The following is a 122634-nucleotide window of genomic DNA, read 5'->3' as shown; positions in this document are numbered from 1 at the left end:
AATAGCGCTCGAGGTACGTGGTGAGCTACTGGAGCTCCCCTTGTTTTCATCTTTTATCTGTTTTTATATTTTACAGTGTCCTTGGTTTTTTTTTTAATCCACTTTTTCTCCTCCTGTTTCTGTGTTTTTCTCTCATCCCAATTGAGTCGTTATGTCAATTCCCCCCTCCCCTTCCTGGCCGTTGCTCGCATGTGCCCCCCACTGGTCGGTCTAGGGAGCCCTGAAGTCTATCGGATGCTTCCTCCGAGACATAGGAGACAGCCAGCAGCATCTTTTCACCTGCCAGCGCGGACTCTCATTGGCGAGGTGTAACGTGTGGTAGATCACACTACCCTCGCCATCTCCCTCCCTCGCTGTGCAGGCGCCCTGACCGACCTGTAGGAGTCGCTGTTTACAACAACCAGAATACCACCCCACCGGCTTCCCTCCCGCTGACTCTGCCAATTGAGCCAGTATGACGGCCGGCCAAGCCGGAGGCAACGCTGATTCGATACCAGTGTCTCTCGCGTACAGTGTCCTTGTTTTAATCTTTTATTGATTTTAATCTTTTACAGTGTCCTTTAGTGTCCAATACTAAAGTGTTGGTGTTCAGTTTGATTTGATTCCATTTTATGGGGTATTTTATGTGATCTTCTCGCATAAAAGAAACTCTTTACCAACTATTTAGTTTTTAACCACTTTGAAACAGAAAAATCAACTGAGAAAAAAAGTGTTAACATACAATTTTGCAATTAACATTTTAATGATGTTAACTAAATAAATGTCATACTAAAGATTATTTATTTTGAGAGAGACATGATGACATAGACGACCAGGAAACTTTTATCTAATATTTAGCTGGAGCATTTTTTATATTTCAAGAAAATGACTGACATGCAATATGAGCCCAATGCACACCACTGACAAATTGGTGTGGACAATTTAACCGCCAATTATTTTCAAAGACATTAAAGAATAGTATCACTGATTTCAGAGTCCAGCAGAGCTACAGTAGGGTTGGGGGAGTAACCGATTACATCTCATGGGATTACAGCAATACAGAAAAGACTCACTCCTAACCGAGCTCCGGGAGGGTCATCAAAGAGAAGCCGCCTATTCTCGGTCCGAGCTCCACAATGGTGGAACCACCAGTGGCGGCTGCTGACCACATTTTTTGGTGAAGCACAAATTATTATATTATATTATATTTAAAAACATCCCCCAATGTGTGTGTCAGTAGTGGCTGGTGAGTTAAAAAATTGGGGAGGACGGGAGAGATTAAAAAAATTTAATAAAGAAGTACAGACACAGTGTGGTTATGAAGACAGCAGACAGACACTACAGTTAAAGACAACAGGCACTAGTAATAAATACCTTGGAGTAACTCTTGACACACACCTCACTTACACACATCACAACAATAGCTTAGTCAAGAAGGCAAATCAAAAACTATTTGTTTACAGCAAGATCAGACCATTTCTCATCCTCACTGTTTCAAATACATCTACATGCAATTTCATGCAAAAAGAGCTTATAAAATGCATGGAAATGTCCATCCTGGACTCGCCACTGCACTGCACTCTCACACTTCCCTGCTACAACCTTTCAGAACTACACAAAAAATCGAGCCACTAAGTTCTATTTTATGCTCAGAAATAACACTTCCCCAACACTCACAGCTTTACTGCCAAGACACAATAGGCTACAAATCAAGAAGTATCACCACATCAATCCCACATGCACTCATTCCAGTACCGGCGTACACAAATAATTATGGACTAAGATCATTCTTCCACACAAACAGCAAAATCTGGAACGAGATCCCATTCCACATCAGCAATAACCTTCATCTCACACTTCAAACAGGCCTACAAACAACAAAATACCCTATTTTGATTGGATTATTAGATTATTAAGCCCTGCCCAGTGCAAACATTTGCAGTGACTGATTGACAGCTGATAGCCTGACCAGCATCAATGTCTTATGGGATCAGGGTCAGAGAGCTGTCACTTGGATATTTTTGAAGAAAATAAAATTCACTGGCATTGTTTTTAATAAATATAAAACCAATAATAAAAAAAATATGTAATAATACTTTTTTCTTTTCTTTTTTTGTCTGTATACTAGTGAAGCACTGCCTCACTAGTAGTCATGCAATAACCTCCACTGCTTCCCACCACAGTTAGGACAGCCGGAACCCGACCAATCTTTCGCCGTCGACTAAAGACACACTTCTTCAATCAATATTTGAAATGAAAAATATATATACTAACCTTCTTACTGTCCTCTACAGTCATGCACTCTTCCTAATTAATATACTAACATGCACTCGACACTGCAGCACTCAAGTTTGAACACTGATGAACATCGTTACTCAGCTGATAGAGTTGTACCCTTCCTGCTGACTTGTCATACAAAACTTGTAAGTCGCTTTGGATAAAAGCGTCAGCTAAAAATGACTAAACGTAATGTATATATACAAAGCTAAATAACAAACTGCCATGGATTATGCGGGTTAAGTCAATAACTCATAACTAATAACTAATCGTAGGACTAAGGATCATGCAAACTGGGAAACATACAGACCACTTAGAAATAAAAGTTAAATATTGAATGCTAAATCAAATCAAATCAAATGTATTTATAGGGCCCGACAACACACGTTAATGTCCCCATGGGCCGTACAGATCTTCTTTAAACAAGTCGAGAAGAAAACATAACAATAAGTCAAGAACAGAACAAGAACACCATAAGGTCCAAACATTTTTAGATGAATGCAAATAAATGAAAGAATGCAAGCACTCCCAGACATACCCCACGCGAAGGTAAGGAAAAACTCACTAAAACCTAACTATAGGGAAAAAAGCTCCACAGGCAGTGTGGAGGAGAGAAACCTTAGAAGGGCCATTCAAGGGGGGATCTCCCTTCTTAGATGTTGGTGATAGTAGTGTTGCAGATGGACAGTTGGTAAGCATGCACTCATGTGTGTAGTGGAACACAGATGAGTGCATGCAATAGCAACTGTACATTTTGAAAAATTAAAGATAGAGCTAATAGCGATAGCAACTGAACATTTTGAAAGATTAAAGAGAGCTGATAGCGAATCTATTTGAGGCACAGGGGCGGCGCAAAGAGGGTCACGTCCTCCCCGTCTTAGTCAAGGGACATTGAACACTCCGGTCGTTGCTCAGGGACAGCCGGGGACAGGGAGATAGGGGCGGCGCAGAGAGGGTCGCGAACTCCCCGACATCATCGCGGGACATCCGGCACTCCGGTCACCACTACGAGACCTCCGGAGACAGGGGGGCACGCAGAGGGGGTCGCAACCTCCCGGCCTTCGTCACGGGACGTCCAACACTCCGGTCAACACTCCAGGACAGCAAGTCATAGGGAGACAGGGAGACGGGACAGGCGTTAGACAGCTCATGAGATTGTAGTAGGCGGACATAGCAATAGATACAAGTGGTAGGCATATATGTGAATGGAGTAGATATATGAAGTAGGCGTATTATGTGAATAGAATAGAAGTACTTAACCCAGCAATGAAACCGCGTTGACTGTTAATCTGTTAACAGTCTGTTAATACTGTTAATCAGTTGACGGGACCACGGACAGACGGCGGTGAATAACTGATCCAAGGCCTCGGAGGTGCATGTAGAGCAGTCACTACAATCTTGGCCAAGACCCAGAGGCATCCATCACCTTAGTCAGCGCCAGGAGACGGGCACTCGGAGAGAAGAGGGAGGGGGGGGGGGGGGGGGGAAGAGTTAGAGAGTTCCCATGTTTGTGGTGCTGCAAAGGAGCAGACATGTAGTACCATGTAGTACCCCGTAGTGCCATGTAGTACCCTGTAGTACCCTGTAGTGTCATGTAGTACCCTGTAGTGCCCTGTGGTACCCTGTAGAGCCATGTAGTGCCATGTAGTACCATGTAGTACCCTGTACCCTAACTAAACTACCCTGTAGTAAACTACCCAGTGGTACCATGTAGTACCCTGTACCATAACTAAACTACACAGATTAATCTAAAGGTCAGTCCCCGACCAGGTGAGATCAGGGTAGGTTGAAGGAGAGAGAGAAAAGATGAGTCTTAAGCAGGGATTTAAAAGCTTCGACAGAGCAGGCGCCCCTGATGACGGCAGGTAATTTGTTCCACAGGTAGGGAGCGCGGTAGACAAGGCTCTGTGGCCGGCGGATTTCTTTTTAACCCTAGGGGTCGATGGAAGCCCCGCATTTTGTGAGCGCAGAGCACGAGCGGGCGAGTATCGGGAGATGAGATCGGATAGATAGAGCGGTGCAAGCCCATTTAAAATTTTGTAGGTGAGGAGTAGCACTTTAAAGTCAGAACGGGCTTGGATAGGAAGCCAGTGTAGGGCGGACAAAACTGGTGTGATGTGATCAAATTTTCTAGTTCTAGTTAGTATCCGTGCAGCCGCATTTTGCACGAGTTGAGATTTTTGATGCTTGAATTAGGTAGGCCTGAAAAAAGTGCATTACAGTAGTCCAGACGTGATGAGACAAAAGCATGAATCAGGGTTTCAGCATCAGCCAGAGTTAAAATGGGGCGTATTTTTGCGATATTACGAAGATGGAAGAATGCAATTTTGGTGACATTTTTTATATGTGCATTAAATGAGAGTGAGGAATCAAAAATGACTGAGGTTTTTTATGGTGGAGCTCTGGGATACATGACATAAATCAAATTATTATAAAGAATCTCTCAACTCTGATTTTAAAAACACAACAATTTTTGAAAAAATTTAAACTATAACTAGTAATTAATCTGATAAAAATACTCAATGTAATCATTTAAAAGTTAATAACACCATATTGCATAATCCTCTTCTTGTAGCTCAAGCCTTTAACCAACACTTCTCTTCAGTTTGTACTCTCACAATACCGGATCCTTATGTCATCTGTAACAATGCACCACCTTGCAACAGCTCGTTCTCGTTCACGTAAATCTCACCTATTGATGTTCTGAATGCCATAAAAGACCTCAAAGTGTGTAGTGGCCCAGGCCTAGATGGTTTAGAAAGCAAATTTCTCAAACTTGCTCCACACATTTTGATGTACCCCCTCTGTGATCTCTATAATCTGTCTTTATTATCACATGAAATACCATCCATCTGGAAGCACTCAAAAATCACTCCTCTCCACAAAGCAGGCAATGTACTAGATCCCAATAATTACAGACCAATAGCAATGATCTGTTCCATAGCAAAAGTCTTTGAAAAGTTAATTTATAAACAACTGTCTAATTATCTCAGCAACAACAATATTTGATCACCTTCGCAATCTGGTTTTCGCTCCATCATTCCACAACTACTACTTTATTAAAACTCACTAATGATATATTTTCTTCATCTGGTAATGGTAATCTCACTGGTGCAATATTTATTGATTTAACAAAAGCCTTTGATTTGGTCAACCATTATCTCCTATTAGACAAACTGTACGCTATTGGCCTCTCACGCAATGCCCTACTCTGGTTTAATTCATATCTGCACAACAGAAAACAGTATGTTGCTATACAGATTGGTAGATCTGAATTGGCAGTACAGGAACGTGGGGTGCCACAAGGCTCAACATTAGGCCCGCTCTTCTCAATATTTATTAATGATCTCCCCTCAATTTTCACAGGTTGTAATACTCCACTCTATGCCGACGACACAGTGATATATACATCTCAAATTACCTTACCTCAAATTCAGTCAACACTGCAATCAAATTTCAATAAACTCGAATCATGGCTCTCGGCTAATAAACTTCTAATCAACAAAACTAAAACTAATATTATGCTCTTTGGGACCACCCGTAATCTTGCATCCTAAACCATTAATCAACCATTTAATATCACTTGTCTGGACGGTACACAACTGCATAGAGTTGATCACATTAAATACCTTGGTCTATGGCTTGATTCAGAACTCTCATATAAATGTCACATTGATAATATTGTTAGAAAAGTCTACTTTAGTGCTGGTGTTCTCTACCACAACAGAAAATGTTTCACACTCCCTGTCAGAAAGAAACTGGTTCATCAACTAATTTTACCCATCATGGATTACGCTGACGTAGTTTACCAAACTGCATCTAAAACCAACCTTCTTCCACTAAACACATTATTCAACCGTCTATGCAGATTTGCGCTTGGCTGCCCATATTTGACACACCACTGCACCATGTATGAAAACCTTAATTACAGTTCATTTTAAAATGTATTCACTTCAATTATCCGCAATATCTCAAACAGTATATGGACCCTTTCACCTCTAGTCATCAACTGAGACACTGTGCACAGCTATTTTTGAAAGTTCCAACAAATGTAACTACCTCAGTTGGCAAAAAAGCATTCACGTTCAAAGGTCCATCTGACTGGAATAATCTTCCAGTTCATATTCGATCTATAACATCCTCACAACTGTTTAAAACTGCGCTGTCCTCTCACCTTGAGATTACTTGTAATACCAATAATAGCATAACAGATCTTTGAAGCGGTGGCTACGTGGCGTAGTGGGCAAGGCGCTTGCCACGAATGACGGAGACGCTGGGCTTGCCTGTTTGAGCCCAGCGCTCCACATTGCTTTCAGTTTAGCTGGTCGTTCATACTAATACACATTGGCCGTATTAGGGGGTGGGAAACTGATGGGTGGGGATCGGGCGTTGTGGACAGCGACTCCTACAGGTCGGTTGGTGCGCCTGCGCAGTAGAATCAGGAAGTGTCGGGGGCAGCGTGAGCCTCCCACGCGCTACTCCTCGCCACTGAGAGATCGAGCTGCGCAGGTGAAAAGATGCCACTGCTGTTACCTCAAGTACCGGAGGGGACTTGTGCTATGTATGACTTAGTCCACATTGCAGCCGGCTTGTGGGAGGCAAGAAACAGCGTTCGTGACAGGGGAGGGTTGAATTGGATGATACGAAATTGGGATGGGAGAAAAATATAGAAAATGGGAGAAAAAGTGGATAAAAAAAAAAACAGATCTTTGAAGCAATCACTTGAATATGTGCTCTGTGTTTTGTTGTTTGTTTGTCTTATGTTCCTCGTGTTTGATGTTGTTTGAACCTGTTTATTATAAATGTTATCTTGTTTTGTGTTTGGTTTTTGTTAGTTTCTTTTTGTTTTGTTGTGTTTAATACAGATATGTAATTTATGTATTTTGTAAGCTGTGGACCCCCTTGAAAACGAGATGGTTCATCTCAAGGGGTAATTCCAAATAAAGAATTTCAATATATATATATATATAATTATTGCAAGTTCACATTGTGTTTTGGAAGGGATCAACAGAAAGCTTAAAGAGTCCGGTGGGGTCAAAACACAAGCTGCTGTTGAATTTGTTTGAATTCTTTAATAGTATATTATTAGAGGCCATGTTTGGACATACAAGCCTTTGATACATGTGCTACCTATGAACTAGATCACAGGAAGTGAAACGCTGCCCTCTACAGGCTAAATGATAATGGACAGCATTGTAGTTATATCCTTTACATACAATTTACATAATTTCACTCAAGAAAATACATCAATCAAAACAAAAGGAAAGGAAGCCGGTTTCAAACCACAAGTTAAAATACCATTTTTGTAGAGACCAGTCTTAGAAGAATAGTCAGGCCTGCAAGGCCTCAGATGCCATGCACTTAAGTAAAAATATAGTATGCATAATATTATCTTATTTCACAGCCTGCATAGGGAAAACTAAATGAAACCGAACAAAACAACGCAGTGGGAACCAGATTTCATAACCAGTAGTAAAACGACATTGATAAGTTATTTGAAAGCAACGTTACGTGCCACAGGTGACTTGGGGTCTGCGGATGGAGCTTTTGTGCTCTCAGAATTAGAATGTCTAAATATTGTCACATCCCTATTCTGTTACAGCCAGTGTTGTAGTTGTAGGAGCTATTTGATGGTTTTTGTGCTTAGTTTGTAGTTTGTTAAGTTCATCACTGGGTGGCAGCACGGAGCACTGGGTGGCAGCACGGAGCGCATCTAGGTATGGGTGACGGAGAGATCTCACGTTTTTTACCGCATGAACACACGCACGTACCCTCGCTCGGTTTAAGTATTATTAACAGCATTATGAAGTAATTATTGTTTGGCTCATTACGTGTATTATGCTAAATACTTCAATTAAATGGGAACTTCACCCAACGGCAGGTGACACAGACTCGACATTGTGTATTTTCTTCTTTTTTTTTTGATCTTTTTCCCCCTCCATTTTTCCTCCGATTTTCTCCCATCCCAATGTTAGTCGTATGCCAATTCCCAATCCCCTTCCTGGTCGCTGCGCACTTACCCCCCACAGTCAGATCATCTGGGAGAGTGGAGGCTATCACGTGCTTCCTCCGACACACGTCCAGCCAATCAACCGCTTCTTTTCACCTGGCAGCGCGGATCCTCCCTGAGAGGGCGTAGCGTGTGGAAGGATCACATTATCCCACTCGGGTCCTATCCGCGCTTAGCAGGCGCCCCGACCGAACTGTAGGAGTCGCTGTTTACAACGACCTGGACCCACCCCGCCAGCTTCTCCCACCCTCTAATACAGCCAATTGTATTAGTGTGAACGGCCAGCCAAGCTGGGTGACGAACGCAATCTCCGCTACGCCACCTAACCGCCGACATTGTGTATTTTCTAAATTGCGCGTCAAAGACGAGGAATCCCCGCACCCAACCGGGCGTCTACCAGGACATCAGGATAGTCGCTACACAAGTAAAAACTCGATCTTACTTGGACAATGGAGGACTTTGGAACCTGGCTTGGAATGCTGCTTCTGGATAAGGATCATCATCCCGAGATAGCACACCAAAGGAGGACGGGTTAGTGTATCCCGTATGGGTTGCTTCCTAATGGAGCAGCAGCGTTTTACCAGTAGTGCTTGGTCCAACATAGTCCAACATCATAGTCTGGTGGAAACACAACTTATCATCCATAATCATCATCCATAATCCGTTTTGTCTTCTTCATATATCCAATAGTTCACTCGCCATTGCATTGCAGCCAGGTTACTATTGTGTGCTCAGGTCAGACTATACCATGGAGCCGAATAGGTTTCCTCATCGGTCGATAAAAAAATTTAAATAAAAAAAATCTAACCCTAACTAACCTTACTGTCACTAACCTACACTGTAGCACGCAACACTTTGATGAACATTGTTACTCAGCTGATAGAGTTGTACCCTTCCTGATGACTTGTCGTACAGTAAGTCGCTTTGGATAAAAGCGTCAGCTAAATGACTAAATGTAAATGATTTGGTTATACTGTACATAGTTGTTTTACATTTTACCAGTAGTGCTTAGTCCAACAAACGCACCTTATCGTCCATAATCATAATCCATTGTCTTTTTCATAATATCCAATAGTTCGCTCTAGGCTATTATTATTATTATTATTATTATTATTATTATGCACTAGCCATCAATATCTTATGCCAAATGATTAGGGCCTAAACAATATATTAAATAAACAACTGTATTAATCAATTAACAAGTCAGAGTCCTCATCTGCACTTTCCGAGTCCGAATGCAGTCAATGCTCAAGTCCAAGTCATCAGTGCTCAAGTCCAAGTCGACTGAAAATCAGTCCAGGACGCGTCTATACTTTCCACAACAAATTTGTGTTTCCGGGTTCCCGTTTTGCACTCTGATTGGCCACTGACCTACGCTAGTACGCCCCCCTCGCTGTGAGTGTAGCAGGACGCTGAAATGCAAATGACAGTACTGCCTCCAGGAACAGCTGTTAACGCATGACTTTATGTGCGCTAAAGTTCTGGTAAGTTTAAAGTGCTTAGAAATGCCGGTTCATTCATGCTTTGAGGCACGCTTCCTGACAGGATTTTATAATATTGTATTTTATAATCACAATTTAAGACTGATTAGTCCCCTGCCTGTGGACCATATGGTCCCCGGTTTGAATCTCTTGGATACTTCTTTTTTTTCTGTAACGTTAATTAATTTATCCACTCTGGTTGATAAGATATTCCTTTATTGATCCCCTTGGGGTAATTCAGGCATCATAGCACAGGTACAGGGTACACAGGTAGTGAAAACGACACAAGCAGTGTAAACAAATAAGTCAATAGAATTGACTATCTACCCAACTGAAATATACAGTATTCACAGTATCACAGTATTCACATAAGGTGCAGTATGCATAAGGTGGTGTTATTGTCCTTTTTGGGACACCAGAGTGGATAGATTATTTAACGCTACGAAAGAAAAAAAAAGTAAGCAATTGATTCTAACCGGGGACCATATGGTCCACAGGCAGGGGACTAACCAGTTGAGCTATACAAGCTGTCATGAATTGTTACTGACTAATCCATCGTTTACACTTTTCAAGTGCAAATTGCAGTCGTTGTCCATTATTTGGCATTAATAAATCAGATATCATGCGTGTGTGCTTTTGTGTGTGCGCTCAATTATTTGGCATTAATAAATCGGATATCATGCGTGTGTGCTTTTGTGTGTGCGCTCTCGCGCTGACTCGTTAAGCCTTTCCCTACGCATATTCATTTCTGGAGCATTTCTTTATCCACTCTGGCGTGATGGTGTATTGTACTCGCAAATCGCTTCCTGTTGAATGAATCGGTTGAGTGCAGCGCCGACTCTCTACTTATGAGGGGGGCGTACTAGCGTAGGTCAGTGGCCAATCAGAGCGCAAAACGGGAACCCGGAAACACGAATTTGTTGTGGAAAGTACACTGGCTGGAGGCGTGGAGCCCCGGCAGGCTCGGGCCTCCTAGTTAAAGCCCCTTTTATACCCGGGGAAGGGGAGCCTCATCTCTGGCCTGCACAGCAGGAGGAGGGGAGCCCTCCTGGACAAGGCCCCTTCGATTTGAGTCTTCCCAGGTAAGTGTGGCAGGAGGGAAGCAGGCCTGCAGGGGGCCTGGCAGCTGGGGTGGATGTGGCACGTGGAAGGCTGAAGCTTGGAACTGCTGGAGGAGTAAACGGTGAGTGGGGTTATATACCATCTTGGCTGATGGGAACACCTGGTGTAAATCAGAGGTGAACACCTGGTGTTAATCAGAGGTGAACACCTAAGAGGGATTGGAGGTGAACACCTGGTGTTAATCGGAGGTAAACACGAGAGAGTGATCGGAGGTAATGTGAGACGTGAGGATTTGGTCATGAGAGAGGATTGGCTCACTTGGGGAAGGTGGTGCTGCTGTGACCCGCTCTCACCTCCAACTCCCGCTGCCTTAAAAAAGCAGTAAAAATACTGAAAGACCCACACCACCCGGGCAACAAACACCTCGTACGGCTGCACTCGGGCAGGCGTTTCAGCGTCATGCCCACCCGGACTAACAGACTGAAGTTTAGTTTTTATCCCAGGGCCATATGTGCACTAAACTCAGCTAAAATGTAAAACAACAGTCTCCCTTGCACCCCCCCCCCCCCCCCCCCCACACACAATATTAAGGGATAGTGCAATTATCTTTTACACCCCCCTGTTTATATTAATGTTATTTATGCCTTACCCCTGTTTTTATATTTAATACTGTGTTTAGGACTGTTTTTATATTTTTACTAGCACCTAGGGCTGCATTTTAAATTTCGTTGTAACAACTGTAACAATGACAATAAAGATCTATTCTTCTTATTCTTATATATTTATATTGTAAAACACTACTGGATCCTACAATGTGAATCGGAACGTGCAATAACGTCAATGTTACTCACTTGTACCTTGTATATATCTTATCTTATATTTTTACCTTATTTTTTGCATTCGCTTGTATTTAATTTGTTAAGTATTGTGTGATTTTGTGTGAAGGGCAGACTAGCAAAGTAAGATTTAAGATTTTCATTGTACGGCAATGAAGAAAGAATTGTGAACTGTTGATCATTGATCATAAATCTCCTGAAACTGCGTTAAATAACTTTGTTCACGGGTAACTCTGGGAATTTAGCATGAATGTGTATGAGGAATCCTTTAGATAAACGACTTCAGAAACAAAATGTTGAACAATTAACATTTTCCAACGTTAGACTTCCAATTTTAGACTTTTTCTGTTCTAGGGCGGCTAGGTGGCGCAGTGGGCAAGGCGCTCGCCACCAACGCAGGAGATGCTGGGTTCGAGCCCAGCTCTCGGCGTTGCTACCAGCTTGGCTGGTCGTTCATACTAATAATAATAATAATAATAATAATAATAGATTCAATTTGTACCGCACTTTATATTGTGAGAATCTCAAAGTGCTACAGGAGATGAAGATAAAAAGTTAAATGAATAAAACAATTAAAATGAATAAAACAACCAATGAAATGGAAGAACATAAAAGTAAAATAAAATAATAATAAAATGAATAGAAGTAAAAAAAAAATGCAGGCAAAAGCCTTGTTAAAAAGAAATGTTTTTAGGCCCCTTTTAAAAGCCTCGACGGATTGTGGTGCTCTCAGGTGGATGGGGAGAGCATTCCATAGTCTGGGAGCGGCAGAGCAGAAGGCTTGATCGCCCATGGTGTGCAGCTTGTGAGGAGGACTGGGGGGTGAGGAGTTCCTTGAGGTAGGCAGGGGCACCACCGTATACAATTGGCAGTATTAGGGGGTGGAAAGCTGGTGGGTGGGGATCGGACGTTGTGGACAGCGACTCCTACAGGTCTGTTGGTGCGCCTGCGCAGTAGAATCAGGAAGCGAGGAGGGCGGCGTGTCCCTCCCACGCAGACCCTCGCCGCTGAGAGATTGCGCTGTGCAGGTGAAAAGATGCGACGGCTGCCTCCTCGTGTACCGGAGGGGACACGTGATGCAAGGCTTCGTCCACATTGCAGCCGGCTTGTGGGAGGCATGGTCTAACAACGTTCGAGACGGGGGAGGGTAGAATTGGAATTGGAAATTGGGGACGGGAGAAAAAATAGAAAAATGGGAGAAAAAGTAGATCAAAAAAATTTAAATACTTTTTCTGTTCTATAAAAGTATTCTATAAAAAAATTTTTTCAGAACATCACACACATATTTGATTAGATTAAATGTTATTGTCAGAGAACAACAAAATATTATGGGAAGCCTACATATTAGTTTTTTTTTTATAAAAAATAAAACAAGCAAAAACGACTATACTATTACTGTTATGTAATACCATTTCTCATTGTTCAATGCCCCCCAGTTAAAGGCCCACTTGCAGGTTAAACCCTACTCTTCAATTATGCGTAGTTTACATCATTGGTATCTAATTTAATTTTTTTTTTCATTTGACGCCGGAAATTCCACTCAGAAAGGGTTAAAAAGGGGGGAGGGATTGATCAATTTGATGCTTTGAAGACTATTGCAATTTACAATTGAAAATACATTTGCCGGATTTAACGTGAATTCCTTTAATCTAATGTTCAATCTACTGCTTGACCTTACTCCTAGAACCCACCTCCCCCCTGCCCACTTTGACAACCTAGGATGGCTTAGAGTAGACGACAGAGTACAGCAACTTGCAATGGGCCTGGTCTACAAGATACACTACACCACTAAGATACCCATGTACATGTCAAAATACTTCCCAAAGGTCAGTGAATTCCACGATCACAACACCAGAGGGAGCTCCACAAATCATGTTCAACCAGATTCGGCTCAAACGAGGGACTAACACGTTTTGCAATTATGCCACATCAATGTGGAACGGCCTACCCACAGCTGTAAAGGAATGTGAATCCCTACCCACCTTCAAAACCGCTCTCAGAGAGCACCTACGGGAGGCTGCAATTCGAAACTGGCCCCGGTAAATGTCCAACCCCCCCCCCCCCCCCCCCATCAATCAAAGTATCTGCGTTTCCCACAAAAGTAGGCGTGGTCACAAAAAAGGTACTCGGATGTGCCGGTCTGATGTATATGCTACTCATCCAGCTGTCCTTGACGGGTGGACTGCATCTCAACTACACCCAGGAAGAGTGGTTTGATTGATTGATTGATTGAAAACTTTATTAACAGATTGCAGAATGGGTACAATACAGTACAGCTCAATACACACAATTGTTAAGGGGATGCAGACCAGAGAAAGACTTTCGTCTTGTTTACATCAGGGTCCCCCATTTTCAATTAATCAGGACATATATGAGATACATGACATACAGATAGACAGTACTGCTACATCTATACATTTAGGACATACCAGATTTACAAATACAGTACTGTTTGTGATACAAAAATAGTCTAAAAAAGAGAGTATATACATTTGACGTAAAAACTGTACATTGGAGGTGGTTGGGTAGGTGGGGGGGGGGGGGGGGGGGTGGGTAGGAGAGGTGGGTGGGGAACACTACAACTGTACAAGCAAAACTGTACATTGGAATATTGACAACCATACTTGGTAATTTACTGTACATTGGAGGGGGTTGGGTTAGGACATTTACAGGGGCAGGTTTCGAATTGCAGTCTCCCGTAGGTGTTCTTTGAGAGTGCTTTTGAAAGTGATTCACATTCCTTTACAGCAGGGCTATTCAACTAAATTGTTCAGGGGGCCACATTGTCAGAAACCCAAGGGGCCAGGGGCCGGACTGCCACGGCGCCTCCCCGTGCTATGAATATATGGACACTTGACACAACACGCAACCACATTTTCACAACTTTTATTTAACTACATTGCAAAAGTAGTATACTTTTCAAAAAAAGTGCTTCATTTATGTGCCACATCTGCAACATCTCCTGCAAAAAGTGCTTCATTTATGACTGTGCAACAACTGCAACATCTCCTCTTCAACATTTCAATATAAAAATAAAATAAAAAACAAACAAGTGCATGATGTGCATCTGAACATTCTAACATCAACACTTGAACAAAAAAACACATGTATAGTGCAGCTGAGCTTATGAAAAAGTGCTTCATGTCTGTGCAACAACAGCAAATCACAGCATCTTATTAGCACTTATTGTCCACTCTTAACTCTCAAACATCAGGGGGGCCCTGGGGGGCAGACAGGCCTAGCCTACATACACACATCTAATGAGAGAGATTGCACTTCTTTGACTGGGCAATGGCAGAGAAAGAGGGTTCATGGGAAGTGAGGGCTACCCGCAAACACTGATGCAAATGCTCATTTGTCAAGGAGGCACGGTTGCTTGTTTTAATGGCATTCATGTGAGAGAAACTGGATTCACAGGTGTATGTTGAGCCAAACATTGTTAGCACAGATATTGCCAGCGTTTTTATTTTGGGGAATGTGTTGACATGAATACACTTTATCCAAAATGTTGTGGTGGATTCATTCTCAAGTGCCTGCTTCAGAGCAGATGATGCTTGCATGTCAATTATTTCAAGTTGCAGGAGACCTTCATCAATGTGAAGTGATGCAAGGAACTCTTGTCCTTTTGTGGAAATAGCAGCTACATTGGCAAATGGGTTGCTCACAAAATGCATCAATTCTCTGGACATGTCAAATTCAAAAAAAAAAACTCAGAGCGTGTTTTTATAGTCACATATTTGTCATATGTAGGTGGGTTTTCCAGCAAACTCACCACTCTCGCTGCCGTTGAATTCGTAAGGGCTGCTACCACATAGTAGTACTTGGTGGCATCCGCGGTAATATTCCTGAGAGCGAATTGGGCTTCGGCTTGCGCGAACCAAGCGTTGGCACTCTGCGCAGCTTGAGTGAAACTGCGTTCAAAGTTCTGCGATCTGCGTTCTGTTGTTCAGTTGACATGTTCGATATAATCTCCGAAATACGTCCAAGGGTCACAAATGTAGGAATGCAGTAATGATAGCGTAGACGGAGTCGTGTTCCGATGCAAAAACGCTAGTTTATTACGCACTCTACTGTCGCACAAACAACACCTGTCTCTCTTTAACTACGTCATCCCCCGCTAAGGGTCATGGGAGATGTAGTAAACACCACAAAAGGCTAGAATGCCGTGAATTATGTCCCAGTAAGTAGCCACTACACGCAAATCATTAATCATACATCCAAAATAGCATACGTTTATTATTATACACGATGATGATACAGCTCCCAGGGGAGCTGATGTCTGATCTAGGGGAGCTATAGCGGACCGGGCTCCCCTCCTGGATCGCACCCTGATCCTAGGTTGTCAAAGTGGGCAGGGGGGAGGTGGGTTCTAGGAGTAAGGTCAAGCAGTAGTCTGACCAGTTTGTTTTGAGATGTTTGTAATTTTGTTTTTAGCGCCTTTGAGGTGCTTTGGTACCATGAGGTGCAAGCATAGTCGTAGTACCCTTGAATGAGTGCTCCTGCCAGAGTCTTCAGGGTATTCTTGTTTACCAGAGAGGAGATCCGGTACAAGAATCGAGTTCGTTGGTTGACTTTTTTTATTACATTGGATGCCATTTTGTCACAGGAAAGATTAGCCTCTAGGATGGAACCCAGGTAGGTAATTTCATCTTTCCTTGTGACAATATTGTTACCCACTGTAACTGAGAAGCCGTCGGTCTTGCTGAGTTTGTTATTTGAACCGAAGAGAATGGACTCTGTTTTGCCCATGTGTAATGATAGTTTGTTATCAGCGAGCCATATGCAGATTTTGCCTAGTTCCGAGCTGAGGGTTTTTTCAACCTGTAACTTGTTCTTGTCAGAGACCAGCAGGGCTGAGTCGTCCGCAAACAGGAACAAGTTGCAGTCACAAGCTGACAACATGTCATTTGCATAAATTAGGAACAGTAGCGGTCCTAGTATGCTTCCTTGTGGAACACCACAGCTCACTGGGCGGGGGGGGGGGGGGGGGGAGATAGGGTACCGACTTACCTCCACCATCTGTTCCCTCCCCTCAAGGTAGGATTGCATCCAGCTCACTGATAGACTATCAAAACCAATTGCTTTTAGCTTGTCAATCAGAATGGAATCTCAACTACACCCAGGAAGAGTGGACTGAATCTCAACTACACCCAGGAAGACTACACCCAGGAAGAGCGGACTGAATCTCAACTACAACCAGGAAGAGTGGACTGAATCTCAACTACAACCAGGAAGAGTGGACCGGAACCAAAGTATTGTGTATTTTCCTTGTTGTGTCGCATAACCTCACTTCCCTGTGATAGACGGCATTGGTGGGCTTGTTGTGACTATGACGAGGCACAGATGCGTGATTTTTTTCCATAGCCTCTGTTTGCAAAGACGCTCTCTGATTGGCTAGCCCGCGTACAGCGAAGACCCTCTCTGATTGGTTTAACTCCGAAGGGCTCTGGGATAGAAATGTCCTCCTTGTACATATATATTCTCTGCTTCGAAGTGGTTATGCTTTGGCCCTCTTTCGAAGTGGGTTATGCTTAGAGTTAGGGCCTAACCCTAACTCTAAGCATAACCCACTTCGAAAGAGGGCCAAAGCATAACCACTTCGAAGCAGAGAATATATATGTACAAGGCGGAAGAGACCCTTCGGAGCTAAACCAGCTTCGCTCAACCAATCAGAGAGGGTCTGTTCTTCTTCGCTGTATGCGGGCTAGCCAATCAGAGAGCGTCTTCGCAAACCGAGGCTACGGAAAAAGATCACGCGGCACAGATAGGGTCAGAATCGAACTCGATTCTTGTACCGGATCTCCTCTCTGGTAAACAAGAATACCCTGAAGACTCTGGCAGGAGCACTCATTCAAGGGTACTACGACTATGCTTGCACCTCATGGTACCAAAGCACCTCAAAGGCACTAAAAAACAAATTACAAACATCTCAAAACAAGCTAGTCAGACTACTGCTTGACCTGACTCCTAGAACCCACCTCACCCCGGCCCACTTTGACAACCTAGGATGGCTTAGAGTAGACGACAGAGTACAGCAACTTGCAATGGGCCTGGTCTACAAGATACACTACGCGACCAAGGTACCCATGTACATGTCAAAATACTTCCCAAAGGTCAGTGAATACCACGATCACAACACCAGAGGGAGCTCCACAAATCATGTTAAACCCAGATTCGGCTCAAACAAGGGACTAAACACGTTTCGCAATTATGCCACATCAATGTGGAACGCCCTACCCAAAGCTGTAAAGGAATGTGTATCACTACCCACTTTCAAAAGCACTCTCAAAGAACACCTACGGGAGACTGCAATTCGAAACTGGCCCCTACAAATGTCTTAACCCAGTTGTACAGTAAATTACCAAGTATGGCTTTGTCAGTATTCCAATGTACAGAGTACAGTGTCCCCCCCCCCCCCCCTCCAATGTACAGCCCCCACCCACCAACCCCACCCCACCCACCCAACCTCCTCCAATGTACAGTTTCAACGTCAAATGTATATACACTCCTTTTTCTGGACACTTTTTGTATCACAAACGTACTGTATTTGCAAATCTGGTATGTCATGTATGTCATATATGTTATGATGAATTGAAAATGGGGGACCCTGATGTAAACAAGACGAAAGTCTTGGGGGGGGGGGGTTCAGCCTCCTCATGTTACTTCTCCGGCGAGGCATCTGAAGAGACCCAAGTGATTCGCCGAGCCGGAAAACGCGTGGAATGCATAATTTACAGTACCCAACGCTGAATCAATAAGCACGATCGATATTTGGAATGGCGATCATGAATTGGAATAATCTCTTTGGATAACATCTGATCTGAGGTAAGCAATTTATTTGACCAGTCTTGGGTTAATCGGATCTATTTTGACCTATATCAGCGTGTGCCCCATGTGTGTGTGTGTGTGTGTGTGCTCGCTGATCAGGAAATGAGAGAATATATTTTTCAGATCGCTTCTATAGCGTGCATAAGTACACATATACTATCGATAATCTAGCGTTTATTTGAAAACTATTCATAAATAGGCCGAAAAATGGCAAAGTTTCTTGTGTATGCCAGAATATTCCAGTAAAGGGCGTTTATCACGGAATCTATATATTTTCCTGAAAAACGAGGGCTTTTCAAAATGCTATAAAACGGAAATGAACCGATTTAAAAACGATCTGTCTCGACAATGTTGACTGCAAACAAGTCATTGATAAACGACGGGCAGATTAGACACATAGCCATAATTTAAGATAGAGATTATGCGTTCACAACGCTATCATTGAAGTGGGTGGTGGCATTCAACCATGCTTTACCATGTTAACAAGTGGCACTGATAGTGTTAATATATATTAACACTAACACTAACACTAATATAATGATGCATATATATATCGCTATTTAATGTACATAAACACTCAACAGACTCACAGGAATGAGTGAATGAACGTCTCCACCCGACGCAGAATGAGCGAATGTCCGTGTAACAAAATGGCCGACCAGCTAACCCGTTCAGCAGTACTAACGAGACGCTGCCCCCTAGTGGCCGTGGTAAACTCTTCATCCCCCCCAGACCGGAGAGCTATGAACCGGAATAGATTAACGGTCTCAGTCCCGTATCCAACTGCCAGACTCGGGTTCGTAGCATGTAGGCGGCCTCCTCACACGGCCCGGCCGAGTAGGCTGGGGCAGTGACTGCGGCACTGGGAGCGGTGCGCCCAGGGAGATGCCCGCAGGAACGGGGTCGCCCTGGGCCCCGAGGCCAGAGGTCGCCTCTGTCATAGTATTGTTAACTGACTACAAGAGGAGTATACGTTACGACATGTTTACAACAGTTACAGTAAGTGGGAGTGGCGCGAGAGGTAGTCAATGTTGGGATTGATGAACCACGGGAGGTAGTAATAAAGCGTCTTGTTTACCAACCAACTGTTCCGTTGTCCGTTAATATCCAAGATATTACATGGTGTCAGAAGTGGTCGAGGATGGCAAAGTTTCAACCACCAGAGAGTTTTTGTTTCGAGAAACCCGCCGAATGGTCAGACTGGAAAAAACGGTTTACACGGTACAGGACAGCTACTAAGTTGGACAAAGAAGAAGGTCCAGTACAAGTAAGCACGCTGGTGTATGCGCTCGGGAAGGAAGCAGAGAACATTCTCAGCTCTTTTACCTACGGGGAAGGGGAAAATGACTCGCAGTATGATGTTGTACTGGCGAAATTTTACGCATATTTCATCCCGAGACGCAACGTTATACATGAACGGGCATGTTTCAACCAGAGAGTGCAGCGAGCGGGAGAGCGCGCAGAGACATTCATCCGCGCACTATATGAGCTGTCGCAACTTCGGAACGGCTCGTGAGGAAAACATAAGAGACAGAATCGTGGTGGGGATTCTAGATAAGGATCTGTCTCAGAGGCTACAGCTGATCCCTAACCTCACTCTGGAGATGACTGTACAAGAGGCGTGTCAATCAGAGGAGGTAAAAGCTCAAGTTAACCAGCAGGGGGAGCGGGCTTACGCCGAGCAAGAAGTAGCACAACGGCATAACAGAGGTGCAACACAGAAGTGGCGGCACCCACAGAGAGAGAGGCGCCAGGAGAGAGAGAGTGAGAATGATCACAGGAAGTGCTGGCGGTGCAGCAAAATGCCACACAGTCAGCAGGATGACTGCCCAGCAAGGAGGTCTAATTGCAATAATTGTGGGAAAAGTGGACACTGGGAAAGGGTGTGCAAAAGCAAGCAGGTGAGAGAAGTGACTGAGGGTGAGGGATCAGAAGATGGACAGTATTATTATCTGGGCTCAGTTGATAGCATGCCTCAAAATGATAATGAATGGACAGTCACATTAGAGATTGGCAGCTCACCTGTTGAATTTAAAATAGATACTGGAGCCGATTGTTGTATCATAAGTGAAACTGTGTACAAAACACTGGAGCCAAAACGGGTCCTACAGAGGCCAAAGCAGGTGCTGAGTGGTCCAGGGGGTGGATTGAACTGTTTAGGGCAGTTTATAACTCAGACCAGCTACAAGGGGAAAACATACACATGCAGGCTCTATGTCATTAGAGGGCAGAGTGTGAATAACCTACTCAGCAGGCCAGTAGCTGTAGCTATGGGGTTAGTAAAGCGAGTGGGCGAGGTCAACACCAGTGAACAGGAGTTTGGCCTACTGAAAACACAGCCTGTGAAGATAGCTCTAAAGGACAATACCCAGCCCTATGCAGTATGCACAGCACGCCGGGTCCCCATACCGCTCCTGAGTGCAGTGAAAGAGGAGTTGGAGAGGATGAAAGCCAACGACATCATTGAAGCCGTGACTGACCCAACAGAGTGGTGCGCACCCATGGTGTCAGTCCAGAAAAAGTCTGGAAAAGCACGCATCTGTGTGGACTTAAAGAAGCTTAATAAGGCTGTCAAACGGGAGAGATTCATCTTGCCGACATCAGAGGGGATGGTAGCTCAGCTCAGCGGCTCCACAGTCTTCTCATCACTTGACGCAGTGTCAGGGTTCTGGCAGATCCCACTGGACAAAGACAGCCAGAGGTTGACCACCTTCATCACGCCATACAGAAGGTACTGTTTTAAACGTCTTCCCTTTGGGATAAGCAGTGCACCTGAGATATTTCAGAGGAAGATGGTGGAGACGCTGGAAGGGCTGGACGGCGTTGCCGTCTACATGAACGACATCATCATCCATGGAAGCAACACCAGCAAACATGATGAGCGGCTGCAGAAGGTTCTGGATCGGCTGGAGTCTGCAGGCCTGAAGCTGAACAATGAGAAGTGTGTGCTGAGAAAGGAGGAGCTGCACTTCCTGGGTCAGGTGATCAACAAAGATGGTGTACGACCCGACCCAGCCAAAGTGTCTGCAGTCAGCAAACTGGAACCACCAGAAAACGTGCAGGAACTAAAGAGAGCACTCAGCATGATCAATTACCTGGGGAAATATATTCCAGACCTCGCCACAGTGGGCCAGCCACTATATGCACTGTTAAAAGCAGTCTCAGTGTGGATGTGGGGTCCGGCGCAAAACAAGCAGCCTTTGAGCAAGTTAAAGAGCTCCTCACAACGTCACCTACCCTGGTGTACTATGATGTTAACAGGAGCAGGAGTGGTCTCAGCAGACGCAAGCAGTTATGGGATAGGCGGTGTCCTGCTGCAGCTCCATGGCGAGGACTGGAGACCGGTAGCATACTGCTCAAGGCGACTGAGCGATGCTGAAACCAGGTACGCTCAGATAGTGTCTGGCGAGCGTGTGGGCGTGTGAGAGGTTTCAGATGTATCTCTACGGCCTGCCAGCATTCAAACTGATTACGGATCATAAACCCCTCATCCCACTGATGAACTCCAGGGATCTCGACAATGTGCCACTCCGCTGCCAGCGACTCCTCATGCGGTTGATGAGGTTCAACCCGGAGGCTGAGTATGCGCCGGGGAAAACTCTGGTGGTGGCAGACACACTGTCCAGGAGCCCACAGGCAGAGAAGGGGCTCAGTAGAGACACAGACGTGGAGTGTTACGTAGCAGCTGTGATGAGCAGCATTCCAGCATCGCCGCAAAAGATAGACAGCATCCGCGCGGAGACGGCGGCAGACGAGCAGCTCCAAGAAGTGATCAGGTACATACAAGAGGGGTGGCCTGAACACCTAGCACATATAAACACCTGTGTTACGGAGTACTTTCCCGTTAGGAACGAACTGTCTATGCACGATGGGGTAGTGACCAGAGGGAGTAGAATAGTGATACCAGGGAGATTGAGGTCGGATATACTAGAACGCATACACGAGGGCCATCAAGGTCTTAACAAGTGCAGAGACAGGGCCAACACTTCGGTGTGGTGGCCTGGCATAGCCACACAGATCACACACAAAGTTGAGAACTGCATGTACTGTCGTGAGCAGAGGAGAGCACAGAACAGGGAGCCTCTCCTGTCAACACCTCTCCCAGACAGGCCGTGGAAGAGAATTGGCATAGATTTATGTGAACATGAGAGAGAGAGTTACCTAGTCATAGCTGACTACTACTCTAGATACCTGGAGATACTCCACATGCCTACCACGACTAGTGCACATGTGATCTTGAAGCTGAGAGCCACGTTTGCCCGGCACGGAATACCGGAGGAGGTTGTCAGTGACAACGGACCGCAGTTCAGCAGTGATGTCTTCAGAGGCTTTGCCTGTGACATGGACTTTAAGCACACAACCTCTAGTCCCCACAACCCACAAGGAAACTGTTATGCTGAACGTGCAGTCCAAACGACCAAGGGGATTCTGAGACAAAAGGACCCCCTACTTGCTTTAATGGTTTACCGTTCTTCTCCACACAGCAGTATGGGTGTCAGTCCGACAGAGCTCCTAATGGGCAGGAAAATCAGGACGACGCTGCCCACTTTGTTCAAGAACCTGCAACCAAGGTGGCCGAACAAACATCACGTCAGAGCTCGAGATGCTGCGGAGAAGAGCAAAACAGGCCTTCTACTATAACAAGCGCCATGGTGTGAGAGAGCTCACACCACTGCAGCGAGGAGACCATGTTCTCACCAGACTGGACAATCAAAAGACCAGGGCCCTCATTTATCAACGTGACTTACGCACAGATATGTGCGTAACCCGTGCGTACGATCATTTCTAAGCAAAGTGTGGGATTTATCAATTTGAACTTGTGCTTGACTTTGTGCGTATATTTAAGCACAGGTCGGACCATGCGTAGTTGGCGCCTGGTGGTAGAATATTTTTACAACGCGGAAATAAGCACTGACTGCGCTCCGCGTAACTCAACTCGTTATTATTTTGCGCATATATTGCAGAAATACGGGAACGTTTTGATTATATTTAAAAGGCTTTGCCATTGTTAAACGTAATAAGTGGAACCCCGAAGCTGTAAGCAGAATACAAGTCATATGAACACCCACGATATAAACGCATTGCAACGAGAACAGACAGAGGTTATTTGTTGAGTGTATGTGTATACAAAACCCTTGCAATAAATGTGTCTTAAATGAATGAAAAGCATACATGCTCTGGACACAGAGCATATATCGTGTGGGTGATATCATGACTTGTATTCTGTGTCAAAGCCTAAATCAAAACGTCCCCGTATTTCTGCAATCTATGCGCAAAATAATAACGAGTTGAGTTCTAACAAAGAACGTATTACATGCTGGTAGGCTGATAGAGTAAACTATGATATGAATATGAATATGATATGATATAAAGGTATACTGGTCCGTCCGCGAGGATATCGAGGACTCGAGTTGGGGGACCCTGATGTAAACAAGACAAAAGTCTTTCTCTGGTCTGCATCCCCTTAACAATTGTGTGTATTGAGCCATACTGTATTGTACCCATTCTGCAATCTGTTAAATAAAGTTTTCATTCATTCATTCATTCAGCCATTAAATGCAATTTGAGAATATAGGCTAAAGCGACGGCCTATAGCCTATACATATTATTTAATGTTTTCATAAGCGTAAAGATACAACAGCTAGATTAATGATCAAGTTAGTTTACTGTATGCAGGCTTCGCAGGGCTGTGTGTTATTATATGCGCAAGTTACTGTTGCATAATGTAGGCTATGGGCTGGCTGCTATTATATGTACTTCATATAGCAGGGCTATTCAACTGGCGGCCCGCGGGATGATTCTGACCGGCCCGCCAAAGATTACATGATAATAATATAATTTTTTTTTTATTTTTTTTATTTTTTTTTAACTTTATTTTTTTTCATGTCAACGTTCACATGCTGAGGAGGCCATGCAAACTGCAATGGAATATGGGGCATCTCTCTCTCTTTACCTAATATTTTGATTCTATCCTGATATTTTTCAGTTGGAAGGGCAGTCTATATGCGTAACGGTAAAAAAAAAAAAAAGAAAAAATCTTTTATTTCTTTTTTTTCAAAAAGGGCACTTTTTTGATGAGGCTCAAAAAGGCAGGTGCTCAAGCACCCCTTGGCCTCTATGTGTGCACGTGCCTGCTCTGTAGTGCTTTCCGGTCTATGGCAGTGCCATAGCAGACTGTGATTTAGTACTACCAGACGCCCGTTAGTTACAGGGCAGCAAAGACCATGAATGAAATATACTGTAAGTACAGTTACTTTTGTATAATGTCCTTAACTCCGCCATTTTCTACCGGATTGCGACGTGTTTTTTTCCTAGACGTTCACAGAAAGGTAAAGAAATAATATACGTTGTATTTTATGGCAATAATGTTGAGGTTTATTCGACCTGTGAGATATAAACACGAAAATCACGTCAGAAGAATTACACGAAAAATGGTTGGATTTCCGTTGTCGGCGGCTGGTGTGAGCTGGGTAGTGTCGTTTTATCAAATGTCTATGTCCATCGAAAGCCCTGGGTCTCCTCTTTCTTAGGACTACAACGATGTCACGAGTGCTTCTTCTTCTCGCATCTAAATCGTCCATTTTCCAGTGCAATGCGCGGATATTATAACACTTCAAATAATTTGTAAACAAACGTAATGCAGGGTTAGGGTCTTTACTCTTGGCTACATTTGAAAAAGAAATGCAACATTACTTAATACGGACTTTTGATGTGTAATTCAATTCAGTGCACCGCAATTCCATTCGCCACCACTTTCGCCACCACTTTCATACATTTTTGTTACTTCCACCACCCCTCATAACGAACCGTTAACGAACCGTTCAACAGCGAAAGTGTCCTCGATTTGATGAAAGTGGTGGCGAATGGAATTACGGTGCACTGAATTGAATTTCAAGGTGATTAGATAAAACCAGTCTAGTTTATTTAAATTATGTGTTTGATTGTTATTTTATTTTATTGATTATGTTTTATTCAGTTTGGTTCTGAATGAATTAAATCATTTGCTAATTCATCAAGTGACTATTTGATTTGATTGCATTTGAATCGGTTACACATTCATTTATCAATTTGTGTTACTTCCACCCCTCATACAACACTCGGGCAACATTCGATTAATGTGACCTGGCTGTGACGTGGCCTGAAACTTAGGGGACTTCTGGTCCAGCGCAGCAGGTTCATATCTGCAAAGCGCATCTGTAGAGCTGGCCCACTGGTCCAGCCAAAACGTGAGCGACACCATCTCTGAGATGGTGCACAGTTTGGGTGTACATCAGGCTTTCTGTTATTCTATTATAAGTATAACTGTTTTCTGGAACAAGCTAATAAAAACTGTAGTGAGAGGAAAATATAGCCCCTTTCGTGACTGTGATGCACGCCAACAAGGTTTGGCAGAGTGAATCTACAGTCCCTTGCTCCTCAATGGGAAACCAACCTAGATTTACCCTGAAGAACTGGTCCTACCCGAACCGTTCATTATACAAGTATCACAAATACATTTCAAAGGTACTCACAGTTGCACGAGGGTTTCGCTCAGGGTTTGAAAGCTTGGCGTTGCTAATAAACATTTAAATTTTTTTTAATAAACTGGTCAACACAGCTTTATTTCCGGCATTGGGTGCCTGATGCACCTGCGCTGTGATCACAGCGCAGGCGCATCAGGCAGCTAAAGCCGTTTTGAGCAGTGTTGACCAGTTTATAAAAATTATTTAAAATGTTTATTAGCAACGCCAAGCTTTCAAACCCTAACGTTTGAGGAGCTGCGTGCGAGAGTTGATATGGCAACATGGCCCGGCCAGCCAAATACACGCACAACAAGGGAGAGAAGAGGAGAACGGGATGATTTTCCTGAACGAATTTTCTGGACGGAGCCTCAGTCTCACTGGACCCTGGAATCATAAGACCTGTTTATACTGCAGGCCATAGGGATGGAATGTCTACATCATGCAATGCAAAGGAATGTCTACATATAGGCTGCCTAATACCAACAACAAAATAGATTGTATCATATGCCTCTACACACATTATATTATACACATCATATTATATCTTGGTTCGGCAGCGCCTCTGTGAACAATCTCTCAGAGTTTGCTCCATCAGTAATCAGTAATGTGAACGGGATTCCACTTGGTCAATGTACATTTTGGCTGATAATGTGCCGGTGGCCGGAGTCTCATTCATATTCACTTAAATGCAGATCATAGTTATCCACTGAAGCCATATGACTCTGACCAGAACGGGCTCATGACGAGCGCACATAATAGGCATCAGAGCGCAGAGTTGTCTGTGAACTTGGCAACTTCATTGGATTTATTTATTCTCTAAAAATATCTATAATCATACGATTAAATATTGTTTAAAATAAAACGCTAAATACTATTATTCTGTGTGTCATGTTTCCAAATAAGATTGTTCACAACGGGAAATGCTGTATACGTTAAATTTGTTGGTTGGACCTCGGTGATCAATCTCGCTCTCAGTGAAGTCTCTCAGAGTTCGCTCGGGTTAGTCCACTTTTCCACATTTCATGGGGGTGTTCCATTACCGTATATGGTTAATCGGGGCGGTTCTGGTATGCAAATACTTAAAACAGTGCACAAGCTCAAACGTAGGATCAAAGTCATATTTATCAAGACAGGTGTGCGTAGGACCTGTGTACGCACGTGTGATAAGTCCCGTTTTTTTTGTGCGTGCACACATTCTAAATTCTGTGCTTACGTGTGAAAATAGAATACTTTCTGAGAAAAATTGATAAATGAGGGCCCTGGTCCACACCTGCAGTAGTGGCAGGTGAGAGCGTTACACAGAGGTCTTATCTCATCGAGACAGAGCAGGGTGCTCTGTACAGGCGTAACTGTCGACATCTCCAAGCGGTGCCCGTAGCGGGGCCTCCAGCGAATGACGACACAAATCCCAGGAATAACACACCTGACATTCAGATGAGTCCAACAAGGAACACTGATGGACTGATCCAAACCAGGTCTGGTAGACCTGTTAAACCTGTCCAGAGACTTAACCTGTGAGGGGAGAGTTCAATAATATTTTTTTTAAAGGGTGTTGATATTGTAAAAAAAAGCAAAAAAAAGGAAAAAAGGGAGATGTCATAGTTATTGATATGTGTTGATATTGTTAAAGAGAAGATATAAAGGTTATTGATATGTGTTGATATTGTTAAAGAAAGATATCGAAGTTATTGATATGTGTTGATATTGTTAAAAGGAAAAAGGGAGATGTCATAGTATTGTTAACTGACTACAAGAGGAGTATACGTTACGACATGTTTACGACAGTTACAGTAAGTGGGAGTGGCGCGAGAGGTAGTCATTGTTGGGATTGATGAACCACAGGAGGTAGTAATAAAGCGTCTTGTTTACCAACCAACTGTCCGTTAATATCCAAGATATTACAGCCTCATCAGCAGGCGCCGGTGGGGAGGCGCCCATAGCCAAGTCGCGAGGTCCATCAGCCGTCTGCTGAGCAATCCCCAGCCCAGGTAGACAGGTGGGGGCAGGTGGGGGCTGGCGTCCCAGGGCTGTGGGCGGTGGCAACGGCGCAGCTCATTGCTGATGGGTGCAGGGTGTGGCTGGCGTGTAAGCGCGGAGGAACCGTCGGTTGCGCAACTTCAGATGTCCGATCCGTCAACCCTAACCCGATACTGATCTTGGCCTAGTGACTCCACCACCACCCCTGACCTGTCCCATTTGTGGGGGCTCTGGTCTTGCTGGTTCTGGAGGACTCTCTCGCCGAGTGCCAATGGGCGGAGCGGTCTCGAGTGAGTCCCCAGAGACTCGGTGGTACGGGACATCCAGGTCTGAAGGGCGTCCTCCTTTGCCGCCCATGCCTCGCGAGTTGCACCACAGCAGACGGATATGTGGGTTCGAGAATTTCTCAAGGCGGTTGATGAAAAAGAGCGAACCTCGAAGGGGGTGGCCGAAGATTATCTGCACTGGCGAGAGGTTGCAGTCGAGGTCAGGTGTGTTGCGCAACTGCAACATAGCACGCAGGAAGCAGTCCTGATCAAGACCGCCCGTTGGGCCGGTGTTGGACATCAGGAGGCACTTAGCAGTCTTCACAGCGACTTCCGCCCTCCCGTTCTACTGCGGAAAGCTAACAGAGGACACACAGTGTTTGACGTGCCATAAGCGGAGGAAGTACTCAGTATGGCTCGCCTTGAACTCCGGACCACCGTCGCTCGAGAGCTCCTCTGGTACGCAGAAGGTGGCGAAGAATTTAACCAGGCCAGCTGATTCCGCCAGGGCAGTACCCACCGTGGAGCTCAGGACCTCTACCCAGCCCGAGAGCCGGTCCCAGACAACTAGGTAGTGGCGGCCCCCATAATCGAAGAAGTCCGCAAACACCGCCTCAAATGATTCTATTGATCTCAGAGAGAAAGGGAGAGCCGGCATAGTGTGTTACACTAAAAACAACAAAGAGAACGGTGAAGGAAAGATTTGACTGGAAAGCACTTTTTGACTGGAAAGCACTTTGTGATCCTGTATCTTGAAAGGTGCTACTGCTATATAAATAAAACGTACTTACTTACTTACTTACTTACTTACTTACTTACTTACTTACTTACTTACTTACTTACTTACTTACTTACTTACTTACTTACTTGTGTTTCACGGAAACATCGCTCAAGCCAGCGACTCCGGATAATAGCACCTCTCCCTCCGACTCCTTCACCGTCCTACGAGCGGATCGCACGGTAGCCTCTGGCAAGAGCGTCGGCGGTGGGGTCTGTCTCCTCACGACCAATGGCTGGGTTAACCCCAAAGAGGTGCATGTTCTCTCACGCTCATGCTCCCCAGACATGGAACATCTTTCAATTCTGTGCCGTCCGTTCCACCTCCCCCGTGAGTTTACCGCGGTCATCATGACCGCCGTATATATCCCTCCACAAGCGAACACTGGCAAAGCGCTGACGGAGCTACACGACCACCTCAATAAACATCAGATCAAACATCCAGACGCGGCGACGATCGTAGCTGGTGATTTCAACCAGGCGAATTTGAAAAGAGTGATGCCGTCCTTTTTTCAACACATCGCCTGCTCCACCAGAGGAGGAAACACACTCGACCACTGTTACACCCCGTTCAGAGCCGGCTACAAGGCTGTGGCGGCTCCACCATTGACGGGTGCTACAAGCTCGTCCGACCACGACTCCATCTTGTTATTTCCTGCTTACAAACAAAGATCACGTGACGCCGTCGTGTCACGTGAGACAAAAAAATGTACCGACCAATCAGAGGCCACGCTTCAGGACGCGCTCGCAGACACGGATTGGAATATGTTTCAAGGAAGCGCCAGTGACGTCAGCGAGTTCGCGGACACCATTGTGAGCTTCATAACAACAATCGCTGACAGTATTGTCCCCATGAAAAAGGTGCGGGTTTTCCCAAACCAGAAACCGTGGGTGGACAGTACTATCAGAGCAGCTCTGAACTCTCGCACCACTGCTTACAACCTGGGCAGAGAGTCAGGAAACATGGAGGAGTACAAGGCTTCAGTCTATACTCTGCGCAAGGCTGTAAAACTTGCAAAACGGACATATGCTGATAAACATGAGACACAAATGGCACAAAACGACACAAGAGGCTTATGGCGGGGACTGAGGACAATAACTGACTACAAAGTCAGCGGCCCCTCAATGGGGAGCGACGACGCCTCTCTCGCGGACAAACTCAACTATTTCTACGCTCGGTTTGGTGTAGACGGTGGCGCCGCTGGCTCAACGGCTAGTGACGTCACTGGCGCGCCGGCTGTTGTGGAGGGGGGGGGCAACCGCGGGGGGGCGGTCTCGTTGTCGGAACACAGTGTGAGAAGAGCATTTATGCAGGTGAACACCAGGAAAGCGGCTGGCCCAGATGGTATAACAGGACGCATACACATACAAGTCCTGTGCCAACCAGCTAGCCCCTGTGTTCACCGCCATATTTAATCAATCCCTGGCGGAGTCAGTGGTCCCTGCCTGCTTCAAGATGTCTACCATCATCCCTGTACCGAAGAAACCCTCCCCAACATGTCTCAATGACTACAGACCGGTGGCACTCACCTCTGTGGTTATGAAATGTTTCGAGAGGCTGGTCAAGGATCACATTTGTGCCTCCCTCCCCAGTGATATGGACCCTATGCAATTTGCATACAGGACAAACAGGTCCACTGACGACGCGGTCTCCCAGGTACTGCACAGCACCCTCTCTCACCTTGACCGCCAGAAGGGGGGCTATGTGAGACTGTTGTTCATTGACTACAGCTCAGCGTTCAACACCATAGTCCCCACCAGACTGGTGGACAAGCTGATCGAGCTGGGTCTGAGCTCCGCTCTGAGCGCCTGGGTACTGGCGGTCAGGGTGGGGGGTCAGACCTCCAACACCATCACCCTGAGCATCGGGTCCCCCCAGGGCTGTGTTCTGAGCCCCCTGCTGTACTCACTCTACACACACGATTGTGTGGCCAAGTTCAGCTCCAACTCCATAGTGAAGTTTGCAGACGACACGGTGGTGGTGGGGCTGATCTCGGACAACGACGAGAAGGCCTACCGGGAGGAGGTTGAGGTACTGGAACGCTGGTGCCAGGACAACAGCCTGCTCCTGAACATTGGTAAAACCAAGGAGCTGATCGTGGATTATAGGAGAGGACAGCAGGAGACACACACACCACTGAGGATAAACGGGGCTACCGTGGACAGGGTGAGCAGCTTTAAGTACCTGGGGGTCCACATCTCAGAGGATCTGACATGGTCAACACACATAGACACAGTCGTAAAAAAGGCGAAGCAGCGCCTCTACCACCTGAGACAGTTAAGGAAGTTCAGAGTATCTGGGAAGATACTCCAGTCCTTCTACTCCGGAGCTGTAGAGAGCATCTTGACTGGAAACATCACTGCCTGGTATGGAAACAGCATGGCACAGGACAAGAAGGCCCTACAGAGAGTGGTGCGCTCAGCCGAGTGTACCACGGGTATTGCACTACCTCCCCTGCAGGTTCTATACAACAAGAGGTGCAAATCCAGAGCCTGCAGAATAATGAAAGACCCTCACCACCCCAATAACAGCCTGTTCCAGCTGCTGAGGTCAGGCAGACGCCTGCGAACCCCAGCTACTAGGACAGAGAGGCTTCGGCTCAGCTTCTTCCCCCAGGCCATCAGAGCCTTGAACACTGAACACTGAGTGCCACAGAACACTGAACTCTCCACACACAAGCACATATGAGCACACACACGACACGCACGCTGTACACGCTCGCACACTAGCAGCCACTTTAACATGAGCAAGCACACACTCATGCTGCACACGCCCACACTTATGGCCACAAAGGAAAGGTCACTTTAAAAATAGTATAGCAACAGTAACAGTGTATTGCACTACCAAAGGACCTAGCATTAGAGCCATATGGAATCCGTGATCACGGAATCGCGGACGGAATCGCGGAATTGAGCAATAAAAATGGAATCAACTATACATAAAAAAAAATCCTTTTTTTTTTTTTTTTTTTTTTTTATGTTGTGGGACTTGTACAGCACTTTGTTCAACTTTGTCAGTGCTGTACAGTTTAAACATTTTTAAATCTTAGACAAACAAAACACTGCTTTCATGAAATATTGTAAGTCGTCATTTGAGGCTTTATAAAAGCAGCACAATGAACACAAAGCTGTCAGTGCCGAGTCCGACCTCATCTTAAATAACAAACAGCATTGCTTGTTGTAGTTAACAAAGAGAGGCAGAGTTGATTTTGCAAAAATATATCGAATTTTATTTTCATATAATCCCATGCCCATCGAACGAAGCTTCGAAGCTTCGAAGTATTTAAGACAGCCCTATTAAATGGACTGTTATATCTTATTAAATTGTGGACATTTATTCATTCCCACTTATTAGACACTATTTCTGATGGTAAAATGAGCGTACAAAGCTAAATACAGAATTCTGAAATATTAAAACGGAAAAAACGGAATTTGGAAAAAATTTAAATGGAATTTGGAAAAAAATAAAACGGATTTCATATGGCTCTACCTAGCATGTCCTCCATGCTCTGTAAATAACTTATGTACAAATACAGAGATGCCCCACTATGTTACCTGTTTATTGCACAATGTTGTTTTATTGGATTATATTATATGTTGTACTACTGTATTGCACATCGTTGCGGGCAAGACCACCCACATTTCATTGTATACTTGTATGCCGTGACAAATAAAACTCTTGACTCTTGACTTGACTTGACTTACTTATTTATCAATGAAATTATATAAAAAATATATTCAATAAAATTAAAACATAGTTGATCTCACATCTTACTACATTGGTCTCATTTAGGAGTTGAGAGGCCGTCACACCGGTAGCTGTGCTAATACAACCTGCCAGTAGGTGGTGCAATGGATGTATGATAGATAGGCTGGAGCAGCATCGCTCTGGTAGTGAGTGAGCGGTTATCACTGAAAGCTGCAAGGTAAACACTCACTGTAAGTGCTCCGCCTCACAAGGGCTGTAATCACCTACTATTGGTGCTTGTGTGTGTGTCACTGGGAATCTTAAATGTTACAATTTTGAAAGAGAGAGAGCGAGAAAGCGAGAGAGAAGTGATCAGCTATGGCAGATGCTGGTTTCTAAAGTCACAGGTAAGATCATAACACTTTACAATTTACACTAATTAGCTGAATGACTTATTTTATACATATACAAAGATGAGGAATGTGAACAGTGGCGTTGTTTCAGTAAAAGGCAAGGTATGGCGAGGAGGGAGGGGGGGGGTGAAGAGGGTGTTTCCCCCCCCTTGGTGGATTTTTTTTGTCAAATCAGTTGTGCAATAGTCACTTTTGGTGAGTTGTTTCTATACAATTCAGTTATGACATTTAGGTATGACACAGGACTACACAAGCATTTTTAGTATAGAAATGTGTCAACAGACTAAAGCAGAGAACCACAATATTTTGCATACGAATTATACAGAATGTAATATCATAACTATCTACTACTTTTCTTGCAATTGAGCCAATTTTCCTTAGGTATGGTTTTGAGGTGTGTGTTCAACAGAGTGTAGTATCAAAAACACATTCACAAAAAGTATGGGTTACTGAATGCTGAACTGCACTGTTATAATCACTAAGCCATTGTAAGACCTTACCTGTGTCCCTGTATCACTTGTCTCTGCTGCCCTTTGATAAAAAAAAAAACGCCCCTATGTCCATTTTCCTTTTTTTTAAAGCATATTTCAGTTAGTCACAGTAAAAGTCACCTATAAAAGTGAGATCATTGACAATATCAAAACATGCTAGGGCTGTACCGAATAGTTTGAAGCTTCGTTCATAATGTTGACATTCGAATTCTAAATCAACATAAAAAATTGTAATAAAAAAAATTTAAAATTAAAAAAAATTATTTGCCAAGGTATGGCAAGTGCCATACCTTGCCATACCAGAACAACGCCCCTGAATGTGAAGGAGAATTGCCCAAAGATGTTTGAGGAAGGTTATACTGTATAGGGCAGGCTATAGCCAGATGAGAGGAAGGTTATACTGTAGGCTATAACCAGATGAGAGGAAGGTTATACTAGTGTAGGCTATAGCCAGATGAGTGGGAGGTTATACTGTAGGGCTCAAACTTCTTGAACAAAGGCACCCCTGAATCTTTCCTCCTTCTCCAAGGCACCCCAACTCTTCGAAGAGTTAAAAAAATGTAACAAGTCAAGTCAAGAGTTTTATTTGTCACGGCATACAAGTATACAATGAAATGCGGGTGGTCTTGCCCGCAACGATGTGCAATACAGTAGTAACAACATATAATAGGATCCAATAAAACAACATTGTGCAATAAACAAGTAACATAGTAGGGCATATCGGTATTTGTACATAAGTTATTTACAGAGCATGAAGGACATGCTAGGTCCTGTGGTAGTGCAATACACTGTTAGCTACGGATGAGGCACTGGGTCTTTCTGTACATTTCTATTTTATACAATCTCAGATTATACTATACTATTTTTAAAGTGACCTTTCCTTAGTATAATTGTAGGAGCTATTTGATGGTTTTTGTGCTTAGTTTGTAGTTTGTTAAGTTCATCACTGGGTGGCAGCACGGAGCACTGGGTGGCAGCACAGAGCGCATAGGTTTTGAATAAAGGCACAGGTGTATGCTATGTCAATCAAGGTATCTAGGTATGGGTGACGGAGAGATCTCACGGTTTTTACCGCATGAACACACGCACGTAGCCTCGCTCGTTTTCAGTATTATCAACAGCATTATGCAGACATTATTGTTTTGGCTCATCACATGTATTAAGTTGAATACTTCAATTAAATGGGAACTTCACCCAACGGCAGGTGACACGGACTCGACATTGTGTTTTTTCTAATCGCGCGTCAAAGACGAGGAATCCCCGCACCCAACCGAGCGTCTATCAGAACATCAAGATAGCCGCTACACAAGTAAAAACCTGATCTTACTTGGACAAATGGAGGATTTTGGAACCTGGCTTGGAATGCTGCTTCTGGATAAAGATCATCATCCCGAGATAGCACACCAAAGGAGGACTGGTTAGTGTATCGCACTGGGCTGCTTGCTAATGGAGCAGCAGCATTGAAAGTTTTGTTGTTATTGTATTGACTTTTTTTCACGAGAGAGACGAGATGCTTCCAGCTGCAGACCTTCAGACCAGCGCTTACAAGCCCCGCACATACAAGCCCGCACATAGCAACCCCTCGCTTCCATTGGCTGATTTTGGTCACGTGATTTTGGGTCACGTTGCACTGCGGGATTGATTGATTGATTGATTGAAAACTTTATTAACAGATTGCCGTATGATTTGGGTCACGTTGCACTGCGGGATTGATTGATTGATTGATTGATTGATTGATTGATTGATTCATTGATTGATTGATTGATTGAAAACTTTATTAACAGATTGATTGATTGATTGAAAACTTTATTAACAGATTGCCGAATGGGTACACGTGACCACAGGCCCTGATTGATTGATTGAAAACTTTATTAACAGATTGTAGAATGGGTACACGTGACCTGACCGATTGATTGATTGATTGATTGATTGATTGATTGAAAACTTTATTAACAGATTGCAGAATGGGTACAGTGACCGATTGATTGATTGATTGATTGATTGATTTATTGATTTATTGATTGATTGATTGAAAACTTTATTAACAGATTGCAGAATGCAGTACAGCTCAATACACACAATTGTTAAGGGGATGCAGACCATGCAGTACTGTTACATTTGTGACATACAGTAAATATATACAAGGGGGAGGGAACTGTACATTTATGATGAATTGAAAATGGGGGACCCTGATGTAAACAAGACGGAAGTCTTTCTCTGGTCTGCATCCCCTTAACAATTGTGTGTATTGAGCTGTACTGCAGATATATTTCAATTGCCTTACTTATTTACATAAGTATTATAGGCCTACAGCAGTATTGTACAGACAGTCTGTGTGAAGTCTGTGTGGTTATCCAGCTGCACAAAGGCAGAGCAAGAGGCTCTACAGAGGGTGGTGATGATAAAGCCATGATAAAGACCTTCAATCAGCTGAAGGGGAATCCCTCCAAGCTGCTGTCAGCGCTACACACCTTCGGCCGCTCTGGTATCAGCCATGCATCAAAACGTGCACACGCACTCAGGCGAGTCGCTAACCGTGCACGGTGACCAGATGCAAAAAGTCCAAAAGTGGGACAACAGTAAGATTTTGGTGGGACAAAGTGGGACAACAGTAAGATTTTGGTGGGACAAAGTGGGACAAATAGATAATGTAATTTTTTTTATTAGAATAACTGCCATGGTCTTCACTGAATAGATTTAAATCAAAGGTTAAAGGTTAAATCAAAATAAATACAAATTAAATACCACCTAACATCTGTTTTAAATATTCAAACGTCATCACTTGACAGGAATGTCTTGTGTTTGATATTCCCTGTTAACACAGAACTAGGGAAAACAGTGTAGTATAATACAAAAATAATAATACAAATAAATTGTGTTTCTACCGTAATTCCTCTAATAGTAACCGGTATTCAATTAAAAACCGGGTCTCTATTAATGACCGGGTGCGCTGTTGAGCTAAGCAATTATAAGCCGGCCTCCTAATACAAGCCGGGTTTCATGTATATGCTGGCCTGGCTGTGCAGTAAATACCATATAATGGTATGGTGTTAATGTTTACCAAGAGAGTAAGCCTACCTCAGAATTGTATAAAACGAAGTTATTATTATTACAGTATTGTGATTGCACTATTTTACTTTATTTTACTTTTTTTGACCACCTGTAATTGCACTGTTTACTACCGTATTTCATACAGTACATGGTTTCAATAAATGAACCCAGTACATTTTACTGGGTTCAAACTGACACAAAATGTTGATTTATTCATTATGATCTGTTTGAAAATTAGAAATATAGGCCTCTCTCTTATACATGCCTCCTCCTAATACAAGCCTGGTATCAGCTACAGTTGAAACAAATACAAGCCGGGGTTACTATTAGAGGAATTACGGTATATTAGAATAACTGCCATGGTCTTCACCGAATAGATTTAAATCAAAGGTTAAAGGTTACCACAGTCGACTGACCTGTATGAATGGGAGTGTTGTACTGTGTGATAGACGCTTGTTATCTCAGCTGCAGTGACCTTGTCCGTCTGGCTATCATTGTTTGGTTTAAAAAGAAACGTATCCATAGATCTGGATGTTTCTTTTTGGTGAGCCACTTTCAAGTGAGACTCACGTCCACTGTGGCGCTTCAAGTCGTATTCTCCTCCATGTGCAATTGAAAACGAACTATGACACAAAACACAGAAAGCCTGCTGCGGATTGTCTGACATCGGCCTCACCCAGGCATGTGTCGTTTGCCAGTCTTGGTTGTAACTGCAGGTCCGTTTCTTTTTACTGCTTTCCATATTGAACTAGTTCGCTTGTAATGTTGTTGTGTTTTTTTTTACCAATCAGATTTGCGATATGAGGTAGCGTCACAAGTTCAACTCTCACGAGCAGAGCAGTGCGCTAAATTACTATAACCAATCAGATCTGCGATATGAGGTAGCGTCACGACTCAGTCTCAGTCAGGGGCTTTTAGACGCATGTTTTTTTTTGGCTTCGAAAAGAGGGACATCCTCTCAATATGAGGGACGTGGGACATTTGGTCAAATGGTGGGACAGTACAACCAAAAGGGGGACACCTGGTCACCCTAACCGTGCTGGGCCAAGTATAGCGGCTCAACCCACCTCTGTTGCCCGTCGTAAAATGAAGCTCGGGGGTCGACGACAGCTCGCTGCGGGGAGGCCGAAGAAAAGTGTGGTGAGCACAGACCATCGCTATAGTTTCCCAACAGGAGTAAAGTCTGGAACGCACCACAGCCTGTCACAAGCAGTAGAGATGTGTCGTAGCAATCCGAAGTGACATTGACCACCAATATAGCATGTACATAAAGACCCAGTGCCTCATCCGTAGCTAATATTGCACTACCACAGGACCTAGCATGTCCTACCATGCTCTGTAAATAACTTATGTACATATACCGATATGCCCTACTCTGTTTACTTGTTTTATTGCACAATGTCGTTCTATTGGATTCTATTATATGTTATTACTATTGTATTATGCACATCTTTGCGGGCACGACCACCCGCATTTCATTTTTTATTTTTTTTTTTTGATATTTTTTGCACAAATCTCTCCAATATTCAAAACATCTCTTTCCACATCACCATATGCAACTTCCAAGATTTGCCTTTTTCTTTTTTGTAAGAACATACAAAACATGTAAAGGACTCATACAAATACATTAACAACTGACATGGAAAATAAAAAATACTTACGAAAAAAAGAAAAATACTATACTATACATTGTGCGTATACATCCCTGATATATATACTTTGCATGTAGACCGATCTACCTGCGAGCAGGTATGTGCTGCATCCTCTATCGGGATGCCACCCTTCTCCATATTGCATGTGAGAGAAAGCGTCCCAGACACATGTAGGTGTGCATGATAGCATGCATGCATGTGTGTCTCCAACATATGTATGTGGGTACGTGTGTATCACGTAAGCATGTGTACATGCCTCACATGTGTGTGTGTGTGCATCTTCCAGGTATGCGACTGTACTCCTATCTCTTGTGTGTGTCTCGTATCCATGTGTGCCTCCGCCCCCTATGTGAGTGTATATCTCAGGTGTGCATATATATGTGCGTCTCAGCTACGTATGTGTGTGTCTCCTATGTACATGTATATCCCCCATATGTGTCAGTGAGAGCCTATACCTCAACTATGTGTATATGTAGGTGTGTGTATGCCTATTTCCTATAAGTGAGTATGTGCATGTATGTGTGCCCCTGACATGTATAACTTAGCCTTGTGCATATGAGTGTGTGTAAACCTATTATGTACACATATGAATATGTGTATCCTAGATACTTGTATGCGGCTAAACATGCGCATATGAGAGTGTGATAGAGACAGTGACCATTCCATAGATATACCATCCGGACATAAAATCCATGTACATACATATATAACACATTATAAAGTACAAGTACCATCAGATCAGATCCCCTTTTTCATATTCATCCTTGATATCATTGTAACCCCACCTTAATCATTTGTCCCCAGACCGTTCAGTCAGGTGTAGAAAACTGTCCCATAAACGTGTATGCAAATAAACAACTTGTGACAAATAAAACTCTTGACTTGACCACCAGCCTCTCTATCTAAATGTTATATTGTTAACTGTCTAGTTAAGGCATTAACTGGGTTAATTAATCTAAATGTTATATTGTTAACTGTCTAGTTAAGGCATTAACTGGGTTAAGTGGGGAGTGCGTCATGGTACAGTTTCAGTAAGTGGGGAGTGTAAACAAGTTGAACGCGTCACGTGAAATAACGTTACGTGAATAAACATATAACGTTACAATGTACAGTTTCTGACAGCTGGCTGTGTTGTGAAATGTGCATAACGTTATGAATAAACCGCGAAGTCACGCGAAATAACGTTATAAACGCGAATCTGGTAGTATATTTATTTGTATCTTCTTGAGATGATAACATTACATCCGCATTTTACCGCATGGCGAGATAAACCAATCAGAGAGGGGCTTCGCTCAACCAATCAAAGAGGGGGCTGCAGAAATGGAGCCCAACCAATCAGAGAGGCGTCTGCAGAACCTCAGCCATTGGGTGGGACCCAAATCACGTCACCAAAATCAGCCAATGGAAGCGAGGGGTTGCTATGTGCGGTGCTTGTATGTGCGGGGCTTGTAAGCGCTGGTCTGAAGGTCTGCAGCTGGATACTATTGGAGAGAGACTCCAGTCTCTTAAAGGAACAGTACGTATTATCAAAAATGAGTTTACGTCATGATATTGTGGAGCCCAGCCAAGGGCAAAATGTTTGTGAGCCAAGAATAAGAAAGCCTTCTGTAAAGGGATTATCAATTTTGATCGAAAGGCTCCAAACTGACAGAAATGCATATTGTACACAAGCAAGGAAATTGAAAAGGGAAATCATCACTCTTCTAGTTTCCAATGACAATGTAAATCTTGTGCACCAAAATCTAAAACAGTTCAAAGCTCTATGTCAAGTTGCCTCTGAGGCACATAATACATTGATGACCGAGTATCCTACAACTGAGGATACGCAGAGAAAGCAGGACGAATGGTTTTATGCAAAAAAGGAAACAAATGATACATTTGTAAATGAAGTATCAACATGGTTGAGCGAAAATGGGATTTTTCAGGTCAATGATGATAATGCTGAATTGGAAAAAATGAAATCTGATTTGCATGAGGAAATTAAAGCTGGAGACAGTGCGTCTAATGTGTCTAGTAAAAGGTCAAGAAGCAATGCCAGTAGAGCATCATGTTCTAGTACTGCATCTGCACGTTTAAATGCCATGGCAGAGAAAGCGGCTTTAATCGAGCAAACCGCTGCTCTGCAAAGGAAACATGAAATAGAGGCACAAGAGGAGAAACTCAGACAGGAACAAGAGAAACTCAGAAAAGTTAAGGAGCAACTGGAGCTTGATACACAAATGGCTGTTGTTACTGCAAGACTTTCTGTGCTGGAAGGCAGTGCCGTTGGAGGAAAGGCCCCTTCAGATGGAATGAATTCCTACCTGAGCAAATCTATGAAAGAGCTGAGACCTCAATTCAACCTACAGGCAACTGCATTTGTGCCGAAGGAGAACACCCTGATTTCGGATCAAGGCTCAAGAGCGCCACCTATCTTTTCCACATATGATGTGCGACCAAAGGTGAATATGCACACACACTTTCAGGAGAAAGTACAACATCATGGAATTCCACAAGCAAAAGATACTACTCTCATGCCACAGTGGCAACCAAACACTGGGACGTCTCTCACCACTACTCTAAAGCATCAGTCTCAAAACGCTTTCACAGCCTCGACTGCTGCACCTCGTAGGTCAGTAGCTGCACAGGAACGACAGTCTACACAGAACGCTGCAGTGCAGAATACAGTGGACCAGGATGCCATTTGTGGAATCATGCAAAGGCAGAATGAACTCACCACATTGCTCATTCAACAGCAAATGTTATCTACTTTACCAAAAAGTGATATAACCATATTTGATGGTGATCCATTGCACTTCATTTCCTTTGTTAGGACATTTGAACATTGTGTTGAAGAGGTAACATGCAGTTATCAAGACTGTTTGTATTTTCTGGAGCAGTACACCAGGGGGAAGCCCAGAGAGCTGGTGCGAAGCTGCTTACACATGCCACCACAACAAGGATATCAAAGAGCAAAAGGTCTTTTGAAAGAACACTTTGGTAATGAGCACAGGATAGCAACAGCCTACATGGAAAAAGCCTTTCGCTGGCCTGTTGTTAAAGCAGAGGATGTGTAGAGGCACTGCAGGAGTTCACGCTGTTCCTAAGAGGGTGCTGCAACGCTATAACAGAGGTACAGTACATGGAGGAGATGAACGTTCCATCAAACATGAGGAATGTTGTGATGAAATGGCCGTACAAGCTGCGGGAGAGGTGGAGGTCTACAGCTTGTGAGATACAAGAACGGCAAGGCTACAGGGCCACCTTCCCAGAGATGGTGAACTTTTTAGAGAAACAAGTCAAAATCTTGTCTCATCCCATTTTTGGTGACATTTCAGATGCACGACCAAGCATCACAATAAAGCCTGTAAATAAGAGCGCGCCGCTACCCAGGAGCAGTTTCGTAACAACCATTGCAACCAACCAAGATGAAACTGCTAAACCAACAGTGCACATGATGCCAAAGCAGCCTACTGTAACTAAGGAGTTGTCCTCAGAGTCCTGCCTTTATTGTGAAGAGTCGCATCCATTTTTCAAGTGTTTTAAACTGAATAAAATGTCTCAAAGGGAGAAAATCTACTTTCTGAGAGGAAAAGGAATTTGTTTTGGATGCTTAAAGGCTGGTCACATGAGTAAGGAATGCAGAAATCGTCTGACCTGTGATGAATGCAATCTTAAACACCCGACTATTCTGCATATCCACAACAAAGACAGGGTGACCAAGTCACAGGAAACACCAGTCAGTAATGCACTTGTGTCTCTTCAGGCATGTGATTGTACTGGGGCCGGAGACCACGACTGTACCCTTTCCATCGTTCCAGTACAGTTAAGATCTAAAAAAGGAAATACAGTGGTGCGGACCTACGCTTTCCTAGACCCGGGAAGTACAGCAACCTTCTGTACCAACCATCTTATGAAGAAGCTCAATCTTCAGGGTACAAAGACCAACATTCTTATGCGCACTATGGGTCAAGAAAAGGTAGTCGAAAGCCAAATCCTTACAGGACTGGAGGTGTCCAAGTTGGAAAGTAACCACTTTATGGAGCTCCCAGAAACATTCACACAGGAAACAATCCCTGTTTCAAGGAGTAACATCCCTACTCAGCGAGATGTTGAAAGATGGGAATATCTGAAAGGTATCAGGATCCCAGAGTTGGACGCTGATGTTGAACTTTTGATTGGAACTAATGCACCACAACTCATGGAACCCTGGGAAATCATAAACAGCCAAGGTGATGGACCTTATGCCGTGAAGACCCTATTGGGGTGGGTCGTCAACGGTCCTTTGAGGGGTAATAGTGGTTGTCAGAGAAGCTGCTCGACCATATATGCCAATAGGATATCCATTGTTAAACTGGAGGAGCTGTTGATCTCTCAGTACAACCAAGAGTTCAACGAGAAGTCACTGGAGGAGAAGCAGGAGATGTCAAGAGAGGACCTGAGATTTATAGAGATCTTGGATAAGTCTATTTGCATGCAGGAAGGACATTATTGCATGGACTTGCCTTTTAAAGTGGATGACATCACCATGCCAAACAACAGGTGCATTATGGAACAGCGCCTTCAGGGTCTGAAAAGAAAATTTGAACGAAATAAGAGCTACCAAAATGAGTACACAGAATTTCTTACTCAAATGATCGACAGCGGCTACGCAGAAATGGTGCCTCAAGACCAGTTGGAGTGCAAAAATGGCAATGTGTGGTATCTCCCTCATCACGGGGTGTACCACCCAAGGAAGAAAGCACTGAGAGTGGTTTTTGACTGTGGAGCAGCATTTCAAGGAACTTCCTTGAACTGTCAACTTTTGCAAGGTCCTGACCTCACCAACTCTCTCTTTGGTGTCTTAACCAGGTTCAGACAGGAGAACGTTGCACTGATGACCGACATCCAGGCTATGTTCCACCAAGTAAAGGTGTCTGAAAAGCATGTGGATTTTCTTCGCTTTCTGTGGTGGCCCATGGGAGACACATCACAGAGGCCAGTGGAATACAGAATGCGAGTGCACATCTTTGGAGCAGTTTCATCACCGAGCTGTGCCAACTACGCTTTGAGAAGGACTGCAGTTGACAATAAGGATGACTTCAAAGTGGAAGTGACTGACACCATCTGCAACAACTTTTATGTTGATGACTGTCTGAAATCTTTGCCCACAGAGGAAGAAGCAATGCAGTTGGCGGTGGACCTTGCTGACATATGCTCAAAGGGAGGATTTCAGTTGTTGAAGTGGACAAGCAACAGTCGGACTGTACTGTCATCTATTCCCGAGGTAAAGCGGTCCAAAACAACCAGGCAGCTGAACTTGGAGCAAGACAACCTGCCTGTGGAAATGGTACTTGGCTTGAATTGGTGTGCCGAAAGTGACACTTTTACATTCAAGCCTAAAGTGGAAAAACGACCACACACCAGACGTGGAATTCTTTCAATCGTCAGTTCCATCTATGACCCTTTGGGGTTCTTGTCACCATTTACCTTGCCACCAAAACTGCTGTTGCAAGAAATGTGTCGAAGGAACATGTCTTGGGATGACCCCATACCCCAGACATTCTCACAGCAATGGGCAGGGTGGCTTCTGGACCTGGAAAAGGTGGCGGAACTCAAGGTGGACCGCTGCATCAAACCAAAGGACTTCAGAGGACCCATACATGCACAAATGCATCATTTTGCAGACGCCAGCGACCATGGTTATGGCACCGTGTCCTACCTGAGGCTGGAGAACCAGGATAAAAAGGTGCATCTTGCATTCATGCTGGGTAAAGCCAGAGTTGCACCGTTAAAACAAACAACAATTCCTCGCCTCGAACTTACCGCTGCTGTGCTCACAGTCAAAGTCGATAAAATGTTGAGAAAGGAACTACCACTTCAGTTGGAGGAGTCGTGCTTCTGGACTGACAGTCAGACCGTCTTGAAGTATATCAACAACGAAACCAAACGATTTCACACCTTTGTGGCAAATAGAGTGGCTTCTATAAGGGAAGCAACAAATGTTGTTCAGTGGAGGTATGTCAGCTCGAAGAACAATCCTGCCGATGAAGCCTCCAGGGGTCTGACTGCAGACAACTTCCTGGCATGTAGGCGATGGATTGAGGGCCCAGACTTTCTTCGAATGCCAGAGGTGGATTGGCCAATACCCTTTGATTCGAAGCCCGTTCCCTCAGAAGATCCAGAGGTCAAAAGAGACCTAATGGTGAACCTTGTTGTACATTCCAAAGATGCAACTACTACACTCATGCACTATTTTTCTGAGTGGACTAAACTCAAGACCTCGGTCGCCTGGTTCCTTAGGCTCAAGACTATTCTTCTGGAGTTGAGGAGAAAGAGGAAGGACATTGTTGCTTCTTTAACCACTGCTGGCTCACCCACACAACCAGACAAGGTAGAAGAAGAAATGAAAAGGGCCAGAAATGCAGTGGGAAAGCAATCGCTATCTGTAAGCGACCTCTTCAGAGCAGAACTTGCCATCGTTCGCTTCAATCAGCAGGCAACATTCAAGGAAGAAATCTCTCTGTTGGAGAGCAGAGCATCTGGCATAAGGAAAACCAGTAGTATCTACCGATTGGATCCTGTGTTAGGGGATGGTTTGTTGAGAGTGGGTGGACGTCTCGGTCGGGCTGCCTTACCCGAGGAGCTGAAACATCCTCTAATACTCTCCAAGGGTCAACACGTGTCCAGCCTCATTTTGAGAAATATTCATAAACAGCTTGGACATGCCGGTAGAAATTATATGCTCTCAACCTTGCGACGGAAATACTGGATCACAAATGCAAACTCTGCCTGTCGAAAGATAATATCGGACTGTGTGGTCTGTCGACGGCACCGAGGACAGCCAAGTGAACAGAAAATGGGCGACATGCCGAAGGAAAGAATTAGTCCAGACTTGCCTCCTTTTACCAACGTAGGAGTGGACTACTTCGGGCCCATTGAGGTCAAGAGAGGCCGCGCTATGGTCAAGAGGTATGGGGTATTTTTTACCTGCATGGCTAGTAGAGCTGTACATTTGGAGATAGCCTATTCTCTGAATACTGACTCCTGTATTAATGCCATACGAAGATTTGTGAGTCGCAGAGGCCAGGTGTGTTGTATGAGGTCAGACAATGGCACAAATTTTGTTGGAGCAGAGCGTGAGTTAAGAGAAGCCTTAGCTGCCATAGACCACAGCAAGGTTCAAGGAGCTCTCCTGCAAAAGGGCATCGAGTGGACTTTCAATACACCTGGTGCGTCCCATCATGGTGGTGTCTGGGAGCGACTCATAAGAATGGTCAGAAAGGTCTTGTTTTCTGTTTTACGACAGCAATCTTTGGATGATGAAAGCCTTCATACTATCCTGTGTGAGGTGGAGGCCATCCTCAACGACCGCCCCATAACCAAGGTATCTGATGATGTCAATGACTTGGAAGCTCTCACTCCAAATCATATCCTTCGGCTCAAAGGGAAACCCATTCTTGCCCCTGGACTCTTTCAAGAAAACGATCTTTACATCAGGAGACGATGGAGACAGGTTCAGTACCTGTCAGATCTGTTCTGGAAGAGGTGGATCAGGGAGTACCTACCGCTGCTACAGGAGCGTCAGAGATGGACGAAGCCTCGGAGAAGTTTCGTGACAGGGGACATTGTTGTTGTCATGGATCAGACCGCTCCTCGAGGATCCTGGCTCATGGGGAGGGTGACAGAGACGTACCCAGACAAGAAAGGGCTTGTACGGGCAGTACGGTTGAAGACCAAGACAGGGCATTTGGAGCGGCCCATATCCAAGCTCTTTCTGCTTCAAGAAGCAGTGTAAGGTCTGGCGGTAAAGGTCACGACCCAACGTTGAGTTACGTGCTGGTAACCTCTGGCTCAGAGAAGAACCAAGAACATTTGTTATAGCTCCTTTTTTCTTCTTTAATGTAATTGTTTTCCACCTTCACATTTGGGGCCGGTGTGTAGGAGCTATTTGATGGTTTTTGTGCTTAGTTTGTAGTTTGTTAAGTTCATCACTGGGTGGCAGCACGGAGCACTGGGTGGCAGCACAGAGCGCATAGGTTTTGAATAAAGGCACAGGTGTATGCTATGTCAATCAAGGTATCTAGGTATGGGTGACGGAGAGATCTCACGGTTTTTACCGCATGAACACACGCACGTAGCCTCGCTCGTTTTCAGTATTATCAACAGCATTATGCAGACATTATTGTTTTGGCTCATCACATGTATTAAGTTGAATACTTCAATTAAATGGGAACTTCACCCAACGGCAGGTGACACGGACTCGACATTGTGTTTTTTCTAATCGCGCGTCAAAGACGAGGAATCCCCGCACCCAACCGAGCGTCTATCAGAACATCAAGATAGCCGCTACAATAATAATGCATAATAATATAATAATAATGCAGGACCTGTTGCGGAGGTCTTTATTCAGCATGCAACGACACTCAATGTTTTAGTGGTACACACAGCGGTTAGTTTTTTTTTTTTAGCACACACACCGGAACACACACGCATGCATTGTCTCTTTAGAATCGCCGATGCGATTCGTCTCTTTCTATTCACGTCTATTTCTTTCACTATTTGGGCACTTTTACAGTCTATGAGTCTATGGAGTCTATGGAACACCTCTGTAATATATATATATTTTTTATTCATTGTTTTGTATTTCTAATCAAGTCCTCAAAAACAGCATTTTTCTACCTCAAGATCTCGAGCTGTTTTGAGCCTGGGCTCCTAAACCACTGCGCGTTCTGGTTCACCTGAACATTAACATGCAGCGGTGTCTTTATGACATCACATATAGGCACATTTTCAGATGACTCAGTTCAGTGAGGGTGAATATTGTGAGAGGAGAATTGGAAGAATGCGCCAATATGAGAATTTTGAGACATAGATCATATTAATATAAGTTCACATAGCTAGGAAACAATGCTAAACACTCAAAAAGGCCATTTATAAGATAGTTCCCCTTTAACAGACCTTATACTAAAAACAAATTATGATGAATTTAATTTTAATTATTGATGAATAATATTATGAATAGGTATGTTATTTTGTTTTGGCTGAATATAATGCCTTTGCCTTTTTTTTTTTTTTTTTTTTTAATTTTTTTTTTTACTTTATTTTTTTACTTTTTTTTTTATTATTCAACAAACATGACCATGTTCACGTCTTAAACTCATACTGAGGTTTTAGTTTTGGTTTTAAATTGCATATCATCATTTATTTATTTATTGTCACACAGAGCAGAAGAATTTTGCCAAAACAAACCAATAGTATCCAGCATCAGAACGGCAGACCAGCCACACTCTCAGACCCAAACGCATTTCCTTTGATTTAATTATACATCAAATGATTTATGTCAAGAATTGCAATGCCTCGCTTGAATGAAGTTAACTTTTCACATGGATAACGTCAACATTTAGATTTTTTTTGATCGGATCGGGAAAGATCGGTATCGGTAGATACTCAAAATTACATGATCGGGATCGGATCGGGAGCAAAAAAATGTGATCGGGACATCCCTAACCATACCTAACCCTGTTGCGTGTGACGTTACCAATAGAAGCCTCGCTTTCAGTGCTTTGTGGGCAGCGCTACTGCACGCTCACACAGACACACACAACAGATGAGGAAGTGGACAGATCCGACCAGCATTGCTGGCTCCTCACAATGCAAACGCGAAAATGTACATTACAGATGAACTGCAGAGAAAACGTCCAATTTATCATCCCAGTCGAGACTAATTGGAAGCGGAGTGCAACGCGTGCAAAGCTTGACCATATGTTTGTGTCTAATAAAGGTGCTGGCGATCTCAAAGCTCACATGGACACAGCAAAACATTACAAACAAAGCAGTGCGAGGCGAGAGTTTGATGGCAAAGTTGACCGAATTGATTGAAGGATGCAGCTATACAGAGAGAGAAAGAAAATCATTTAAAACTATTTTGATGCTTCAAAATTATGTTTTGGTTTGATAAGATGCTTATGATACAATCATTCTAAGGATTATGTGTGTAATAAATTAGTTTAGTACACTAATTGCAACAAATCTGAAACTGCATAGTGCACTTTTAAATTAGTATCTTTGTGAGGTTACTGTTTTATAATTTACATTACATTGAAAAGATAGATATATTTTTTAAAGCTGGATTTTCTAATACAGAAGAGGTATTATTTAGAACATTACATCATATTTTTCTTGTTAATTATTTTGTCCAGTAAGACTTGAAAATATATATTATTTTGTCATAGGTTGATTTAGTTATTTTCTTGCGATTTGTCAGATAGATTACTTTAGGCATAATACAGCATGTTGAGTAACTTTGGTTATAGAGAGATATTATTTTGTTATATAAAAGAATATAAACAATAATTTTATATCCATACAGAGGAGGTATACTTTAAATATATTATAATGATAAGGCATCTTTGAGTAAACTTTGATTAAGTATCTTGAGGCTGAAGGCAGAGTGTCCTCTTTAAAAAAAATCACAATATGGTCACCCTTGAAGTCGCATTATAATTCACTTAATAAAATAATGACGAGTCAGCCTCCTAAAAAGACAAAAGTTAGTGACACGACTCACACCGCCGCCGCCAACCCAGCCAAAGTAAGGACTATGCTCTGTATCATCAATCAATGGTAAAATAAATATTTGATTACGGAATATAATATGCCTTTTTGTATTATTTCTCTGTGTATCAGCAAAATGTATATATTTTTATGTTAGACATTAAGGGAAATTAAGATTCTCAGATTTTTTACAAACCGCCGCTTATCAACTAACCGGTTAATCGGCAGGTGACGTATGTTGCTCAGTAGTTGCTGATGTCTGCTCAGGAGGGTTGAGTGTTTGCTCAGACCGAAAAAAAATTAGAGGGAACATTGCATGGCATGGTTGATTGATTTGTATTTAGTACAAACAAAGAGCATGTAGTACATGGGACATTCTACCAGAAACGTACATTTCCACTTTTTTTTTTTTTTTTTTTTGATATTTTTTGCACAAATCTCTCCAATATTCAACACATATCTTTCCACATCACAATATGCAACGTCCAAGATTTGCCTTTTTCTTTTTTTGTAAGAACATACAAAACATGTAAAAGACTCATACAAATACATTAAAAACTGACATGGAAATTTAAAAAAGACTTACGAAAAAAAATACTATACATTGTGCATATATATCCCTGATGCACATACTTTACATGTAGACCGATCTACCTGCGAGCAGGTATGTGCTGCATCTTCTATCGGGATGCCATCCTTCTCCATATTGCATGTGAGAGAATGCGTCTCAGATATATGTAGGTGTGCATGAGAGCATGCATGCATGTGTGTCTCAGATATATGTACGTGGGTACGTGTATCACGTAAGTATGTGTGCATGCCTCATACGTGTGTGTGTGTGTGCATCTTTCTGGTGTGTGACTGTACTCCTACCTCTTGTGTGTGTCTTGTATCCATGTGTGCCTCTGCCCCCTATGTGAGTGTGTATCTCAGGTATGTATATGTATGTGCGTCTCAGCTGCGTATGTGTGTGTCCCCTATGTATGTGTATATCCCCCATATGTGTAAGTGAGAGCCTATGCTTCAACTATGTGTATATGTACGTGTGTGTATGCCTATTTCCTATAAATGAGTATGTGCATGTATGTGTGCCCCTGGCATGTATATATCAGCCTTGTGCATATGAGTGTGTGTAAATCTATTATGTACACATACGAATATGTGTATCCTAGATACGTGTATGCGGCTAAACATGCGCATATGAGAGTGTGATAGAGACGGTGGCCATTCCATAGATACACCATCCGGACATAAAATCTATGCATATACATACATAATACAATATGTACATTTCCACTTCTAATAATCTTGGGGGAAAACATATCTTATTCTTTAATCTGAACATTGAGTCACATGGAGGACATTTTAAATAAACACATACCATGCCACCTCAGCATGTTTTTATACTTTATACTAATACACATAACGTAATAAAATATATTTTACACATAATTTCACCCATAAATGTCAGGTCCTGTCAAAAATGTTTCCTAATGAATTTATTTTATTTATATGAATTTATTTATATATAGATACAAATAGCATTTTATTATTCATCACATGTCCCTGATTGTATCTAACATGGTTTTGTAATTCCTATAAGAAATATAAGCAACTTTTGGTCAACTGTAGTGGATGGTAAGCACGAAATAACCGCCAGGTTAAATTTTTTTAATAAAAATACCTTTACAAACACGTAATGGTGGATATATACCACCACCTTCATTTACACAATTAAGGAGATTAATTCATTAATATTTTCTCAAAATAGTAATTTTTTTATATCATAATGTCCTGTGTGACAGGACTGATGGTGTTGTGTCATGACTGACTTTATGGATTTAGTTGATGCAGACAAATGTTTTGTGTTCTTTAATAAAATTTTGGAAATCATTCCTATTTAACATTTTTATTATGATTGAGGTGTGGCTGGGTAGCGCAGTGGACTAAGCACTCGCCTACCACCGCAGAGACTGGTCAGTCGTCCCTACTACCTTGCCAACAGTCTCTAAATTCAGCAGACTTCTCCAGCTAAACAAATGGCTCTCAACTGCTTGTGTGCTACACCAGGGGTTCCCAAACTTTTCAGGCCGCGACCCCCAAATAACGGTGTCAGAGAGCCGCGACCCCCACTATTATAGGAGGTAAAAAAATTATAATAATAAAAAATAATATATATATATTTTTTTAATAAATGGAAATGTATGGTTGAAACATGCAAACGTTAAAACGCACACACACTAATAAGCATTGGAGGCTTTTAACCAGGGCCGGACTGGGGAAATCATTCAGGCCGGGAAATATAGTGCAAAATATAGACCCAGTCAGGCCACTTTTTAAGCAGGGGGTCTGGGGGTCCCCCACCAGGAAATTTTTTGTTACAAAGGCTTCATTTCCTGCATTCTGGTGCAGGCATTTTTTTATTTGTACCCTTTAAATGCCAGTGTTTGTGATGGCATCACAAATTATTGTTAAAAAACAGGCTAGCATTATGTATGATTAGCAACAACACAGATTTTTATGGATTTTCATTTTTTTTGTAATTGATAAAAAATACAATCTTTTATTCAACTTCAGCCCTGATCATAACACCACATATTCATTTTATAATTCTAACCCTTTAAATGCCAGTGTGTGTGATGGCATATATTTGCAATATATCAAATGCAAAGTAGATTTTTCTGGGGGGGATTATTACAGGCTAGCATGTGTCAATGATTAGCAGTTTTTTGTAAGGGTCCCGCCTCCACCAATCACATGCGGCTCCCTTTGTGTGTGTGTGAGAGCAAGAGAGAGAGAGAGAGAGATAGTTCTCCAACTTGTGTGAGTTGCAGTGATCTCCTGGTTGTTCCCCACCTAGGTTATCTAACTATTGCGCTGGTGCAACTAGAAAAACTGGCCTGGCCTGCTTCTAAGTTCAGTGGCCTGACTGCATAATTTTTTTATTATTTTTTTGGATATATATATATATATTTTTTTTTAAATCATTTCCTGTATTGACCCTATACCCACAGCATTTTTAAAGCGAATATTCAAGAGTATTGCAAGTCATAAATATTATAAATACATCGCTTCTGACAGGTATTTTCCCAGACGCATTCAAAACAGCTGTCGTAAGACCCTTACTAAAGAAACACAAACTAGACACTAATGTACTAACCAACTATATGTAGCAGGGTGGATTATCCCTGCTTCGTGGGAACGGGTGTGCACAGTCACTGGGTAGCGAGACACAGTAGAACTCTGGCTAGCTGCACCTCCGTCTTTGGGTCCGGAGCGTCAACTGGAGGCTGGCAGTGGGAGTGGATGGGGCCCGGGATTTACGAACCTGGTCCGGTACTCTGGTCTTCCTCTCCCTTCCAGAGCGGTCAGCAGTACTCCCCAACACGCTCTCACTTCCCCCAATTACTCCTCTAGCACCCTCCCACACCTAGTGACTGGATTGTAAATAAATAACTTGGTTCCCCCCCGCAAGCAGTACCCTCCCTCGTTAACACTAGAGACCTTACAGTAGGAAAGGGAAGGTTGAATAGGAAGGGGTTAATAGTATATATGTTACCCGCATCAAAAAGGGTTAGGATTAGGCTCAGTAAAAGACACACACACGTGCTCCCATTCAGTTTGTTATTATTGCACCATTGTTATCGTTACACAATAGTTACAGTCTGGTATTCATGTAATTACGCCCTAGGCACCAAGTGCTCTCGCTGTAAACAGACTAAGTGCTGTCCACGTCTGGGCTAGACACAGTACCAATACCTTCCCTAAGGGTTTACATATACTGCTCTAGTACTCCCAAATATGGGGGGAGAAGGGAGGACATGGGGAAGGAATAGAAGGGTTCACTGAATGGGAATTTACTATAATTAAACATACACGTTATTACACTTAAATAAAATGAAAAGAAATCAAAAGGGTGGGCCCACAATTACCAACCACAAGTCCTATCTTAATGCCGGCATATATTGTTTGGGGTTCCCCTTTATGAACGGTAGTAGCAACGTTAACTTCGCCCGCAGGCTGCACCACACTGTATACTGTATAATAGCTCTGGAGCATCAATGCCCATTTGTACTCATCCAAAATGGCGGCCTCGCCGCGCCACTGTCGTCCGGAAGGCAAGATGGCGTTGAACGCTCTCGGCAAGGATACCAGCAGGCGGAGCTGGAGCAGAGAGGCAGTGCTGGCTGAGAGCGTGTGCTGGGCGATGACGACCTTTGTTGATCGGGGCGAACTCCTGTGTGCTGCAGGCAGCCAGGTGCAGATCTGGTCGCCGGCAGCCGGAGCAGACTGGTTGCAGGCAGCCGGAGCAGACTGGTTGTAGGTCCACGCGCGTATCTGGGATTGCACTCTATACCGCCACACTGCTACTGTAACCCGACTACTATGAACTTCAGTCCCGTGACTCAGTCTCTCTTACTCACGTTATATCACGGGTACTCCTATGATAACCCGTCGTTGCTCCGGCGGGGCTCTCTGGTGGTTCTTTCACGGGACTATTCCACAGCACCTCCCGTTTTAGCTGCGTCCGCTCACAGCAACATCCCAAGCAGAAGAGGCTCGCCTTCCGTCTTTCGCCTCCATATATTTCCTCCCATCTCTCTCCGACACTCTCTGCCTGCCACCGCCCCCTGCTGGTCCCGCCTACTAGTCACACAGGGGAAAGGATGGTGAATATGGTCCAGCAATACTGTGTATAATCCATATTCCAGCCGATAGAAGAAAGAGACGCTTGCGTCATTGTTCGTGCGAATATCAATGAAACTAATTAGAATGTCTTGGTGCAGAAAGGGGAGATAAAAAGGCAAGTCAGCACATCTGAATAATAGACATATTTCAGATTGCTACATATAGGCCAATATCCAACCTCCCATTCATCAGTAAGATACTTGAAAAAATTGTCTCAATACAAATAAACTCCTTTCTCAAAGAAAACAACATCATGGAGGAATTTCAATCAGGCTTCAGAACGCACCATAGCACTGAAACTGCTCTTACAAAAACAATTAGTGACCTCAGAATAAACTCTGATGCAAACAAAGTCTCGATTCTCATCCTATTAGATCTAAGCACAGCGTTTGACACGATCGACCATGATATCCTAATAAATCGTCTAGAAAAGTTAGTTGGTCTTTCTGACTATGTATTAAACTGTTCAGAACATACTGTATATCAAAGGGAGAAAATATTATGTCAGGCTTGGAGATCATTCTTCTGAGAAACATGATGACACCTACTTCGGAGTTCCACAGGGGAGCTGCCTTGGTCCATTATTATTCTCACTATACATGCTGCCACTCGGAGACATCATTAGAAAGCACAATGTATGTTTCCATAGTTATGCAGATGACACACAATTGTACATCTCCGCTGAACCAAATGATCACACAGCTATAAACTCCATTTCCGCCTGTCTCTTAGCAATAAACAAATGGATGACGAACAACTTCCTAAAATTAAATGAGGGCAAAACTGAAATCCTACTAGTCTGTCCTATAACAAAAAGAGAAACGTTACAGAGCAATATGGGGCAACTTACTTCTTGGATGAATGAATGAATGAATGAATGAATGAAAACTTTATTTAACAGATTGCAGAATGGGTACAATACAGTACGGCTCAATACACACAATTGTTAAGGGGATGCAGACCTGAAAAAGACGTTTGTCTTGTTTCCATCAGGGTCCCCCTGTTTCCATCAGGGTCCCCGAAGTTACAAGTCTTGGTGTTATAATAGACTCAGACCTATGTTTTAAATCACACATCAACAAGGTGACAAAAACATAATTTTTCCACCTTAGAAACATAGCACAGGGACCTGGGCTTGAACTATGACCTCTGCCAGTGGGTCTTGGACTTCCTGACTGGCAGACCCCAGGTGGTGAGAGCAGGCAACTGCACCTCCTCATCCATCACCCTCAACATAGGGGCCCCCCAGGGCTGTGTTCTGAGTCCCCTCCTCTACTCCCTGTACACACACGACTGTGTGGCTCAGCGGAGTAGCAATACAATCATCAAATTTGCTGACGACACAGTGGTGGTGGGCCTGATCTCTGCCAACGACGAGAGGGCCTACCTGGAAGAGGTCAAGGTCCTGGCGGGATGGTGCCAGGAAAACAGCCTCTCCCTGAACGTCAGCAAAACAAAGGAGATGATTGTGGACTTCAGGAGGTCGGGGGTCAAGGACTACAGCCCCCTCAGCATCGACGGGGCACCGGTTGAGAGAGTCAACAGCTTTAAGTACCTCGGAGCCTACATATCCGAGGACTTGACATGGACCACACACATTGACAGTGTTGTGAAGAAGGCACGACAACGCCTCTACTTCCTCAGGCGCCTAAGGAAGTTCCAAGTCAGTCAGAAGATCCTTAAGAACTTCTACTCATGTACAATAGAGAGCATCTTGACCGGCAACATCATCTCCTGGTTTGGGAATAGCACTGCACAAGACCGAAGCAGACTACAAAGAGTGACACGTTCAGCCGAACGCACAATTGGAGGGGGGCTCCCCACCCTCCAGAACATTTACAACAAGCGTTGCAAGGGCAAGGCTAAGAGAATCATTAAAGACTCCAGTCACCCGAACAACTGCCTCTTTGAACTGCTGCGGTCAGGCAAGCGATACCGGAGTCTCAAGGCGAGCACAGAAAGACTCAGAAGAAGCTTCTATCCCCAGGCCATCAGGCTGCTAAACGAACAATGAATGAACACTACACAACAACAACCACCAAACGCACATAGCACACACATCCACACGCACACACTCACTTTAAACAAACACACTGTAGCACCCACTCCACACACTTTATAGCACACACCCACTTTAAACAAACACACTGTAGCACCCACTCCCCACACTTTATATTTATTGATGAAGGATTGCACTACAACTCGTACACCTTACTGTAAATTGTACCTAAATTGTACCTCATCCCATTTCTGCTTTGCACTAGATAGTACTGTACATTAGTACACTGCATAGTATTGTATATTATATGGTAACTCAGAACATTGTACATATGTCTATACCGAACACTGTGACCTCATTTTCTTCTTCTAAATTACATGCTATACTATGTTATTTGATACTATCTTGTCTAGCACAGTCTCTGGAGCGTAACAGTAAGAAGCATTTTGTATGAAAGTATTCTGTACTTCTGTATGACAACTATTAAAGAAACTTGAACTTGAAACTAGCTAAGGTACGGCCGTTTACAAAACAAAAATACGCTGAAAAACTGATCCATGCCTTTATCTCAAGCCGACTTGACTACTGTAATGCACTCCTCACTGGCCTCCCAAAAAAAACACAGAACGACTCCAACTCATTCACAACTTGGCAGCTAGGCTACTAACTAGAACCAAGAGGAGAGACCACATCAGTCCTGTATTAGCTAACCTACACTGGCCTCCGGTAACATCTAGAATTGATTTCAAGGTCCTCCTCCTTATACAAAGCACTAAATGGAACAGGACCAAGCTACATTGCAAACTCTCTAGTCAACTATGTGCCTCCTAGAACATTGCGATCATCTACTACTGGTCTATTGTATTGAAGGTTCCGAGCCACAGTCTAAGGAAAATCGGGGATGCAGCCTTTGCAAACTATGCACCAAAGTTATGGAACACACTACCTATGGACATTAGGGAAGCTATATCTCTTAATATTTTCAAAAATAAGCTAAAAACGTACCTCTTCACCATAGCCTTCTAATACACTCCGCTGTACTGTAGCACTATTTTACTCTATTCGATTGCATAATTTTACTATCTATTCTATTCTACTATTCTATTATTGCACTGTATTATTTTACTCTGTCTATTGCATTTTATTACAGGTTCAAAACTGTCAGGTTTTTATTGAACTGTTGAACAGTAATCCAGAACTATTTTATTGCACTGTAAAATATATATATATTTTTATCTATTCTACAATTTTATTGCACTGCACTATTGCACTATTTTACTCTGTCTATTTTATCTTGCTACTTTTATTATTGTCTATTTAAAACTGAATCAAACTATAAACTAGGTGGCCTGTTGGGATGTTAGATCCTAATGTGAAAAACTGTGATTTTATATGTCTGCACTTTATGTGCTCATTTTATCTTATGTCTTGTTTCTGCCGTGAAGCACTTTGAGCTGCAGTTTCTGTATGAAAGGTGCTATACAAATAAAGTTTATTATTATTATTATTATTATTATTATTATTATTATTATTATTATTATTATTATTATTATTATTATTATTATTATTACTAACACAATTGGCAGTGTTAGCAGGTGGGAAGCCGTTGGGGTATGTGTCCTGGTCGTTACGGCCGAACAAAGAGGTCAAATGTGTCAGTACCTCAGAACAGACAGACACAGGAGACAGATGTATACATTTATAAACCAGATTTAATAAAAAAGGAATACAGGGGGAATAAACAAACCTATACTAATGGGACCTAAGTGGGGGGAGTGTGTGGATGCCAGTGTAATGGGGAAGCCTGTGGGTATGTCCACAGTCACGGAAACAGGTGTGTTGACGAGTGACTGTGGCAGTGCGGGCTGGTAAATTAAACTCACTTCCCCATAACAGGGTTAACAGACGCATAGGTACGGTAGTTAGGAGTGAATTCACTTCTTAGTGTAGCGGCCTGTGTCGTCGCCCGCGGACGCGAGAGCCCCCTGTTCGACTCCCCCTCGGGACATTCTCATTTAACATCAAACACAACGCAGACCCAGTATGATCCGTCACAGTGGTGCCCAGTGACCCGGATGTCCTGAGGGGCGTGAGTTTAGGGAGGTGAGTGTAACGGGGAAGCCCGTGGGTATGTCCACAGTCACGGAAACAGGTGTGTTGACGAGTGACTGTGGCAGTGCGGGCTGGTAAATTAAACTCACTTCCCCATAACAGGGTTAACAGACGCATAGGTACGGTAGTTAGGAGTGAATTCACTTCTTAGTGCAGCGGCCTGTGTCGTCGCCCGCGAACGCGGGAGCCCCCTGTTCGACTCCCCCTCGGGACATTCTCATTTAACATCAAACACAACGCAGACCAGTATAATCCGTCACACCAGCAGCGAAAATGTGAATGAGGTGTGTAAGACAGTTTAACGTATGTGTATGGATGCGTGTCTAGCGTGTAAAACTAATGTGGTGTAATATGTAGATGTGCAGGGCTGTTGTTCGTTTGCGTGTACTAACCAGTCCAGTAACAGAGGGAGGGGGATTTATCCAGGTATAGTTTGTCCTTCCGTGAGGAACAGGGGAGAAGTCCAGAGATGCAAGTGGGAGAGAGAGAGTGCGCGGGGAGCGACACAGTGATTGCCAGGGGTGGGGGTGCTTGAAGGAGAGAGGAGTAGACAATGCCGGTTAGAAAAACAAAAGAACAAAACACTGGGAAAACAAAGTAACGAAGCCGCCAAGCCGGGTAGTCTACAATACGATAGAATAATGCTACGACTTGAATATCTTTTAGGTAACGTAAGACTAACCACAAGTGATCAGTACGAACAAGCACTGATAGACGGGCTGTCAGGCTTCTTATGGAGCAGGTGTCTCTGTCTCCGCGTGCGCCCAGCTGTTTCCGATGGTGTCTGATTAGGCTTGACGAGTTGTGACGAGGTGGGAGTCGCAACACAGGGAGGGGATCTGGGGGAAATAGGGAGGTGTAGTGGTTACGTCATTGCTGTTTCCGGCCGGTCCACCTCGCTTAAAATTGCAACGTATTTCCCCATTGCCCATTTCTAAATTGTCTCGTTTAAAACAAATAAATCATGAACATTTGCATGGTGTACCTTTCTGTGTATTCATCCACAATCTATAGCTCAACATGAAAATATTCACAATTAATCGTCAAATAATTACGTAAAATTTAATTTCAACCAAAAATGCTTAACAATAATGTTAGTGATAGAAGGGAACTCATTTTGTGCAAAAATTAAAAGCTTGCCAATGTTCACGAGGCAGAATTGTTACAATAGCCGATTATCCATTTTCCCAATGATACAGTAAATGCCTAAACGGGTGGACCTCGCGGGCGGTCCAAAGTGACATCAGACTACCCTATAGCGTGAATCTTCGCATGCATTACGTTTCCCCAGTGAAACTCTTCGCTGTCAGGTGAAAAGAAGCGGCTGCTAGGGGGAGCTCCCGTAGCTCACCGCATATCTCTGCGCTATTTCTGCGTCGGGGAAAACCGTGCTCGTCACGGATCTGGGGGACACGAGTTCGATTCCCGGACCCGCCGTAATTTCTCAGAATGTCTTCCCCTGCTCTACATCCCATTTCAACCTGTTTCTGTCGGTCATGCTTGACCAGAAAAGCGATAAACGCTAAAAAGAAAAGTAAAAAAAAAAAAAAAAAGAAGCGGCTGGCATGTGGTAGTTCTACACCCTCCCCAGGCCGACAGTGGGGCAATGTGCGCAACGACCAGGAAGGGAATTGGCATAATGAAAATACAGAAAAGCCCAAACATATATAGAACAAATTTATAAAATAAAAAATCTTCATGGTTGATACACATTTGTTGTTAGAACATTGCTAATCAGATACAATTTAGATTCAGGAGTTCAGTAAAGGACTTGGCTTTCTCTGGCCAGGCAGGAGAATGATCAAGCACCCCCCGATTCTGTGAGTTTGCCTCTTAAGCTTTCAGGGAAAAGGGGTGGGGGAGGGACGACCATGGTGAGGTGTGTAAGGGGGAGAGGAAAGGGAGGATGGGATGGCAACCGTTTGTTTAGATTCAGAATAACAGTGAAAACATGTTGTCCCTGATGTTTCAATATGCTCCTAAAAATATAGCGATAATAGGCTGAACGAAAATATTTTAAGGAAATATTAAAATTGAAAAAATGAATCAAATGCACAGAGAAGACAATGTGGTATCTGACTGTCCCAGGCCCTGTCATCTACAGAATCATAACAACCAATCAGATTGGTTTGGCCTGACAAATGGTGTTCCCGGGGCCACATCTGAAAACTATGTTTTCTTTAATTTTTTTTTAAGAAATGGAAAACCTTTATTAGCGAAAAGCCGTCTGTCTTGAAAAGTGATACAGAGCTTCTAAGCTGCCTCATTTCTCTGAAATTGCCTACCGCACCTTTAAAAACAGCTCAATGAAATGATACAAAAGGGGTCTGTTAATCATTGATTTTTTTGTGTGTGCATGTATGGGTGTGTGCATGTACATATGTATGGGTGTGTGCAGAAGCAGCTGTTTGTACTAACAAACAGTGTTGCGTTCCTCATATCTGTAATGTTTGTGGTGCAACAATAATGAAGAGATGGTTGTTTTGTATCAGAGCGTTTACTCGGTGTAGTTCCAGGTCACATTACACAACACAACTGCCAACCGTCAAACCCTCTCGCCACCTAGGCGACTGCCTGTGACGTGATGACGTCACTGCGTAGTACAGTAGTTTGGATTACTACATTACTAATTTTTTTTAAGAAGACAAACTGTCAAATAGTTGGTATTACAACTTAGTGTCAAACGAAATTTAGGAATAATGCTGCATAATAAACATGTATAAATAACATTATACATTATACATCTTTGCACTACAGAACGGGTGTGCGTCAGTATTCAAACATAACATGCATAAATTAACCATGAAACATTTCTGAAGGATACTTGTGAGGTTGAACAGTCTCTTTAAAAATGACTCATTCACAGTCCTTCAGTCATAGTCAAGGACAGGGCCGGACTGGGGAAATAATTCATACCGGGAGATATAGCGCAAAATATAGCCCCAGTCAGGCCACTTTTTAAGCGGGGGGTCTGGGGGTCCCCCACTAGGATTTTTTTTGTTACAAAGACTTAATTTCCTGCATTCTGGTGAATTTTTGTGCATGTGAATCACAAACTAATGAGCCAACAATTGCTTAGTACAATGTACTGTTATGGACCTCAAATAAAACTGTTGTGGCACTAGCAATGCTACTCTCTCCACCTTCAAAAAGAAAAAAGCATATATGTTTGTTTAAAAAATAATAATAAAAAAATAAAATACAAAAAAAAGCAAGAGCACAACATACTTTTCTATTTACTATTATAATACAGTTAACCACTCTCTCCTGTAAGGGCCTTTCTTTTTCTTTGTTTTATCCTTCTCCTCTCCACCCTTTCTCTTTCTTCCACTGTCCATCTTGACATCAACGTTAATTGACTTTCGCTCTACTGTATCTCTCCCGAGTCCCTCACTACCTGGCTCATTGCCTGGCTGTTATAATGCCGTCTGCCATTCCATTCGCCGCCTCCGCTGTCAATCAGTTGTATCGCCTGGTCCCGCCTCCACCAATCACAAGCGGCAGCACGGCTCCATTGTGTGTGTGTGATCTGCGTGAGAGAGAGTCAGATAGTTCTCCAACTCTGACGCAGACAGTGAAATCCTGGTTGTTCCCCACCCATCTAGGTTATCTAACTATCGCGCCGCGCCGCCGCCACAACTAGAAACAATGGCCTGACAAAAAAATAAATAAAAAAATAATAATAAAAAAAATATATATATATTTTTTTTTATCTGTGCAGGCCAGGCCACCGGGAGTTTTCCCGGTGCTCCCGATGGCCAGTCCGGGCCTGGTCAAGGAGGTAAGCTGGAGGCTGTCTCTGCTGCCTGACTGGATATCTGGGCGGCGGCGGTGCTGGTTCAGCATCTTCATTGTCGTCCGGATCAGGATCCATGTAGCAGCAGATGTTGCTGTGCCTCGGGATGGATCTTTTTGAAGAATGAACTGTTCCTCGTTGTGGCATAGCCATGCCGTCCAGCAGTCACCATGGAGCCTTTCACGCTTGTGACTGTGAGTGGTTCTTTTCTGTAGGGTGGTATGAGTTTGTTCTGCCTCGGCTGACGACGGAGCACAGTGTCACCTGGCACAATGTTTTGTGTAGCATGTCGTCGGTTGTCAGAACAAGCTTTCATTTTAGACTTCACCTCAGTGTCTCTCTTGCGCACCTCGCTGTCAGTAGGAATGGTGATACGACAGGCGGATGGTATCTTGGTGTTCATTGGTCTCTGGAACATCAGTTCTGCTGGTGATCTTCCTGTCATGCAGTGGGGTGTAGATCTGTACTCACGGAGGAAGATGTTCAACTGCTGCTTCCATGGCAGACCTTGCATTAGGGCTATCCGGATGATCTTGCCAAGAGTATGCATAAATCTTTCAGCGGTGGTGTTAGCCTGCGGCCACAAAGGTGTTATTTTCCTGTGATGGAATCCCATGTAACTGGCAAACTGGGAAAACTGTGAGCCGTTAAACGGATGTCCATTGTCTGTCCGGACGACTCGGGGTATCCCAAACAGGGAGAAGACACTGTCCATGCTGGGTATCACCACATTGGCGGATGTAGAACGGATGATGTTCACTACAGGGTAGCGTGTGTAGTCGTCTACGATCACCAGCAGGTATTCTCCGGACGGGAGGGGACCGTAGAAATCTGCACTCACAGAATGCCACAACGCTTCTGGTAGCTCTGACATCTTGAGTGGTTCCGTTCTTGTGATTGGAGTTGTAGCCTGACACGCTAGGCAGTTCCGACTGAGGGCTTCAGCCTGTTGATCAATGTTCGGAAACCACACCCTCTCTCGGAGGAGGGCTTTGGTCTTTGCAATGCCTTGATGGCTTTCATGTGCAAGTTCCAGGACTCTCTGCTGTAGGGACAGGGGCATGACGATCCTGCTTCCCCGGAGTATAATGTCCTCACTCGCTGAGAGTGTGAGTTCCGTGCTGACATGTCTATACTGCCGTAGTGCATGAGCATTTGGCATTTTATCTGTCACTCTGTGCCACGTGTCGTTCTTAATGTGGGCACTGACTTGTTGTAGCGTGTTGTCCATTAATGTCTCTGTTTTTATCTCTTCCAGCGTCATCGCCTTGGGTGTGGCGAACAGAGATATGAAGTTGACATATTCCTCTGCAACTTTCGAGGCTCTTGTGTTCGTGGATGTTTGTATGGGGATCGGATGGCGTGACATGTAATCCGCTGGATTGTCCACTCCCTTTTTGTATACGATTCGAAAGTCATAGGGCTGGAGGTGGCTTGGACCTTGGGTTGTTCCAAATCATTTCTAGCGGCTTGTGATCAGTCACTAGGGTAAATGGATGTCCGTAGAGATATAGATGGAAATGCTCACAACTCCACACAATCGCTAGACCTTCTCGTTCTGTCTTGTGAGTATCTCCTCTCAACGTCAGTGAGCGCGCGGCTGGCATATGCTATGACGCGTTTCTCTCCCTCTTTTCCTTGAGAGAGGATGGCACCCAAACCAAACGGGCTGGCGTCCACGACCAGTTCAGTGTCCTTTTTCGGGTCAAAGTATGACATGGTGGTGTTGCTTGTGAGACTCTCCTTGAGAGTTTGTAGTGCTTTTGACTGTTCTTCACCCCAGCGCCAGGGCACTTCTTTCTTTGTTAGCTCTCTGAGGGGTGCAGTGATGGTAGAGAAATCCTGTATAAATCTTGAACAGTAATTTGCCATTCCAAGGAGGCTCCTGATCTCCGCAGGGTCCTTGGCTTCAGTGCCCTGATGTATCGCTGTCACTTTCCGGGGGTCTGCTGAGATGCCGTCTGTGGAAAAGAAAAAACCAAAAGACTCGAGTCGTTCTTTGTTGTACTCACACTTATCACGGTTGAGTGTGAGACCACATTCCTTCAGTCTGGCGAACACTGCTGTCAGAGCATCGTCATGGGCCTTCTGGGTTGCACCATATACTATGATGTCATCGCTGAGATTTTTGACACCGGGGATGCCATGCAGGGATTGACATATGGCATTCTGAAAAACCTCAGCAGCAGATGAGATACCAAAACTCAGTCTCTTGTATCTTCTCAGACCCAGGTGTGTGGTGAAGGTAGTGATATACCGACTGTCAGGATGTAACTCTAGCTGATGGTATCCTTTATTGAGGTCCAGTTTTGAGAAGAATCTCGCACCGTTGAGCTCATGGATCACGTCGTCCATTGTGGGTGTGAGATGACGTTCTCTCTGTACTGCCACGTTTGCTTGCCGCATGTCGACACAAATCCTGACCTTATCGGGAGCCTTAGGCTTCGGAGGGGTCACAATGGGCGCCACCCAGGGCGTTGGTCCGGTCACCTGTTCGATGATGTCGTCATCCTCCAGCCTTTTTAATTCTTCCTCAACCTTCTGTCGAACGTGAAAAGGCACTCTCCTGTGTGGTTGACACGTTGGCTGTATGTCAGGGTTTATGTGTAACTTCACCTGAAAATCCTTTAGTTTTCCAATGCCGGTGAACAGCTCTGGGTAGCTGTCAATCAGTTAATCTGCCACGCTGCGGGTGGCGAGGTTGACACTGTTAATTATTTTAATAAGCCCAAGCTTACTAGCTGTGTCATAACTCAGGAGCGAATGTCCATTTCCTTTCAGCACGTAGAATGTTGCTTCCGTGTTTCTGTCCTTCGCCTGGACACTGCACTCGAAGACACCTGTGATGGGCAGAGCGTTGTCTGACCCATAAGAGAAGATCTTGATCTTTGCTGCTCTCATTGTTGGTTTTGGCTCGAGTGTGTTAGACACGGTTTCACTTATTATGTTAACTTCATGCATTGTCTGCTGTTGTTCATGCAGCCTCTGCATATGATATTTTACCTTCCCTTCTCACCTGTTGAACCACCACCTCTCGTTTCATCACCTCACAACCCCAATACGCTACAGTACACTATGCTTCTCACCACAATTACAACACTTCTGCCCCACTCCCTGTCCACATTTCCCATACTCATGCTCCCCACTACATCTAGCACATCTCTGCTTCTTCCTACATGACTTGGCTATATGCCCGAACTCTTGGCATTTGTAGCACCTCAGTGGTTTCGGCACAAACTCCCTAACCCTATATACCATATACCCTATAAATATCTATTTTGGACTAACCTCATCTTCAAATTGGATTACAACAGTCTCTGTCTCCTTCTTCTCTGCCCCTCTTTTCATAATTTCTGCGTTTTTAACTTTCCCATTACGTTTGTCACTCTTTAAATCTCCCACCAGCTTCTCCATACTAACCATGATTGGAATTCCAGTTATTACCCCCTTGCACCCACCATCCCTCTTCTCCCCTACTCTCACTACTCTATATATTAACTTTGCCAATGCTCCTCATTTCCCTTGCCTTATCTACCTGCTCTAAACGTACACACCCTATAATCAGGGGTGTAAAGTACTTGAGTAATTGTACTTTGTTACAATACTTAAGTACTGTTTTGGGGGATTTGTACTTTACTCAAGTATTATTAGGTTTGTATACTTTGTACTTTTACTCCATTACATTTCAGAGAAAAAAAAACATACTTTTTACTCCTTACATTTAAAATGCAGACCTACAAAGTACAAATCTTACAGGTCCAACGATTTTAATTAGTATATTTGAATTGTTTATCTGGCCGAACTAACGTTAACGTTATTAATCCTGCGACCGCAGGTTAACAGCCAATCAAATCCCCATCAATGGAAAATGAATTCGCCCATACCCATGCTGATTGGACCTTGTGCAAGACTAGAAAGCGGGGATCTTTGATTAAACACCTGCTATCAGAAGAATAGACAGTCAGATCCGCATTATGCTGTGGTTAATATTGTGATATTATTCACGGTATACCAAGAATTATGTCTTTAATATTGTGATATTATTCAGGGTACTCCAGTATTCTGTCTTTAATATTGTGATATTATTCAGGGTACTCCAGTATTCTGTCTTTAATATTGTGATACTATTCAGGGTACTCCAGTTTTCTGTCTTTAATATTGTGATATTATTCAGGATAATCCAGTATGCTGTGGTTAATATTGTGATATCATTCAGGATACACCATTCTGTTTTTAATATTGTGATATTATTCATGCTGTGATGTGAATGCTGTCCATGTTAGTTTACCTTCAATGGAGAAGTGCATTAAATAATTTTAATGCAAAAAAAGTGTCCTCTGTTCTGTTCTTTCATTTCAGCATTGTCTATCGCAGAACACATTCCATTGTGGGCAGAGTGTATGCTTGGTTTCATTCCAGCCTTGCCTAAACACCAGCTGATGATTTCACTAATTGGCTCACCTCTTCAACTAACTCACCTGGTGCAATGTGTAGTTAAAATGAAAACTTGGCCCACGATGGAATGAGTTTGAGACCCCTGGTCTATCCCTTTAAAAAAAAATTACTTTTACTTTTTAGTATTTAAAAGTAGGACTTTTTGACTTTTACTCAAGTGTGTTTTTAGCCAGATACTTTGACTTTTACTTCAGTCAGATTTTGAGACAGTACCCATACTTTCACTTAAGTATAATTTCTGGGTACTTTTTACACCCCTGCCTATAATCAAGTTTCCATCCCCCAACACTTTTGCGTACCTTACCTCTCCTAACTGCTCTCTTATGAATTTTGTCAGCTTTAACGGCTCTATTTTTCGAACTTCCCCTTCTCCCTCAAATCTCACCACTATATTCAACACTTCTGTAAAATCCTTTCCTCTACCCTCACCGTCTGACCCACTTAAGCTACCTTCCCTCTCTTTCTTCCTCTTATGCCCCTTCCCCCCACTTTCCCTGCTCTTTTTCTCCACCTTTTCCCACCCTTCTCCCTCGTTTTCCTCTCCTGCTCTACACTTCATGTCGCTATCCGTCTCCTCTCCTTTGTCTTGGCCGTTCCCATCCCTTTCGGAGTCGCACTCGCTCACACTGCCCGCCCTGGCTCCCGACATCGAATCCCGGGGGGAATAAGGGCATATACCATACTGCCAGTGGGGCATTGGACCCTGGCTGGGTCCTACTACAGCCCAAAAACAAGCTCTTTGTAAGACACTTCCTCATTCGCGTCCTGTAGCTCATCCACACCAACCTCCTATCCTACACCCCACAGAGGCTTTACCAGGCCTCCACCACAAGATAGCTCTGTTATGACTCACTATGATAAGGTGGCCACCAGTGTTGTAGTACTCAAGTCCGAGTCCTGTTCCTTGTACCTGGCTAACTGAGTTAGCGGGATAATTTTCAGGATAACTTGACTTAAGCTAGACCTGTCGGTTCCCCGACGCGCGATTGTCTAAATCACTATAGTTTCAAGTTCAAGTTTCTTTAATAGTTGTCATACAGAAGTACAGAATACTTTTATACAAAATGCTTCTTACTGTTACGCTCCAGAGACTGTGCAAGACAAGATAAGTATGAAATAAAATAACATAGTATAGCATGTAAATTAGAAGTAAAAAAATTAGGTCACAGTGTTCAGTATAGACATATGTGCAATGTTCGATGCAGAATAGACGTAACTGAGTTACCATATAATATACAATACTATGCAGTGTACTAATATACAATACTATATAGTGCAAGGCAGAAATGGGATGAGGTGCAATTTAGGTACAATTTACAGTAGGTGTACGAGTTGTAGTGCAAATCCTTTATCAATAAATATAAAGTGTGTTTGTGTGATCTAAAGTGTGGAGAGTGGGTGCTGCAGTGTGTTGTTTGTTTAGGTGAGTGTGTGCGTGTGGGTGTGTGTGCTGTGTGCATTTGATGGTTGTTGCATAGTGTTTATTGTTCATTTAGCAGCCTGATGGCCTGGGGATAGAAGCTTCTTCTGAGTCTTTCTGTGCTTAAGACTCCGGTATCGCTTGCCTGACCGCAGCAGTTCAAAGAGGCAGTTGTTCGGGTGGCTGGAGTCCTTGATGATTCTCTTAGCCTTCCCCCTGCACCGCTTGTTGTAAATGTTCTGGAGGGTGGGAAGCCCCCCTCCAATTGTGCGTTCGGCTGAACGTGTCACTCTTTGTAGTCTGCTACGGTCTTGTGCAGTGCTATTCCCAAACCAGGAGGTGATGTTGCCAGTCAGGATGCTCTCTATTGTACATGAGTAGAAGTTCCTAAGGATCTTCTGACTGACTTGGAACTTCCTTAGGCGCCTGAGGAAGTAGAGGCGTTGTCGTGCCTTCTTCACAACACTGTCAAGGTGTGTGGTCTATGTCAAGTCCTCGGATATGTGGGCTCCGAGGTACTTGAAACTGTTCACTCTCTCAACCGGTGCCCCGTCGATGCTGAGGGGGCTGTAGTCCTTGACCCCCGACCTCCTGAAGTCCACAATCATCTCTTTTGTTTTGCTGACGTTCAGGGAGAGGCAGTTCTCCTGACACACTGTGACAGATTCTCTACCTCTTCCAGGTAGGCCCTCTCGTCGTTGGCAGAGATCAGGCCCACCACTACTGTGTCATCAGCAAATTTGATGATTGTGTTGTTGTTCCGCTGTGCCACGCAGTCATGTGTGTACAGGGAGTAGAGGAGGGGGCTCAGAACACAGCCCTGGGGGGCCCCTATGTTGAGCGTGATGGATGAGGAGGTGCAGTTGCCTGCTCTTACCACCTGGGGTCTGCCCGTCAGGAAGTCCAAGACCCACTGGCAGAGGTCATAGTTCAAGCCCAGGTCCCTGAGCTTGGCTATGAGTTTGGAGGGGACTATGGTATTGAATGCTGAGCTCTTGTCCAGGTGTGATGCTGCTGTGTGCAGCACATGGGCTATGGCGTCCTCCGTGGACCTGTTGGGGCGATATGCAAATTGCAGGGGGTCCAGGTTGATGGGGAGGGAGGAACAGATGTAGCCCTTCACTAGCTTCTCAAAGCACTTCATGGCTATGGAGGTGAGGGCTACAGGGCGGTAGTCGTTGAGGCAAGCGGGCGTAGATTTTTTGGGTACAGGGATGATGGTGGACTTCTTCAGACAGGTGGGGATGACAGCCTGTTCCAAGGACAGGTTGAAGATGTCAGTGAATACCGGGGCCAGTTGGTCGGCACAGACTTTTAGGACGCGGCCGGGGATGCCGTCCGGTCCTGCTGCCTTCCTGATATTCACTTTTTTAAAGGTCCGCCTCACCTCATGCTCTGTTACCCTGAACACTGAGTCTCCGTCAGCAGACCCCCCCCCCCCCCCATTGCCGTGGTTTGTAGGCTGGTGTTGTTATTCACAGCCTCAAACCTCGCATAGAAGGAATTGAGATCATTTGCTAAGGAGATGTCACTGTTCAGTTTGAGGGAGGTGCCTTTGTAGTCTGTCATTGTTCTGAGGCCCTGCCACATACCTCTAGAGTCAGCCTGTTCAAACTGAAGTTCAACTTTATCCCTGTAACGCCGTTTTGCCTCTATTACTCTATTACAGATCAAAAAGTTTTAACCTGCTCCAGCGCAGGGTTTAGTTCAGTTAGCTGTATAACCTGCATGGCATTGGCCACGCCCTCGCAAATAAATGCCAGCTCCCTTCCTGAAAGAATCCTCACAGTCTAGATCCCATTATACCATTTTGAATTATGTTTTTGTGCTTCGTTTTTCTAGAGGGGGCTTTTGAAATGTAAAATAATAGACCTAAAATGCTGATAATAAATCATATTCAGCCTATGGATTTATTTTGTCCTAAATAATGCACGTCATAGTTATACGTATACGGCTCTCGCGAGTCGCGACACACACAATGTGGTTATTTTAATAACGGATTATTGCAAATGTGAATCCCGCAAGGATATTTTTAATGAATGAAACCGGGTGTTTGGCTCTGATTCGTTTCATATTCTCGGCTGTGGATGTATTTGCTTAACAGAGCGCCCGGATTGTGTTTCATTCAAGCATACATTGAAGCGTCTATGCGTGGATTGTGGATGTGAATTACGACTAATTTGAATATGTGGATTGTTGAATCGTATCACTGTCACTCACGTTATTGTGATATTGTAACTGGGATTAAAATGTCTGAGGAGGAGATGCGCTGTTTGACGGATTTGATGACGTGGACGTGATTTGAGAAAATTAATGAGCAATTAATAATAATAATAATACATCTATTTTATATAGCGCTTTTCCAGGTGCTCAAAGATGCTTAATTGCAAGCTTTTAACGTTTTGATGAATGAATTTGAGAAAATGCATTTATCTGTTCAAGCACTGTTATCTGATGATGAACAAGAGGGTGATTAACATGACTGGTGTCACTGGTATAAACCAAAGGTTAATCAATTCAATGCATGTATGGATGATGTCCGAAACCTGATTAATAGTGAAACCGTATAGCCTCCTGTTTTTATCTACTTATTCTGAAAGAGTTGAACTCATTCGATTATTCATTCCATTAAGCCTACTGCCAGCAGGCACATTTAAAGACATATAATCTGATTGATTGGGGTAATGAGGGACTTAAAATTAGCCTATAGATTATGCATTTAACTTGTCGGCGAGGCTATTGAGCCGTACTGTATTGTACCCATTCTACAATCATAATAAAGTTTTCATCAATCAATCAATCAATGCCGTTAGAAAATCAGGATTTCTGCGATCGACACCTGCTGTCTTTTCAGGTGAGGCGGCCGCGCGCAATTATCCTGAGTATCAAGTCTGGTTCGAATGAACGAGACTGAATCAGCGTTCGAGGAACAGGGAAAGCCTGGATTCAAACATCGGGTTAATTGAATCTGGATAATGGGACTTTTGATTGACTTAGTTTAACCAGGTACGGGGAATAGGGCCCAGTGGACTGATTTTCTGGACTCGTGACTGGACTTGGACTTGAGCACTCATGACTCGGACTTGGACTCGAGCATTGACTGCATTCGGACTCAGAAGGTGGAGACGAGGACTCTGACTTAATTGATAAATTGTTATTTTCTTTAATAATCTTTTTGTAATAGGCTCTAATCATTTGGCATAAGATATTGATGCCTAGTGCATTTGTTTAGCTATTGTGCCACAAAATAAATAAACTCCCATTGAAAATCCCATTGTCACCCCCTCCACCCACGTTCGCAACCTATAGGTATCATTCTCGACCCCACCCTTTCCTTCCTCCTGCATTTAAACCAGATCACAAAAAACGACTTCTTCCACCTCAGGAACATTGCCCGTCTACGCCCCTCACTATCCTTCTCTGCTGCCAAAACACTGACCCATGCACTTATCACTTCCCGACTGGACTACTGCAACAGCATTCTGTGTGGCACATCCACCAAAATCCTCAACAAACTACAATACGTCCAAAACTCTGCAGCTCGCATGCTCACCTCCACCCGCTGCTCCGACCACATCACCACCATCCTCCACGATCTCCACTGGCTCCCCATCATGTACAGGATTCAGTAAAAAATTCTACTCATCACCTTCAAAGCCCTCAACAACCTGGCCCCCTACTAACTCTCTGACCTCCTTCTCCACCACACGCCTACCCGCTGCCTCAGGTCCGCAGACGCTAACCTCCTCCAACCCATCAGGACTAAGCTCCGGACCTGGGGCGACAGGGCCTTCACTGCAGCTGCCCCCACCCTCTGGAACGCCCTGCCCAACCATATCTGTCATGCAGACACCCTCTCATCATTTAAAAAAGCCCTTAAAAGCCACCTTTTTACCCTTGCCTTCAAGCCTTGAACTCCTTCCTCTCTCACCTTTTATATAATTTTTTATTTAAAAAAATTATTGTATTGTGCAATAATACTAAATAATAAAATAGACATAGTAAACGGGTAATAAAATAGGCATAAAATAGGCATGATAAAATAGACATGCTAAAGTTCTGAGATAATGCAATACAATGTTAGCTACGAATTAAGGCACTGACTGGGTCCTATGTACACTACTATACAATATACAGTTTTTACTCTATATCCTTATGCTATACTTGCTATTTCTAAACTATACTATACAAGAAGGAAAGGAGGATACAGGGGGGAGGGATGACCAGGTGAGAGGAGAGGACAGGAGGATACAGGGGGTATGGATGACCAGGTGAGAGGAGAGGAAAGGAGGATACAGGGGGGAGGGATGGCCAGGTGAGAGGAGAGGAAAGGAGGATACAGGGGGGGAGGATGACCAGGTGAAGTGAGAGGAAAGGAGGATACAGGGGGAGGGATGACCAGGTGAGAGGAGAGGAAAGGAGGATACAGGGGGATGGATGACCAGGTGAGGGGAGAGGAAAGGAGGATACAGGGGGGAGGGAGGAAAAGGCTTTGAAAGGACATTCCATGTGAATGACTCCTTATATTTGAAATGGAATTATAATCAAGTAACTACTTTATTGGGGTGTTCAAATATTTACTAATGAGGGAGTTGTGTAATTTCAGGAGGAAAGGCATGCGGTTAATGATTAAGAGGTGTTCATACTCTTTGTTTGATCTCCTTCTACTTCCACTAGGAGCTGCCCAGTCCAACCACAGTCTGACACTGTTGACCACTAAGAGCTTCCCAGTACAACCACAGTCTGGCACTGTTGACCACTAGGAGCTGCCCAGTAAAACCAGAGTCTTGACACTGTTGACCACTAGGAGCTGCCCAGTACAACCACAGTCTGACACTGTTGACCACTAGGGGCTGCCCAGTACAACCAGAGTCTGGCACTGGTGACCACTAGGAGCTGCCCAGTACAACCACAGTCTGACACTGTTGACCACTAGGGGCTGCCGAGTACAACCACAGCCTGACACAGTTGACCACTATGAGCCCAGTGCCTTTCAGGCCATAAACCTGCTTGATTCTGCACCACGTATTACAGTATACTGAGTGGAGGTTATGAACTGGAGACCAAGTATGTGTGCATTTGCAGTCTTTTACAAGCCCTTCCCAGCCATCGCATGTCTCAGGAACTGTGGTCACAAGCAGTCTTTTTGGCTTGATCAATCCAATAAATCCTGACACCAAACTGAGTGTGTTTAGGCGCAGCAGAGCGACGATAGCATCACGCTTTATCCATCTTCCTAAATGGGCAGGATTGGAAAGCTACTGAGGCCGGGCCGGCCCCTCTCCTGGCTCCTGCTCAGCTCCGTCCTGGTTACCACGCTGCTTTGGATGGTCTTGATGCTCGTCCATTCAGACACGGGTTTAGATCCCGGCTTCGGTTTTAGTTCCAGCAAGCTGGAGTATGGTGAGTCTGACAGGAGACCTGAGGACGAGGCGGATTGTTCTGCTATCCTGCGAGGAGACGGTGAGGCTGTGGAGAGGGCCAAGGTGCTGTCCATCACCAAGGCCTTCCTGAAGAGGGTCAAGACACCTGACCAGGATTATGTCAACGCCACGCAGGACTGCAGGTGTGGTATTGTTACCTTACAGCTTTCAGTTACAGTTTCACACTGGCCTGAACATCTGACCTGAACGTAAAGACATCTGCATCCGAATCTGTCTAAAACCCATTATAATAATAATAATAATAATAATAATAATAATAATAATAATAATAATAATAATACATCTTATTTATGTTTTTTATTACCCAAGCCATTCAAAAGACCCAATCTGCCCAGCTACTGGCTTTACATAATAATTTATTGAATTAAAAATATTCTCAGCAGGGACGATATGAGACAGTAAAACATGAACAGTTTAGTGGACGGGGCAGGAGATGCCCGTGTGTTTTAAGGAGAGGACAAGCAGCACGTGTTTACATGGTTAGGTTAAGATTCTTTAGCGGTACTACTATCTAAACTACATTACCAAAAGTAATTATAGACTATCTACAGGAAAACAGTGAGTCCAGATGAAATGTTGTACAGTGGTGACATTCGCTTGTGAAACAGTCACAGTGGTGACATTAGCTTGTGAAACAGTCACAGTGGTGACATTAGCTTGTGAAACAGAATGATGCAATTATTATTATGCAGCACCTGTCAGTGTTGTAGTACTCAAGTCCGAGTCCTGGACTCAGTACATATTTCCCAAACATAACCTTTATAATTCCCTTGGAGATACTTAGCTCCGACACTTTAATGATTAATGGGGAATTGTATTTCAACACTCTATTTAATGTGCCCCGAGACACGGCATTAGGGCTGCAACTAATGACTAATTTGGTAGTCGACTAATCTGTCGATTATTTTTTCGATTAGTCGACTAATCGAAAACCAATTATGTTTTTTTTTAAAGTGGCTTCTCAGCTCTGGTCCAGCTGAAGACAGAGCAGAGGAACAGATTGGACATTGAGCATGACCTCAGAGTTGCTTGTCTACCATCACCCCAGACTTTGAGACTCTTGTCAGGACCAAACAACAACATCATAACATGATGATCCCATAGCAAATTAAAATAATGACTCATGAAACATTTGAATTTGGATCTTAAGCCACTTTAAATGAAAATGTATTTGAAGAACAATACAGCAATCACTCATAACGAGATAAATAAATTAAATAATACAAATTAAAGTGGAAGTGTACTTTAAATAACTAAAAAAATAATAATAAAAAAGAAATAACTAGCAGCATCTGCCCCCAGCACCGCGGCTGATTGGGGCTGTAACTTGGTCCAGGACCAGGAGGGTGACGTGGAACAGCTGTAAGGGGAGAGGGGGATGAGTCAGATCAGACAGACTTCTATGTCTTTTGTTTGCCGTGTGTGAGAGGAGTCCGTGTGTGTGTGTATGTGTGTGTGTCTTACTCTGATCGCTGTGAGTGAGAGGAGTGTGTGTACTGTGTAATTTGTGTGTGTCTTACTCTGATCGCTGTGTGAGTGAGAGGTGTGTACTGTGTAATTTGTGTATGTGTGTGTGTCTTACTCTGATCGCTGTGTGTGAGTGAGAGGAGTGTGAATGTGTGTGTGTCTTACTCTGATCGCTGTGTGTGAGAGAGAGGAGTGTGAATGTGTGTGTGTCTTACTCTGATCGCTGTGTGTGAGTGAGAGGAGTGTGTATGTGTGTGTGTGTCTTACTCTGATCACTGTGTGTGAGTAAGAGGAGTGTGTATGTGTGTGTCTTACTCTGATCGCTGTGTGTGAGTGAGAGGAGTGCGTGTGTAATGTATTGTGTGTCTAGTCTGATCATCATCTCCTGCAGGGGAACAATGTTTTCAATGTCCAAAATTTGCTATGGGATCATCATGTTATGATGTTGTCTGGAACCCTGAGAAGCCACTCTCACAAAGATAGGTAGTGCACAAAAAAAAATTAAATACATTTTTTTTTTTTTATTACTAATCGACGCAACAATTTCTCGTCAACGATTTTTTATAATCGACATCGTCGATTATGTCGACTAATCGTTGCAGCCCTACACGGCATCATCAATTGACTACTTAGTCAACTTCTAAACCACTTTACTCGTCGTCTTAAACTTCTTAAACTTGACTCAAACATCACCTCATTGGGCTCTCGACATTGCATGTATCATTGTTAACCTTTATGTGTGTTTTGTAATATATTACCCACCTATAAAACAGGTTGTAGTTAGTATGGACAAAAGGAGGCGCGGACATGATGTTACTGGTTCTGAATCCTCTCAATTGTGAGAATCAGCTCGCCTCGTGTGCCCGTAGGTAGCAGGGTACTGTTCCCTAGAAGGCGAAGTTACTGAACACAAGTGCTATACTGCCACCTATTGACCAAATTATATTAATGTTGTCCATTAAGTATGACATGACTGTTCTACCTTATTTCTGATGGAAGTAATACTGTACAAGTATGTTCACAATGTTTTGACACATAATCTAATGATATTAAAACCCATTGCTCGCCAATGACTTGTTAACACGTCATTCTCCACCATGCGTAATCTGCCAATGACGCCGTATGGCGTCTTTGAGATCAATATTTAATATTTTCATCATGGTATTCACATTTCACTCAGAGTCTTGGCTGGTGCTGTAGGACTCCGCTCAACTCTGCAACGCTTCAATACCGCCACCTCGTGGCCGATCGACGAGTTGCCAAACCGGAAGTGGCCGGAAGTGCTTGATCCGTCCCCTATTTTCGTCTGGCCACTCGGTACGCATCCCGCGGCTCAATATAGACACCGTGGATATGGATCTTTGCCATAACTCAATAATCAACATCCGACTTATATAAATCAGAAACGACCTTCGATCAAAACAAAATGGACACATATCTTAATCAAATTATTCTCCCTAAACTTTCAGAGGATGACGCTAAACAGTTAGAAACACCGATCACACTAGAGGAACTCAAGAAGGCCATATCCGAAATGCAAAGTGGTAAGGCTCCTGGAAGAGACGGTATCCCACCAGAATTGTACCTTTCTTGTTGGGACATAATTGGACCCTTATTACTAAATATGATCTTATACTCAGTCAAGGAGGGGAACTTCCATAAGAATGACAATATTGCACTCATAACAGTCCTCCTTAAAAAAGACAAAGACCCCAACGAGTGCGGTAGTTATAGACCTTTAAGCCTCCTCGGAACCGATATCAAACTGTACTCTAAGGTATTAGCCATCAGATTACAAAAGCATATGACGTCTTTAGTTCATCCGGACCAAACTGGCTTCATAAGAGGCCGCCTGATCACTGATAACATAAGACGAATACTGCACGTACTAGATGCCGACAAGGACGACACCATACCTAAGGCGATGCTGTCCCTGGATGCTATGAAAGCCTTTGACAGGCTGGAATGGTCGTATCTATGGGCAGTATTAGAAAGGATGGGGTTAGGAAAAGGATTCATTGATATGATTAAAGTATTATACAAAGACCCATCGGCCATGATTACAACAGCTACAATCATCTCCAAAATCTTTCCGGTATCACGCTCAGCCAGACAGGGTTGCCCTCTTAGTCCCGGACTATTCGATCTATCATTAGAGCCTTTAGCACAATATATAAGACAATCCCAATCCATAGAACCAATCGTAATCAAGGGCACACAACATAAAATTAGTTTATATGCGGACGACGTAATATTGTTCATGCAAAACCCCAAAACCACATTGCCTCATCTGCTCAAGTTGATTGAGAACTTTGGTGATTTATCGGGATTTAAGATAAATTGGCCGAAGTCGGCTTTCCTTCCACTTAACACCCCTGCAAAAAAAGATATAACCCTCCCAGGAGAGATACCTATGGTAAAAAATTTTAGATGCTTGGGAGTGGAAATATTCCCCGCCATAAGACAAACGGTGAAGCACAATTACACAAAAATCCAAAACAAAATCAAAGATGACCTTGATAGGTGGGCAAAACTTAAAAACTCAGTACAGGCACGGATATCAATAGTTAAGATGGATGTACTACCTAGAATCAACTTCTTCAGTTCAATGCTACCGTTACCCCCTCCAGAGGGTTACTGGAAAAGATTACACTCCTCCACATACAAATTTATTTGGAATAACAAACCACCACGTATAAAAAGATCCACCGCACAGAGAAATAAAGCAGACGGTGGCATGGCATTTCCAGATTTTTTCCACTATTTTAAGGCGTACACATTAAGACCATTGACAACATGGTTTGATCCCCAAGCATTAGTATCCTGGAGAAAATTAGAAGAAAACATAGTAGCCCCACATAGACCGAAGGACATAGCATACACTAAACTACCAATCAAGCACTGTGAACGGAAATTTGGCCCCATAATTACTCATGCGATCCGGATATGGCGTGAAACACAAAAAAAATATCCTAACCCACATAAATGGCACAATCATACTCCCTTATTCAATAACAAGGCACTCTTAATTGAAAAACGACCTATAAGATTCCCTATATGGGAAGAACTGTGAGGTTTGGTCCGCTCCCCACCACACGCTCTGTTCCTTTGAGGTACTTTGTTGATTAATTGCATTCCCCGCCACACGCTCCGTTCCTGTAAGGTGCCGTGTTGATTGGTGCTCTCCTCGCCACACGCTTCTGGAGCAAGTATCAATTTCATCCCGCAGCTGTCACAGCTTGTAATCAGCGCCCTGTGGCTTTATATACCCTGATCCCCCTACTATCAATGTTGGATCGTTCTGATTACTCCTGCATTTGCCTGCCTTCCCCATCGCTGTTTGCTGTCTTTTGCTCTCCAGGACTTTCGTGGAGAATCCCTGCGGAGAACCTGGTTTCCCGTTCTGAGCTGCGCCTCGTTATCTGCCCGCTTTACGCGTTGCGCTCTGGTGAGTTTTTGGAAACAGTTCTTTTGGATCATCAGTTTTTTGTGTGTTTGTGAAACACAGAAGAGATCCCGTTTTTTGTTTGTACTGTTCTCACCTATTTTTGTGTTGGATTTACACTTTGGATTACCGTATTGTTTTTTCTCTGGACTCTGCTAACTGTGTGTGGTACACCGAAGATCAAGTCACTTGGATATATACTGGATCAGTCACCTCTCTGTTTCTGTTGTGCGCTGGGCTAACTCAGATTTCTCTCTCTCTCCGTTTCCACCCGGGAGTGAAAGCTGGGAGGATCTGCAGAGCGGCTTCAGACGTCACAAGCCAATTCCTCACCACCACCTACTGGGAGAATCTGCAGAGCCGCAGATCTTCACACATGCCAGATTCCCCGTTTGTTCGGTTGCTCAACTTAATTCCATCTTGTAACTCTGAAAATAAATACGCCCTTGCTTTGGCTAACTCTGAACAACTCTCTCTGTGCCGTTGCGTTTGTGGTCGGTTACAAACCCTAACATTACGATCCAACCATGACGACCACAGCCGACACAGAGAGAGTCAGAACAGCGTTGGCAGTCCAGATAGAGTTAACCAACGACCACAGCCTACAGCTAGACGCGGCTGCGGCTGCTGTACAGGAACTCCGAGAGCAGGTCCTGCCTATTCAGGGGTCCCTGGGCTCTCTGGCTAGCCAGCAGTCTAATATTCTCCTCCACTTACAAGCGCTGAGTGAAACCGTTAACACCTTGCTTGTAACCCCACTTCCTTCAGGAGCCTCGGCCGGAGCATCACCCGCAGCCCTGGCAGGCCCCGCGCCTCCCGATCCCGCACCTCGGGAGCCCCGTCTCTCCGAACCACGGTTGTTCGACGGTAACTTCGAGGATTGTGCCACATTCATCATGCAATCTGAGTTGGTTTTTCGTCATCAACCCAGTCGATTCACTTCAAGGGGAGCCCAAGTGGCTTACATGACTAACTTGCTCTCAGGCCGGGCAGCCCAGTGGGTCACTGCCTCCTGGGCAATGGGGGCAGACTTCTGTTTTTCCTACCCAGACTTCGTGGCTGAGCTCCGCAGGGTTTTCCACCACCCAGCCCGTGGCCAGGACCCTGGAGCCCGGTTGGGTACCTTCCGGCAGGGCAGTGGCGGGGTCACCGACTACGTGCTGGAGTTCAGACTGGCGGCAACGGAGAGCGGTTGGAACGATCAAGCACTTCGTCTCACCTTCATGAGGGGGCTCAACGACGCAGTCAGGAACCAGCTCGCGACCCGTGAGGAACCTGAGTCCCTCGAGGACCTGTTCAGCCTCGCCATTCGCATCGACGGACGCCTCCAGGAGAGAAGGCGTGAGAGAACCCGACAGGGACCTCCAGAGGTACTCCGGACCCCCCGTACTCGTGACGGTACTGCTGGTCGCCCTGCTCCCAACACGACTGGTGGCTCTTTTCCCTCCCGTTCGGTGCCCGAGGAGGAACCCATGCAGCTGGGCCGTTCTCATCTTAGCCAAGCTGAACGGGAGGCGAGGTTCAGGTCCGGCCTTTGCCTCTACTGCGGTCGGGATGGACACCGTATCGCCAACTGCCCCACCCGGCCAAAAGACCAGGCTCGCCGGGACCCCGGGAGATCCTGGTGAGCCGTTTTTCTCGTTCCCAGAGCCGTGCACCACCTAGCCGTCTGATGAGCGTCACCCTGGCCTGGGCGGACCAACGGGCCACGGTGGAGGCACTCATTGACTCGGGGGCTGACGAGAGTTTCCTAGACTTCGAGTTTGCTACCCGGGCCAACATTCCACTTGAGGACCTAGTGAGGCCATTGGAGGTATTCGCATTGGACCAACACCGCCTGGCTGACATCACTCAACGCACCTGCCCTGTCCTGCTTACCATTGCTGGTAACCACGTTGAGAGACTCCAGTTTTTTATCACCAGATCCCCTCTTGTCCCAGTAGTCCTGGGCCGGCCCTGGCTCGCGCTGCACGAGCCCCACATCGCCTGGTCCTCCGGTACCATCAAGGGTTGGAGCTCCTCCTGTCATGCCCAGTGTCTTCAGGCGGCGTCCTGTCCCTCCCCCCGGAGATCCGTTGGTGAGCCGCCTCCGGACCTCTCGACCATACCCCCCGAGTACCACGACCTCATGGAGGTTTTCAGTAAGTCCAGGGCTCAGGCCCTTCCGCCTCACCGGCCTTACGACTGTGCCATCGACCTCCGCTCAGGGGCTCCCCTTCCCGGCAGCCGCCTCTACAGTCTGACCGTCCCGGAGAAGGCAGCGATGGATCAATACATCTCTGAGTCCTTGGAAGCAGGACTCATTCGGCCTTCCTCCTCTCCTGTGGCGGCCGGTTTCTTCTTTGTTGGGAAGAAGGACGGAGACCTTCGACCCTGCATCGACTATCACCAGCTCAACGAGATCACCATTAAGAACAAGTATCCTCTACCTCTCATGAACTCCACCTTCGAGCCTCTCACCCAGGCTACCGTCTTTACCAAGCTGGACCTCCGGAGTGCCTACCATCTAGTCCGTATCCGAGAGGGCGATGAATGGAAGACCGCCTTCAAGACTCCCAGGGGCCACTACGAGTACCTGGTGATGCCGTTCGGCCTCACCAACGCTCCGACGGTATTCCAGGCGCTCATGAACGACGTCCTTCGTGACATGCTGGAGGAGTTTGTGGTAGTATACCTAGACGACATCCTCATCTTCTCCAAGACCCTCGAGGAACACATCCAGCATGTCCGCCGTGTGCTGGAGCGCCTCCTCCACAATCGGCTCTTCGTCAAGGCGGAGAAGTGCCGATTCCACTCCGACTCCGTCGATTACCTGGGCTTCATCGTGGAGAGAGGCTTGACCCGAGCTGATCCTCGCAAGATCCAGGCCGTGGAGGAGTGGCCGGAACCCACCTCTCGGAAGGAGTTACAGAGCTTCCTCGGGTTTGCCAACTTCTACCGAAGGTTCAACCGGAACTACAGTCAAGTGGCGGAACCGCTTACCAGACTGACCTCTCCCGCCCTGCCGTTCGACTGGTCCCCAGCCGCATGTGCTGCGTTCCGCTCCCTCAAGAAGAGGTTCACTTCCGCCCCGATCTTGCTCCATCCAGACCCCAAGAGTCAGTTCATCGTTGAGGTGGACGCCTCGGATACTGGACTGGGAGCTATCTTATCCCAGCGGTCGGCAACAGACCAGAAGGTACATCCGTGCGCCTTCTACTCGCGTCGGTTCCTCCCTGCCGAGAGGAACTATGACATCGGCAATCGGGAGCTGCTGGCGGTTGTGGCTGCCTTGGAGGAGTGGCGTCATTGGCTAGAGGGGGCTGAGGAGCCGTTTACCATTTGGACGGACCACAAGAACCTGACGTACATCCGTGCTTCCAAGCGCCTCAATGGCCGGCAGGCAAGATGGGCCAGCTTCCTCAGTCGGTTCGACTTCTCGCTGACGTTTCGCCCTGGTTCCCGCAACACGAAGGCCGACTCCCTGTCCCGGTTACACTCCAAGGGGGCTCCAACCACTGAGGACCCGACTCCCATCCTCCCAGAGGCCAGGTTGGTAGGAGTCGTCACCTTGGGCATCGAGGGGGTGGTAAGGCGTGCCCTACGCTTCCATCGCGCTCCAGGCAATGTACCGGTTCATCGTCTCTTCGTCCCCGACTCGGTCCGGTCCCGGGTCCTCCAGTGGGGCCATACCAGCCGGTTCGCCTGCCACCCGGGCGTTCATCGCACGTTCTCCTTCCTGGCTCGTCGATTCTGGTGGCCCACCATGAGGAACGACGTCAAGGAGTTCGTACTGGCCTGCGCAGTCTGCGCCCGCAGCAGGGCCTCCCACCAGGCACCCTCCGGGCTATTTCAGCCGCTTCCCATTCCGAGCCGTCCTTGGTCACATGTGGCGCTGGACTTCGTCACAGGTCTTCCCTCCTCCCAGGGGAACACGTGCCTACTGACCGTGGTGGATCGGTTCAGCAAGGGGGTTCACCTCGTGGCCCTTCCCAAGCTTCCCTCGGCGGCCGAGACGGCGGACCTCCTGACACGCCACGTGTTTCGCCTCCATGGTTTTCCCCAGGACGTCGTCTCGGACCGGGGGCCCCAGTTCACTTCCCAGGTATGGCGGGCTTTTTGCAAGGGATTGGGGGCAACGGTCAGTCTTTCCTCTGGTTATCATCCCCAGACTAACGGACAAACGGAGAGGATGAACCAGAGTGTAGAGTCTGCTCTTTGGTGTGTGGCTGCCGAGAGACCAGCTTCTTGGAGCCGTTTCCTTCCCTGGGTCGAGTACTCCATCAACTCCATGGTCAGTTCCGCCACCGGCCGCTCACCCTTTGAGGTATCCCTGGGCTACCAACCCCCTCTTTTCCCTGCACAGGAGACGGAGGTGGCAGTTCCCTCCGTACAGGACCACCTCGACCGGTGCCGTCGGGTCTGGGAGATCACCAGGACCGCGCTGCTCCGGTCATCAGAGCGCGCCTGTCGTGGGGCTGACCGGCGCCGGGTTCCTGCGCCGACGTACCACCCTGGGCAGAGGGTGTGGCTTTCCGCAAGGGACCTTCCACTTCGGTCCTCGGCCAAGAAGCTTAACCCCCGGTTCGTCGGACCTTTTGAGGTTCTGAAGGTGCTCAGTCCGGCGGCGGTGAGTCTTAAGCTTCCTGCGTCCATGCACATTCACCCCGTTTTCCATGTGTCCCGGGTTAAGCCTGTCTCTCTCAGTCCCCTGATGCCTCCTGCTCCGGCACCACCTCCTCCCGAGATGGTGGACGGTCACCCCCAGTGGCAGGTCCGCCGGTTGATGGGCGTTCGACGGCGGGGTCGGGGGTTCCAGTACCTGGTGGACTGGGAGGGGTACGGTCCGGAAGAACGGAGCTGGGTCTCCCGCCAGCTCATTGTGGATCCCGGCCTGATCACCGACTTCCATCGTGCCCATCCGGGCGAGCCGGGTCGGCCTGGTCGCCGGGTGGCTCCCGTGGAGGGGGGGGTACTGTGAGGTTTGGTCCGCTCCCCGCCACACGCTCCGTTCCTTTGAGGTACTTTGTTGATTAATTGCATTCCCCGCCACATGCTCCGTTCCTGTAAGGTGCCGTGTTGATTGGTGCTCTCCTCGCCACACGCTTCTGGAGCAAGTATCAATTTCATCCCGCAGCTGTCACAGCTTGTAATCAGCGCCCTGTGGCTTTATATACCCTGATCCCCCTACTATCAATGTTGGATCGTTCTGATTACTCCTGCATTTGCCTGCCTTCCCTGTCGCTGTTTGCTGTCTTTTGCTCTCCAGGACTTTCGTGGAGAATCCCTGCGGAGAACCTGGTTTCCCGTTCTGAGCTGCGCCTCGTTATCTGCCCGCTTTACGCGTTGCGCTCTGGTGAGTTTTTGGAAACAGTTCTTTTGGATCATCAGTTTTTTGTGTGTTTGTGAAACACCGAAGAGATCCCGTTTTTTGTTTGTACTGTTCTCACCTATTTTTGTGTTGGATTTACACTTTGGATTACCGTATTGTTTTTTCTCTGGACTCTGCTAACTGTGTGTGGTACACGTCACTTGGATATATACTGGATCAGTCACCTCTCTGTTTCTGTTGTGCGCTGGGCTAACTCAGATTTCTCTCTCTCTCCGTTTCCACCCGGGAGTGAAAGCTGGGAGGATCTGCAGAGCGGCTTCAGACGTCACAAGCCAATTCCTCACCACCACCTACTGGGAGAATCTGCAGAGCCGCAACAATCTTCACATGCCAGATTCCCCGTTTGTTCGGTTGCTCAATTTAATTCCATCTTGTAACTCTGAAAATAAATACGCCCTTGCTTTGGCTAACTCTGAACAACTCTCTCTGTGCCGTTGCGTTTGTGGTCGGTTACAAACCCTAACAAGAACAAGGCATACACTCATTAGGGGATGTTTTTAACAAACAGGGTTTTTGTAGTTATGGAGAAATATGCAAAAAAAATTATCTCACCAAGTCCACATGGCTTTTTTACATACAGTTACGGCTATGTTTGAAGTCTCACGGTGTTCCATTAGACATACCAATTGAACACCACAGATACCACAAATTCTTCTATGAAAGAGAGACATCGAGAGGTTTTGTTTCAGATTTTTATCATCAATTACTAACGTCCTCGTATGAAACCCTCCAACTAGACTCTGCCTGGAGGAGGGATATACCAGACCTGGGAAGTGACTTTGATTGGCAAGGAGCCTGGGCAAATGTCCGACTTACATCAAGGAACCCGGACCATCAACAAATCAATCTTAACTATATTCACAGGACATACTTGACTCCTATAAGACTGAACAGAATGGGTCTTAAACAAGACTCCAAATGCTCCCAATGTACAAATGGGGACGAAGGGACATGTATGCACATGTATTGGGACTGCCCACCAGTTAAAACATTCTGGAAAGATGTGACCCACAATTATCAAAACTCGTATCTTGGAATATACCTGTACACCCCTCTGTATTACTATTGAATGATATTTTTGAGTTTGCAGTAAATCCACAGCTAAAGAGAGTGGTTTTATCGGGTATCACAGTAGCTAAAAAGCTGATCGCATCACGCTGGTTTCAACCGGAAAAAATGTGCCGGAAAGTTTGGTTTCTTACATATCTCGATGTGATTTATCAAGAAATATCTACAGCAAGAATTCTGGGTCTCAATGAATACAAAATGTCAATGTGGTTAGAAGTGGTGGAGAGAATAAAAGCTAGCTTATAATGGTAGTGTCTGGTTAGGAGCGAGGGATAATGGAGGTACTATCCAAAGAGGGGTCCGGGAGGGGGGGGTTCGAGCTGGAGCATATGTGTGTAGGTTTTTAGATAACAGGTATTAGGGGTATATCCTATATAAGACAATTAACTAAAATGTGATTTCATTGGATGTGCACTGACAACTAATGCTTGTATATCTTATTGTGTCATGTTTGTTTATGTGTTTGTTTAAAAAATAATAATAAAAAAAAAAAAAAAACTCAATAATCAACATTATTTGGACGTGTATTAGTAATATACAACCCGGCAATGGATCGCATCGATCAACATCCCATAATAGCGATCTTTTTGCTCCACTCTCATCACTCAACGCTACGAGGAGACTGGGGTGAGTTTCAGCGTTTTTCTTTACCATTTTCGATACAAACTGCTCTGATCAATATATCACCCATACTACATGAATCATTTAACGTCGGTCACGGAATTATAAACGACCTCCCCCCCTCCGTTCATCCGCGCATGATGAGTCATAACGTCTAGGACCGTGTACAGTTGACATTTTTTATCTGGCGTCGATCGGTATCAAACTGCATTTGATAATCTATATATGCATTTATGGCTATATCTCACGTTCTATGAAATACTGCAGAAAACGATAAAAACATATTTATACTCTAGACCGTATTTTTGTATGAATGTGTGAATGATGTAATGTAGTAATGTCAATTTAGCAATACAATTTAAAAAGTTATAGCCCTGCAAAGAAGGTGAACATCTCCATAGACAAATAGAGCTGGCAGAGGATGGTTTAGGATGGGTACAATGCCCGGCGGAGAATGGGTTAACGTGATACCACTTCTAGTGGGCATCACACACTGATGACTCAGACTTGGACTTGGACTTGAGCATTGACTGCATTCGCACTCGGAAGGTGCTATGAGGACTCTGACTTGTTAATTGATAACGTTATTTGTTAGATTTGTATTTGTAATAGGCCCTAATCATTTGGCATACGATATTGATGGCTAGTGCATTTTGTTTGGCTATTGTGTCACAAAGACAAAGTAAATAAACTCCCTTTGAAATGGTGACCACTGTGTCATTTATGTTTAATTGTAGACCTTTTTGTATTTGTACGTCAGCTCTTTGACTGCCGGAGTGGAGTGGACTCAACCTCGATGACTTGGACTCGGACTCGGACTAGGGTAATGGGGACTCTACTCTGGATCGTCTTTGGTGACTCTGACTTGGACTCTGACTCGAACACTTGGGACTCAATCTCATGATTTAGTGACTCGACTACAACACTGGCACCTCTAGTATCTCAGCAATATGATGCTGTGTGTCCTTTGCAGGAAGTTCAGGACCAGCAGGAAGTACCTGCAGTTCCCTCTGAGCCAAGAAGAAGAACACTTCCCTCTTGCCTTTTCTCTGGTCGTCCACCACAAGGTAAACAGACATCTACGATATCTACAGACATTTCAATACTAGTTAAAATTACAGTCTTACCAAGGCACTCAATTAGCTGTTAAAATGCCATTAAAGATATCCAACAGTGTTTACAACAGCTCGCTCTTGTTTATATTCACATTTCGACCCAAAATTATATGATTGTTCTATGATTGAGAGAAAGGGATTGTGGCTAAGATGGGCCAGGTATTGGGTTGGAGGGCCAGGTATTGGGTTGGAGGGGGAGCCAGTAGGGTAGAGCGGGGAGTTAGAAGGAGGAGGAGGGGAATATACTTGGGTTGGGGAGGGCTGGGGAGGGTTGAAAGGGGGGCGGAAAGGTGAGAGACAAATGTGTATAAATGGGGGAGGGTAGACAGATTGGAGAGGTGTGCGGCGAATAATAAGAATGGGAGGGGGGAGGGGACAATACAATTGTGTGTATTGAGCTGTACTTTATTGTACCCATTCTGCAAACTGTTAGTAAAGTTTTCAATCAATCAATCAATCAATCCATCAATCAATCATGCTTCTCACCTGAAACACCAGCAGACGGAACTAATCTTTTTGTTCCGTCTGACAGCGCTAATGACTCAGAAGTTTACCTTTTCTTCCAAGCAGGAAGTCAACAATTCTGGAGGTGTGTTACTTTATAACAGTGACTACTGACTTCTGCCTTGTAGAACATGCATTATGGGACTTCCGGTTTGCGATGAACAGGTAAGAAGCCACAGGAAAGAGCTCCCGGTCAATAAATACCAAAAAAGGAAGTAAAACGATTAAAAAAGAAATTAAAACGTGAAGATTCAAGGACTAAACAAGGAAGAAACAATGAACACGAGGATGAGTGAAAGAAAAACGGCCCCAGATGAAGAAAGTACACAGATGAAAAGAAATCAACACAAGGGGGAAGACGCAACACGCAAATCAAGCTAGCGGGACGCTAGACGACAGCGCAGGGATACCCAGCTGGGCAGAGAAGCTACAGGCTAGTATCCAAGCTAGCATGCAAGCTAATAGAGGCGAACCAGGCTAACACACAGATTGGGCTAGAAGCAATGCGTGACATACAACGGAATATCAAGGAGCTCAGGGAAGAATTGAAGCAAGGACAGGATGAGCTCAGAGAAAAAGTGAATACAAGACTCGAGCAATATACGCATATGGGGACTGAAAGAAGGGATAGAGGGAGACTCGATGACCAGGTATGTGGACAATCTAATCCGAAAAGAGTTAGAAAAGCCAGAACTCGACAATATGGAGATTCAATGGGCCCACAGGGCACTGGCCCCGAAACCACAACCAGATAAACCTCAGAGAGCAGTTATTGTCAACTTCTTGAAATTCGAAATGAAAGAAAGCATTCTCAGAGCAGCCTGGCAGGCGAAGATAGAAGTAGAAGGAAGGAAAGTGACTTTTGATCACGACTATTCAACATAGGTGGTTGTGAGGCGTCGGAGCTATGTCGAAATAAAAATAATTCTAAAGGAGAAAGGAATCAGGTTCCAATCACCAATGGACTCACTGAAGGTACACTGGTATGAAGGCATCAAGCTATACAACAACGCGCAGGAGGTGACGAGGGACATGGCCCAGAGAGGATGGATGGTGCCGGGAGGAGGAGGAGAGATACCACCAACGCTGATGCAGAGGATGGAGAGGGCGCGCAGATGGACCAGAGTTGAGAGACGAGGACGAGGAGAGGAGGACGGGAGAGGGACGGGAGGGGACCTGAATCGACTCGAAGCAGATCAACAATGAAGACTGACAAGGAAACATGGAAAAGGGGCATGGAGGAGGAGATGTGAAGGGCCACGGTGATCGGGAGGATAAGTACAAAATAGAATAAACATGGAAGACTATCCAATACAAACACATACACAGAGGATAATGGGGGATACAAGGGAGAAGTGAGAATAGTTACAACAGAGGAAGATAAATGAACAATCACTCCAAGAGGAATTAATTAAGGACACAAGTCTACAACACATATGAATGAAAAGTTTTGAATGAATAGTAAATAAAAGTTTTGAATGAATAGGGATTAAATAAATATAAACACACAGGGAACACTACACATTGGAACGATATGGAGGCGTAATGGGATTACATGTGGCACACAATACAAATGGACTCGCTGGTAAATGTATCTGAACAATAAGAAAAATAAATACAGAGCATTGACCGGGAGCTCTGGGGCAGTTCACAAAACAAATGTTGGACTTATATAGTGAGCAAGGGAGAGCCAACACAGGAGGCATCCACGTCACTAGGGGGAGCCCTCTCACCAGGAGAGCCATTACTCCCCACCTACCAGCAGGGGACAGGGAGGGAAAAATAGAACCCCCTAATACCTTGGAAGCACCAAACGTGAATGTTGTTTTTTTTCTTTTTATATGTGTACCAGGTAAAGATAGCAGAGGCTACAACCGCACATATAATTTTATGTGACATGGGTAAGACAGGAAGGCATTTGGAGAGGAAATATGACGCAAGTTAAAGGTATCAAAATGGTGTCGTTGAATGTGAATGGTATGAACAATCCAACCAAAAGAAGTAAGGTGATGACGAAATTTTGAAAAGAAGAGATGCAAGTAATTTTCTTACAAGAAACGCATCTAATAGCACAGGAACATGAAAAACTGAAGAGATTTGGATATGAGAATACGTTTTACAGTTATTTTAAACAGAACTTGAGGAGGGGAGTAGCTATATTAATTAAGAACTCTGTGAAATTTGAAATGACCAAAGACATACAGTAAGAGACAGGGAGGGGAGATATGTTGTGGTGAAGGGAAAAATGGAAGGACAAATGGTAACTGTAGCGGCTATCTTGATGTTCTGATAGACGCTCGGTTGGGTGCGGGGATTCCTCGTCTTTGACGCGCGATTAGAAAAAACACAATGTCGAGTCCGTGTCACCTGCCGTTGGGTGAAGTTCCCATTTAATTGAAGTATTCAACTTAATACATGTGATGAGCCAAAACAATAATGTCTGCATAATGCTGTTGATAATACTGAAAACGAGCGAGGCTACGTGCGTGTGTTCATGCGGTAAAAACCGTGAGATCTCTCCGTCACCCATACCTAGATACCTTGATTGACATAGCATACACCTGTGCCTTTATTCAAAACCTATGCGCTCTGTGCTGCCACCCAGTGCTCCGTGCTGCCACCCAGTGATGAACTTAACAAACTAAAAACTAAGCACAAAAACCATCAAATAGCTCCTACACACCGGCCCCAAATGTGAAGGTGGAAAACAATTACATTAAAGAAGAAAAAAGGAGCTATAACAAATGTTCTTGGTTCTTCTCTGAGCCAGAGGTTACCAGCACGTAACTCAACGTTGGGTCGTGACCTTTACCGCCAGACCTTACACTGCTTCTTGAAGCAGAAAGAGCTTGGATATGGGCCGCTCCAAATGCCCTGTCTTGGTCTTCAACCGTACTGCCCGTACAAGCCCTTTCTTGTCTGGGTACATCTCTGTCACCCTCCCCATGAGCCAGGATCCTCGAGGAGCGGTCTGATCCATGACAACAACAATGTCCCCTGTCACGAAACTTCTCCGAGGCTTCGTCCATCTCTGACGCTCCTGTAGCAGCGGTAGGTACTCCCTGATCCACCTCTTCCAGAACAGATCTGACAGGTACTGAACCTGTCTCCATCGTCTCCTGATGTAAAGATCGTTTTCTTGAAAGAGTCCAGGGGCAAGAATGGGTTTCCCTTTGAGCAGAAGGATATGATTTAGAGTGAGAGCTTCCAAGTCATTGACATCATCAGATACCTTGGTTATGGGGCGGTCGTTGAGGATGGCCTCCACCTCACACAGGATAGTATGAAGGCTTTCATCATCCAAAGATTGCTGTCGTAAAACAGAAAACAAGACCTTTCTGACCATTCTTATGAGTCGCTCCCAGACACCACCATGATGGGACGCACCAGGTGTATTGAAAGTCCACTCGATGCCCTTTTGCAGGAGAGCTCCTTGAACCTTGCTGTGGTCTATGGCAGCTAAGGCTTCTCTTAACTCACGCTCTGCTCCAACAAAATTTGTGCCATTGTCTGACCTCATACAACACACCTGGCCTCTGTGACTCACAAATCTTCGTATGGCATTAATACAGGAGTCAGTATTCAGAGAATAGGCTATCTCCAAATGTACAGCTCTACTAGCCATGCAGGTAAAAATTACCCCATACCTCTTGACCATAGCGCGGCCTCTCTTGACCTCAATGGGCCCGAAGTAGTCCACTCCTACGTTGGTAAAAGGAGGCAAGTCTGGACTAATTCTTTCCTTCGGCATGTCGCCCATTTTCTGTTCACTTGGCTGTCCTCGGTGCCGTCGACAGACCACACAGTCCGATATTATCTTTCGACAGGCAGAGTTTGCATTTGTGATCCAGTATTTCCGTCGCAAGGTTGAGAGCATATAATTTCTACCGGCATGTCCAAGCTGTTTATGAATATTTCTCAAAATGAGGCTGGACACGTGCGCACCCTCTTAGGAACAGCGTGAACTCCTGCAGTGCCTCTACATCCTCTGCTTTAACAACAGGCCAGCGAAAGGCTTTTTCCATGTAGGCTGTTGCTATCCTGTGCTCATTACCAAAGTGTTCTTTCAAAAGACCTTTTGCTCTTTGATATCCTTGTTGTGGTGGCATGTGTAAGCAGCTTCGCACCAGCTCTCTGGGCTTCCCCCTGGTGTACTGCTCCAGAAAATACAAACAGTCTTGATAACTGCATGTTACCTCTTCAACACAATGTTCAAATGTCCTAACAAAGGAAATGAAGTGCAATGGATCACCATCAAATATGGTTATATCTCTTTTTGGTAAAGTAGATAACATTTGCTGTTGAATGAGCAATGTGGTGAGTTCAGACCAACTCACCAACTGTAAGATTCTGATCAAACTGGCCAGTATCACGTCTTCGTCTGTTTGGCTCTCCATCCAATTCCTCTGCGTTGTGTACTTTTAATGGTCCTGACGTCTCCGCCTTTGCATGATTCCACAAATGGCATCCTGGTCCACTGTATTCTGCACTGCAGCGTTCTGTGTAGACTGTCGTTCCTGTGCAGCTACTGACCTACGAGGTGCAGCAGTCGAGGCTGTGAAAGCGTTTTGAGACTGATGCTTTAGAGTAGTGGTGAGAGACGTCCCAGTGTTTGGTTGCCACTGTGGCATGAGAGTAGTATCTTTTGCTTGTGGAATTCCATGATGTTGTACTTTCTCCTGAAAGTGTGTGTGCATATTCACCTTTGGTCGCACATCATATGTGGAAAAGATAGGTGGCGCTCTTGAGCCTTGATCCGAAATCAGGGTGTTCTCCTTCGGCACAAATGCAGTTGCCTGTAGGTTGAATTGAGGTCTCAGCTCTTTCATAGATTTGCTCAGGTAGGAATTCATTCCATCTGAAGGGGCCTTTCCTCCAACGGCACTGCCTTCCAGCACAGAAAGTCTTGCAGTAACAACAGCCATTTGTGTATCAAGCTCCAGTTGCTCCTTAACTTTTCTGAGTTTCTCTTGTTCCTGTCTGAGTTTCTCCTCTTGTGCCTCTATTTCATGTTTCCTTTGCAGAGCAGCGGTTTGCTCGATTAAAGCCGCTTTCTCTGCCATGGCATTTAAACGTGCAGATGCAGTACTAGAACATGATGCTCTACTGGCATTGCTTCTTGACCTTTTACTAGACACATTAGACGCACTGTCTCCAGCTTTAATTTCCTCATGCAAATCAGATTTCATTTTTTCCAATTCAGCATTATCATCATTGACCTGAAAAATCCCATTTTCGCTCAACCATGTTGATACTTCATTTACAAATGTATCATTTGTTTCCTTTTTTGCATAAAACCATTCGTCCTGCTTTCTCTGCGTATCCTCAGTTGTAGGATACTCGGTCATCAATGTATTATGTGCCTCAGAGGCAACTTGACATAGAGCTTTGAACTGTTTTAGATTTTGGTGCACAAGATTTACATTGTCATTGGAAACTAGAAGAGTGATGATTTCCCTTTTCAATTTCCTTGCTTGTGTACAATATGCATTTCTGTCAGTTTGGAGCCTTTCGATCAAAATTGATAATCCCTTTACAGAAGGCTTTCTTATTCTTGGCTCACAAACATTTTGCCCTTGGCTGGGCTCCACAATATCATGACGTAAACTCATTTTTGATAATACGTACTGTTCCTTTAAGAGACTGGAGTCTCTCTCGTGAAAAAAAGTCAATACAATAACAACAAAACTGTCAATGCTGCTGCTCCATTAGCAAGCAGCCCAGTGCGATACACTAACCAGTCCTCCTTTGGTGTGCTATCTCGGGATGATGATCTTTATCCAGAAGCAGCATTCCAAGCCAGGTTCCAAAATCCTCCATTTGTCCAAGTAAGATCAGGTTTTTACTTGTGTAGCGGCTATCTTGATGTTCTGATAGACGCTCGGTTGGGTGCGGGGATTCCTCGTCTTTGACGCGCGATTAGAAAAAACACAATGTCGAGTCCGTGTCACCTGCCGTTGGGTGAAGTTCCCATTTAATTGAAGTATTCAACTTAATACATGTGATGAGCCAAAACAATAATGTCTGCATAATGCTGTTGATAATACTGAAAACGAGCGAGGCTACGTGCGTGTGTTCATGCGGTAAAAACCGTGAGATCTCTCCGTCACCCATACCTAGATACCTTGATTGACATAGCATACACCTGTGCCTTTATTCAAAACCTATGCGCTCTGTGCTGCCACCCAGTGCTCCGTGCTGCCACCCAGTGATGAACTTAACAAACTACAAACTAAGCACAAAAACCATCAAATAGCTCCTACAGTAACGTTAATCAATGTATATGCCCCTCCGGATAGTGAGAGATATCTGTTTGAAACCATTTTTGATATCATAGCAATGGAAATGGAAGGGATTTTTTTTTTGTTGATCTTTTCCCCCCTCCTTTTTCCTCCGATTTTCTCCCATCCCAATGTTAGTCGTTATGCCAATTCCCAATCCCCTTCCTGGTCGCTGCGCACTTACCCCCCACAGTCGGTCTGGGAGAGTGGAGGCTATCACGCGCTTCCTCCGACACACGTCCAGCCAATCAACCGCTTCTTTTCACCTGGCAGCGCGGACTCTCACTGAGAGGGTGTAACGTGTGGAAGGATCACACTACCCCCCTTAGATCCTATCCGCGCTGAGCAGGCGCGCTGAGCAGGCGCCCCGACCGAACTGTAGGAGTCGCTGTTTACAACGACCCGGACCCACCCCGCCAGCTTTCCCACCCTCTAATACTGCCAATTGTATTAGTGTGAACGGCCAGCCAAGCTGGTGACACACCGGGAGCTGGATTCGAACAGGTAAATCCAGCATCTCCGGCGTTGGTGACGAACGCAATCTCCGCTACGGAAATGGAAGGGATTCTAATATTTATGGGTGATTTTAATGTGATACTGAACTATGACATGGACACCACAAGTACAAAGAAATGGAGGACACACATCAGCAAATATATGAATATACAAATGACAGAAATGGGAATTACGGATGTGTGGAGAGAAATGCACACATTAGACAGGGAATACACACACTACTCGCACCCACACACAACGTATTCAAGGATAGACTATTTTCTCATGACAATGGGGGACAGATACAGGGTGAAGGACTGCAGGATAGGGGTAGCAGACATATCAGACCATAGTGCGACATATCTGACAGTAGATCTCAAAAGTAGACGGAGAAGCACAGTCTGGAGGCTGAACGTAGGACTATCAAATAACAAGGGTTTAGTAAATGAAATAAAAGGGGACATACAAGGAGGAAGATGACAACATTTTATGGGATGCACTGAAGGTAGTCATACGAGGCAAATTGATAGCGAAGACAGCACTACTTAAGAAAGCCAGAATGGAGATGTATCAAAATCTAATAGGAAAACTGAAAGAACTAGAGAAGAAACACCAAAACTCAAAGGACCAGGAGACACTTCAAGGATGTGAAGGGAAGAATAGACGGGGAACTACTGACAGAAATAGAAAAGAATGCAAGATATATGAAACAGACATACTATGAGGGAGGACCGAAAGCGACTAGACTTTTGGCTAGAAGGATTAGGACACAACAAAAACGAAACACGATACATCATCATCATCATCAAACCTTTATTTGAATAGGCAGGTTAATTAAGAACAAGTTCTTATTTTCAATAACGGCCTATTTGGGGGTAAAAAGCCCCCTAGGGGAAAGGGGGTGGGGGATAAAATCAAATAAATAAAAATAAAACACAAAGGAACATTATTAAAAAGGCAGGACATACATACAGAGCAACAACTGAACTGAACAACAACTGGCGGACAACAGAACAATAGTGGCAGCATGGTGTTAGCACATGGAGAAACATCTACATGAGTGCTCTAGGGAGTTTGTTAAAGTTTCCTTAAACAATCGAATTGAAATAAACGTTTCCATATTTAAGGTTTTTTGTAGTGTGTTCCAGCTATCAGCTGCTGCGTACTGAAAGGAGGAACGGCCTTGTGAGGAGTTGGCATGGGGGGCGTTTACCAGGATATGTGTGGCTGACCGGGTGTGGTAATTTGGGAGTGGACGAGGGTGGACTAGGCGAGTAAGGTAAGGGGGATTACGGCCTAGAAGTGTTTTATATACAAAGGCCAGCCAGTGGATGTTGCGTCTAATCTCCAGGGAGGGCCAGTTTACTAGGGAGTATAGCTCGCAGTGGTGGGTCCTGTAGGGGGCATTGGTAGCGAAGCAAATGGCGGAGTGATATAGGATATCTAAGCGCTCTAGATCACCTTTACGGGCCAAGCGGTAGATTACATCGCTAAAATCAAATAGCGGCAGGACAGTCATCTGGACCAGGGTGAGTTTAGCAGATCTAGTGAAGGAGGAACTGTTCCTATACAGAAAGCTAAGCCTTGCTTTGACTTTGGCCTGCAGTTTAGTTAGGTGTTCAGAGAAGGAGAGTTTGGTGTCGATCCACACTCCCAGGTATTTATAAGAGGTGACCAGTTCAAGCTTTTTGCCATCGGCGGCTACAATGGTGCCAGTCTGGGAGGTACCCTTGTGGCCGAACCACATAACTTTGGTCTTGCTGGTGTTTAGGACCAGGCAAAGGGCGGAGAAACCAGCTTGGATTTTTAGAAAGCTCTCCTGGAGAGTTTTCAGGACAGCATCCGGGGAGGGACCAGAGGTGTACAGGACTGTGTCATCAGCATAGAGGTGAATTAGGGATACAAATACTAACAAGATATTGAGAGAGCCAGCTGAAATAGAGAAGACATTTGAAGAATATTATAAGGCACTATACACACAACCGATAGCAGCAGAAGAAGAGGAAATAGAATTTGTTTTACAAGAGCTAGATTTGCCATCGATAGGGAAAGAACAGAACAAAATATTAAATGCAGAAATCACAGAACAAGAAGTAGAGGATGCAATTAGAGTAGAGCAAAGAATAGCAAATCTCAGGGTAGTGACGGATTCCCATCAGAATTCTAGAAGACATTTAGACAGGAACTGACTCTCATATTAGAAGCAGCATTTAGACACACGATGAAAGAGGGCATAATGCCACCCTCATGGAAAGAAGCCATAATTACCACAATACCAAAAGAAGGAAAGGATAAAGAGCTATGTAGCAGTTTCAGACCTGTGTCCATACTTAACGTGGATTACAAGATGTATACATCGATAATATCCAAAAGATTCGAGACGTTTATGCCAGACATCATAGACAAAGATCAGACCGGATTCATTAAAGGAAGACAGACGCAAGATAATATAAGGAAGACATTGCAGATAGTAGAGGAGATACAGAAGGAAGGAGGTAGTGCAGTACTGGTTAGTCTAGATGCAGAAAAGGCGTTCGACAGTGTGGGCTGGGTATTTCTATACAAGGTACTAGAGAAGTTTGGATTAGACAAAGACGCTATGAGAACAATTAAAGCACTATATCAGGAACCGACAGCAAGAATTAAGGTAAATGGCAGCCTAACGGACCGAATCAAACTAGAGAGGGCTACCAGACAGGGTTGTTGTCTTTCGCCGACACTCTTCGAGGTATTTATCGAACCACTGGCGCAATTAATTAGACAGACTAAGGACATCAAAGGGGTAGAGATAAAGGGAACAGAACATAAACTAGGTTTATTCGCAGACAACGTGATAGTATATATGAGACAGCCAGACACAAGCTTCCCGGTACTGATGGATCTACTGAAAGAATATGGGCACTATTCAGGATATAAGATTAACGTGACAAAGACACAGACATTAACATGGAACTATACTCCAACAACAGAAATTAGGGAAAAATACGGAATTAGATGGGACATGGACAAGATTAAATACTTAGGGGTGAACATCACAAGAGGAGTGGGGAAACTGTTTGATGCAAACTATATACAGATTAATCAGAACATCAAGAGAGACTTAGAAAGATGGACAGTAATGCCCATAGACTTCAACTCAAGGATAGAAATCATCAAGATGAACATACTACCAAGGTTATTATACCTATATCAGTCTTTTACCCATACCAATACCACAAAACCAATTCAGGGAATGGGACAGACTGATATTGAGATTAATTTGGGCAGGGAAAAGGCCAAGGATCAGATATGTTACTCTACAACTACCAAAGGAGAAGGGGGGAATGGCAGTACCCAGTCTGAAAGACTATTACTACGCAGCACAGCTCAGAGCAGTGACATGCTGGTGCAATGTAAATTATGAACCCAGATGGAAAGACATTGAAAAGAAAGGGGAGGGATACAACGTACATGCACTAATAGGGGATAGGGAACTATTTAAGAGACAAGAACAATTGCTAGATCCAATCACCAAATTCACTTTAAATATATGGAACACAGTAGTAAAAACACACAAGTTAGAAAAAGAATCCAAGGTCTTGAGATGGGTAACACACGACAATAGATTCAAGCCGGAGATGGGAGACCATGGATTCAAAAGATGGGAAAGGGGTGGGGGGGGGACAGCGATATGTACAATGATAGAAAAGGGAGAAATGCAGACCCTACAAAAACTGAAAGAAAGATTTGGACTAGAGAATAAAGACCACTTTAGATATCTACAGATTAGAGACTATTACAACAAAGAAATAAGAGGAGACAAAGACGAAGAACAGAATAGAATAATTAGGATAATAGTAAGGGCATATGAAGGGAAGAAAGGGAGGGTCATATCAGCAATGTACCAAGCAATAATGGATAGTAAGGGGGATACATCCAAATACATAAAAGAAAGATGGAACTAGAGATCGAGATTACAGAGGAGGAATGGTACAACATATGCAAAGTACAGCACTCAACAACTGGTTCAAGGGTATGGAGGGAATTTGGATGGGAAAACATAATTAGATTCTTTATCACCAGAGATAAAAGGCAAATAGGCACCAGCACAGAAATCCTGTTGGATAATGTGTGGAAAAGAGGGGGCGAACCACACACACATATTCTGGGAATGTCAGAAAATAAGAAATTATTGGGAAGGAATAGGAGAGACAATAAACGAAATAATAGGATACGAAATACCCCAGACAGGCTTAGTGCTGTATCTAGGGAATCTGACACAGAAAGATATACAGGGGGAAGACAAATATCTGATAAAGATACTACTAGTGGCAACCAGGAAAGCAATAACCAGACTGTGGTACAAGGAAGATCCACCGACTAAGGACCAATGGGTAGGAATAGTAGAGGAGATACAAGAAATGGAGAGAATAACACATATGCTGAGGCTACAGGAGGAGAAATTCAAATCAAGATGGGAAAAATGGGAAGACTATAGGACAATTAGGAACGACACCACAGAAGAAGGACGGGAACTAAGAGAAGAAACTGAAATGTAAATATTCAGTGTCCCCTGGCGCGGCTCACGTGGCGCCTGTCTGCTCCCGGCTGCCCTTGGGGGGGAAGGACGACGGGATGGGTTAATCGCAGATACGCATTGTATGCATGGTTCGCATGTGTGCCAAATGATGACCTCGGAGCAGGTCCTAAATTATTATTATTATTATAAATACTCAATGTAAATATAAGGAAGGTCAATGAACCCATGTCATATTCTATTTTGCTTTTCTTTTTTGTTCGTTTTGTTTTATGTCCAATGTCTTGTTGTTTATGTACACCTGTCGACAAATGAATGTTCAAAAATGTTAAGAAATAAAAATAAAAATGTAAGACAAAAAAAAATAACATGCATTATGGGCTCTAATTATTTAAATGTGCTGATGTTGTTGCTAAAGTTCTCCCCTTTGTGTCGACAGGCTGTGATGCTGTGTATTTGTCTTCATGCAGATCTAGACCAGTGTTGTAGTACTTGAGTCCGAGTCCTGGACTGATTTTCAGGACTCGTGACTCGACTTGGACTTGAGCACTGATGACTCAGACTTGGACTTGGACTCGAGCATTGACTGCATTCGGACTCGGAAGGTGCAGACGAGGACTCGGACTTGTTAATTGAAAAATACAGTTATTTTTTTGTAATAGGCCCTAATCATTTGGCATAAGATATTGATGGCTAGTGCATTTGTTTGGCTATTGTGTCACAAAGTAAAGGAACTCCCTTTGAAATGGTGACCGCTGTGTCATTTATGTTTAATGTAGACCTTTTTTTATTTGTAGGCTATGTCAGCTCTTTGACTGCCTGAGTGGAGTGGACTCAACCTTGATGACTCGGACTAGGGTAATGGGGACTCGACTCGGACTCGACTCAGGATCTTCTTTGGTGACTCGGACTTGGACTCGGACTCAAACCCTGGGGACTCGAGACTCGACTTGGATTCGAGATTTAGTGACTCGACTACAACACTGGTCTAGACAGAGCTCTCTTCTTGTGTGTGCGGGGATGATTTATCCTGTGCAACACTGGTGCACAGCCACCCCTGCTCCCATGTGTAATCAGCCAGACCAGGGCAGGTGTGGCTGCTTAAAACAGCCATCCTCACACCACATATTGTTTCACTTTAGTGACTATATTGCTCCAGTTATTACAGTAATTTAGTTTATTTTGTAATTATTGTAACATTTGCTACTGTCACGTTTTAAACTTGGATACGTGAAAGTTGTAATAAGATATTTAAAGATAAAAGAGATGAAACACTTTTGACGGTATTTATTATAAAAAAGTGAACAAGCAAAGTATTATAAAAAGTGAATAAGCAAAGTATTATAAAAAGTGAATATAGCAAGGTACAATTGAAATCTACTTGCTACAACTGGCCGGTCGTGTATAAAAGAAAATGCAGTCAAGTCATTGTCCCGTCAGTCCAGTCCGTCCGTCCAGTCAGTGTCCAGCAGTCTTGTTTGTGGAGTCCAGTCAGTGCAGCAGTGTCCAGCAGAAGTCAAAGCAGAGAAGTCCTCCCTCCTCCCTTATCCTAGTGTTTTATTAGTCCCCCAATAGTCCAGTGTGTATGTGGTCTTCGTTCTGAGTCTTGTGTATTTGCCAAGCTGTATGTCTGCCGTGGATGAGTGCGTGGTACGCACATTTCCGTGCACATATGTGCGCGTGTGTGTCTCTGTGTCTCTATCGATAACGATCTGTGATTAATTGAGACTTTGGTATGTTGACCAGTACCCGACCGGGGTCTTATAATCCCTTGGGAGGTTGTATATTAGTGACTTGTGGCATTTTGTGACAATGAGTTGAATTATTTGATCTGGCTAATCTGGTGAGATCTCTCACCAAAGGACTTAAGTGGATGCAAATGGATGGATCTGGTCTGGAACTCTTGCCAGATGTAGCAGTGTCGTGGAGTCAATCTGTGTGTGTGTGTGCGTGTGTGTGTGTGTCAGCGTGTGTGTGTGTGTGTGTTTTAAGAGAGCGAGAGTGAGGGGTGTGTGTGCTGTGCTGTGTAGAGGAATGTAGGCCTATTTATGTGTCTCCTGGAGTGTTATGGAGTATTGCTACGTGGCCTATGTGCTGTGTCTTAATTTAGTAATTATTTAACACTACTAATTACTGTGCAATGTTGTATAATTTCTGGACTGTAATAGCAAGTGCTACCATAAAGGTTTACCAAAACATTTTCTTTCCTCTCATATCATACAGGTGCAGAATTTTGAGCGTCTACTGCGGGCTATCTACGCCCCACAGAATACTTACTGTGTCCATGTGGACATAAAGGCAGAGGCCTCGGTGCACGCCGCCGTCAAGGGCATCACTTCCTGTTTTCCCAACGTCTTCATGGTCAGCCAGCCGGTGTCTGTGGTCTACGCCACCTGGTCACGTGTCCAGGCTGACCTCAACTGTATGGCCGACCTTTACAACATCAGTTCCACCTGGAAGTACTTTATCAACCTGTGTGGGCAGGACTTCCCTCTGAAGACCAACCTGGAGATGGTCAGGAGTCTGCGGATGCTGAGAGGAGGGAACAGCATTGAGTCAGAGAGGATGCCTGATAATAAGAAGTGGAGAGTGGAGAGGGTTCACCAGATAGTGGACGGAGACATCAAGGTTGGTTGGCCTGTGTTTTCTGTTCGTTTTTTTTCAAAAGATTTACTGTTTGTTGTGTGCGTTTGTTCTTGACCAAATCTACCACAATTAAATCGATAATTGCATCTTAAAAAAGTATAATAAAAAAAATAAAAATAAATTATAAATACATGGGCGGCTTGGTAGCATAGATCAGGAAGGGAATTGGAAACTACTAAATTGGGGGATGGGAGAAAAAAGAGAGGCCCAAAAAAATGATAATAATAATAAAAAGAATACATACATAATAACATAATTAAATGTAGAAATATATCTAAATGAGTAAATCAGGTATAATAATATCATGTATCATCATGTAAGTACCATCCATGATACTTGATAGACTTGACACTAACTTGAGGGAAGTAAGGTTTTCCAGCTCTATTTCTTTATCAGTTCTGACTCTGGCATTGAAACATGGTCGCGAAAGATAATGCAGGCTATGGTTAAAAAAATATACACACAAATATGAATTAATATTTTCATTCCTGTCAGACTATGGGCCAGGCCAAGAGGCCACCTCCTTTCAACCTGCCCATCATGTCGGGGAACGCCTACATGGTGGCCAGCCGCGGCTACGCGCGCAGCGTGTTGCAGGACCGGCGGGTCCAGATGCTGATCCAGTGGGCCAATGACACCTACAGTCCTGACGAGTTCTTCTGGGCCTCCATCCAGCGCATCCCCGGCATTCCCGGCTCCACGTGGCCCAACGTCAAGTACGACATGACGGACATCAACGCCATCGCTCGGCTGGTGAAGTGGATGTGGCACGAGGGACACGAGGGCGCCCCGGACGCGGTGTATCCGGTGTGTCATGGACGTCACGTCAGGGCCATCTGTGTGTACGGCGCCGGGGACCTGCAGTGGCTGATGGAACAGCACCATCTCTTCGCCAATAAGTTTGACACCGACATGGATCCCATTGCTGTGCGCTGCCTGGAGAAGCACCTCAGACACAAGGCGCTGGCAGAGTTACTTTAGCCGCATCTTTTTTTATTTGTTAAGATATTTTTTAGGGCATTTTTAAGTGCTTTTATTGACAGGACAGAGAGAAATTGGGAGAGAGAGATGGGGAGGACATGCAACACATGTCCTGGGCCGGTTTCTAACCCAGGACGTTGCGATTACGCTGCAAGCGTAGTTACGTGCTGCTCCCAGTGGTGATTTTACCACTGGGGCACCAGGGGCACGTGCCCCCCCTGAAATCTCAGGTGCCCCTGAGGTGCCACCCCAGATTATTATTATTATTATACTTTTTTTTTTTTATAAAAAATATAACCCTAACTAATCTTACTGTCATCATGCATTTGTCCTAATATACTAACCTACACTGTAGCACTCAAAACTTTGATGAACATTGTTACTCAGCTGATAGAGTTGTGCCCTTCCTGATGACTTGTCGCTTTGGATAAAAGCGTCAGCTAAATGACTAAATGTTAGGGATGCTCGATATTGGCTTTTTTACCGATACCAATATACCGATATTGTCCAACTCTTAATTTCCGATACCGATATGCAGGGTTTCCCCCCCCCCCCCCCAAAAACGGAATAATTTCAGGTAATTAACATTACATATCTCTTGTCGTGGAATTAAGGGATGCAGCTGAGTGCATTTCACCCGTGGTAACTCATATCATTAATCTCTCCATAGAACAGGGCAAGGTACCTTCTGATTTTAAAAGTGCTAGAGTCATCCCCCTCCATAAGAAGGGAAAAACATCTGAAAAGGGTAACTACAGACCAATTTCAGTTTTAGGTGTTCTATCCAAGGTCATGGAAAAGATTATTCATGAGCAGATTAATGCATTTTTAACAGGTCACAATATTTTATTCGAACTTCAGTCAGGTTTTAGACAATCCCACTCTACGGAAACATGCCTCCTCTATTTAACGGGCCGCATCAGAAAAGAGGTTGACACAGGCCACTTTTGTGGAATGGTCTTGCTCGACCTCCAAAAGGCCTTTGATACGGTCGACCATGGCATCCTGCTAATGAAATTAAAGGCCATAGGCCTTTGAATGGGTAAACTCCTACCTTTCGGGAAGGACCCAAATGGTCGATATAAATGGTACCTTTTCCTCCCCCAAGAATGTTAGCTGTGGGGTGCCTCAAGGGAGTGTGCTAGGGCCACTATTTTTTTTTATTATATATTAATGACATGAAATCTGCCTGTATGTCTGACCTGTTTTTATACGCCGATGATTCTGCCATTCTTGTGTCTCACAAAGACCTAGGAGAGGTAGAGAAGACCTTAAGTAAGGAGCTTCAGAGTGTGGGAACATGGCTGGCCGACAATAAGCTGTCTCTCCACCTGGGTAAAACTGAGGCCATACTTTTTGAATCCAAAGTAAAGCTGCAAAGGTCCCCAGGGCTGAAGATCCAGGCAGGAGAGTCGGTCATTGCTGGTAATGATTCTGTAATATATTTAGGATGCACCTTGGACGAATGTCTCACAGGGGAGGCTATGGCCTTGAAAGCCCTGGCTAGGATAAGCCAAAGGACCAAATTCCTAGCACGTAAGTCGGATATGTTGGATAGAAAAACACTTAGGATGTTGTCAGGTGCCCTGATACAGAGTCATTTTGACTACGCTGCCTCCTTCTGGTACAGTAGTGCACCCCAGAAAATAAAAAATACATTTCAGACTGCCCAAAACAAATTGATTAGAGTAGTGTTAAAGCTTCCTACCCGCACTCACCTGGATGTAGCCATATTTAATCAACTTAACTGGCTCCCAGTGGAAAAACGGGTTATTCAAATCAAGTTGGGCCTTACACATAAAATAATGTATAATAGGGTCCCGGTCCCCTTATATCTCTCAAATTATTTTATGTGCTTTAGGGACACCCACTCCTATGCAACGAGGGGCAGTTTAACTGATATCAAACTGTGCATTTTCAGTACCTCTATGGGGGAAAATACCTTTCGGTACTCTGCAGCCTATGAGTGGAACAAACTGCCAGTGGCCATAAAAATGATTGTCTCAGAAAGAATTTTTAAAAAAGATATGAAGAAATGGCTTAGGCAGGCGGCTAGGTGGTGCAGTGGGCAAGGCGCTCACCACCAATGCAGGAGACGCTGGGTTCGAGCCCAGCTCTCCGCATTGCTATCAGCTTGGCTGGTCGTTCATACTAATACAATTGGCAGTATTAGGGGGTGGGAAGCTGATGGGTGGGGATCGGACGTTGTGGACAGCGACTCCTACAGGTCGGTTGGTGCGCCTGCGCAGCAGAATCAGGAAGCGACGGGGGCGGCGTGCCCTCCCACGCAGACCCCCGACGCTGAGAGATCGCGCTGTGCAGATGAAAAGATGTGACGGCTGCTTTCTCGAGTACCGGAGGGGACACGTGATGTAAGGCTTCGTCCACATTGCAGCCGGCTTGTGGGAGGCATGGCCTAACAGCGTTCGAGACAGGGGAGGGTAGAATTGGACGTTACGAAATTGGGATGGGAGAAAAATATAAAAATGGGAGAAAAAGTTGATAAAAAAAAAAAAATGGCTTAGGCACGTAGGATGATGATATATGGGGGTGTACTGTAGACTTTGTGTTTTGTTTGTATTATTGCATTTATTTATTTTTTGTGACCAACTTTTTATTTTGTCTTTTTTTAAAACAAGTTCAGAGGAAGGACATTCACATCAGCATTTCATATTAATTCACACAGTGGCATACAAAGTGTCTTTTCAGTATATATTGTCCGTCAGTATATTCATATACTGTGTAGCCTGCCTGTTGCAGTTGTGACAGTATTTTCCTCCGTTCTGGCGGTCCTGTGGCTGCGAGACAGCCCAGGTCGCTTCTTAACCCCACTCCCAGCCCCCCGGGTTTGCATAGACATTTTAGGAGAGGGGGAAACCTTGATGCATACATGTATAGGATACTCTTAATTAGAAAAGAAATCATAATTATGTTTGTTAGATAACCAAGTAATAGGGAAAAATACAATACAATTTAGAAACAACCACAACAAATTATAGCAGTAAACAGAAAAGGAAAAGATAAATGGAAAAGATAAATGGAAACAACAGCAACATGATTTTTGTTCATTCTCTGGTGTCAAGGTACAAGTGTTCAACCTAGTGGAGTACTGATTTTACCTTCTGGGCCGCGGTAAGTAATATTTGGATTGATTCTGTCCTTGCTCCCTGTGCTCTAGCACTGGATGCCTCTAATCTCAATACTTCGTAGAAGGACAGTTTCCAATGGTAAATATTGAGACTATGGGGTGGTTTCCATCTCATTACGAGCATTTTCTTTGCTGCCGTTAAACCGGCCAGAAACACTCTTTTTTTGTGAGGTGTTAATTTTAGAGATGAATCATCATTTAATAATAAAATGTGTGGCAAACAAGGTATGTTTATCTCTGTTATATTAGTGAGAAATAATGCAACCTTGGCCCAAAAAGCGAGTACTCCTGGACATTCCCACATCATATGTATGTATGTTCCTATAACTTTTTGCGGACATAAAGCACATAGAGGACTTTGTAATATTTTTATTTGACAGAGTTTCCTGGGTGACAGATAAAATCTTTGTATCATTTTGTAATGAGTTAATTGGTTATTATAATTACGAGAGGTTAGTGGAATATTATCCCATACATTCTGCCAATTTATGCAGGCATTGTAATTCTTTAAGTCTATGTTCCAGACAGTGGTATTACCTGTAGTTCTGTTTAGTTTTCCTTGTATTTTATTATATAACCCAGAAACAAAACCATTTTTAACATTTATGCCATTCACTATATTCATTAAAGGGTGACCTGGTAAAGGCTGATTCCATGGGACACCATAAGTGCGCATTGCAGTGCGTAACTGTAAATAAAAAAAGAAGGATGTACTAGGGACATTATATATTTGTTTGAGCTCTTGAAATGATCTGAGACCGTATTCACTGTATATGTCAGATAGTTTGTGAATACCTTGTCTTTGCCAATTGGGAAATGTAGCTGGTTTCCCTCCCAACAGTAAGAAGTTGTTATCAAAAATAGGGGTATCTATGTGCCATTTTGTGTTCCACTGTCCCGTTTCGGCAATATATTTCCAGACGTAAATTGAATGTGCTATAATTGGGCCGAATTTAGTACGGCAAAAGCTTGGGGATAGACCAGAAAAGAGTATATCTTTGAATGTATATGGAGATACAATGTGCCTCTCCATATTCACCCATGGTATGTCAGAATCATTATTGAACCATCTTAGCAACAGTCTGAGCATAAAAGAAAAATAGTACTGTTCAAAATTAGGAACAGCTAGCCCTCCTGCTTTCCTACTGTTTTGGAGTGTGGAATTGCTGATTCGTGGATGTTGTTCACGCCATATAAATTTGAATACTAGTCCCTGTAGCTTCTCCCAAAATCCTGGAGGTGGCGGTAAATGAATCATGCTTACCAGAAAATTGATCTTAGGGAGAATGTGGGTCTTGACTACTGAAAGCCTGACTGAAAATGGGATTAATAATTGCATTTATTTTGTATTGTATTTATATGTCTTATTTGTGCATGGTGGATACTAGTAATCTTGTCCATTGTCCATTGTGAGGACCACAATGGAAATAAACCGTAAGGTTTTATTGTGTTTCAATCCTCGACGATTTTAGATTATATGTGATGGCTGTACATGTGTGTACCGGTATTGTATGTAATTTTGATTGTCAAATAAATTCAATCAATCAATCAATCAACCTATAATTGACTCTTTGATGTCCGGCTCTGACCTTTTTTGATTGATTGATTGAAAACTTTATTAACAGATTGCAGAATGAGTACAATACAGTACGGCTCAATACACACAATTGTTAAGGGGATGCAGACCAGAGAAAGACTTTCGTCTTGTTTACATCAGGGTCCCCCATTTTCAATTCATAATGACATTTATGACATACACGACAACATACAGATATATATCATGACATTTATGACATACATCTACATGACATAGATATACAGTAGTTACATTTGTGACATACAAGATATGCAAATATACAGTACTGTTAAATAGAGATCCTAACAGAAAATATATATTATGAGGGGGAGGAAACTGTACATTATTTTGGTTGGGTTTAGACATTTACGGGGGCCAGGTGCTCTTTGTCTTTCTTTGAGAGCGGTTTTGAAGGTGCGATAATTTTTTTTTTTACGGCTGTGGGTAGGGCGTTCCACATTGATGTGGCATAATTGCGAAACGTGTTTAGTCCCTTGTTTGAGCCGAATCTGGGTTGAACATGAAAGCAGTGAGGTATGTTTGTCTTCTTGAAGTTGTTCTGACTGAATCTGCAGTGCACCCGGCTTCTCAGTCTGTCGTCGTTGCACTTTCAAATTGCAATCAGCGCTGGAGTTGTCAAGGGTTGCTTCTTGAAGCAGTCAAAATGCCCTCCTTGGCTACACCTACAATGGTTGTCAATCATTTCGACATCAGCTGTGACCGGTTCAGAAGAACCCACATTGAACTTGAGAGGTTATGTATCCTTTATTCCTTCCACGCCGGCAAATTATAGTCCCCTGTGTAACTACTGTAACCAGAGTGCTACGGACTAGTTTAAATTTGCATCAGCTTGCGCCAATATGGGCAGGGGCACAATGGGGGCACATACATTTAGTCATTTAGGGAAGGGGCACAATGGGGGCACATACATTTAGTCATTTAGGGCAGGGGCACAATGGGGGCACATACATTTAGTAGGGATGTCCGATATTATCGGCCTACCGATATTGGCATTCAAATGTGATATCGGAAATGATCGGTATCGGTTTAATTTTTTTATTTATTTTTTTTAATTAACCTTTATTTACCCAGGCAAGCAAGTAAGAACTAATTCTGATTTTATTTATTGTCAAAAGTATGCATAATGTTAAGAACCTGGCCGGTATATTATCGAGACCTGTGGCTTTGTTGTCTTTTAATTCATTTAGCCTCTTGAGAACAGTACTCTCCATTACCCTGCTAAAATGAAAGGAGTTGGCTTGAAGCCCTTGTTGACGATAAAAACTCTGAACATGTGATGCACCATATGTGCCAGAGTGGCAAGGGAGCTCCTTAACCAGATTGCTTGCCACAGAAGTAAAATTGTCATTTAAGCATTCTGCCACATCAGATATGGTAGAACCTTTTATATCCAGGCTAAAGCTGCTGGGTTTTGTTAATATTTTTTTGCTGTAACCCAACTCTTTCAGGGATTTCCACAGCTTGCGTGAATCATTTTTATGTTCTACTAGCTTTTCACACATAAAGGATTTCTTAGCAAGTTTTATTGTCCTGTTCACTTCATTTCTATTTTTTTTAAACTCATTAAAAGTTGTCTCATCCCTAGTTTTCTTAAAATGAATAAAACTTAAATTCCTTAACTTAATCAACTTTTAAATCTCATCAGTTACCCATGGCGCTGTACGTTGTTTGATTCTAACTATCTTAAATGGGGCCAAACTATCTGCTATTAAAAAAAAGCTGATTTGAAGTTGACCCATGCCTTGTCGACATCAACACAATTCAGAACATTAGACCAATCTACTTTGGTCATATTATCAATGAGAGAGTCTTTACTATACTTTTTCAGCGATCTATTTTGACTGAATTATGGCAATAAAAAAAAGAAATCTGGATCTTTCTGATGGCGAAAATCATAGAGTGGTCACTGAGGCTATAATCAACCACACCACTGTTGATAATCCTACTCCAGGCTGTCGGACACCAGAATAAGGTCTATAATAGTTTGGGTTGTGGTTGTGACTCTCGTGGGATCTCTTATTATTTGAAGAAGATAATATATAATAATAATAATAATAATAATAATAATAATAATAATAATAATAATAATAATAATAATAATAATAATAATAATAATAATAATAATAATAATAATAATAATAATAATAATAATAATAATAATAATAATAATAATAATAATAATAATAATAATATAATAATAATACTAATAATAATATAATAATAATGCAGGATCAAACATTCTGCAGAAATTAACAAAGGCTTTAAAGATTGCAGTGTCTTTCTTGATAATGTCCGTGTTCAGATCTCCTAGAATGATAACTTCTGCCTTAGCAAAACCTTCACCGTTTGAACATACCTCTTCTAGTAGCTCATAGAAATGGTTTTGGTTGGGTGGACGATAACACGCTCCCAATAAAATAGGCTTACTCCTAGGAAGAGTAATATCCAACCACACCGCTTCAATCAACTCATTATTTAGGTCCGTTCTTACATTAAAATCCAAATCTGCCTTAACATAAACACAGACACCACCGCCTTTGCGGGTTCCTATCTTTCCTAACAACAATAAATTGTCTAATTTCAATTTCGGAGTCTGTTATTGAGTCATCCAGCCAGGTTTCACAGCAGCAGATTATAGATACTTTACTCTGACTGGAGATAATCCGGAGTTCATGAAGCTTGGGGAGAAGACTTCGAGTATTTATGTGTAGAAAATGAAGGCCCTTGGATTTGCAAAGCGGGTCTAGGATATTGGTGACAGACGGAGAATCACTGATGACAGGCGGGTTCAAAGGGGAGCCTGTGGGCCTGACGACACCCTCCCTTTGATCTTCCGGTGCGTGGGGTCCATAGATGTTTGTTGCTAGGCACATAGGACCCTGTTGATATCAGTAATCAAATGTATTTTCTAAACCATTTGGAGCTGGGCTTGTCAGCTGGGAGGCCACCAGAGTGTGATTTCGACAGCGCTGTGGAGCAGGCCACGTGAGCGGATCGGCGCGGCCGAGAAATCCGCTCTTCGCTCTTTAAAGCTTGGTCCGCTCCGCTAATCGATCATGTTGACCCCGCCCCCAAGTCGCTCTCTGCTCGCTCCCCGCTCACCTTGAATCGAGCGCTCCCCGCTCCCCGCGCCAGATCGCTCGGCAGATTTTTATTTTTTTTTTGGAGCATGGTGTAAATTAGCTCAAACTACAACAGTCTACACCCCCGGGGCCCCTTAACAATTGTTTGTATTGAGCCGCTGCCGCATTGTAATTGTACCCATTCTGCAATGTTAAATAACGTTGTTTATCCATTCACTAGCTCTATTAAGCGATGATAGGCTAGCCGAGCCACAATGCTATGGTCGCTGCCATTAACGTTAGCATGTAAGCTAACGTCAACAACAATGGCATCGATACTTTTTCTAACAGGAGTGAGTGTGGGCGTCTCTACAGTGACAAAGCCTGAACAGGATATCACAGGTTCACCCTTCTCATTGGTTGAAAATGGCCTTCATGTTTGTACATCGCCATCTGTTGCTTTGGCATTGTACTGCATGTATATTACATCAACAGTGTTAAACCACTGTGAGCGACCTGGAGTGGATTGGAGCGGAGGAGAACTCTCGCTCCGGACGTCGCGCCGACCCATTTAAAAACCCACTCCTCGCTCACTAGGCGAGTCAATATATGGTTTAACCCCAAAAAAATTGATACAAAAGGTTTTTCAATGGATTCTGGTAGTATTGGGCGTGCTAAATAACATACTAAAAGTCGACCAAAATCGACCCCTCCGAAAGCCGTCATTTCCAAGATGGCGTCCCAGATGGCGCCGGGGCGATTAAAATGGCTATATCTCAAATTAAGAAAATGGTGAAAAGGATTTCTCAACTGATTCTGGTACCTCTGGGCATGCTCACTAACATACTAAAAATCTAGGAAAATACACCTTCCAGAAAGGCTTCATTTTCAAGATGGCGTCCAAAATTGCGGCTGGCCAAGCTTAAAATGGCTATATATATGTCAATATAAAAATTATATAAATGATTTTGTCATTTGATTCTGGTACCCCAAGTACCCCTAGACATACTTAGGAACATACTAAAGTTTTAGGGAAATACACCTTCTGAAGAGGCTTAATTTTCAAAATGGTGTCCAAAATGACGACTGGGAGCTTAGAATGCCTGTATCTCAAATGGGAAAAAATTTCTAAAGGATTTATAAACTGATTCTGGCACCTCTATACATTAATAACGAGCAAAATATCTAGCTAAATATATCTGCTAGGAATGCATCATTTGCATCATCAAAATGGCTGCCTGTAGCTTATTTTGGCTAAAATTAAAATTGGTTATTATATTCAACCTAGAAAGCTGGCTTTGGTGTTGAACACAAAATAAATGACCCACTTAGTGTGGTCTTTAGGCCTACTCATCATCATCTTCAGGATCCTCTGGGAGAAACTTGTTATGTGGATTGTCACATTCATGAAGTTGACATGGTCCACAGACAGTAGTACAAGGTAGTCCATATTTTCTGCATGAGCAGCGAAGTGTCTTGCAGGCAGTGGTACAGTTACAATGAATGACCTTCAAGAGACTGTCTGGAGCAGCATTCATTGTTGACATGAGTGGGACAAATCTATTGTCCTGCAGGTTCCAGCCCCAGTCTAGAGCATCTATACCAGGGATCGGCAATAGGCGGCCCGCGGGCCGAAATGGGCACGCCAGCAATAATTACTGGCCCGTCAGGTTATTTTGAGAATATGATGTTTATTTTACGCGCAGGAAATATTCACTCGTCTTGACGCCAGAGTGTCTTTTGAAGCTGTATCTATCTATTCATCATATCTATGGCTGTCACTATAGCCAATTGAAATGCTAGAAATGGTCACATGGACTGGGAGAACCAATGGAATTTCACTTTCACTTCCGCGTTTGGGATGCCGGCGAGCGAACGTTTGCAAAAACAAAACAAACGTCTTTGAATAACTTTTTTGCAACGGGGAAATATGATGAGCCAGAAAAGGAGCCTACGACCTATAAAGCTTATTTTAATAAACAGGAGTCATTCTTAAAATACGGGGTTATCGCAACAGGTAACTCTCGCAATAAGCAACCGGTGACTCTCGCTTGTTGACATGGCAACACGAGCAAGCAACTGTGTTCAAGTTGGGTGGGCATTCAACGCGAGCGGACATTTAACATGTTATTAGCATGGATTTTTGAGGACCGAAGCAGAAACAATAAGTCCAGGGCAGGGCTGCCTGCATTATGCCGGTGAGTGTTGTGTTTTAATAATAATAATACATTCGATGTATAATACACCCGCCGTGGTGCTTAAAATCAAATGCACCCTACTGATCTCGATTTATAATGCGAGCACCTGCATTAAAATCAAATGACTGATCTGTTCATGTGTAATGCACTGTGTGAGAGGCACTTTATAATAGAAAAAAGACAGTGCAAACATGTATATGTCGTTTTTTTTTTACAGTTAAAAAATGTTCACTTATCATTGGCCCGCCACACAATGGCTTGGGGAAAATTTGGCCCGTGGGCAAACCTAATTGCCGACCCCTGATCTATACCATCATCTGTTCCCATCCAGACCATGACCTGGTAGTATGCTCTACGACAGTGGAATTTGGTAGCAGATTCAGTTGGTGGTAGACGTTCAGGCGTTACCGTTGATGAAACTGAGACAACCTTCTTGCTGAAAATGTTATATCTCATTTTTGCAAGCGAATCTGTGCACTTTCCACCAAAAAAGACAGCCATTGCTTGGCACCCAAGGTCATCGATCACATCTGTTGTCTGGTTTGGTACAGTGAATGCATTGGCACAACGCACAAGCCTGAAGGACAGGATCCCCTTTTACAAGTTTTTGGAATGCTGTCTTTTTGCCAACTCCGAAGATCCGGGAAGCCAGTCACAGCATGGATGAACAGCAACTGAGAACACACATCCTGTCCAAGTACTTCTTTCAAATGGTTTATGGCGTACACTTTAAAACTGCCATCAGCTTTCGACTTGTCTGATCTGAAATAAAGGCCCTTGCTATCTCTCTGTGCATAGTAAAGAAGTAAGACGAGGAGATCAGTATCTTCTCCAATCAGCGTCGTGGTGTGAAGAAGAGATGATCCCACTGCGGCCCTTACTATGTCTACATCAGCATCTCCAAGTGAATTGACCACAGTGCAATCCCGTTCTTTCAGTTCATCACTTATCATGTGGATCAGTTTCTGTTTATTCAGATCTCTTGACAGGAACTCCTCCTTCTTACCTGAGAACTCTGTCTCAGCAGTGAAGTTGACAATGGGATGAATATTGTTTCCTCTTCTTTGATGTGTGTTGTCTTTAATGGATGGCCCATCCTCATAGCCATCAAACACAATGGTTGTAGCTGAGCCATAATGTTGGATGGTGAAGTCTGCATATGACTGTGCAATTTTACCATAGCTTTGTCCGTGCTTCCATTGTATTCGGTGAAGGAGTGAACCACCATCAAGAACATAATGCTCCGTTTCTGGTACAGAATCTAGGATTGCATCACTTGCATGATCAGATCGCGTGCGCTAGTTGTGGTTTATCAGCTTTGCGGAAGACGTTTCCGGCTTCAAAGAGGGCAGGAGGGAAAGGACTGAGTTCGTAACGCATAACCTCCTCCAATGACAGCTCTCCAGTTTGGGAGACAATAAGGAAACGTTGAAAAAGAAGTGCAGAATCAATGATTCGATCAGGAGCAACCTTGATAGACGATTTTTGTCCAAGGGTTATGGCTTTATCCTTTCTACTAAATGAAAATGTGAATGCCGGCTGTCCGATCATTTTGTGCATGATGTTGCGTCCAACAGAGTCATAATCATGCACGTTCACTCCATCCTCAGCGACAACACCTGTAACAACATTCCTTAAAGAAGAGTCTGGAGAGAAAGGTGAACATATAGCAAGTTTTGAAGTGATCTTCTCCAGGTCAGCAGCATCCCTTTTCATCCTTGCCTCTGTTGAATCCTTGTGCTGTTCTGATGTTGTGTATGTCTGGTTTGAGAACTCCTGCATTGCGGTGTTATACTCTGATGTTATGCCCTTTGACATTGTCCAAAGGGATCTCTGATTGTCGGTCATTCCACTTCCATGTGTCATCCCTCCTGTAGTCTTCAATGACCTCATCAATGTTGTTTCGATTACAAGATCTGAGCTGAGGCCTGCCCATGATTGGCTGCTGCGACGGATAACATGAAAACCCTTTTCAAATTGTCTGAACACATCTGGGTGGTTGATGTGAAGCTGACTCATCTCTTGGACATAAAAGTGTGCCGATTTCAAGTAATTGTAATGCCCAGCCGCAGCGAATATCGGCATGCATTCAGAAACAGCGCGTAGGTGCAAAAGCCAGGAACCTGTGCGATCTGCTGTTATCAGTGACCTAGCAACTTCTAACATGTGTTGGTAATTTAGCCACAACTGACTAGTTTTGGATCTAGCACACAGTTCCATCTTCCTTTTTCCCAGCTCTTCATTTATTGTAAAGAGGGTCTCTGATGTGAACACTGTTTCCAATGGCATTTCACCCTTAACTATTGAGGTATACATTGTTTCAGACTGTTCAACCATTGCTGCAAATTCATGACTATCATCTACCATTTCTGATATTATCATGCGGTTAAGACATTTGTCAACCAGAAGATGGCCACGGAATGCTCTCTGAACTGATTTGCCTGTCATCATATGGGCTACTGAGTTCTCCCCATAGACTACCCCTAGAATGTCCTTAAGTCCTGTACCGTCCATCAGTGTACCAATTGCTCCTAGCAAATTCATAAATGTGTGAAATCCTCCTAGGAGCAGGACAAAGGACTTGAGGTGACTGCAATGTGGTGAATCTAGGATTATCTCTGCTGCTTTCCAATATAGGGGTTGGTCAAATGTAACTACTGGGGCAAGGTGGTGTTTGGATGCCAGACCACAAATTAACTCCAGTGTTGACAGAATGCATGTTTTGTCTCCGGAGTACATGTCTATCATTGGTAAGTATCTCACTGAAAACTGCCCTGGATGTTCATCTCCCTTATGAATAATGTGCATCATCCCCTGCCAACCAGGTGCAGGCTGTTTGAAATTGAACGATAACTCCCAAAGCAGATCAACCATCTTGTTACATTCTGCGAGTCTTGGAAGTTCTTTAAATGTGGTGTCTCTGCAAAAGTGTTTGGCAAAGTGATAATCTATTATCACAACTTTTGACCTCTGCACAAGATTCAGTTCATTAATTCTGAACCTCGGAATCATTTGGTCTCTATCATGCCCATCCCATGAAATGTCCCTTTCCCATCAATTGTTAGAATATTATGATCTACATTGTCTGCAGCAAATAAGATGGTCGTGTTCAACACATCAATATCCTTACCAAGCATGTTTGGTGCAGTACAATTTGCAGCATTCATTTCAAACCTCTGCAGTTCAGAATAGGAAGAGCAGAATCCCATCTTATTCAGCATATCTACAATGAACCGAGACCGGTTTAAGTGGTGCATTTGCACTGCTAGGCCAATTTGCAAAGGGGCAAGGACAGCTCATGGTCGGACTGCCTGTATGATTGCGTGGCCAATACTAGCAATTTTCTGCTCTGTCTCTTTACCGACAAACAAAGCTTTTAACACAATGTGGAGTGATTGTGGAATATAATCAAGGGCATTCTGTAGTTTTAGTGTCTCTGTAGTCGGGTACTCATTAACAGGTGGAACATTAGTCATTATGTCACTTTTTATGAGTTTTGCAGCTGTTTCTTCTCAGACTCTTCATCACTGTTTTGTTTTGTGTTGTTATAGTAGGATCTGAGTATGTCTGATGTTTTCTCTCTTATTGTAACAATACAATCCAAGCCATCTCCTTCTGCAATAAATTTGCTACCAGAATCAAGTGAAAAATCATAGTTATATATTTTTTTCTATTGAGCTATATAGCCATTTTAAGCTTGGTCTGCCGCCATTTTGGACGCCATCTTGAAAATTAAGCCTTTCTGGAAGGTGTATTTTCCTAGATTTTTAGTATGTTAGTGAACATGCCCAGAGGTACCAGAATCAGTTGAGAAATCCTTTGCACCATATTCTCAATTTGAGATATAGCCATTTTAATATCTCCACCTCCATCTGGGACGCCATCTTGGAAATGGCGGCTTTCGGGGGGGTCGATTTTGGTCGACTTTTAGTATGTTATTTAGCACGCCCAATACTATCGGAATCCATCGAAAAACCTTTTGTATCTATTTTTTTGGGTTAAGTGCTTTTTTTTCATAGATTGACTACACGTCAAAACCGCCCGCTCCGCGCCCCGCGTCGCTCACGCTCCGATCCGCTCACATGGCCTGCTGTGAAGGAGGAAAGGGTATCGTAAAGCATATTGCTTTCTGGGGCAGAGTTGATGGCTGCGGGGCCTTGCGTTTGATAAGTCTGCGATCCCAGAAAAACTTGAAATTGTCAATAAAATCCATAGATTCATTGATACATGTGGTTGAAAGCCATTTGCTCAGTGCAGAAAGTCTGCTGAAACGGTCATCTCCACCTCTCATAGGTGGCATTGGACCACTGATGCACACATCAATGTTCAGGGAGCTGAGTGTGCTAAATAAAGCAGTGAAATGCTGTTTTAGGATTTCTGACTTTTTATCTTTTGTGTCACATGTACCGATGTGCAATATCAGGGTTTTCACTGTTGGGTGTGCAGCGACAAGATCCAAAATTCTGTCATTCATATCAGAGACTGTGTCTTTGGGAAAACATAGTACTTTTGCTTTCCTCTTTCCTATGCATTTTACATAATTTACAGCTGCGTCACCCACAATCAGAAACTCAGGCAATTCAGGCACAGTCATCTGCCTTTCTGAGATGGTTCTTACCATTCTGGGTGAGTTGTTGGAGAGACTTCTGGGGTCTTCTAGAAGCTGCACTGTTAACCAGCTCGGTGAGACGCTGTCTCTGTCATCTAGAAGTGGGGTGTATCTGTTAGCCAGCTGCACACACGGTATTTGGGGGGATTTGTCTGCAGTGGTCAACCTTTGGCAGTTGACCACTGTTGCAGTGGCGTCATTTCAGTGAAAGGCAAGTTATGTCGAGGAGGGGGGTGGGGGGGGGGGGGGGGGGGGGGGAGTGAAGGGGGGGTTTCCCCCCCATGGTGGATTTTTTTTGTCAAATCAGTTGTGCAATAGTCACTTTTGGTGAGTTGTTTCTATACAATTCAGTTATATGACATTTATGACACAGGACTACACAAGCATTTTTAGTATAGAAATGTGTCAACAGACTAAAGCAGGGAACCACAATATTTTGCATACGAATTATGCAGAATGTAATATCATAACTGTCTATTACTTTTCTTGCAATTGAGCCAATTTTCCTTAGGTACGGTTTTGAGGTGTGTGTTCAACAGAATGTAGTATCAAAAACACATTCACAAAAAGTATGGGTTACTGAATGCTGAACTGCACTATTATAATCACTAAGCCAGACCTATGTGTTCCTGTATCACTTGTCTCTGCTGCCCTTTGATTAAAAAACGTTCCTATGTCCATTTTCCTTTTTTTTTGGCATATTTCAGTTAGTCACAGTAAAAGTCACCTTGTAAAAGTGAGGTAATTGACAATATCAAAACATGCTAGGGCTGTACCGAATAGTTCGAAGCTTCGTTCATAATGTTGACATTCGAATTCTAAATCAACATAAAATCTTTTAAAAAATGATTTTTTTTTTTTTTTTTTTACATTTTTATTTGCCAAGGTATGGCGAGTGCCATACCTTGCCATACCAAAATGACGCCCCTGCACTGTTGTAGGGGGGTGGAAGAAGTGCTGAGTCGGAGTGGTAGTGCAGGCCAGCCAGTCATATTGGTAATGTCAGGGCTCAGAGTTCTGCCTGTTGTTCTTTCTTTCATCTCCTTTGGCTTTGCACCAAGAAGGTTCCAGGCAGGTGGCTTATCCAGTACACGGCTCTCGTGTTTCTTTGGAGCCCAGATGGAGCTTTGAGTATGTTGTATAGTGATGTCGTTCGCCCCGTATTGTTGATTAATTTCCACATTCACTTTTAATCTGAATATTTCCGTTTCCAACACTGCAATCTTCTGAAGCAGTTTTTGATAATCCCCTGTAGAAATGGTAGGGAACATCTTGGTGCTAGTTAGCTTAAGCTTAGCTAGGTGCCACGTATGCAGTATGTGCCACGTAGTCTGTATGCTGCAGGGCTGGTGGAGGCTAGCTGCTGCAGGGCTAGAGGAGGCTAGCTGCTGCAGGGCTGGTGGAGGCTAGCTGCTTCAGGGCTAGAGGAGGCTGCTGCAGGGCTGGTGGAGGCTAGCTGCTGCAGGGCTAGAGGAGGCTAGCTGCTGCAGGGCTGGTGGAGGCTAGCTGCTGCAGTGCTAGAGGAGGCTAGCTGCTGCAGGGCCTGTATAGCAATATACAGAAGATATGTATATATGCCTCAAATTAATAATAATGCATAATGCTGGTTAGTTACAGAGCAGGGGACACAAACAGGCTGGATAAGCTGGTCAGGAAGGCCAGTAGCGTGGTTGGGGTGGAGCTAGACTTTCTAACAAGGGTGGCGGAGAGGAGGAGCCTTGCTAAGCTCCAGGCCATCAGGGAAAACCCCTCCCACCCACTATACACAGACTTGGCTGACAGGAGGAGCATGTTCAGTGCCAGGCTCACACTACCTAAATGCAGCACTGAACGGCACAGGAAGTCCTTCATTCCAACAGCCATCAGACTATACAATGCATCACTGTGCCTCACTGCATCACTGAGCATAGAGTGACAGTTACCATCTTCCTGGACTCTTAGTTTTGAAACAGCACTGTGCAATATTACACCTACTGTAGATCTCAGTATATTTTTACTATATTTATTTACATTTATTGTATATATCTCTCCATTTATCAAACTCAGCCCGTGCTTGAGCATTAGCATCTGCAGCTAATGTATCTGTCCCTATTAGCATACCCCATAGTCCTTTAGCTTTTAGCAAGTGCTCCACCTGAAACTTCCAGTTGCCCAGTTCTCTGGTCCGCTCAGCCGGTCATTAAACAGCTTGTCATCCATTGTGAAATCCCACATTACTGTTCATCTCACACAAAACTCTGTGTAGCTTCTTAGCGTCGATCTGGGCCCATAACCTGTTGTATATTTACCAGAGCTTGTTGCACCATACAGCATTTACAAGCAGAGGTGGTATTTAGTGATAGTGCCATCCAGTGGTAAAAGTACTACAAGAGAAAAGTCTGATCTGCTAATGAGTGGTCATTTATGTTAATACTTGGAGAAGTAAATAGTTGTCTGACAGCAGTGGAGGCTGGAGGCAATAAAATATTATGTATGTACCTTGCATTCATGCAAATACTTGAATCCCTTTCATGTCATGGGGAAACTTGATAATTGAGTGAGAAAACACTTGTTTAAAATACTTTGTTTGATTTGTAAGCAGTTGTATAAATGTAAATAAGCACAGCACTGGTGGCAATACAATATTTGAAACGATGCATGTACCTTTCACTCATGCAAATACTTGAATTAATATGAATGAATAATTTCATGCCATGGGGCAACTTGATAGAGTGATACAATTAATTTAGTTTATTATTAATTGAATTTATTGAGTGATAAAACACTTTAAAATACTTGTACAGCACTACAATGGCTGCTCTGCTTCTGGTCTCCAGTCCAGTGGCCTTGCTGGCTATTGGGCTCTTAGCCGAATGTTATTCTTAGAACAATAGACCCGTTACTGATATTGGGAGTTGTGCTGTGGTAATATTGACCTTGAATTCCATAACTAATATGTGTGAATAAAAGAAATGAATCCATAATGTAAAAACAGGGCTTAGCCAAAAGTGCATTCCAAACAAACCCCCGCTCAGGGGTAAGACTGGAGTAGAGAACGACAGTTGCCGGTCATAAAAGGCCACAGGGGAAGTCACACCCCACAGTAAACAGTGGCTCACTTTAAATAGCAGAGGAACAAGTGTTATTACACTCTTGTTATGGAAGCCTGGTATATCTATCACAGATAGACAGAGTGTCAGTCTGGTGAATAAAGGTTGTGTGGTTTCATAGGATGTCTGGTATCAGTCTGAGAAAGCACTGACTGTACTTGGATGATATTAGACATCTGTAACCATATAGAAGGAATGTTAAAGTTATATATTCATTTAGAGGAGATTTGGGCAGCCACACCGAGGGGGGGCCATCAAGAACCCCCCTCTGTTTACTGAAAGAAGACTCACACAGCAACCACACCGACGGGGGCCACCAGCAGAACCCCTCTGTACTCAGCAAAAGACCACACCGACGGGGGTCACAGACAGGCCCCCTCCATCTCTGTCCCATCACGTCGCCACAACCCAGAGGTGGGGGCAGCCAGCCCCCACAGAGGACCGCCCACAGAAGACCACATGATTGGACCAAAATGTACTTCTAGAATGTTATGATTGGAGGGAAGTTATAGTATATAAGAGCAAACATAGTGTTAGTTCAGGAGCCCAGACCCCCCCAGGTCTGTGGCTCCACCGCTCCCCACCCAGAGAATGCTGTTGGCTGATGTTCATGTAAGTAGGCTGGAGGGACCCATTCTGTTGGTTAGAATAGAATGTAAAGATACTTATCTTAGAAACCAGGCTTACTTATATGAACAGGGGCTTACAGTATTTTCTCTATGTTCAAATTATGTTAACAAATGACTGTTGTATGTACCTACATGTTGGGGTTTTGAGATGCAAACCTTGTTGATTCTGTGTACAAAACAGACATGATTAATGTATTCTGATAATCCTAGTATGTGAAAAGCAACCTTTTTATTCACTCTTGGTCGCCGAGACAAATAAATCCATGAGTTGAATTCGAACTCTGTTGTCTGGACTGCACATTTATTCCTTGCTGGCTAAATTGGGAGTCAGATGAGGAGACCAAAAAGTCTATCACTTATGTCCCCTTCCAGTTAAGCGACCTCCTTGTACTGTACACTATTGTTAGGATTCTATAGGATTATACTACAGTGCCTTTACTATTTCGCTCTGACCTGGTGAATGACCTACAATGGCTAACATGTTTTAGGTTTGTTAATAGTAGACAGCCCTTGGGTGAACAATTATTGTTGTATAGGAAATCTCTTTTGTAATGTCTATCAATATAATAACATTTTTATTTCTGTTTAAATTTTATTTATTCTATTTTATCTCTATTGTCTTGTCATTATTGCAATACGTTTCTGTCCTGTGATTGCTTATGTATTATTATTATTATTATTATTATTATTATTATTATTATTATTATTATTATTATTATTATTATTATTATTATTATTATTATTATTATTATTATTATTATTATTATTATTATTGTGTTGTTGTGTCTTTCATGTGAAAAAAAAAGACTTGTACAGCAGTGGTGCCAATCAAATATTTTCTATGAACCCCAATGGCTGAAGAGTTGTCTGATCTGTTATTGGTAAAATAATGTAACCTAATATACTTACCTTTATACCTTACCTGCTACACTTAGGCGACCTGTCTAGATAAACCCAACTTCCTTTATACTTACCAGTCATACGTAGCTAAAAATTAAAATAAAATAAAAAAAAAACATTTTGTCCAGCTTCATGGACGTTGCTTCTGGTCAGTGTTGTAGTCGAGTCACTAAATCTCGAGTCCGAGTCGAGTCTCGAGTCCCCAGTGTCCGAGTCCAGTACATGTACATTACAGTGAAATGCTTGGTTCTGTATGAGCCCCCTGAGAATGTGCTTCATACAGCACCCAACACTATACAAATATACAATCTAAAGTACAACATAAGTACAATGAATGTACAATGAAGTAAAAATGCAGGCAACAAGGTACAAAATGGTTAGATGCCAACTTCTTTTCTTTGTACTGTACTTTGCCTTATAACAAAAGTAGAAAAGAAAAAAAGGAAAATATTATTGTGAGCTGTATATATAGAGCACCATGTTCAAATATTGAAGTTTTCAAGGACTGGATGGAAGAAATGTATATAAACAATAATCAAAAGGCTATTTTCACCTGTGGGGATTTTAACATTGATCTTTTAAATCCAAACAAACATAAAATGACATGAAACATTGAAAATTCATCAACATTGTATAGTTTGAGCCTTTATCCAAAAATTACAAGACCGAGCCGAATCACATCCCATTGTGCCACTCTGATGGACAATATATTTACAAACATTCTAGAAAACAATACAGTGAGTGGATTACTAATAAATGCAACCATTTACCATTTAAATGAGTAAGGACTGAAGAATCAATGAACGCTTTCAAAAATGATTTGCTACTACAAAATTGGGAGATAGCATATAAAGAGGAAGACACTGGGTCTCATTCCCGAACGAAGTTACGACAAAATATTTTGTCTTAGCCAGATTTCGGCCCATTTAAGACATATTAGGGCTGGGAGTGGGAGTCCCCAAACTTTCCTGAGATCTTATTTGATCGTGGCTGAGAGCAGATTTAAGAGTGCTGAGGAGCACACTTAAATATGCTCTCAGCCCACGATCAAATATCATGATTGATTGACTAATTTAAAATGTTATTATAACTTGACAGACTGTGTTCTCATAGTGATTCCTTCACGTCAACGCTACAGGCCTCCTTGGAATTAATTACTTAATCATAATTAAAATAAATATGACAATATTTGTACGATAAGAAATTACGCATTTGATGTCGGAAAAATAACTAATATGGATTAATCTGATCACAGGGCAGCTGGATTAACCATATCTGAACCAGCTATTTTGGACAAATAATTACTCAGATATTCAAACACAATTATGCAATTATTGTGAAATGATTGAAAATAATAATAATTTAATGCCTTCTGTGGAATTTGTATTTCTTATTTGTTACACATCTGTTTTAATGATTAATTATATACATTTGAAAGAATGCAGGTCAACATGCAATGTATCCCATTGATTGGTATACAATGGGACAGACCTTTGTTTGATTGATTGATTGAAAACTTTATTAACAGATTGCAGAATGGGTACAGTACAGTACAGCTCAATTACATAAGGGGATGCAGACCAGAGAAAGAATTTCGTCTTGTTTACATCAGGGTCCCCCATTTTCAATTCATCATAACATATATGACACACATGACACAGATAGACAGTACTGCTACATCTATACATTTATGACATACCAGATTTGCAAATACAGTACTGTTTGTGATACAAAAAGAGTCCAGAAAAGAGAGTACATTTGACGTAGAAACTGTTGGAGGAGGTTGGGTAGGAGGGGTGGGTGGGGGATAGACTTACACTGTACAAGCAAAACTGTACATTGGAATATTGACAAAACCATACTTGGTCATTTACTGTACATTGGAGGGGGTTGATATAGCTATAACCCTGCATTCCTTCGAATATATCATTAATCAATTAAACTTATATTGAAATACACTATATAGCCTATACACCAACACTGAAATGACAGTGGATAAATAAATAAGAACTAAAGCTAATCGGTGGAAATAGACTGCATTAATATTCCATAACAAGTCTTGTGTGCGCCTACGAATGAACAGTAGCCTATAGGCTTAATTATGGAATAATAAGCCATACTGCGTTCATTCATTACGCCCGCCGTAGGCTATATATTATATGTCATTCATTC

General features: G+C 43.8%; 1 protein-coding gene across 1 annotated transcript; it reads left to right on the top strand.

Moving 5' to 3' along the window:
• The first annotated feature begins 32956 nt into the window (after positions 1–32956).
• Positions 32957–103389, top strand: LOC311223991 (beta-1,3-galactosyl-O-glycosyl-glycoprotein beta-1,6-N-acetylglucosaminyltransferase-like). The gene is made up of 5 exons (XM_084308779.1): positions 32957–33090; positions 71954–72842; positions 85666–85759; positions 99827–100231; positions 100745–103389. Exons 2-5 carry the CDS (start codon positions 72517–72519, stop codon positions 101228–101230), a joined length of 1311 nt encoding a protein of 436 aa, XP_084164905.1. The 5' UTR covers positions 32957–33090; positions 71954–72516; the 3' UTR covers positions 101231–103389.
• The last annotated feature ends 19245 nt before the right edge of the window (positions 103390–122634 follow it).

The sequence above is a fragment of the Notolepis coatsorum genome (assembly GCF_963971535.1).
Source record: "Notolepis coatsorum genome assembly, chromosome: 2".
Taxonomy (NCBI): Eukaryota; Metazoa; Chordata; class Actinopteri; order Aulopiformes; family Paralepididae; genus Notolepis; species Notolepis coatsorum.
This window is presented reverse-complemented; position numbering and strand designations above follow the sequence as displayed.

Excerpts from the sequence above, each read along its gene's own strand:
- LOC311223991 (XM_084308779.1), top strand. The coding sequence starts at position 72,517 with ATGGGCAGGATTGGAAAGCTACTGAGGCCGGGCCGGCCCCTCTCCTGG. Across the intron at positions 72,843-85,665 it reads AACGCCACGCAGGACTGCAG|GAAGTTCAGGACCAGCAGGA; the intron begins GTGTGGTATTGT and ends TGTCCTTTGCAG. Across the intron at positions 100,232-100,744 it reads TAGTGGACGGAGACATCAAG|ACTATGGGCCAGGCCAAGAG; the intron begins GTTGGTTGGCCT and ends CATTCCTGTCAG.